This window comes from Capra hircus, chromosome 4 (assembly GCF_001704415.2).
Source record: "Capra hircus breed San Clemente chromosome 4, ASM170441v1, whole genome shotgun sequence".
Taxonomy (NCBI): domain Eukaryota; kingdom Metazoa; phylum Chordata; class Mammalia; order Artiodactyla; family Bovidae; genus Capra; species Capra hircus.
Genome location: NC_030811.1, coordinates 109726641 through 109870819, shown reverse-complemented (window position 1 = coordinate 109870819; position 144179 = coordinate 109726641). Strand labels below are relative to the sequence as shown.

General features: G+C 39.8%; 1 protein-coding gene across 1 annotated transcript; it reads right to left on the bottom strand.

The window, feature by feature from the left end:
- On the bottom strand, positions 28751-142495 carry CALCR (calcitonin receptor). Its single transcript, XM_018047421.1, has 14 exons — positions 142448-142495; positions 142040-142262; positions 73779-73859; positions 68049-68205; positions 67160-67270; positions 62820-62932; positions 60512-60603; positions 52202-52328; positions 42800-42953; positions 40855-40915; positions 40712-40778; positions 38141-38356; positions 37000-37041; positions 28751-31023 (listed from the first exon to the last, which is right to left on the bottom strand). The coding sequence occupies exons 2-14, from the start codon at positions 142067-142069 to the stop codon at positions 30682-30684; spliced, it is 1593 nt and encodes a 530-aa protein (XP_017902910.1). The 5' UTR covers positions 142070-142262; positions 142448-142495; the 3' UTR covers positions 28751-30681.

Below are 144179 nucleotides of genomic sequence, written 5' to 3'. Positions count from 1 at the left end.
CTGTAATGAACTGAGCTGTCTTCAGATTTGAGGTCCAGTGGCTCAGATGGTAAAGAATCCACTTGCCATGCAGGAGACGTGGGTTCAATCCCTGGGTTGGGAAGATCCCCTGGAGAAGGGAAAGGCTACCCACTCCAGTATTCTGGCTTGGAGAATTCCATGGACAGAGGAGCCTGGCAGGCTACAGTCCATGGGGTTGCATAAGAGTCGGGCACGACTGATTTTCAGTTCACTTATATAGCATAGTTTCATTGAAGGAAAGGGAAGCCAAGTTGGAAAGAGGCCCTGAAGGAGGGAGGGAGTTGGTGAATCACAGACTGGGATGTGGTGAACAATGTGTATAATGTAAGTAGCACCTAGAGTTGGCTTTAGGTACTTCAGTTTCCTAGTTCCCAAGTGTACTTAGCTACCACTTGGTCACCCCAACCTCTCACCCTCAGACTGTGCAACCAAAGACTAATTAGATACTGTGTGTTCCACAGTCCTGCACATGGATAGCTGTGAGTTTAGCTGCCTTTGCTTCAGTTTCTTAGAATCCCCTGAAGACAATACATCTTTGTAGGACGTAAGTAAGTCACCATGATATCTCTAAGATAGGTTATATTTTTCTGAGTCACATAACAAGCACTTTTAACATTAAGCCTGTGTAGGTTTTCTGTTTGTTTTTGGCAGTCTGCATTTTCCATTGGCACAGAAATGTAGAAGTTACCACTGAGGGCAAGAGGTTCTTGATCTCCTCGGTGCACCAGTTCAGAGAGATGAGAGGACGCACCATGTTTGCTTTACAAATGTCATTGGACCATTGCTTTAGGATTTGTTTTGAAAGCAACTCTTAACCAGCTAACAAGCTAGTAGTATTTTTATTAACTCTTAACTGAGTGTTGGTGTTTCTGTTTCCCATTTACCCTGGCCCTGTGTCTGTAAATTGGAAAATGGACTTAGTTATTGTATGAGTTGTGAACTTTAGCCTAGCATAGACTAAATAGAAAGCACATGTCTCAATACATTGACCACTTATAATATTTTAGGAGTTTGACAAATTAAGAACCCAGTTTTACAAAGACTCTTGGCCCTAAAGTGCTTGTGTTGACATGTTATGAGAGCCTGTTTGTAGGTAGTTTTACCTCTGGCCAGTGAGCGGAATATAATCCTGTTGATACGTGGATTACACTGCTTGGTATTTGAAATATTGAATCAATCTTGCATCCCTGGCATAAGCCCTGCTTGTTCATGGTATATAATTCTTTTTACATTTCATTGAATTCTGTTTGTTAACATATTTTAAGGATTTTTATGTCTATATTCATAAGGAATACTGGTCTGTAATTTTCTTTTTTGAACTATGTTTGTAAAGTTTTGATATCAGGGTAATAATAACTTTATAGGATGAATTGGGAAGTATTTCCTCCTCTTCTATTTTCTGGAAAAGATTGTTTTGGTGTTAATTCTTCAGGGAAATAATCTGGGTCTAGGGATTTCTTTTTTGTTGGGAGATTTTAAATTATGAGCATAATTTCTTAACAGATAAAGGGCTATTTAGATGATGTTTCATAGAGAGAATTGTAGTTGTGTTTTTTGCGTCTATGCTTCATATCATGTAATCTGTCAAATTCATTTGTATAGAATTTCTTGTAATATTTTCTTTCTTATTTCTTTGTAGTATTTTAATATTATCCCATTGGTGTTTGTAGGATCTGTGATGATATCTACAAATTCATTTCTGATATTGATAATTTGTATCTTTTATCTTTTTTGCTTGTAAGTTTTGCGAGAGGTTTGTCCACTTTATTGATCTTTGCAAAGAACCAGTTCTTCATTTTATTGACTTTCTCTATTTTTCTGTCTTCAATTTCAGCAATTTCTGCTCTTATTTTATTGTTTCTTCTTTCTGTTTGCCTTCAGTTCCTTTTGTCTTTTTTGGTGTGCACTTAGTTGGTTTCTTTGAAACTTTTCCTCTTTTCTAATGTAAGCATTTAATGTTTTAGGTTTTACTCTCAACACTGATTCAGCTCCTTTCCACAAGTTTTGATATAATGTATTTTCGTTCAGTTCACTTTATCTTTTGATTTTCCTTTAGGCTTCCTCTTCGATCTTTATATTACTTAGAAGTGTGTTGCTTAGTTTCCAAGTGTTGAGTTTTCTCTATCGAAATTTGACATACATATTTAGTGGTAAAACAGAATGAACCATGGACTTATTTCTAACTTTACTTGATATAGAATGACTCCTGAAGGGTCTTCTAACTTGTGCTGCAATGGGAATGACTGTAGTATGTGGGATCCAGAGAAAGATTTTCTGGATTGACAATTATAAATATCTAAAATATCTTATTTATTTTGTTCTAAAATGTGCCCCATTGCACTTCCAAAAGTAATTTGAAGAAGTCTATACATAAATAACATATGTATATGTTCAGTTCAGTTCAGTTGCTCAGTCGTGTCCGACCCTGCAAACCCATGTATCACAGCACGCCAGGCCTCCCTGTCCATCACCAACTCCTGGAGTTCACTCAAACTCATGTCCATCGAGTAGGTGATGCCATCCAGCCATCTCATCCTCTGTCATCCCCTTCTCCTGCCCTCAATCCCTCTCAGCATCAGAATCTTTTCCAATGAGTCAACTCTTCGCATGAGGTGGCCAAAGTATTGGAGTTTCAGCTTTAGCATCAGTCCTTCCAATGAACACCCAGGACTGATCTCCTTTAGAATGGGCTGGTTGGATGCCCTTCAGTCCAAGGGACTCTCAAGAGTCTTCTCCAACACCACAGTTCAAAAGCATCAATTCTCAAAACCTCAGCTTTCTTCACAGTCCAACTCTCACATCCATACATGACCACTGGAAAAAACATAGCCTTGACTAGACAGGTTTGTTGCAAAGTAATGTCTATGCTTTTGAATATGCTATCTAGGTTGGTCATAACTTTCCTTCCAAGGAGTAAGCATCTTTTAATTTCATGGCTGCAATCACCATCTGCAGTGATTTTGGAGCCCCCCAAAATAAAGTCTGACATTGTTTCCACTGTTTCCCATCTATTTCCCATGAAGTGATGGGACCAGATGCTATGATCTTAGTTTTCTGAATGTTGAGCTTTAAGCCAACTTTTTCACTCTCCTCTTTCACTTGCATCAAGAGGCTCTTTAGTTCTTCTTCACTTTCTGCCATAAGGGTAATGTCATCTGCATATCTGAGGTTATTGATGTTTCTCCCAGCAATCTTGATTCCAGCTTGTGTTTCTTCCAGCCCAGCCTTTCTCATGATGTACTCTGCATATAAGTTAAATAAGCAGGGTGACAATATACAGTCTGACGTACTCCTTTTCCTATTTGGAACCAGTCTGTTTTTCCATGTCCAGTTCTAACTGTTGCTTCCTGATCTGCATATAGGTTTCTCAAGAGGCAGGTCAGGTGGTCTGGTATTCCCATCTTTTTACATATATATATATATATAAACATATGTATATACATATACATACAAAGATGTTGTTCACTTGCTAAAGTATGTCTGATTCTTTTGCTAGGCTCCATGGGATTCTCCAGGCAAAGAAGAGTGGAGTGGGTTGCCATTTCCTTCTCCAGAGGATCTTCCCATACCAGAGATTGAACCCACATCTCCTCCACTGGCAGGCGGATTCTTTACCACTGAGCCACAGGGAAGCCCATATAAGCCCACATAAAGCACTACATACATATAAAAAAATTAAGTTGATATCATATGAGGAGGAAAAAGAACTGTACAGTTTCACTTATCAGAGAATTACTGAAACAATATAGAATTTGTGTCACCTTTCTGGCAGTCAAAGAAAAGAGGAAAAGGAGAGGGCCTGCCAATGAACAAAGTCAATACAGAGGGAAGTAAAACTCAGGATAAAAAGAGACTGAATCCACATGATACCTTGAACTTCTGGATCTTAGTGTGTGCCTAAATGCAGTTCAGCCTTGGCTTTTTCACCTGCATGAACCATGAGCCATTCTTCTGTCCTCATTTTTCTGGTTTGAATTGCCTTTCTGTTGCCTGTGGCTAACACCCTTGTTTGGTAACGATGAATGACACTGGCCTCATGTTGAGTATTAAGTATTGGGAGGGAAGCCTCAAAGTATCTCTTCTATCTACACAAATTAGGAACTTTCCTATGCCAATTTGGTCTCAAGTCAAGTAGTCTTGCTTGGGAAATCCCATGGACAGAGGAACCTGGTGGGCTATAGTCCATGGGGTGGCAAAAGAGTCAGATACAACTTAGTGACTAAATAACAAGATGAGTCACCCAAACGTGGAAAACCAGATTTAAATAGATTGTTGTCTATCAATATTGGAGTATTATTGATATTTTCCATCCACCATTATTTTATCAGATCAGTACTTACCCCCAAAATACTTTTAAACTTCATTAGAAAGTGTGCCAACAGCAACCGACTTAAAATCAGACGGCACTATTTACACGGATCATGAGAAGCAAAACTAATCTCCATGTATGTCTTTTGTGTCAAAGATGTAAGAGATATGTTACTTTCTACTGAAATCTTTCCTAGGAAGATGATTGGTATTAATGTACTTTGATTATATTGATCTACCATTTGTAATGAACTTAGAATATTCTGAAATCTTTTAGGTAAAAAATAAGGCAGTGCTTCAGTTCAGTGGAATGAGTCTATTTTGCTCCTAGGCAGGGACTGACCTGTACTTTATTTGTTTCAAAAAAAGAGGAGATCATTCCTTGCCAGGTATATTTAGAAGAACATTTGTCTTATATAGTCTCTCCTTCAGGGTAATTTATTTTTCCTCGTTTATGGTTGATAAATACGATGCTTAGGATCCAAAAGCCACAATTTACAAATGTTTTCAGTTCAGTTGCTCAGTCGTGTCCGATTCTTTGCGACCCCATGGTCTGCAGTACGCCAGGCTTCCCTGTCCATCACCAACTCCCGGAGCTTACTCAAATTCATGTCCATCGAGTCGGTGATGACATCCAACCATCTCATCCTCTGTCATCCCCTTCTCCTCCTGCCTTCAATCTTTCCCAGCATCAGGGGCTTTTCCAATGAGTCAGCTCTTCACATCAGGTGGCCAGAGTATTGGAGTTTCAACATCAGTCTTTCCAATGAATATTCAGGACTGATCTCCTTCAGAATGGACTGGTTGGATCTCCTTGCAGTCCACGGGACTCTCAAGAGTCTTCTCCAACACCACAGTTCAAAAGCATCAATTCCTCGGCGCTCAGCCTTCTTCACAGTCCAACTCTCACATCCATACATGACTACTGGAAAAACCATAGCTTTGACTAGGCAGACCTTTGCTGACAGATGTTTTAAGGCCCAGCAATTACAGTTTTTCCTTATCATATCACAGCTTCTTATTTTTGATACCTCCTTTTTGTGGTTATAAGATCTTTCTTAATGACTACATGTTTTCTTACTTTTGGTAAAACATTTGATCTTGGGTGGACTGGCTTAATCCTGGCTCCTCTGCTGCCTGGATAGATAAGGAGGTATTTCTTCATTTCTTTATTTTGGGTTGTGTTTTTTGGATAGAATCAGTGGTTTTCTGTTTTTTTCTTTTCATAGGTACTACAACATGTAGAATGCTTCCTTATTCTTGAAGAATCACTAAGAACACATCCCTTTCGAAGTAATGATATTCTTTGAAAGACCTATTTTTATTGATTAGTTCACATTGCCTAAAAGTTCTAAAGTTATATGAACTTCCATAATTCAAATTGTCATGAATAGAATAATAACTCTTAGATCTGATAGACTGGAGAACATCATTCCATTTACAAAGAAATTAAAGACTATGTAAACTGCAAAGCACTTTGTTAATTTTGATGATGTGTCAAAACAATAGGTTAATTATAATGCCTTTTAATCCTATTTTTAAAAAGCAGTCTATAGGAATTTGTTGTGTACATAGATTTAGTTTGGCACTCTGAACAAACTGATTTTGAATAGGTTCCTTGGTGGCTCAGACAGTAGAGAATCTGCCTGCAATGCAGGAGACCCTGGTTTGATCCCTGGGTTGGGAAGATCCCTGGGATAAGGGAATGGCTACCCACTCCAGCATTCTTGTCTGAGAAATTCCGCGGATAGAGGAGCTTGCTAGGCTACAGTCTATGGGGTTGCAAAGAGTCAGGACAGAGTGACTAACACTTTCATTTTTTACTTTTCATTCCTAAAAGATATTATGCTTTTTTAAAGTAGTTTTTCATTTTCACTTATGCAAAATTTTGGTTAAGACTGAAAAATACTTTTTTAAAATTGAAAATTGCAAGCTTAAGAATATTAAAATGGCACACTTAATGATAATCTCTAAAAACAGAAGCTAATCCATCGAGAGAAATGTTTTCTCAAATAATTTTTGAACTAGAAGGATAAACCAGGTAACAGAAATGCAACTGAAGTTATCTACAGACATAAAATTATATTCAGATCTTAAATAGGAGATGGATTAAAAAAAAGTATTAAAAAGCATAGTTCAAGGAATTTTATTATAATCTGAGGAGGCAGAATGTTCCTTCTGTCCTTCTTTGGTAAGTAATGTATTCAGTCCTGAACATCTCATTACCTGAGAAATGTAGGCAAAGTGGAAAGAGTTCCAGAGATGAGTGGCAGACATGACCAAAGGCCTTGAAAATCTAATCCACAGGGGAAGATACAGTGAAACAATCCTGCTTGGAAGGACTAGACAAGCTGAGCCAACACTGGGGGGGGGATAATCACGGTCATGGGAAGAAGCAGCGCCGGGGAGGAAAGAGAATGTAGCACACGCAGCCGCTTCATTAACTGTCTCCCAATCGGGACTCACTGGGATTGTCCAAAGGACAAGACAGCAATTAAAATGCGATAAACTCACAAACACATATTAAGGATTGTTAAAAAGGAACTAAGACATATTAAAAACTTTCAAGAGTTTTTTTGAGCAAAAGTCAGTTCTAATTGACAGCACTTCCCTAACCGGAAGTGGGTAGGAGTGCTCCTCAAAAAGGAGCCCGTGAGAGTGGGGAGACTTAAATGAAAAAAGTGGGGACCGAAGGACTAAGTTACTTGATTGGCTCTACCTTAATTGGCACCTGGAATAGGAAATGGTAACCCACTGCAGTATTCTTGCCTGGAGGATTCCATGGACGGAGAAGCCGGGTGGACTGCAGTCCATGGGGTTGCAAAGAGCAAAGCGCAACTGAGCACTGCCGCCGTAGCTTAATTATAGTTGGTTGGTTGTGACTGGCTGTCCTCAGTGTTTAATTCTGTAACTTAGATGCATTTAAAGGCTCAGATTTTGGTTTGTTTACCACAGCATTAGAGCCACCATGAGAAAATCTCATGTACTCCGTTTTCCTGGAAGCATGCATTTAAAAAATAAAATAACAACAACAACCAAAAAAAGCCAGATTCTCCATGATGTTTTTGTTATAGGCAAGAGTACCTGCTGCTTGATTTTCTATAAAGGTGGTCTAGGGGTCAATATCCTGTCTTAGCCAGTTTGGAGTCAACTCTGTACATTTGATCTGTGGTTTTTAACATGATTCTAACTGCAGATTTCTTCCTGACTGTTTAGTGGCTCTTTTAGAGTGCTTTCTCAGTTGGAGCCCACCCTTTGTCTCTTGCCTCTTGTCACTGGGTTGGTTTCTTTCCAATTTCGGGAGATCTAAAATACCAGCAAGATTTTCCTCTTCCTCCTTGGGAAGTGGAAGACAAGTTAACATGAGGTTAACTCGAGTTAACTCGAGTTAAACTATGAGTGAGGCCCCTTTTCTTTCTTTGGTTGAGGGCTATTCGATTCCTCTCCTACAGACAGCCACAACTTTTGCAGGAAACCAGTGTCTGGTGACCCCTCCCCCCCCCCCCCCTCCCCCCCCCCCCCCCCGTGTTGATACTCCCATTGAGCCCAGCCCTTCACCGAATTTTTACAGAATCTTGGCTCTTCTTGTTCTTTCCTGTTCTTTCTCTGTTTAGAATCGCACTTACCTTTCTTTTTTAATTGAAGTATGATTGATTTATAGTGTTAGTTTCTGGTGTACAACAAAGTGATTCAGAAATATATATGAGTAAATATACATATATATTCTTGCACATTATGGCTTATTACAGGATACTGAACAGAGTTCCCTGTACTATACAGTAGGACCTTGTTATTTATTTTGTATATAGTAGTTTATATCTGCTAATCTCAAGCTCTTAATTTATCCTTACCCCCTCCTTTCCTCTTTAGTAACCATAAATTGGTTTTCTATGTCTTTGAGTCTATTTCTGTTTTATAAATAAGTACATTTGTGTCATATTTTAGATTCCACATCTAAGTGACACCATATGTGTTTGTCTTTTGCTATTTCTGAATTACTTCACTTAGTATAATAATCTCTAGGTACAGCCATGTTGTTGCAAATGGCTTTATTTCATTCTTTTCATGGCTGAGTAATATTCCATTGTATGTATGTATGTATGTGTGTGTATGTGTATATATATATGTATACCACATCTTCTTAATCCATTCATCTGTGGATGGACATTAGATTGCTTTCATGTCTTATTGGTCAGTCACTAAGTCATGTCTGACTCTTTGTGACCCCCATGGACTGTAGCCTGCCATGCTCCTCTGTCTGTGGGATTTCCCAGGCAAGAATACTGAAGTGGGTTGCCATTTCCTTCTCCAGGGGATCTTCCCGACCCAGGGACTGAACTCTTGTCTCCTGCATCCCCTGCACTTGCAGGCAGATTCTTTACTGCTTGGCCACCAGGGAATCCCTGCCATGTCTTGTCTACTGTAACTAATGCTGCTGTGAACACTAGGGTGCATGTATCTTTTTGAATTAGAGTTTCCTCTGGATATATGCCCAGGAGTGGGATTGCTGGATCATAATGGGAACTCTATTTTTAGTTTTTTGAGAAGTCTCCATACTGTTTTCAATGGTGGCTGTACCAGTTTACATTTCCACCAGCAGATTAGGAGTAGAATCCCACTTCTTCATCTAGCCCAGTGCTCAGAATTGATTAACTATATGTGTAAGTGTATGAGTGATTGCTTATAATGGTAACCCAGTCCAGTATTCTTGCCTGGAAAACCCCATAGACAGAGGAACCTGACGGGGGGTTAGCAAAGCACCAGACAAGACTGAGCACACACGCGTTTCTAGTTAGGGAGCTGTCATTGGACAGTAGTCTTTCTCAGGCAGAGTCGACATAAAATGATGTACAAAGTGGGAATTTCAAGCACTATGTCATACTGGCAGGGATTACGGGGTTTTGTTGTTGTTGTTTGTTTATTTGGTTGCACTGGGTCTTAGTTGTGGCAATGGGATGGCACTGAAGTCACCTGTTCTCAGGCTTGCATTTCTTACTGCACCACTGTATTACGCCCACATTCTCCCAGAGCCACATTCCCTTCTGAGCACCCAACCGGAAGACTGAAGTCAGTGGACTGCTGAGCCATCAAGACAGAAATAAAGAAGACACAGGGGTCATTCAAGGAGATCCAACCAGTCCATTCTGAAAGAGATCAGCCCTGGGATTTCTTTGGAGGGAATGATGCTAAAGCTGAAGCTCCAGTACTTTGGCTATCTCATGCGAAGAGTTGACTCATTGGAAAAGACTCTGATGCTGGGAGGGATTGGGGGCAGGAGGAGAAGGGGACGACTGAGGATGAGATGGCTGGATGGCATCACCGACTCGATGGACGTGAGTCTGAGTGAACTCCGGGAGTTGGTGATGGACAGGGAGGCCTGGCGTGCTGCAATTCATGGGGTCACAAAGAGTTGGACATGACTGAGCGACTTGAATGAACTGAACTGAACTGAACTGAGGGTTATGTCCCAAGAAGAGAAAAACCTGAGCCTTTCAAGAACACGGGAGTTTGTCAGAATGGTTTCTGTGCTATGTTCTGGCAGAGGTTTGCCCCCAGTCCTCTGTGAAGAACAAGTTCCTATACTCTTTCCAGCCTGCATGTCAGTTCTGTGAAGAAAGAGTTGGTTTCTAGTGAGGGGCTGTCAAATTCGGCTGAGTTTTTTATCTTTGCCGAAATGTTTAACCATGTCCTCTGGACAGCTGAAATCCAAATAGAACCTATACAATAACCTTATTTGCTTTCGTGAATTATTAGAACTGCTGAAATTTTACCTGTCAAGTTCTCCTTTGAAAGTAGTGGGAAATCTGAGGATAACCTTTTGCCAAGAGATAAGGAAGACATGATCTTAAAGGTAAATTTTAAAAGGTGATCACGTTGCACAAGCCCAAGGAGTTTCCATTAGAACAGTCCAGCTGCTGCTCACATACCACATTCATGCAACAGTGGCCTGCTTTTATATCTTGCCCTCAAAATGTGCACAGCTAAACCGAGTAGAACAGCCTGGCATAATGAGAGCAAATGGGCAGTTAATTCAAGCACAAAATGCTGTAGGAAACCAAAAGTTTCTTTAGAGATCTTTCTTCCTACATTTGTGATTTCTTTTTTATTTTAATATTTTAAAATTTTATTTATGCATGAATATTTGGCTGTCCTGGGTCTTCATTCTCTAGTTGTGGCAAGTAGAGGCTATTCTGTAATTGTGGTGCCCGAGTTTCTCATTGTGGTGGCTTCTCTTGTTGTGGAGCAGTGGCTTTAAGCGTGCAAACTTCTGTAGTTGCGGTTCTTGGGCTCTTGAGCACAGGCTCACTGGTTGTGGTACACAGGCTTAGTTGGTCTGCAGTGTGTGGGATCTTCTCCAACTAGGGACTGAGGATCCTTTACCCTGAGCCACCAAGGAAGCCTCTGCTGATTTCTTTGAATGAGTACAGAAATAGAGACTGTTTGTGCAAATTAACTTTATGTAAGTTCCTGTTCAAATGTGGTTTCTTTTGATGTAGGAAACATTTTTATTTTTTAATTTCAGAAACATTCAGGCCTGAAATGTGACAGTAAAGAAATCACCATAATGGCTTGCACAGAAAATCCTAAGATGTTTGATTTTACTCTTTGCAAAGGAGGATAATTTTTGCCTAGAGTCTTAGTTTGGTGGCATTAGAAAATCACAAAGATAAGACTGAATTAAGGACACATTAACTAGACACCTCAAGAACAATGGCCCCATATTGAAAAAGGTTTTGCAAATCAAACATTTGCCAACTTTGATTCAGATGCATTTAATGTGAAGTCAAATGTGGAAAATGTGTGTAATCATCAAGTATCCACTGTCTATCAGTTTATGATTATATGAAGACAATTGGCACTAGTTGCCCAGACTCAATATTGGGTAGCTGTCTAGTGCGTGATTCCCAAGCAACAATTCCTTGCACAGTTGTCCCCAAGGAGTGACCCTCCTTTCTGCAGAGCACGCTCATCACTGATGAAGACCTGGGTTCGATCCCTGGGTTGGGAAGATCCCCTGGAGGAGGGCATGGCAACCCAATCTAGTATTCTTGCCTGGAAAATCCCATGGACAGAGGAGCCTGGTGGGGTACAGTCCCTGGGGTCTCAAAGAGTTTGACACAACTGAGTGTCTAAGCACAGCACAGCACATCATCACCTTCAACTGCTTAACTGATAAAACTCTAAGATATAAAACAGTCCTGCATCCCCTTCAGTCCTTACTGCACCTGGGGACCACACTGTGGTCTTTGTGGATTTGGTGTCTTTCCCTAGTTAGAGCTTTGCTTTGGACCTGGACCCAAGCATTGTTACTTGTGCTCTAAACGTTATTAAGTCTTGCGAAAACAGAGTCTCTGCTTCAAAACAACTTCCTCTTAAATACTAAGAAACTGGTTGATCCTGGACCAGAGGCTGTCACATTTCCCATGCAGCCCTCCTCTGGTTTCCAGGACATGGATCATCTCCTATAACTGGACCCTGATGTATTGACAGGAAGAGTGCTTCATTGTCCACACCCTGAAACGACTGCATTTCCTGCAGGGCCGTCCAGGACCTCCTCCTGATGCACAGAGGAAAACCGATTCTGTAGTAAAGGCTGGAGCCCCATTCTGCAGACTTCGCTCATCTGAAATTGTTTCCAGGCAGACCTACCATTTTAATAGTATCTCCTTCTCTCCTCACCCTAAACAACCCTTCATGTAGCTTCAGAAAGTGAAGAGAGATGGTAATCCTGAGAACTCAACAGTTGTGAAATTGCTGCCACACACATAGTCAACACGGGATCTGGGAGAGTTTACTTCCACTTCATTCAGGTATTTTCTCTGACTTAAAAAATGATCAAAGTGGAGAAAGACACTAGGACTCTTAATTCTCTATAAATTGGTCCAGAGAAGTATGAGACACAGTAGACAATAAAAACCCAGTTATCCTCCTTTTCTATACTCCTTGGAATTTAGGAGATTTCAAAAAATAACTTCATTCAGCAGAAGTATATAGCAACTAATAACAGACTCTGGGCTGAATGCAATTTCGTTTCCTTATTGATTACTAGATCTGTTAGGAAATGCTCCAAATATATTGCATTCTTATCCCAACCTGATTGTGTCTGTCTGGTGTACATACTTTAGTGACAGTGTTGTGTCACAGATAAAAGTTGACTATATGGACCAAAAAAACTTAGTATTTCGATCATTATCTTAAAGGGATTTCCTACTGATTAAAAGAAAAATCTTTAAGGAGCTCTCTGCTGCTGCTGCTGCTGCTGCTGCTGCTAAGTCACTTCAGTCGTGTCTGACTCTGTGTGACCCCATAGACAGCAGCCCACCAGGCTCCCCCGTCCCTGGGATTCTCCAGGCAAGAACACTGGAGTGGGTTGCTGCTTCCTTCTCCAATGCATGAAAGTGAAAAGTGAAAGTGAAGTCACTCAGTCGTGTCCGACTCTTTGTGACCCCATGGACTGCAGCCCACCAGGCTGCTCCGTCCATGGGATTTTCCAGGCAAGAGTACTGGAGTGGGGTGCCATTGCCTTCTCCGAAGGAGCTCTCTAAGGAGTGTTAAATTAGTTGTTAATAAGCAATATGGTTTGTCTTACTGTAGTTTCTTTGTTCTCTTTCTCTAAGATAAAAATGGGATGAAAGTGTGGGGAGTCGAAAGACAGTGGTTTGGGGAAGGAGTGATACTTTGTCTGGGGGAAATCTACTGATTAGCGGGGAACTCATTCACCTAGGAAGTGTAACCTCCTGAGAGTAAAATTCTCCTTACAGAGGTTGCAGGAAATCTCAAGCTTTGTAACATTCTTGCAAATGTGCTGATATGATCACTTCAATTGTCTCATCTCTTATGAACAATTTTTAGAGATATAATTGACCCTTGACATATTAGATTTTAAAATGTACTATTCAGACCACTCACAAGCAACCCAAAGGATCAAAAACATGTGATTTGCTGAGGTGCAAATTTGAGTGATTTTAAAAAAAAACAACAACATTTAGTGAGAAGAGTGGCATTGTTTCACGTTTGCCTGCCTCTTTAGTAATTGGCTTCATGAAAGCAACTGGATTCTTAAATCTGCCTCTGCCATCGCTCTGTTGAAATATATTGCTTTTGGTTGAAGTATATAAAGAAAATCTAGCTTTACAGACATGTACTGGAAAATAAAAGAGCATTTTAGTAACGCTTTGGGATATTTGTGGGCTTCTCTGGTGGCTCAGATGGTAAAGAATCTGCTTGCAATCCAGGAGACGTGGGTTCAATCCCTGGGTCAGGAGATCTGCTGGAGAAGGAAATGGCAACCCACTCCAGTATTTTTCCCTGGAGAATTCCATGAACAGAGAAGCCTGGCAGGCTACAGTCCATAGGGTCACAAAGAATTGGACACAACTGAGTGACTAACACTCATTATCCACCTCACCTCAGGTTTGCCTTTGTTTTTTGTTGACAGAAACCCTTGTTTTCTAAGAATATGAAAATGTTATTGATATTTTAAATTGTGACTTTAAAAATAATAGATACAACATTTTGTTTTTCCTCTGTTTCCCCTAAATTATTTCATTTTTTGAAGAAAGTAAGAGATTTGGTTCGTTAATGCAGACTCAGAATCAAGCATGTAGGACCCTCCATTTCTCTAACAGATATGAGGTGCGGTTGTTGTTTACTTGCTAAGTCATATCTGACTCCTTTGTGATCCCGTGGTCTATAACCCACCAGGCTCCTCTGTCCATGGGATTTCCCAGGCAAGAAGACTGGAATGGGTTGCCATTTCCTCCTCTAGGGGATCTTCCCCACCCAAGGATCAAACCCATATCCTCTGCTTGGCAAGCAGATTCTTTATCACTGAGCCACTTGGGAAGTCAACATGAGGGGCAGTATCATCCCCCTAGTAGGCGTGCAAATATTTGCCAAGCTTAGAAAGATTTGCCATTAATAACTAAGAGACTGAAATTACCAACTGCAAAATGTTTTTCTATGAGAGTGTGTTATGATGTGAAATTTCTTCTTTAAAATTCTGTCAACTAGTAATTAGAAAAGTAGAAAATTTTTGTGGAATCAAAAATTGCTTTTGGTTGAACGATCGTTCAGGAAGGACAGTTTAGAAACATCTGGGTTCTGTTTTCTTGGCTCACTGTCCTATTTATTGTGTTGCCTTTTTTCTCTTGTAGGTGGTAAAACAACATTCAAGGAATAGGACACAATATCAGTGTGATACTCCTTTAGGTTCTTTTTAGTAGAGAAGGCAACCTCTTCCAGATATTTAAAGGGGTGGGTTATCAGCAACTTTTTAAATATTCGGGATTCAGTACGGCTCAATTTGGGTTTGGTTGCTCACTTACATCTGTAGTTTTTGACATCGCATCCATTTTAGGGCTAATGTAATGTGTCACCTGACTTATGAGCACTCAAAAACAACACAAACATTATAAATTAATAGATAAGACAGAATATCAAGCATGAAAAGCGCTTCTATTAATAAGGACAAGAATGTTGCTTTCAGCAAATGGAGCCTGGCAGGGGTTTACTTCCTCTAGAATCTGTTCAGTAAGCCTTAGAATTTAAACCCTTCCTGTGTTCTCTCTTTTGCGTCATGTTCCTCTTGGGAACGTTTCTTGAACTGTGATCTACAGGAGGTGAGAGGTGGGCTGGTCTTCTTTTCAAATGAGAACTTTTCTTTCCATTTAGTTGATTTAAAAAATTTTTGACTGGGAATAAGAATGCTTTCTACTGGACAGTATTTGCCACCCACTGATTGTGTGATAATTGAGCAAGTTGGCTGGCTGAGCCTTACTTCTGTGATCCGTAGAATGGGAACCATATCTTCCTTGATATTGTGCTTAAGAGGATTCAAAGAAATAATGTATATAAAGCATTTAGCCTAGCTCATGACCAAAGTAAAACCTCGTTTTTTGTTACTGAAGAAACTCTACTGATTTTCCAGATGAAGCCACGCTCTTCCTTCCCTCCATAAAGCATTCTGGTGGATATCCATGGTCTGCTGGATGCTCAAGTCTGGAAGCTACTCAAAAAGGTGTGGTCGAGGACTTCCCCAGTGGTGCAGTGGGTGGGAGTCCACCTGACAATGCAGGGACATGGGTTCGATCCCTGGTCCAGGAAGATCCCACATGCTGTAGACCAACAAAGCCCCATGTGTGACAGCTACTGAGCCTGTGCTCTAGACCTGGGGAGCCACAAGTACTGAACTACACACCCTATAGCCTGTGCTCCACAACAAGAGAGGCCACTGGAATGAGAGGCCTGTGCACAGCAATGAAGAATAGCCCCTGCTCTCTGCAACTAGAGAAAACTGGCACGCAGCAACAAAGACTCAGAGCAACAAAAACAACAAAACAAATTCCTAGGGCAAACATTAAAAAACAAACCAAAAAAAGTGTGTTCAGGGACCAACAGCATGGGTATCTCCTGGTATCACCTTGTTAGAAGTACAGATTTTTAGTCTTAACCGCAGATCTGCTGAATAGGAGTTTGTATTTGAATGAGTCCCAGGTGATTCATAAACACCTTAAAGGTTAAGCAGGACTATGAGAAGTATACCTGCTTAATGTTTGCTTCCAATCATTGGATACCAATTGCTTTTTATTTTCTAACTACATAATTTAGCTAAGTATCACGTAAAGATAAGGAGTGTGAAAAGAGAGTGGGGGTTTTAAGGAAAACTAAGTTAAATGCTTTAGAACAATAGTAATGATGAGAGAATTATTAAAATTGCTGTTGAAGTGAGTGTGGCTGAGCCAAATAAAGATTAGGGAAATGGTAAAGATCTATAAGATTGTGAGCTCTGGGTTCTTCTCTTGCATGCTTTAGCTTCCAGACTTCACTATAGAGAAATTTGATACCGCTTTATCAGTGGCTGGGGCCACCCTGCAAAGGGGCTTCCCTGGTGGCACCATGGTAAAGAATCTGCCTGCAATGGAGGAGATACGGGTTCAATCCCCGGGTCAGGAAGATCCCCTGGAGAAGGAAATGGCAACCCACTCCAGTATTCTTGCTTGGGAAATCTCATGGACAGAGGAGCCTGGTAGGCTACAGTCCATGGGGTCACAAAGAGTCGGATATGACTTAGTGACTAAACACACACCCTGAAAGGAGCCCAAAAGGTGAGAGGGACCTGGAGTTAACAGCTGCCAGCTATACACATCTGGGCAACCAGTTCCTTCTTAAAGGGAAAATCAAGGGACACAATGTCTGCCATTATCCCAATCTGTTTCTTTAAAATCTGCAAACCTACTGATACTTGCGTGGTATAAATAAATTAGCCTACGAGACCAATTTCTTATTTACTGTATTGAATGAAGACACCTACAAATGTGAAGACTTTGGACATCCTGGGTATAAAAATGATTTATATGCTTTAATGATGGTGTTTGGACGTTGACAAATATTCCTTCGTGCTCTCTGCGTACCATCCTCTCTATATACAGTCAACCGTTGTCCCCAGAGCTAAGTGACTCTTGACTGATTTTCAGATTATTGTGAATTTGCTAACTAATCAAAATTCTGAACACAAATTGGCTCAGTCAGGATGCCTGATGAATATCTAAACCACCAAGGAAAGAGCCTGAGCAGCTTTAGGAGTGTGTCTTCCATCATCTCTGCTATGGTTTCAGACCACAAATAGCTGATTGGAGAAAGCTGTTTATCTGCAGTATATATCACGATCTCCAGCTTTCTTATGCAAAGGCAAACTGATGTGGTCAAAATTGTGATACTCGAAGTAAGAAGTCCTGTGTTTAAGAATGGCCTCTGTCACTGAGTTCCTGATTTAATGTCACTGGGGATAAGTGGTCACATTGTCCACCTCACAGAAACTTGGGAGAGATTAAGGAAGTGAATTTGTTGATTTCCTACAAGGAATCAGTAATGTGGTTACATTTGCTTATTTTAATTCTCAAAATTCCATGAAGATAGATATCTACATTTAATAGATGAGGAGTGTGACACAGAGTTACTAAGTGGCAGAGATAGAATTTGAACCAAGTACTAGAAGCTGTGTTCTTTTCTTTATACCAACCTGCCTCCAAATAAGAAGTCTGTGGAATTCATGTACATATATGTTAGTATTTAGTATTATAAGTAGAATGTCAAATGGCACTCTTTACATCTCTGTTTTGAGCCAACAACAATATGATAGGTGTCCAATAACCCTACAGAACATCCTAAAGCATGAGGTTAGCTCACACTGGAGGGCCCAAGAGATTGTAAATTAGTGTTTCAACATGATAGTTTTCTGTCGTGTACTTTGAGAGTTTAAAGAACAGAGATTCCTTAAAAAACTGGAAATAGACCTGCCATATGACCCAGCAATCCCACTGCTAGGCATACACACTGAGGAAACCAGAATTGAAAGAGACAGTGTACCCCAGTGTTCATTACAGCACTGTTTATAATAGCCAGGACATGGAAGCGACCTAGATGTCTATCAGCAGATGAATGGATAAGAAAGCTGTGGTACATGTACACAATGGAGTATTACTCAGCTACTAAAAAGAATGCATTTGAATTAGTTCTAATGAGGTGGATGAAACTGGAGCCTATTATACAGAGTGAAGCAAGCCAGAAAGAAAAACACCAATACAGTATACTAATGCATATATATGGAATTTAGAAAGATGGTAAGGATAACCCTGTATGCGAGACAGCAAAAGAGACACTGCCGGGGTCCAGCCCCGGTGGATCCAGGGTAATTCGAAGCGGGGATGGCATGGCGAGGAAAAACTTATTTATTTAGAAATAGAGAGATTAGGAAAGAATAGTGTAGTAGGAAAATTTAGTGGAGAAAAGAGGCTGAATAACTTGGTTTAGGTGGAGAACTAATAAAATCTCAGGACAAGAGATTTGCACCATCTACCTTGGGCCACCGGTGCCCGTTTGAATAGCGGAGGCCCCACCTTAGGCTCCCTCTCTCACGGATCTTAGAAGCCAGGGCAAGTAAGCAGACTTGGTGAGCCTCCCTGCTCCAGATGGGAATTCAGCTTGAAAAGGAGAGGGAGGGAGAGGGACAAAGAGAGAGATTAGACATGGGGGGAGCCAGATTTCTAAGAAACCAGTTCGAGAAGCTGGTCCGAGACACTGGTCCGTCCTTTATTGTTCAGAAGGCTTTTTATACTTTTGATTATACGTAGAGATCAATGGATAATACAAAATTATGCAGCGTCAGCAGCCCTGACTCTTATCGAGACCAGGCTTTCTCTCTGCATACCTAGCTGTATACATAAGTCTTAGGTGATTTACATCGTCTTCTGGCCAGAAGGCCAATTAACATTTTATGGCCCTTTTCTGATAAGGGTAATAGTGTTGTTCTTCCCAAAGTCTGGTGCCACTCTCAGAAAGCACTAAATAAAGTTACATTCTTACATTGCAAGGATACAACAATTTATAACAAGAAAGTGGTGTACAGTGATTTATAACAAAGAGAAGATTAATTAACTCAAAAGTCTAGTATTGCTAACATCAAAAACTACTATATTTCTATTTCTGCTTCCCATTTACATTGATTAATATCCTCCCAGGTGCTTAAAAGATAAAGGATATGGAGGCCTGGCAGCAAACATTAACTCAACAAACTCTTCACCAAACTAATTCTTAGCTCCAAAAGGCTCTATATCTTTAAGATGTTTTAAGCTTCGTGCCTCTCATGGTTGGGGGCTGTAAACAACCCACAAATTGTAAAGTCGGGCAGAGGCAGACCGGTCAGATAAGTTAGAAAGCCATCAAAGGGGTTTAAGCCGAAACATTCTTTTTATATGCAGGAGACTGTTGGAGCTCTGAGTTAACTCTTTCCAGAGAAAAGGTGGTAATGTCAGAAGAGCATAGTATAGCAGACAGTAATCAGACAGATTTTGGTTTCGGGGTAGATGCTCAGACAGAGGACCCCTTGAGACCTGACTCGCCTTGCCCATCAGGCCTCTCCGCATGACCTTGTCATGGGTGGGATCTCCCGTGCTGGCTCCCGGCAAGACACAGATGTATAGAACTGTCTTTTGGCCTCTGTGGGAGAGGGAGAGGGCAGGATGATTTGGGAGAATGGCATTGAAACATGTATATATCATATAAGAAATGAATCACCAGTCCAGGTTCAATGCATGATGCAGGATGTTTGAGGCTGGTGCACTGGGATGACCCTGAGGGATGGTATGGGGAGGGATGTGGGAGGAGAGTTCAGCATGGGGAACATGTGTACACCTGTGGCGGATTCATGTTGATATATGGCAAAAGAAATACAATATTGTAAAGTAATTAGCCTTCAATTGAAATAAATAAGTTTATATTTAAAAAAATGTTGTGATAGAGAGGCTTTGGGAGAAAGGATTTATTTGGAGACAAATATTTATCTGGAATATTTATAAATAATATAAATATTTATAAATACATATTTATTTGGAAATAGATAACCTTAAATATTCAAGACCCCCAACTTCCCTCTCCCCTCACCAATGGCAGGAGGAAGATGATTGTTTTCTCCCCACCAAAACCCAATTAGAAATGCTGAAAGGAGAACCACTCCGAGAAGAAAACTTGGTTTGCTTAAGGAAGCTTAAGAAAAAGATGATTGAAGTCTGACCTTCACCAAAAAGCTCATCACTGTGTGACTGCTTGAAGATGCCCTACCTGGTGGTGGCAAAGACAAGGTTGCTATGCTTTCACTTGTTCTTAATAATTCTATTTATTTACTTATTTTCTTTTTGGCTGTTCTGGGTCTTCACTGCTGCTTGGGCATCTCTCTAGTTGCGATGCGCGGCCTTCTCATGTGGTGGCTCCTCTTGTTTTGGACCGCAGGCTCTAGCATTCAGGCCTCAGTAGCTGCAGTGCGTGGATTCAGTAGTTGCGCCATACTGGCTTAGTTGCATGTAGAATCTTCGTGGACCAGGGATTGAACCCATGTCCCCTGTATGGGCAGGAGGATTTGTATCCACTGTGCCACCAGGGAGGTCCACGAGTGAGGTTTTTTTGAAGCAGCTTACTCCAGAGTGGACTGCCGTGGGGGCAGGGGCTCTGGGTGCAGTAGACCTGGGTATGGCACCAGCCCTCTTGGAGACCACCATTAACCCCACCATAGAGCTGCCAGGACTTACACAGGACTGGGAAACAGACTCTTGGAGGGCACAAACAGAATCTTGTGTACACCAGGACCAGGAGAAAGGAGCAGGGACCCAGACTTGCCCATGAGGGTCCAGGAGTCTCTGGTGGAGGCATAGGTTGGTGGTGGCCTGCTGCAGGATTGGGGGCACTGGTGTAAAAGTGCCTGCATGGGACCTTTTGAAAGCGGTCACCATTGTCTTCATTACTTCCACCATAGTTTGGCCTCAGGTCAAACAACATGGAGGGAACATAGCCCTGCCCTTTAACAGAAAATTGGATTAAAGATTTACTGAGCACCCCACCCCATCAGAACAAAACTCAGTTTTCCCCCTCAGTCAGACTCTCCCATCAGGAAGTTTCCATAAGCCATTTATCCTTCTCCATCAGAGAGCAGACAGACTGAAAGCCACAATCACAGAAACTAACCAATTTGATCACATGGACTATAGCCTTGTCTAACTCAATGAAATTATGAGCCATGCCGTGTAGGGCCACCCAAGACGACAGGTCATGGTGGAGAGTTCTGACAAAATGTGGTCCACTGGAGAAGACAATGGCAAACCACTTCAGTGTTCTTGCCTTGAGAACCCCACGAACAGTATGAAAAGGCAAAAAGATAGGACCCAGAAAGATGAACTCCCTAGGTCTGTAGGTGCCCAACATGCTACTGGAGATCAATGGAGAACTAACTCCAGAAAGAATGAAGAGATGGAGCCAAAGCAAAAACAACACCCTGTTGTGGATGTGACTGGTGATGAGAGTAAAATCCAATGTATAAAGAGCAGTACTGCATAGGAACCTGGAATGTTAGATTCATGAATCAAGGCAGATTGGAAGTGGTCAAACAGGTGATGGCAAGAGTGAAGATCGACATTTTAAGAATCAGAGAACTAAAATGGACTGGAATGAGTGAATTTAACTCAGAAGACCATTATGTCTACTACTGTGGGCAAGAAAGATCTTCACGGCCCAGATAATCACAATGGTGTGGTCACTCACCTAGAGCCAGATATCCTGGAACGTGAAGTCAAGTGGGCCTTAGAAAGCACCACTACAAACAAAGCTATTGGAGGTGGTGGAATTCCAGTTGAGCTATTTCAAATCCCAAAAGATGATTCTGTGAAATTGCTGCACTTAACATGCCAGCAAATTTGGAAAACTCAGCAGGTTTGCCCACAGGACTGGAAAAGGTCCGTTTTCATTCCAATCCCAAGGAAAGGCAATGCCAAAGAATGCTCAAACTACCGCACAATTGCACTCATCTCACATGCTAGTAAAGTAATGCTCAAAATTCTCCAAGCCTGGCTTTAATAGTATGTGAACCATGAACTTCCAGATGTTCAAGCTGGTTTCAGAAAAGGCACAGGAACCAGAGATCAAGTTGCCAACATCCACTGGATCATCGAAAAAGAAAGAGAGTTCCAGAAAAACATCTATTTCTGCTTTATTGACCATGCCAAAGACTTTGACTGTTTGGGTCACAATAAACTATGGAAAATTCTGAAAGAGATGGGAATACCAGACCACCTGACCTGCCTCTTGAGAAACCTGTATGCAGGTCAGGAAGCAACAGTTAGAACTGGACATGGAACAACAGACTGGTTCCAAATAGAAAAAGGAGTATGCCAAGGCTGTATATTGTCACCCCGCTTATTTAACTTATATGTAGAGTACATGAGAAAGGTTGGACTGGAAGAAACACAAGCTGGAATCAAGATTGCCGGGAGGAATATCAATAAGCTCAGATATGCAGATGACACCACCCTTATGGCAGAAAGTGAAGAAGAACTAAAGAGCCTCTTGATGCAAGTGAAAGAGGAGAGTGAAAAAGTTGGCTTAAAGCTCAACATTCAGAAAATGAAGATCATGGCATCTGGTCCCATCACTTCATGGGAAATAGATGGGGAAACAGTGGAAACAGTGACAGACTATTTTTTGGGGGCTCCAAAATCACTGCAGATGGTGACTGCAGCCATGAAATTAAAAGACAGTGTTTCCTTGGAAGAAAAGCTATGACAAACATAGATAGCACATTAAAAAGCAGAGACACTACTTTGCCAACAAAGGTCCATCTAGTGAAAGCTATGGTTTTTCCAGTAGTCACGTGTGGATATGAGAGTTGGACTATGAGCGCCAAAGAATTGGTGCTTTTGAACTGTGGTGTTGGAGAAGACTCTTGAGAGTCCCTTGGACTGCAAGGAGATCCAACCAGTCCATCCTAAAGGAGATCAGTCCTGGGTGTTCATTGGAAGGACTGATGTTGAAGCTGAAACTCCAATACTTTGGCCACCTGATGCAAAGAACTGACTCATTTGAAAAGACCCTGATGCTGGGAAAGATTGAGGGCAGGAGGAGAAGGGGACAACAGAGGATGAGGTGGTTGGATGGCATCACCGACTCGATGGACATGGGAGTTTGAGTGAACTCTGGGAGTTGATGATGGACAGGGAGGCCTGGCGTGCTGTAGTCCTAGGAGTCGCAAAATGTCAGAGACAACTGAGTGACTGAACTGAACTGAACTGAACCCCAGTGTAGAGAAGTAACAAAAGGACCACTGTCTGATAGGAGATCTTGGTTCTATCCCTGACTAGTTATCTTGGTGTACATTCAATTCAACAAATGTTCATTGAATGTTTGATATTTGTGAGATGCCAGGCACTGTGCTAGGTACTGGACATTGGGTCATCATAAACATTCTTTCCAGGTGTCTAATTTCACACTAGGAAATCTCGATCAGCTGGCCTTTACCTCACCCAAAGCTGTTGAATATGAGTGAGGAATAGTACCAAGTCCACTTGTATTTAGACCACCATTATTATATAGAGGTCTATATTATATGGTCCATTATTACTTAGACAATAATAAAGCCTGTATGTGAGTTGCTCCCAGTATGAGACGATCTGTTTTTGACTAGTGACCACGGCCATTTAATTATAATTAATCTTATTTTAAGATATTTCACACATTTATGACCCATACTCATGTTTATTTACCTATATTGCTTTCTTAGGGCTTCCTAATGGCTCAGCGGTAAAGAATCTGCCTGATGTGCAAGAGACACAGGAGGACTGGGTGTGATCCCTGGGTCAGGAAGATCTTCTGGAGGAGGAAATGGCAACCCACTCCAGTATTCGTGCCTGGAGAATCCCATGAACAGAGGAGCCTGGCGCACTACAGTCCATGGGGTCACAAAGAGAGGGACATAACTGAAGAGACTGACCATATCGCTTTCTTAGCTATCCACGTCTCTATTTTTTCCCTAAAAGAGAAAGTTTTAGCCTGCTGTCTTATGTTGATCTTGACCCAACCTTGTCAGTAAGATTTTTAGCTTGTGGAATTTACTTGGCAATCTATGAGGTTTTCCTGTTTGAGGTCTTTTTCTTTAATCCTGGTGGGTTTAAACAATATTTCTTCAAGTATTTCTCCTCTATTTTTATTTTCTTTTCTCCTTTTAGAGTTGGTTTTGTCCAGGTATTGGGTAGAGACCCTTTCATTGCCACTTTGCAGAATTATGAGCCTAAAGATTCATCTCACTGGCCTTGATTTCCCCTTTGGGCCATTCCCAATAATGCCCCACCTTTTTTAGTTTAGTTTTTTTTTTTTTTTAATGTGGACCATTTTTAAAGTCTTTATTGAAGTTGTTACAATATTGCTTCTGTTTTATGTTTTGGTTTTTTGGCCTTAAGTCATGTGGGAACTTAGCTCCCCAACCAGGGATGGAACCTGCATCCCCTGCCTCGGAAGGTGAAGTCTTACTCATTGGACCACCAGGGAAATCCCAAAGCCCATCCTTTGAGAATGACCAACTAGGCTTTACAAGTCACATGGCAACATGTCAGAGGAAATTTTCTAACAGAGTAATGGTGGCTGTGTCCTGTTGAGATTTATGATGAATAAGCTATTGAAGATTCCAACCGAACCACTTGGGGGAAAAAATACTGGCTTCCACGGCTGTGGATGGGGAGAAGGAACTGACAGCTGTCCTACTCTGGGTAAAGAACATCCACCACGAAGGACAGGTTTTAGTTAACATTTTGCAGTAGAAAATTATCCCGGATTTTCAGACATCATTTTTTTTAATTGAAAGTGTCACCTCTATCTCTTTAAGTGGAACCATACTCCCACCCCTGCAAACCGTTTCACTAGGCCCCAGCTTAGTGATGCTAAGCTGCAGTGTGAAGCCTCTCATCTCTGCTCCCAGGCAGGTGATCCCTGTTTGGCCAATCCCCTCAGCTCTGACTTATTTTCTTGAGCTGGAAGAAGTAACCCAGTACGAACTGAACACGTTTAACCTGGGCTCTGATGCTCCCTTTGACCCTCCTTATTCTTGAGCCCCTTTGAAATAAGCTTCTACAACTTAGAGTCAATCCTCCTGTCTCAGCAGCTCACCTAGGCCTCACTGTACCCACTATTCCAGGTACAAATGCTCCTTGGGGATCCCCCTTGGTGCTCTGGGCCAAGATCTAAACCCATCTGGTCAGTCTTGTTTGCATCTCCACCGGGGAAGGGGAAACTACCAACTGTGGCAACATTCTTAGTAGGAAGCCAGAAGTCCCAAACAAGAGCTTGTGCCAGTCTTTCCAAGGTGGAAATTTAAAAAGCAGGGGCTTTGGGCACGTTTTTTGTTTTTGTTTTTGTTTTTTTTTTTTTTATGTCAGGCATTGACTTAGGTTTAATAAATATAGAAATCTGAGATTTGCCTCCAGATAATCCCAGAAGGTGAAGTCTTACTCATTTGACCACCAAGGAAGTCCTGTAGTTTCTGCATTTCAATAAATACAGCTTTGCAGCGTTCCCCCATCAGTTTCTCTTGGGAAGCACCAGATATGATGCTTGGCTGTAATGTTCAAAGGTTTCTCATTTTTCATTTACTTACTTATGGCTGCTTAGGGTCTTAGTTGTGGCACATAGGCTTAGGTGCTCTGTGACATTTGGGATCTTAGTTCCCTGACCCTGTGTCTCTTGCACTGGAAGGCAAATTCTTAACCACTGGATCACCAGGGAAGTCTCGAAGGGACTTTCAGTTTTTATTTCCTCAGTCCCTGTTTTGTGGTGGGGAAGGAAGAGAGGAGCTTGCCTGCTCTTGTGAGTGAGTTTGCAAAGTCTAACCCCATTTACATGGGGCTGCTCAAGGCATTGGGTACTCTTGATTCAGACCCTAGCTCAGCCACTTACTTTGTGATGGTGTTGGGCACATTATTCCCACTTGACTTCCATTTAGTTTTCTCATCACTAAAACAGGGATTAAAAATATGTTTGGTTGTCATAAAGAGGAGGTAAGCTAATGTCCTGGAGAAGGCAATGGCACCCCACTCCAGTACTCTTGCCTGGAAAATCCCATGGACGGAGGAGCCTAGAAGGCTGCAGTCCATGGGGTCACTGAGAGTCGGACACGACTGAGCGACTTCACTTTCACGCATTGGAGACGGAAATGGCAACGCACTCCAGTGTTCCTGCCTGGAGAATCCCAGAGATGGGGGAGTCTGGTGGGCTGCCGTCTATGGGGTCACACAGAGTCGGCCATGACTGAAGCGACTTAGCAGCAGCAAGCTAACGTCCATAGATTTATATTGACTACAGTGTTGCAGTGATTGGTGTTCTTTCCTTCCTTCTCAGATTATCTCTATTTGATGGATGTTCTTCCTAAGTTCTGTGTGACTGAACTCCATATTAAGCCTCACAGTGTGCATTTTGGGATGACAGCATACAGAAACTATAAGGTTGCATGCCTTGGAGAAGTGCTAACTGCCCTGAGAGCTCACCAGCTACCCTACTGGGCAGAGATCTCAAGGGCTCACAGCTGGGTGTGTGTTTTGGCATGAGACTAGTGTGCTAGCTCTGATGAATGAGTCTGGCATGATTGGATGAAAACAGATATCCTGATCTATTCTGAATTTTTTTTTTCTTATTGAAGATCCCTCAGTTGGCTCTTATGGAATGTCTGCTTAGCACTTCACCAGTGACACTCTGAGGTTTTGTTTGGAGGCGATTTCTCCAAATTAAAATGTGATGTTAAGTCTCGGAAGTAAAGGAGGCTGTGGTGACATGCAGAGGTTGGTCATGACGGCTGGTTAGCTGGCAGAGAGCAACACAGTTTGAATGTCAGTGGAAGGATTTCTGAGAGACTTGGGTAGAAGGCACTGGATGTCTGGAAATGGAGACTGGACACTGATCAGTGACCTAAGAGTCCGGCTGATCAATGCTTAAATTAACGGAAAAATCTCTGAAATCTTTCAGAGGTGTTGCTAATTCAAATGGAGGAAGATATATTAGGAAGTCTTCCTGACCTAAGTTAGTTTATAGTTTCAATGACTGTGTTTTCTCTCTTTCAATGCTTTTCACAGATCTTAAACATATTAATTTTATGTCCAGAAGAACAAAAATTAAAAATATTGTTAGTTTTAAATTTTCAAATGTGGCTTCTCTGTCTTCCTGTGTCTGCATGTGCATATATTATCATCCTTTCTTTTCATGTTTCCAGCTAATCCCCCAAACTCCCTCCCCACCCATACAAGTTATCTAGGATTGATTCAGTAAAATCAGTTTTCCTAAGCTTAAGTTAGGAGGGAGGCATCTTGTTTCCTCTCTCTAAATGACAAATGATTGTTTCCTTCTGAGCTTATCTAAGTATGTTTTCCTAAATATGTCTTCTGATCCATCCTCTTCATGAATAATCTTAAACTCTGGAAGTGTTCATTACAATCGTAAGGTGTTGAACCGTAACCTAGCCAATGAAAGAACTACTATTTTAGACCTTATTGTCAAGAAAATGAGTCCTTGCTAAGTCTTTAGGAAGGGATCTTGTTCTAAGAATATTTCTTATAATTTAACTGTCCCACTCAGGGCTAATGTGGAGAAAAGGTCACACTCAGCTACCACCTCCAACCCTGTATTGCTTTGGTTTTCCACCCCATGTGTGTGTTCTTTCGCCCCGAAGATATCAGTGGTTATGGTTTAAAGGTGTGGGCTTCCCAGGCAGCACTGAAGGATCTGACTGCCAATACCCAGAGACGCAAGGGTCGGGAAGATCCCCTGAAGGAGGAAGTGGCAACCCACTACAGTATTATTGCTTGGAGGATCCCATGGACAGAGGGCTACGGTCCATGGAGCTGCAAAGTCAGACACTGCTGAGCACACACACGTGCATGGTTTAAAGGTATGGGTTCACTTGGCAGGTTTGACACAAAGAAATTGTTTCATAATGGCTACTATTAGCAAATATTTGTTATATAGCTGGATGAAAGGTGTATGAAACATCTGTTCAATCAATGATAATGAATGAAGGAATGAATAAGAAGGGTTGGAGCTCTGTGATGAGTGTTTCTATCATTTCTTTCCAACATCTTTCCTTCCTCCAGAAGCCATGGTATCAACATACATCCAAAGGTCGATTTTGGGCCCAAGCTGGCAGGCAGCTGACCATTTGAATTCAAGTTACCCTATTGGAGAGTCAGATTTTACGGTATGATGGGAAATTATTTTTGTTCAACATCACAAGGGTAATGATATTTATTTGTATTCCCCAGTAGAACACAAAGGGAAAAATGTAGTCTTGATGTATCCTTGATGAAAAATTTCCCCGGATCTCCAGAGGCCAGCAATTCTGGGTGCTATTACATTGCATGAAGAACCTACAAATTGCTTCTGTTTGCCTGTATTAGTTCATCATGGTTCTCATTTAATCCTCATTTTTTCCATTTCATGCTTTCCAGATCTGAAAATCTTTCTAATAGTGGTTGTTATGCATTCTAATGATATTTAATTTGTTGCCTTTTATCCAGCCTTAATCTCCAAAACTATCTTACAAATCAATGATTGTAACAATTCTAATGATCTGATGGGATGTTGGACAGTTCAAGTCTGGTCCCACAATAATGAAAAAAAAAAAAAAAAACAGAACAGCAATGATAAAAGAATGTGATACTTTCTTGTTCTCGATTTCTTAGCTGTGCTTCCCAAACTTACACAAAATAGGCTGATAGTCCTGGGTGGTTTTGCATCGACAAGGGTATGAGAACTGTGCTTTGGAGGTTATAGTCGAAGTGAAGATTGAAGATGGCTACACTGACAAAGACAATAACCTTGGTGTTTTTGCATATGGTTTTCTAATTTATAGTTTTGGATTATCTTGCCATCTCCTGCAATACAAACAAGATGAGATGTTCGCATCCGAGATAATATGGAATGAGCTTAGGAGATGAGATGAATGAATGAAGAGATGGATATATTTCTTTAGAAAATCTGCACACAGACAACTCCATGGACAGAGGAGCCTGGCAAGCCAGAGTTCATAGGGTCACAAAGAAAGACACAACTGAAACACACATACAACTTTTGCTTATCATTACTCTTTATTAATTCATACATGGATACAGGGCAAGCATTTCATGTCATTTTTAGCACTGTGCACAATTCTATAGTAAGCTGTTTGATCTTATTCAGCCACTACTATATTAGCACAATAGCATTTAGAATATTTCAGCAAAATGTTATCACATTTGTACTAGAGCTGCCAGAAATACTGTTTTCCATGTTTGTAAACAAAAATAGGAACACTTATTACATAAACACTGTGATTGGAAAAATACCCTCTTTTCAAATCCTCCCTTACATTCAAGTAAAGGAGACATAAGCTACTTTAGTATCCAAAATACATTTTCTCTGAAAGAATATATTTTTCTTTTGTCTTTCCAAAACTATATCATCTCTTAAAACTATATCATCTCTTAAAACTATATCATCTCTTAAAACTATATCATCTCTTAAAAGTATATCATCTCTTAAAACTATATCATCTCTGAAAGGCAGTGGCATAAGAGCACATACTTGAGACTTGAGATGTGGAGGGCTTTGATTTATCTCTTCATTTAGAATACAAATTACATAAGGGTAACTGAGTACTGTTGCAAATTCACAAATTAATCTCAGGTGCCATAATGATACTGGTTTACTCAGGGATTTTTGAAGATTTTATATGAAAGTAAAGACAAGTATGGGAATATAACATTGGATTTTAATGAGAAACTCTTATGTTAAATGAGTTGGTGTACAGTTAAACTTGCAGTGGTTAATTGTTTTTTTTCCCCCTCCTGTTTCACTAATAGCATCAAACAAGAGGTCAACTACAAACTGATTTCTAATTAGCCCCACTGAATCTTTCTGGAAAAGGCCGAGATCTTGTTAAGCTTAGAAGCTGGGTGGAAAGCAGTTAATGGAGTTATATGGAGTCTTTTAATTACCAATCTTAAACAAATTTATCTTTTACTGCTAGATAGCACCCAAGGGCAAGAGGTTTAGAAACCTCGAGTGATTTGCTTTATAAATCCTGGAGTTTAGGAAAGTGGAAAACTCTCTTTAGAGAGAGTATTCTCTTCCACTAGGAATTCGATTTTTTGGCAGTTTTATGAAAAATTTAGTGATGGATTCTTTGTGACCTCCCAATTTATAAATGTTAGTAACCAAAGCACATTCAACACGAAAGCCAGTTTCTTCTTACAGAAGTCAGGACCTGCCCAAGACCAAGCTGAGCGCACAGTATTAGTAAAGTAATGAACACATAGGACCATCTAATATTTGGAGCAAACTGACTTTTTTTTTTTCATTCAAAGCCTTACATCTTCCTGCCAAATGCAGGTCTTTTTTCCCCACAAACTTAATCATCTCTACATTAGAAAGTCACTTTGTTTTGAGGAGGTCAAGTTGTAATTTGTGCAGTTTACATTGTGTGTGTATCTGTGGATGGTAAAAATCTGAGTAACATCAGAATCGATTGAAATTAAAAAAAGGAATAAAAAAATCAGAACCATAGCCAAATACCAAAGTATCCTAATTTAAAAGTTTCGAGTTAAAAAGAAAACCATTGATGGTGACTTGACCTTTTCAAAGGTTAGAAATGGCTCAAGATTAACAAGGAGCACCCTGGATCTGAACTAGGTCCATTTTTGTTTTACTCGGCTACTTTGCTTACCTTACTCTGACATTTGTACATCTCAGTCCTGGATGAAAGATGGTAGTCACAGGAGTTCACAGGCGTTGCAGAGTTCACAGGTGGTGGAGAGGGAGACTCCATTCCTCGACTGTCTCCCAGTAGCAAGAGTACCAAGTAAAACTGTCTTTGGATTCACTATGGACAAATGCACTTGATACTTCTCACAAATGAGATGTGTGCTCCTGGGAGGATGGAGATCACTTGCGATGCAGGGTCGGTCTTGCTCCCAGGAAATGAGGGCACAGGGATCACAAGGCTGTTGTTGGCGTCACATTTCAAGCGGATGACTCTTGCTCAATGATCTCCATAGCGACGACCTCAGCACCCTCCACGGCGATGACCTCAGCAGCAGCTTCCACGGCGATGACCTCAGCACCCTTCATGGAGATGACCTCCCCTCCCTCCATAGGGATGACCTCAGCACCCGCCTCGCCCAGGTTGTCGGCGGGCTCGTTCTGCGGCTCCTGGTGGCAGATGTAGATGGGCGGAGCCTCAGCCAGGGCGGCAGCGGCGGCGGCAGTGGCGGCGGCGGCGTTGGCCGCACGGTGGGCCCGGCGGCGGCCATTCCAGCGCTGAGCTTGGTACTGGTTCCACTGACGCTTCAGGGCGGCCTGGACCTGGAAGATGAAAGGGAACCTTCTGTTCGTATCACTGCCGGGAATGCCCTGAGCATAGTTCTCGGCGCTCATCAGAGGCTGTGTGTGTGTTAGTTGCTCAGTCGTGTCCAACTCTTTGTGAACCACGAACTGTAGCCCACCAGGCTCCTCTGTCCATGGGATTCTCCAGGCAAGAATACTGGAATGGGTAGCCATTCCCTTCTCCAGGGCATTTTCCCCACCCAGGGATGGAATCCAGGTCTCTCCCACATTGCAGGCAGATTCTTTACCCTTTGAGCCGCTAGGAAAGCCCTCATCAGAGGTTTGGGGAGGTTGAATTTTTAATTCTCATCTAAAAGGGCTGTGTGGGAAAGGCTCTGGCTGTGAAATACCATCTTGGAGGAAGAATCTGCATACCGGAGGACTGAGTAATTTGCCTTAGCTGCCCCTGGCAAGGTTATTTGCTCTTTTGAGCAAAAGTTTCATCATTAGAGCTTTTATACCATGAATGAAATTTGATTTGGTTTCATATTCAATATGGCATGTACATCATATTAGGAAGGGAGAGTCTGAAAACTTTTTATCTGCTACAACTTCTGATATGGCAGAAGCTTTGATCTAAATCTACACGTTATTGGTCATGAAAAAATATCTGGAAGCCATTTCACAGCTCTGGATTTTATGATAATGGCCTTATACTGTTGATTTTCCTTTATCCAGCATGGCTTGAAATGAGGTGTGCCCAATAAAACTCTAGTTAGTGGTTAACAAACCATGTCTTATTCGTTTTTTGTAATGCTAGATGTCATGGTGTGTGGGAAGGAGCAGTTATTCAATAAATGTTTTCTGAATGGTTGTCAACATCCATTCTAGAGTGAGTTTCTAACACCAAGAAAATGGCCATCCATGACTGTATTGTAATTAGTGTATTGACATCCAGTGTATTAGGGTGAGGGTGCTAAAAATGTCTAGACTGAATCTGAGGAAGAAATGGAAGTTTCATTTCATGCAAATATGAAAGCCTGAGTTTTGATATAAGACTTAGAAACACAGGTTTTGGAGAACTTGAATTCCTCCCTGAGGTGAGTTACAAAGCACCGGGTCATCTACGTTTATTGTTAGGTATTCTCTCTCACGCCACGGTGTATGATTTGGAGAACTGTTTGGGAGCCACAGTGGGTTGCTGATTTTGGAATTACCAGAAGCAAACACTCGTAATAGTAACATCACATCACCTTTCAATGCCTGTTCCACTGACAAGGCCATTTCACTGTGTCTCATTTGATGCCATGAACAAGTATTGAACTTTGGGTCAAGAAACCAGCTCTGCCCACATTAGCCATGAAATCTTGGGCAGGATAGTTAACCCCTCTAAGATTACTTTCCTCAATACAACTTTTTTGTCTCACCTAGCTGCCTGATGGATTACATGGCTACAGTATGAATCGAGTGGCTTCTAAGATGTAAGTATAATACCAAACAAGGAGGCTACTAGTATTCCTACTGTTATACCCTTATTATGGCAGGATGGTGGTCTTTAGACTGAAGGAAACTCTTCTGTCATGCGTGTGGATGTATATCTCTGGAGGGTGGTGTTGCCAAGGATATAAAAAGAGGTCTTAATGACATAGTTTCTGATCTCAGATTCAGTTATTTCTCATATATTCTAAGCTAGGTCTCCACGGAGAGTCCTCAACAGCCTGGAAAATATAGGATGTTAACGCGAATGAAAGTTTTCTTCACATTGTGATTTGTGCTGGGAAAAGTGTGTTCAATTTTTTGGGGAAAAGGAAAGGTAATACTCTTGGTGGGAAGATTACCCTAGGAATGTATTTTCAAATATGAATGCACTTATTAAAGGTGTTGATGAATGAATAGTTCAGACTCTTCTCTTGAATCACCCACTTTGTCTTCTACTTCACTTCTGAAAAAGCTACCATGTTTCCCTCTCAGTTTGTGAGCTTTTGCTTTGCAGTCTATGCAGTATGGAGAGTTACAGAATTGAAGAGACTTGATTGATTATATAAGAAAGGGCTGATATGGAACCATAGCTGAATACATTTGGGAAAGAACATCCCTCCTGAGTTATACTTTCAGCTAAATACCTGTGGCCATGGAATTTTTCCTTTAGCACCTCTTCAATAACCTAGTAAATATTTCAATTGCTTTCCAGTTTTTGGGCTGTACTGTCTATTAAACATAGGTCCTTAAATGCCGAGTTTATTTTCTAGGAACTGTCAAATGCCCTGTTGAATTAGGAAATATACAGCTCAGAGAAGCACTGTCCCCAGACAAAGGGAACTGATAGTTTCTGTGGATTCAAAATCTCCTAAATACCAACGTTGTCTTTATAGCTAAAACGTAACACAGATATTTAAATGTGTCTGAGGCGGACAGTGCCCAGCAGAGAAAAAAAAAAAGGAAGTCCTTTGTTTTGCCTCATCTGTCTTTTTATTTTTTTATTTTTTATATTTAACACATTTAATTAATAATATATTAGAAAAGTACCAGAAAACTAATATTTTTCAAAAATTCTTTGGTATTTCATGTGCTAACATGTACATTCTTTTTTGTGTGTGTGTGTGTGTTTTTTTTTAATTTTTTTTTTAATTTTTAATTTTTTTTAAATTTTAAAATCTTTAATTCTTACATGCGTCTTTTTAAAATAATCGCCACTGGAGTATCCATGCATACTAATGAAGTACCCAGCATGAGGCCAAAGGGTTTGAAGTCTATTTTAATTTTTAAAAATTATGACAGAAATGTTCATCGCCTCCTGTCATTGTATTCCAGAATTATAAGCTATCCTTTTGTGTGGAGATGGCAATCTGCTTCCATTTGTAAACCACACATGTAAGAACAGGCCCTTAGCAGCATGTGAAAGACACTTCAATAATTTCAGTTTAATAAGGGCAATTATCTCCTACAATACCTCAGGTTGAGCCTAACAGTGCTTTGATCACAAGAATATGGGCATTGAATCTATTTGAAAAAAACAGAGGAGACTTTGGTTGCTTCTGAAAGGCATCAGAAATATAAGGAGTTGCCCATGGGGAAAGTAGAATACACAAAGTTTTGAATTGTATAAATGCATTGCTAGTTATAAAAGCAATTAACACAGATCATGTCACATTTTCCTGATTATGCCAATTTATTTATTGTCAACTGTAAAAAAATACGAGTCCTGATGGCTTGAAGGAATAATGATTATACCTGGTTCTATTAGTAACTAACAGTATAGGGTGGGTAACATTTTGAGGTCTCTATTTCTATATTTGTAAAAAAGAAAATCAGGTTGGAATCTTCGTGGTTGTTTGGATGTTTTTGTCTTTGGCCTTTGTTTTCCTGTTAAGTTCATTGTAAGAACTTGCAGTTATGTGCTGTTGAATTGAGCTTTATCTCAGGAGTTCTGATCATTTTTTGTCTAGGACAAAGAAATCATAGCTTAGCTTTGGGTCCTGAAGCTGACTTTCTTGAGTTTTCTAGAAAGGCAGTATTTTTGAAAACCACGTTTTATTGAAAGAATTTTTAAATAGAAAAATTTATCTTTGCATATGAAGTGATAACATTACTGATCTGGAAATAGCACATAGGGACATAAGGAGAATCCCTTACAGACAGGAAAGGGAAGTGGTGAGTACAGAGCTAGGGAAAATTGGGCATCTTGATAGCTGTAATCTGGAGAAGGAAATGGCTACCCACTCCCGTATTCTTGCCTGGAGAATCCCATGGACAAAAGAGCTTGGCAGGCCCCAGTCCATGGAGTCTCAAAGAGTTGGATGCAACTAAGCACATAGCTGTAGTCATCTTTTTAAGGTCTCTTAGTTCCTTAGTAACTGACTGAAATGATTGGATGGTCAATGTCCACTGTCTTGGAAGAGGTGTGGGAAATGTTTTTTACCTAAGCGTGCTCTCACAGTCACCTCCTGACACCTAGTACTGGAATTCTCAAAAATCCTTTCCTCCACTGTCTATCTTATCCATTTCCATGGCAGGAATCACTGACCACAAATGGATAATAAAGAAAAATTAAAACCTTTATCTTCACTGTAGAACTGACGTATCAGCCCCCTAGATTTCTGCTAAAATGTAACATTCAGTCAGGCAAAGCCTGATCACAGCCCTATCTCAGATGTGGCTGGAAATCACTTTCTGCATGAGTAACTGCCCTGCCCGTGTTCAGTGTTGTAAGACAATATGTTCACAGAAGGCCCAGCTGAGGCCCAGATGCCTACCATTCATGGGACTATGATATTACATTTGGCACAGTACATGGTTTCTATATTATTAGAAATGTCACACTGGTACATTCCCCCAGTAACATGATACTAATTAAAATGGAGATGTTTCTTTACTTCTAAAAGCAGAGATAACACACTTGAACTAGAGACTTCCAACTGTCAGGCGCACCTCTGGGCCCACTTTCTATGCCTGCCACTTCAGAGACAGCGTCATGGTTAAGACACAATCAATATTGAGGTATTTTTATAAATGTTTGCAGTTCTCTCGTGTTTTCAAAGTATACTCTGCCTGAACCTGATTTTTATATTAGCCCTATACTGATATTATTTTAGATGAAAATATTTATTTTGTATGCCGCCTGAGCCAATTCAAGAGGCAGGGATATACATTCACAGGAACTGATATAAAGATGGGGTGACCTAAGTCCTATTTATTTATTAGTTTTTACTATTCTTAAAGAGATACTTTGCTGCTAACAGAAATGCTTTACATTTCTATTTCAGGCTTTCAGGATAGTCCCTAGCAATAATGAATGTACAGTATATTTTTGTTGGATTAAGGAAGGAGTTGATGGATGAATGAAGGAATAAAATGTATCAGTTAAAACAGGGAACAGGAGGAACAATCTTGCAATTTGAGGGTTGGAGATGACCAAGAGGTCGCAGAGCTGCAAAATATCATAGGTACCCACTGAATGTTGTTTCACTGAAGAAATAAAGACTAGAAAATTCATTAAATATCAATTGATAATGGTTAGACAATGGTTATCATTACCAACTTGGAAATAATATGTAGATCTCAACAAAATGTGATATGCTTTGGTATAAAATTATTAATAAAGATTGATTTAAAATGATACTTTAACATTGAAAGTTATGAGGTGTATAACTCAAGGAAGTATACTAATGAAGCTTCAGGAAGGAGACATATATATATAATGCTGTGCAGTGGAAGATTTAGTCCATTTAACTAGGAATCAGGAAATCTGGGTTCTAGTCCTGGATATAAGCTATGATTGTCACATTGTGCAAGTCATGTGATCTTTCTGGAGTTTCGATTTCTCACCTGACAAATGAGGGAGCTTTCAAATCATGTTCATTGTAGCCCTGGAAGTTCTTTGGTACAAATTTAAGCAGCTCCACTTATGGTTTACAAATTGGGATTCCATGTAGAATATCATTGGAAGACAGGGAACTCTGGCTAAAAAAAACCCCCTTGAAACCCTGGCCATGTGGATCTCTAGGTTTTCCTGATCTAAATATTCAGGTAACAAATTACTTACTCCCTTTTGAGTCTTAACTCCAGGGTGATTTCCCAAGAGTTGAATAGGTGTTGTGACACGGCACCAAGCAAATGGAAAAGAAGGCAGTGACTCAAGATAGACTGGCTAGATACTGGCTCTGCCCTAGTGACGGGTTGGTCCTTCCCAAGGGAGTGGGGATGTGACTTGGATTCTATGGGAACCCAGAATAGCTTTCACTGTTGCTACTCAGGGTTCCAACCAGCTTAAGGTACAATGCCAGGAAATGTGAATTTAGCTACCTGTCTGGATAATATCTGCAATTGTACCACACAAAAACATAGATAAGATTCAACTTGTAGTAGTGGGAAAAATAAGATTGGGCTAGTCAGGAAACCCTGTAAGGTCAACTGTAGAAGTGAGAGATAGTGCAAAGTGCACAGAGGCCCTTGGGAGGCGGTAAAGTGCTGGCTTCATATAAAGAGGTGACACTACTACATGAAATGCACACTTACCTCGTGGTTGCAGAAGCAGTAGATGACGGCCACGAAGAATCCCTAAAAAGAGGAGGAAAAATGGAGCTGAAGTTATTTTTGTGTGCGTTGTGTTGTTTAGTAATTAATACAAATAGACAACCTGGAGAGGAATATTTCACTACAGCAATAGGAAGTCAAAGTTCGATGGAAAAACAGTTACTACCACTCATGTCCAGGGCTTAGCTCCAAGAATATTCCATCAGGAATGACTTTTTCTTGTAAGGATTCTATTGTTTGGCTACAAGGACTGTTCTCATTAATCTGGTTAATATATTGCTTCCCTTAACATGGAGATTTATAGCAGAATATGCTGACTATAGGGGATATGAAGAGAATTTTTGTACCCAAAAAACTTAAAAACGAGGATCTTGTAGAGTTTAGTAGAGAGAACTTTTGCAAGCACATATGTTACAATGCATGGCTGTAGGCCTGACTCTGACCTGTGTCCTTGTGGTAAACTAGCGCAGTACTGTACCCCCAGCGAAGTCCACCTCGCCAAACAGGACATGGATTTAGTAACTACTCTGAAGTTCCTGTCACCACTCAAGATTCCTGTGTCCCCAAGCTTGTGTCTATAGAAATGGTCGAAATTGATGATGATCCAGTTTGGAAAGCCAACTGGCATCAATTACATTGATCTTCAACACTCTCCTCAATAAAGCAAAACCCACTGTGGCCCTCAGATATGGGGGAGGAGAAGGAGAGGTCAACGACTGTGGGAGTAACTCTGTCCTCAGCACTGGGCAAGTGGGTCAATTTCTGGACAAATATTTCAGTTGTTTGTTGTTAGTCACTCAGTCACATCTGACCTTGTGCGACCCCATGGATGATTGCCCGCCAATCTCCTCTGTCCATGGGATTTCCAGATGTATTCTCAAAGTTCAGCCCTCCCATTTCCTGTTTCCTTGCTCAGTTTTAAGATTCAAAACGTGGGGAAGCAGGCAGTGAGGAAGACAGAGAGATCCACCTCCCTTCCAGGTAATGCGAGTTCAAAAGGCTCATTCTCATCACAGAGAAGCCTCAGACAACTGTGGCCCCTGCTCCAAGTAGCTGGGAGAGTGGCAGCATCCATGGTTCCCCCCTCACCCGGAAGTGAATCAGAGAGCACATCACCCCTCACCTGGAAGTGAATCAGAGAGTGCATCACAAAGTCGTAGATCTTCCCAAGCACGGGGTGGGAAGGTCGCCAGGGAAGGATGACGAACTGGACCCCCAGAAGGGGCACCAGGATCAGAGTGGCCCTCACCGCCTTCAGGTACATGTACGAGTCCTCCTGCGATTCCTTTATTTTCTTCACAAGCACCCGGATGATGTTCAGCAGGAAGAAGAAGTTCAACTGCAAAGACAGACGGTGTTCTGAGCACATTCTCCCAGTGAACGCCCCTGAAGGACACCCCCTTGGCCCAGTTCTTAGCTACCCAGTGTGTGTCGGGGGGTGGGAAGGAGGGCTGGCACACACACTGGATGGAACACAAGAGACTGCCTGAGAATTGAGACCATCTGCTCCTTGTTATGACAACATGGAGCATCAGGGGAGCCAAATACTCTTTTGGAGCATGAATTAACATCCCTCCCCTTTTTTTCTAAATGAGAAAATAATATCCTGAATATGTAACTACATTAGGTTCAAATCTAAGGAAGATGTTTTATTCTTTATTTGGGTTTTTATCATTTTTCCAAAGGGAAGTAAAAAATGATATTTTTAGATATCACCATCTTATCTTTTCATTAAGATTTCCCCCCTTATTTAGGACTAGTTAACTAAAAGTAAAATTGGATCTGAGAAATTTATCTGTAAAGCTTATGCAGTGGAGAAGGCTAAACCAGACTACTTCTTGTTTTCTAATAACACTGTTTAAAGGAAATCACTTCACAGATTCTAAGTTTACAATTGGGAAGTTCAGACAAATGTATGTACCAGGGTAACAACCACTCCAAATAAGAAAAGAGCACTTCTACCACCCCAGAAAGCCCCCTCTTGCCCCTTCGCAGTCAACAACTCCATCCCCCCATCTCTAGTAGCCACTGATTTCTAGCATCACAGAAATGGGAGTGTGTCACACACACACACACACACACACACACACACACACTCTGTATTCTTTTGTGTTTGGTTACTTTGGTTTAACATACTATTCTGTGAGATTCATTTGTGTCGTGTATATTGGCATTTCATTCATTTTTAGTGCTGAGTAGTACTGCATTATATAAATAATACACACACATAATTTGTTTATTCATTCTCCTGTTTATGGAAATTGCGATGGTTTTCAAAATTTGATTGTTATGAATAAGCATGCAGTGAATACCTGTGTACAAGTCTTTGTGGGGGCATGTTTTCATTTGAAAAAGTTACCTAAGAGTGGAAGGAAAGGCCTGTTCATATGGTGAATGTACGTTTAACTTTATGAGAAGCTGCCAAACTGCTTCCCAAAGAGATGGCTTCATGTTACACTCCCTCCAGCATTATGTGAGCATTCCAGTTGTTCTTCACGCTTGCCAGCACTTGGTATGGTCACTCTTAATATCCGCCATTCTTGTAGATCACAAAAAACTACTTTTGGCTGTGAAAGTTAGTTTTGAAACCAAGCTTGTTTTAAAATTTTAATTGATCATTTATTTAAAAATAATCAGAGTGGGTTTTCTACCTGGAGTAGAAATAAATGTTGTTACCCCCAAAATTCAAGAAGGAAAGAGATCTTTAATAAAAATAAAATTCTTATGCAGTGGTGATAAATATTCAAGACCCACGTTAGTAGGTCCTTGTGAGCACAGTTGAACTAGTAAGTACATCGCTACTCTGAAAAATGGCAAAAGAACTTGAATCTGCATTGGAAAGGCCAGGAAAGTTAGGAGACAGTCTGGGTGTGACCCAGTTTGATCAGTTCCTAATGGATGATTCTTCAATACAGGAGAGGAGTATGATCTATGACTACAACTGTTTTTATTTTTCTAATTCTTACCTGAAGAAAACAGTATTTGAGATTAATGGGGGAAATAATGTCTAAATATTAAATTTGATGGCTCTGATGATGGCCCACATATTGCAAACTGTGGGGAGAAATAAAGAACTTGAATATAGATTCAGATAACCATATTCTCTCCCTGCCCAGCTTCTTCCTTGCCATGGGATTCTAAATGACTTTCCTTGAGCCTTTGAGTCTAGTTTTCCTAATGGGTGAGCCATCTTGATGTGTCCACTCTGAAGGACTGCTGTTAGCAAATAACATGGCAATGTATGTGAAGTGCCGGATACACTTCAAGTCCATGTTCAGTGGTGGTCATGATGGTGGCCCATGGACCAAAGCTGAAATGGAAGATGGTTTAGTTTGGCAGAGCCCAGTGGAAAATGCTGCAAGGGGACTTTGTGGTCTCTCTCATTCTTATCAGCAACATCTTCACCTTTGGTCTTTATCTTTAATTAGGAGAATTTATCAAATTGTCTAAAAAAAAGAAACCTACTGTATTGTTGCTGTGGCTTATATAGAAATGAGCTTATTGCCCCTCCACTCAATTGTATTAAATAAAAATCATTTTTTAAGAAAAGATTCTTGGATCAAATTATTATTACAGATTATCATTAAATTAACTTCATTTTGGAGTTGTAATACACATACTACATAAAACCATCTTGACAGAACACCCCACAGAGATAACACTGTTAATAATGGATTTAAAAAGCAGTTCTCACCACCAGGGCTCCCATGACTGGACCATGGATGATGTACAGCAGGTTGGTGTCCACACTCAGCCAGCAGCTGAATAACAGAAGGGGGAATACATTAATATCACCTTTTATTTACAAGTAAATTGACTAAAAACCACAATACTTACTTGTCGTTGAATAACAGAGCCCGAGCAATAGCATGAGCAGTGCTTGGCAGCAGCGGGAGGCCTAAAACGGAAAAAAAAAAAAGAGAAAAAGTGCAAAAGCTATAACTACAGCTGGATGGAAAGAACAGTGACAAATTCAACGCCTTGTCAAGATGTCGTCCTGATGTTCTTGTGCAAATTACCTTTGGTCAAAGCAGATAAAACGCTCTTAGAACGTCACAAATTGTAAGAGAGTTTGGTTAGCAGCACCCAGTTACTTAAAAGCCTTTCACAAATTATCCAGTGAGGTAGGTACGCCGATGAGCAGTAATAGACCAGAATGCTTTTCATTGTGTGTGAACTGGGCTCTCTCACACAGGGGAGCAGCGCTGTCCTGAAGGGATGCAGCCTTCAGGGCATACGCTGACCTGCTCTCAGGATTTCTTCTAGGCTTTTTGTTCTTCTGTTTACAACATGTGTGTTGATCCTATTTTCGTTCAATAAGAACACTTCAGAGTAGCTACCCTCTGTAAGTTCTGGCTGCAGGACCTTCAGTAAAGTAGCTCAGAATCTACTTCCCTGTGTAAACCTTGAAGTAGTTGTCAAAAACAACTTAGAATTTACAAATGGAATGAAGGACGTAGCTGCTGGCAGTGCACCCTGTCTGAATCTTTTACAAATTAACCTTCATTCTATAAAAGTAATCTAGAGTAAAGTAATTTTTGTAAAACAACAACAACAACAAAACATTCTCTTTTTCTCAGGTGTACCCATGCCCAATAAAATATTGTTTCATGTGGTTGAGATTTGTAGACAGTTTTAAAAACTATCCTCAGATTAAGAAATGTGTCTCAGGTGAATTAGACTGCCACACTTTTATTTCCTGTGGATTATGTGCAAAAGGATATTCAGAATATTGAGTTTTCATCTAAGAACCACCTCAGCTTCTTAACCCACGAAGCATATAATTCAAAATGGGACCATCGATTAAATGTTTGACTTGAAAGAATTCTGAGTTGACTATTTACACAAGACGTAACTGTGTTTTATTCACAGAAGTTCTAACATCCACTCAGGTTTAGAATCAGAAATTCATCCTCTGGATTGATTTTGAAATGCACATTTTAGTGTTAGAGAGGCAACATGGAGATTTCACTTCTACCTTGTCATTTTGTAGAAAGGAAATATGTTTCATTCTTTAGAGAAGAGTGTAGACTCTGTATCTGCTAATTCCTAGGGCTCTTCACCTTCCCCTAATCATGATGTCACTTTTTACACAGTTTAGCTTTTCTTTCCTTTTCCTCTTCTCCCTCTAGGCTTCCAGAGCCGTAACAACCTTTTCCTTCCACTAAAGATGGTGAGAGAAAGAATAATCCTTCTCTCCCTAGGATTCTTCTCCTGGAGCACTAGATATGTTTTATTTGTTCACTATAAAAGTTCATGGAGGGTAGGGAATTTCATTCTTTGGATTACAACAATGGGAGGGCCAGCAAGGCAAAGAATCAATCTGAAGAGGTAAAATAAATGATTTTTCTGAGAACTAAACTCCAGCAGTTGAAGTTGCTTTGATTTGGGAGAAAATGACCAGTAAGTTGTCCCATGCAGACTTGTAAGGAAGTAACTACTGAAAGAAACATTCTTTCCTTTTCTTTGGGGAGAATGGGGTCCTCTCTCCATCAGGGCATGCTTTCTGCCCATCTGTCAGCTGGGTTTGTTTCCTGAAGACATTCTCACCACCACAGCCCTCTTCTGTAGCACTCATCCCCATGCTTATCACAGTCTGTCTGAACTTATTAAGAGCGTCTATCAAATTCTCTTGGAGACTGAACTGTGGCCAGGACCTGTGTTCCATCTCTCCTCACAGAACCTGAGCCCTTGACTCTCTTTTGATCAAGACTAGCAGAAGACTGCAAACAATCAGGCAGAGGCAACAGCGGATCAAAAGCCAGCAGCAGAAGATACCTACCCCAGCCCAGGAGGTAGTACCACCACATGCGCTGTCCCTCAGCAAACACAGACACCACGATGAGAGTGTGCAGGTAGAGGCCTTCGCAGAGCATCCAGAAATAGTTGCACGACATCATGTACTGGTGGAAAAAGTGCAGAATCTTGCACATCGGCTGTCGGAAAGAAACAAAGATACTCAGAGGAAGACATCTGCGACCATTTGGCCGTGAACAGAGGATGAACGTGAAAATGAGCCAAAGTATCTGCATTCAGCCAGAGAGACAGTTTCCCTGAGCATCTCTTAACACGTGCCACCTACTAGATGCGGAGATCAGGGTACTAGCTCATAGGTGATTAGTATCACATGGAAACAGCCAACTAGGGCAATGGAATTCCAGTGCCCTAAGTGTTCTTTCCTTATTACCTTCTGGTGGCTTGAGTTGTATAGAGTTGTTGTTGTTTAGTCCACGATAAGGTGTGTCTGACTCTTTGTGACCCCACGCACTGTAGCCCGCCATGCTCCTCTGTTTATGGAATTCTCCAGGCAAGAATACTGGAATGAGTTGCCATTTCCTTCTCCAGGGGATCTTCCCGACCCAGGGATGGAACTCGCATCTCGTGCACTGGCAGGCGGATTCTTTACCACTGAGCCACCAGGGACTTATAGACCAGACATGTTTATTTTCCTATAATGTGTCTAGGAACCACAATTTCTGACAGCATCCAAGGATTCATCACATGACTTTTATGGCCCCTTTTCTACGGCCAGCGAGAATAACACAGAAATTGTTAATGCTCTCCTGAAGTTTACTGATCTGTTAGTGATACCTACTTAACATTAAAAAAAAAAAGTAAAAAGGAGAGAACTGGACGATCCATTTCTCAGACATGAGCCAGGAGCTATGTTGAGCCCATCTGACCCTAGGGATTTTGTTTTTATAAGGGAACCTTGGTTTCCACACTGGGGTCCAAATGTTTGGGACACAGAGATAAGGATGGCATCCTCACTTGGTACTGAATAATCCCTCCAAAAATATCCAATTCAAATATAAATAATAGAAGAGTTCATAGTGGTGCTTTTCAAATGTTAGCATGCATCAGAATCACTGGGAGAGCTTGTTAAAACACAGATTTTGGGGGGCCCCAGTAGTAGAGATTCTGATTCAGAAGATCTAGGGAGGGCCATGGGATTTTCATTGCTGGTAAGTATCCAAGTGATGCTTAAGCTGTTGGTCTAAGGGCCACACTTGGGATAGATTTCAGGTATATAAGGAGTTTCCCCGGCACCTGACTCCTGTTTTTGTTACTTGCTAGCCTTCTAGTGATAATAACCCTAACCACTGAAGAGCACAGGCTTGTTCTTCCAGCAGATTCACAATGCAATGGGGCAACACCCTGGCTTTGAGTCACATGCAAAATAAAACCACCTGAGGAGGAGTTAGAGAACTTTTTGTCAAGCTGCCAGAACAGTGGATGAACTGGAAGGCAAAATGTGCGCCTGTCAACTTGAAAACTGTCAATGGGTCCAGTATTTAGTGCTAGCTGAATGAAGGGGAAGACCCCCCAGTCAGAAAGTCAGCATTAACTTTGAAGGAAACCACTGCAGCCTTTCTCTCTAGAGAAATTTAGAAGATCCAGTGTTTTCACTTAACTGTGAATCTGTCATGCAGTCTTGGACTGATTTTTGATAACACCTCAGAGAAAATGAGCTTGAATCTGTGTGACTGTAGTCACAACTGGGCGTGTTTAGCAAAAAGGAAAAACAAAACAAAACAAAAAACACTGGAGAAAAAGTCCCATATGAGATAAATACGTTGGAAAATGACCCAGAAATTGGCAAAGGCAACACTCTGGAAGTGATTGGGAAGCACAGCCAGAGCAAACAGGGACATCCTTTGAAGGGGGTGCCTGTTAGACATGTGGCAGGGGATAAAAACTAACAGCTTGCTACACTCAAGGGTCTGCTCCATACAGTGTAATGAGGGTATTAGCACTTTTCACTGGGGATTTTCAAAGCCATGACTGAATGAGTTTTATATTCTCATGCCACAGCCCTTTTGGTTATTTGAGATTTAAAAACCTCTGAGTATATGCATTCTGCTTTCACACTTAGTCGTTTAAGGTTTGAGCAGTTAAGGAAATGGCAACCCACTCCAATATTCTTGCCTGGAGAATCCCATGGACAGAGGAGCCTGACAGGCTACAGTCCATGGGATCGCAAAGAGTCGGACACGACTGAGCAACTTTCACTTACACATGCTCTGAGTTTCCGTATCTCCCATGCTGTGTAACACAGAAATGAAACTTGGTACCACGGTTAGAAGATGATGAGTGCTTAAGGCCAGGACAATGGCAACAACTATGATATAAATAACAATAGCTAACATTTGAGAGTTCCTGCATGGCAGACTCAATTTTATGGATTTTAGATGTATTGGTTCATTTCATCCTCACAAGCAACGCTTTGAGAAAGGCACTACTGTTATCATTATCAGGAAAGTGAAGCACAGTGAGATTAAGTAACTGGCTCAAGAGTAATCTGTAAGTAGATGAGTTGGGATTTGCGATCCTGGGCTTTAGCAAGAACAATGCTATGGTATTTGAAGCAAGCCACCTAAACACAGCAAATATCAAATTGACTATTGCTCCATAGCTTTCTGACAGTTAACCAACATATCCCAAGGGAGTGTACAAAACTTCTAGTATTTACATGTGGTACATATTATAATGAAATATTACTGAGCCATTAAAAAGAATGAAATAATGCTATTTTCAGCAGCATGGATGGACCTAGAGAGTGTCATACTGAGGGAAGTAAGTCAGACAGAGAAGGCAAATATCATATGACATCCCTTATATTCAGGATCTAAAAAGAAATGATACAAAGGAGGAGGAAGGATGGGAGGAAAGGATAGTTAGGGAGTTTGGGATGGACGTGTAAAAACTGCTGTGTTTAAAATGGATAACCAACAAGGTCCTACTGTACAGTACAGGGAACTCTGCTCAATGTCATGTGGCAGCCTGGATGGGAGGGGAGTTTGGGGGAGAATGGTTACATGTACATGCATGGGTGAGTCCCTTCGCTGTTCATCTCAAACTATCATAACGTTGTTAATCAGCTATACTCCAATAAAAAATAAAAAGTTTTAAAAAATAGATCAAGAGGGGAAAGAAAACTTCTAGTATCTCAGCTGAAAGTTTCTTTTTAAGAATGAAAACCATCTAGAAGAAGTGCTGCACTAAATTCGTAACAGCCTTCTAAAAGCAGGGAAAACAAGGGCAAACACTGAGATGAAGACTCACTACCAAAACCATGCCGCGAGATACCGTTTGTAGGTCACTAATTTCTTGTGCAGAGGTATCACCCAGAGGGGTCAGATGAGAGAAACTGGGTTGATGTTTAAAGCCATCTTAAGAATAAATTCTTTACAGCCATATGGGAATGTGGTTGATTATAATTAATACATTTTAAAAAGAATAAGGATATCCTCTATACTTTTCTGTACCATATGGTCTTGGTTAAAAGACCATTTATTGGTGTTTTTATATAAGTCAAGTGAAATCTCATAAGTAACCAGGGTAAGATACCTCACTTCATTACTACGTCTTGGCATCATTCTCTCTGCACTGTTCCTCAAATCCATAATACTTATTCTTTCTCAATCAAATATCTTTCATAGGCACCAAAATGGATAATTCCAACACAGTTTCATTGGCCATTGATCTCTCCTCCCCCAAGCTTTGCCGTCACTTCCCTCATGTGTAGAAGCTCACCCTCCCACCAGGCTCCTCTAGGTTGGGCAGGAGAAGTCAGTTCGCACCCTTGGTTTCACTTCTGAGCATCCATTCCAAGCTGAGCTTCCTGGGACTAGGATGAAGTTCTGACCTAGTCCGTTGTCCCAACTGTCCTGAACAAGTGAGACTTAGAAGAAATCCACTTTGTTTTTCAGAACTTGGGGCTCATTTAACTTTGGTTATATAAGAGGCTATAGAAAATGTGACCCAATTGTTTTGGCATTTGAGGTACTAAATGCTCAGGTTCCTAGCAAAAACTAATCTTGCTGTATTGTCCCCTTTCGGACTCAGACAAAAAGTTCAGAGAGACATTTCTTTCTAGAAAATGATGAGGGTGCTGCCAGCTTCCTTTAGATGCAGCAAGAACAATGCTTTTAATTCTGCCTCCTGACTCCCTACATGAAGATCATTGAACAAGCAGGTAGAACAAGAAAATGAAATTTTAGATATTATGGAAATGAAATGTTCAAATGACACAAGTGACAATGGGCAATTTTCATATCACTCAATAAACTGAGGATCTATTCAGCCCTTATTTATTCCATGAGTAATTTTGAGTTTAACTTAAAAAAAAGTTGTGTGAAGGAAGAAGATTCTCACTCTTGGTTTTACTAGAAAGAATCTGCCCAACCAAAAAACTTCCACAGGAATAGACTGACTACTTTGATGCGAAAGGGACCAGAAGCCCACTGGGATTCCCTGCTGAGGACTGAGAACACGGTTTCTTTGGCCCCCAACTAAATACACCCTCACAGAAGTAGTATAAAAGCATTTGGGGTGATGCAGCCTCCTTTCACAAGAAATAACTTTCTTTTAAATATGTCCCCATGGGCACTGGGAAGGAAAATATTTTTGCCTCTTAACTGCTGATTCTGTGACCTGAGAATTGGGTCAAAATTAATAATAAAAAAAAAACAAATCCACAATTCTGCCTTTAGTTTGCTTAAAAAAGAAAATCTTTAAAAAGTATATATTCTTTTCTATATAGAAAATTAATTTTTTTATAGGAAAGAGACATATGTTTGAATCACAGACAGATGGAGTCTAATGGATGTGTTTTCTCTAGTTTATGACTTTGGTTGTGTTTTTCATGTTAACTTCAATTTTCAATAAACATTTGTAGATTGACAATATCTAATAACTTCCCTTTTTCAAAAGTTTCTTCTGTTAGTTTCTTTGTTTGTCTCTCCTTTCTTGGGTTTTTGTTTATTATCTCCACTTTTCTCAGTTAGGGAGGACCTGAGTCTAACATTTTCTGGAATGTCAGTTTTTCAAGAAAAATGCAATGTTTCACATAATTTAGAGTAATTTAAAATTACACATGACTTAATAATATGCTGATGATACGATGCTCAGTGTTTGGATATTATTTTCTCTGTCTTTTTAGAGGTGGGGAATTTACTGCTGGGAGAGATGGGGATTTTCTAGTTAAATCGAATTAAACCTTTCCTTGTTCTGGTTTATGATCTGTATGTTCAAATATGTTACAACAGCAAAATCTTCTTTATTCCTAACGCCTGCATGTGCAGTTTCAACTGCAATTTACTTTAATAGTCTTTTGGATGGGAAAAGATCCCCAAGAAATTGAACTTCTGTGATAGCATTTATGATAGAATATGCACTTTCAAGGTGAGATTCAATACAAAGTTTCAGACCTGTGTCTCTCTTGGAACTAGTAAATAAGCAGTTTCGAGGATGAATAACATCCAAGCTATATCCACTGGAGAGTTCTTTCCTGCCCTTTCTTGAACTAATTATACCAGCCTGAGAGAGCAGTCTTGTGTTGTTTGTTAGATAAGAGATGGATCAAAATCTCACTGGAAAACAAAAGCTGTGTTCAAATAGAGAAAGTACTGAAAACAAATGTCCTTGGGTTTTTTTCCCCGCTTTGGGCCAAGTGTATGCTTCACAATTTACAAACATAGGTTGACTTTTGTCTTTGTGGTCATTTGTTTTTAGCCTATGCTATTTATTTGGTGAAAGACACATGCTTTCAGAGTTTGTCCCTTGGAAAGACCAGACACTTGGACACGTGAAAGAGGGCAGCGTGTGCTCACACACGATAATATGCCCCATCTACCACTGTAAGCGGACTGTGATTGGTGGCTCTGCTTCCCTGGTGGCTCAGAGGGTAAAGAATCTGCCTGCAGTGCAGGAGACCTGGATTTGATCCTTGGGTTGGGAAGATCCCCTGGAAAAGGGAATGGCTATCCACGCCAGCATTTTTGCCTGGAGAATTCCGTGGACAGGGGAGCCTGGTGGGCTACAGCTCGTGGGGTCGCAGAGTCGGGCATGACTGAGCAACTAACACTTTCACTTGTTCTCATTTGAACCTCAGAGGAAAGGAGATTCCTCATTCAGGCATACCAAGTAAAATAGTCAGATGTTTTGCTCCTTTGTTCTCTACCAAAAAAAGACACATATGCACACACACACTGAAACAGGTAAATAAATGGCAGAGCCTCACATCCGCAGCTGTAAGACACACAACGCTGTTTCCCTGTGAGGCTGGGTGTATTTCCAGGGATTGTGAAGAGAATGTCCTCAATAGGTATTTCTCCCAAATGATACGAATGTAGTTCAACCTGAAGCCTAAAATTTGAGTTTGGGGCACTCAATCAATATTTGACTAATTGGATGAAATTCTACCTCTCAAGAATTTTACAGCTTTTTCCTAGGAAGTTTGCTCTTGCATAGCTACCAAAGACAACAAAAACCAAGTCTGTTAGGTTAAAAATGTATTGATTAGGAGAACTAGGTCCTACTATAAAGATGAACTTCTTTCCTGTTTTTCAAACTTACATCACTTTGAGAATGCCTACTGTGTGTGAAAGGGCCACCCCTCACTCCTCCACACGCAGAAGAAGGCTTTCTATTAATTTCTCCCTCCTCTATGCTCACATTCACACTCTCCCAGGGAATTAGCTCTGTCGTGGCTAAGCCAGATCCCTAGGTACCTGCTTCTAGGCATTATTAAAAGTTTCTAGGCAATAGTGGAGTTGCAAGGCAGGGCTGAGCTGGCTTGGTGGTGGTTAGGAGGCAGCTGTGCGTGTCGACTGGCAGAGTACCTAGGCTTGTCTGTCCCTAAAGTATACTATGAAAGTGAAAACATCCACCAATGATAACTTAGGATACTGAGACAATGAATAGAGTAACAGATTGGTCGAGAAAGCCGTGTGCAGAGACTTAAGGCGCTAGCCACAGGGACGGGGTTAGCAGTTACCTTGGGAGCAATTGCTTGCAATAGCACACCCTGGAGAATTTTTAAAAGCGTTATGGGTCTTTGGGACTCTGGAACAACCCCTTAGAAGTAAACAGCACAGTTTTTATTGTTCTCATTTGATGGGTAAGGTGAAATGGCTTCTACAATTTATTAGGGAACTCAGAAAAGTTCTGAATTTATACTATTTCAGGAAGATAACAGGTTAAGTATCATCTCATCATGGATGAGAGGCCCCATTTATTCTAACATCCAGAGAGTGGGGTGGAGGCATGACAAGTGGGTGTGAGACCCCCACAGGAGAGGTGGGAGAGAGTCTACTTAAAAATTGGCGCTATCTCATCATTTGACTGAGCACTGCTCCCAGGTTGATGTGTTGATTATTCAATAACCAAAGTGCCATGCCCTGGCCTACTTTGAACAGATGGTAACTTTCTCAGCTTTTTGTTTTCCCCCAATTGTAAACATTTTACTTTGTATTAGGGAATTGCCAATCAACAGGGATTTCATCCTTCATAGAGAATTCCAAATTTGAGTCTTCTTCGCTGAGATAGTCTTAGTTAATGGCTTCTACACCTATTTTTCTATTTTGTAAACATTTATTTATTATGTATTTATTAGCTGCATCAGATCTTAGTTGCAGCACATGGGATCTTTCATTACAGCGTGCAGGCTCTCTAGTTGTGGGCTTGCTCAGCTGCCCTGTGGCATGTGGGATCTTAGTTCTCTGACCAGGGATGGAACCTGCATCACCTACATTGGCAGGCCCTAGGGAATTTCCTCTACACCTGTTTTAATCTTAGTGGGAGTGAGCTTCCTTAATGAAATAAAGTGTGCATCTTTAATTACAGACAGCCATCACTTTGAAATGGCTGAGTCTGTATCTTTAAGAACAATCTTCCTAAGGAAAGAAATCAAGATAAACAAGAGCTCCATGCGGCACAGAGGACACTGGCTGGGCTTCAGTGTGAGACAGGTCTGGGTTCAAACCCCACCTCTAATGATCCATAGTGTGGAGGACACGTGCTTTCACTGAACCTCCATTTACTCAGTTAATAATGGGGATAATATCCACTCCTCACTGGGGTCTTGTGAGGATTAAGTGACATGAGATTACTGTTATTAAAATCAGGTGACATGAAAAAAAGGAAACTCATTAAGATAAAACCCATTCTGCACCTAAGTCAGGACTCTGTCCCAATCACAGGTGCCATGGTTTGAAAAGATAGATCATAACGCCTTCCTGGATGTATTCACACTGCAAAGGTTATTAACACTGTGACCCATCAGAAGCCGGATTGAGCTGCTTTCCCATGCCGCACCACCGTCACACAGGATGCACGCTCTGGGCAGATTTCACGCATTTTTGTCATTGGGTTGGCAAAGCCATCAAGTGCCAGTTCTGAAAGATGAGGCTATCTACAGATGCTTGCATAACACAGTTAGGCAGGGAAACAAAAACAAAAAAAGAAAGAAAGAAGGAAAATATGCCATGGCCATTCATTGTGTGCTGGAGAACTTCGGTCTGTGCTTTCAGATGCGCTCTCTACTTTGCCCCAGGACCCAGAGAAACCGCTGGGTGCATATCCTTCGGGGCTTCCTCACCCTCTGGTTTCTGGCTAGGCTCAGTTCAAAGGGGCCCCCAGCAGAGACTGGGAGGTGAGAGCGTGTGAACTAGGGACATGCAAACCTTTTTTAAAGTCGTGTAGACATAAGCCATGATAAAATTTCTAAGAACCACTAGAGTAAATGCATTACAGCGGAAGTGACTGGCCCAAGGCCATTCAGGCCCCAGAATGATGAGCAATTAATAGCTACACACACCTGTAACCCATGAGTGACACACTGGGGCCACCGCAAAGCACTACTTTATAACACCTAGTGTGCGTGCTCAGCGAACTTCCCTGAGATGTTAGTAAATTACTGATTAGTCATGACAACTCAGGGTTGATGGTATAAATCTTATTTGGCTTTAACTTAATTATTTCCAGCCCTTTACTATAGCATGTAACCGATACCTCCAAAAATTACACAGGGATGATATGCCTTAATGCAAAACTCAACTGTAAAAGTAAATATTATTATATATGTAAACAGCTGCATGTGTAAGACAGTCACACCATGTTCACTAGTTACAGAGGTTGGTGTTTAGTTGCCAAATCATGTCCGACTCAAGCAACTCCATGGCCTATAGCCCGCCAGGTTCCTCTGTTAGTGGGATTCTCCAGGCAAGAATACTGAAGTGAGTTGCCGTTTCCTTCTCCAGGGGATCTTCCCGACCCAGGGATTGAACCTGTGTCTCCTGCATTGGCAGACGGATTCTTTACCACTGAACCACCTGGGAAGCCCAGTTACAGATACTGTATCTTTAAAAATAAAATTAAAAACAAGTCACGCAGCGCCTACCGGATCCCTTTTCACGAGCTCTCCATTGGGCACAACCTCAACCAGGTGGATAATAATGATGATAGAGTTCAGAATGTAGGTCAGAAACATGTTCTTATGCAGAGTCACCCGCTGGCAGCTAAGGCTCCTGGAAGGAAAAAGGAAGAGAAAGCATTAACCAGTGCCAAAATATTGATGCTCCTGGAAAATAAACCTTATATAGTAATATTTTAAATCTTCTCTTTAGCAATAGATGAAAGAACATATAAATTAGGCTGGTCCCATCTTTTAAGGTTCATTAGTACCTTTCTGCCTGATTTTTAGACAGTCTCCCGGTCATAGTAACACGGTTTTCAGTTCTCAGGGTGACTTCCTACAGTAACTAAAAGAGTGAGGGATAAAAATCAATTTTAATTGTAACAAAAGTCATAAAATTAACCGAGAAGAACTTTTCTAAGAGAAACTATTAGGGTTTAGAGTGGTGATTCAGAGGGAAAACCAACTCTCCACTGATGTAGTGTGCCAGAAGCTGAGTGGCAAATGGGGACGAAGAGCTGAAAGGCAGCACCAAGGCGGCCTGCCAGCCTGACTGAATCCATGTCCTTGGCCCCTCACACAGGCTAATTTTCTCGTCTCCCATCATCCTTCTCTTTCACCATTTCTTTTTTCTCTTCTGGATGTGGGCCATTTTTAAAATCTTTACTGAGTTTGTGACAACGTGGCTTCTGTTTATGTTCTGGCGTCTTGGTAGTGAGACAAGCGGAATCTTAATTCCTTGACCAGGGATTGAACCTGCACTCCCTGCACTGGAAAGTGAAGTCCAAATCCCTGGATTGCCAGGGAAGTCCCCTCACCATTTCTTTTGATACCTTCTGATTTCTCATATTCCAACTGGAATCAACTCTACGGCTCCTCTTTCCCATGTCCTCCTGACGGTGGAGCTCAGACACAGACAGAGAATTCTAACTAGGCTCAAATTTGATGTCGTGCTGGGGCACAGTGTGGTTTGGACCTGGGCCTGCTCCAAGTGCTCTGCTCTTTGGCACAGTTCTGCCCCACCTCTGGGGTACTAAACATTTGCTCTATTTTCTATTCTCCTCTCCTCCGCTTCCTAAATTTGTACATATGTATTTGTGTGAATGTTCACATAAAGGAACATTAGTTTAAATATCCTATTTCACTTTTTGAAGCAAATGGAGAGAGCCTGCAGGAGGGCTGTACAAAATTGGAGTGATTATCCTAGATGAATTAAAATCTCGTGTTTACCATATTTGATCCAGTCAAAGAACATTTAACATAATGTGGGGACTTTAACATTAATGTTCGGTTAATGATGCCAATGATTGATCATAGTAACTACTCCTAAAAAATCTTCACAGAATAAAGCCAGAATTCCAGGCATTTGACAAGAAAATTCTGGGGAAAAATGACAATGGAAATGCTTTCCTATATTTTCAAATCAAGGGAAAATGAGTTGTCAATTTTCTGTAATGAAAAGTAAGTTTAATCCATGAGGGATCTGTGAGAAGAGCATATTTTGATTATTGTGGCTACGCTTTTCCTATAGGAAGTACTGCTGCTGCTGCTGCTGCTAAGTCGCTTCAGTCGTGTCCGACTCCGTGCGACCCCAGAGACAGCAGCCCACCAGGCTCCCCGTCCCTGGGATTCTCCAGGCAAGAACACTGGAGTGGGTTGCCATTTCCTTCTCCAATGCATGAAAGGGAAAAGTGAAAGTGAAGTCGCTCAGTTGTGTCCGACTCCTAGCGACCCCATGGACTGCAGCCCACCAGGCTCCTCCGTCCATGGGATTTGCCAGGCAAGGGTACTGGAGTGGGTTGCCATTGCCTTCTCCGATAGGAAGTACAGGCATCAGTAAAGAGTTAATACAGAATATTCTTAAATTCTCAACTTTTTGAGCAGGGGTAAAATGCAGGAGGTAGCCAATGGTAAAGATGGGGTTTAGAGAAGAACTTTCTTTCGCTCACACACACACATACTACCATGAGCTATTTTATGTAGTAGCAGAAAATTTTGTTAAATAAACTGAACCTAATTGGTTTTATAATAGTACTTTAAAAGTAGGCTGCAAATTTAAGATTAAATAGAAATTTATCATGCCCATTTATACTGCATAAGCTCTTCCATAAAGCAAGTGTTAAATCTGTGACCTGCCATTTTTCATGTAGTCATAATAGCACTTTCTAATTCTTCTCCCTGGGAGGCAAATGTCTGTGGTCTCATTATTGGATTCAGTCTGGCTTAAACCAACGACAGTCGACATTATGCAGAACTAAGGAGTAGGGATGAATGAATCCTTCGGCGCTGTTACTCTCATGCCTAATTTTCTTTGGACTGAGCAGAGTTCAATAATCTGTCGATGGACATTAGCTTACAGAACTGGTTAATGTTCAATCTCCTGTGTAAACTAGAACTTCCCTGAACAAAATATGCTTCCTCTACTTCCAGCTTATAGGGCCGCCTGTACCCCCGTTTTATTTTTCTTCTTAACACTTACTATCCTCTGCCATATATTTGCTTAAGTGAAAGTCGCTCAGTAGTGTCTGACTCTTTGCAACCCCAGGGACTACACAGCCCATGGAATTCTCCAGGCCAGAATACTGGAGTGGGTAGCCTTTCCCTTCTCCAGGGGATCTTCCCAACCCAGGGATAGAACCCAGGTCTCCCAGATTGCAGGTGGATTCTTTACCAGCTGAGCCACCAGGGAAGCCCAAGAATCCTGGAGCTGTAGCCTATCATTCCCAGGGCACCTACTGATAAAGATATTTGTTTTGTATACCTAGGAGGAGAGGGTCTGGCATGTGGTAGGGCTTAATACTCTTTTGTTTGCACTAAAAATCTTTACAAAATGGCACTTTCCTTCTGTGAGCCGTGACCACTCAACAGGTTCTCAGTACTTCAAAGAATTAACATCAAATGTCAGATGATTTCATATTTCACACTTTGTATCATATTGAACATTTGCCAGATTCTTAAATTGACTAATATTGGACATTATCCTGTTGTTCACATTATGTAAATGTATTATTTACACTAGGCACAAAAATGAGAAAATGATGGCTTAAAGCTGGATAAACTGTTAGGTTCCAAAGTAAGAATATGACTTACTTTGAAACAAGTTCTTCAAGAAACAAGTCTCTGTTTCTTGAAGATTTCAATATAATTTCTGCTCATTGAGTCTTAAAAATTTTATTACACTTATTTGACATTTACGATCTGCTTTCTGAAGTGAGTTGAAGGTACTTTAAATTTACTGAAATTCTTTTAATAATCTAACATGTATTACTATGTATCCACTCTGCTTCAAACCTTCTTGAAGATGCCTGGGATATATGGGTGAAGAAAACAGCTGCTGCCTTCAGCGACCTTATATATTATGTAATTATTTACTATTATACTAAATGTTCTGAAAGAGAGGTATAGGATATTCAAGAGGATTACTTGAACTTAAGAAATGATGTGTTTAATTGTTCTCAATACAAATATCCTGTTGCCTGAACGAACACGAGAGAAGTGGTCATTTTCCTGCCAGACCTGTAATGTCTTTAGTGGAAATAGCATGAACCAGATGTTAGCTATATTTTATTCCTCTTGATAAAAAAAATAAGTATTTAGATGGACAGGACATTGCTTACTTTTGAATGACAGGGAACCGTAAGTACTATAACTTCTCCAAGAGCGAGAGGATAAGACAACATCATCTACTCCTGTCTTGTCCCAGCCAAGGTGTCATTCACATATGATGATGAGATAATGATTTACTTTCATATGAATCTCAAGATGTCACACTTTAAAGCTGAAGGCACATGTCACTTTCATAATTTTGATTTACCTGGTATCAATCTTTCATATTAAAAATTGTTCCAAGTTGCTGGTATCTTACGTATGTATTTGCGTGCTTGGAGGAATCTTGAAGTTGTATGAGAGGGTATTTAATATTTGCCTTGAGTCTTACAGATTGTATAAATCAGTTTGATATCACAGGGACAAGGGTCAATTTTAAAAGTTTTCATTTACTTAGGTATCATACCTTGTTAATGATGAACAAGAGGAATGTGGGAAGAAGGGCATGGGAAACAGACTGGAGGAGAATGTTAAAACTCTTAGAAAAATTCAAAACATTATACATCTTTCGGGGCTTAGCATCTTTGAATTTAGCACAAAATCTTTTCCCTTAAGGAACTCCCTTTCGATTGTGATTCCTGCCTCTTTTCCTTATTACTCCTGGTCTATGAGTGAACATGTGCCAAGACATGACCAACAGTTATCTTTGGGGTGAGTGGGGAGAAAGGACGCTATGTTTGCAGCCATCGATTTAATGGTTTCTCTGGAGGAATAGCCAGAGATGATAAGAAGATACTATACAAGACAAAGAGCTATCTATCCATCCTCTATGAAGATGTGAAATAGAATACCAGGGAATACTGAGTAATAGAGGAATCAATATTCCTTTTGGAGCTCCCAGGGGAAACCACCCCCCGCCTTTTTTTTTTTTTTTTGCCAATGTAGCCAATGTAATATAGAGAATGGAATGCAACAAAGACACTCCTCTTTCAACATATACCTCTATATACCAATATGCAATTGGAATATAGAGGTATATGCAATTGGAATATAGAGGTATATGCAATTGGTATATAGAGGTATATAGAGGTATATGCAATTGGTATATAGAGGTATATGCAATTGGTATATAGAGGTATATGCAATTGGTATATAGAGGTATATATAATTGATATTCACAACATTTAGCAATCAGCAATGCATGGATACTAAGCAGTCAAAATGGAGGTTAATGAATGTTCTATTATTGGACCTTCCTTAGGAGAAATCAGTGAGATGTTTTAGTGTTTAGAATGGTTCTGCAGAGACGTAAGTTGATAAATTAGAAATGGTACTAAAGAGATAAGTGAATTTATTGCAAACTTGCTTAAAATAATCAGAAAACAAACACAAATGTCCACTTGCATGACTTTCGTAAGCCAGTCTTCTCCAAGGGTATTTTTACTTTAACTCTCTTACGGACATTTACTCTTGGCATCTAGTAGTAAGGAGTCTTGATTGACTAATTTGATGTTTCTATTTAATTCTTCTTCCTGGTATTGCTCCTATTTTTCCCAGTGAATGTCCTAAAACAAATGTCATGCTAACGGGGCTATCTTCAACCTTAAACTGGTGGATCAGAGGTAACCAGCGTATCATCCTGAAATTCTTTTAACTCTGCCATTTTTATTCAGTTAAGATCTTCAGTGTTGCCTTTTCTATGATTTAAATCACTGAAAAGATGTTCCTTTATCTTGAAGAGGGCATAGAAGTTCAATTTTGTTCTTTTAAAATAATGAAGACTTTATATACATTTATACATTCACTCCCAACAGCACAGGGAACATAATTGTTGTTTGTCTCAGAGTTACATAGTCCTGCCTTTTTTCTTCTGCACGCTCAGAATAAAATCACATTAAGATTAGTGGCATGCCTTAATGATCTCATTCTGAGTAATGTCTCAGGATTTTTCACCAAGTGTTGGCTGTTCTACAGGCTCCCATATATTCAGTAAGTTTAAATTCTTGGCCTTCCTGGCCTGCTGGTTTGAGTAGGACACCTGCAGAGTTATTCCTTGTTATAGACCCTAGAAAGCACATTTTCCGAAATTAGAGTGAGATTTCAATGGGATGATTGTGAATAGGGCATTAGGTTTCAGAAGTGGAGCTGGGTGTAACTTCTCATTTTGGTTTCACGAAAGTTTTATGAAATGGATTATTTGGATTTTGCTAAATAACTCAACCCTGGGCATGCAGAATTAAGCAGGGGAGTGATGATTAGATCTTGCTCAAGTTTCACACTGATGATGCCATTTAAGTACATAAATTGTAAAGCCTCCTGTTATAATGTCCAGTTAACATCACAAGGGTGATGTTGAGTGTTTGAAAAAAATCTAGAAAAATATTTCTAAAAGAGAAAAATGTTGTTATAGATCACTTTTATTTTCACAATCATTTTGAATTTCTGAAATCCAAATGTAAGAAAAAATGTGAAGAATCAGAAACATACTTTACTTATTTTTAGCCATGCTGCATGACTTGTGGGGATCTTAGTTCCCCAACTGGGGATCAAACCCATGCCCCTGGCAGTGGAAGCATGGACTTCTAACCACCAGGGAATTCCCAGAAATGTACTTTAAGGAAAACAGATAGCCTTGATATTTTTAGTTTGGGGAAATTTAAGGTAGATTAAGGACAGGTATAAACTCAGACGTGACTGCTTTTGAACTTGAATATGGTGTTCTTCATACCCTAGTCGCCTCTGACTGTGTGTGTCCTGGAGAACAAGGTATTGCAGTTTGTCTTCCCATCATTGCATCCAGATTCTGCCTCAATAAGATATGTTTTTTCTCCCAAGACTTGCTCTTTGGTAGGTTCTTGAAAGAGGAGCTGGTAAGGGCAAAACTCGGTGCTTCCTAGACAGTCTGCCCTCACACTCTCTCAAAGAATTTACCAGATTAATTTTGCTTTGGGACTAACTGGAATTGAGAATCATTTCACGTTGCTTATGTGCTGCGCTTTTAAACACCCATCTTTAGTGGTTTAACAGAGAAATAATTACTGAAAGAACATCCTTACTTTCTTTGCTGATTTGGTTCTCATACCTCATCACTCATTTAAGTGACAGGAGGAAAATGTTCCCTTGACATTGTTTTTTTCATCTTTAAAGTCCTGCATACATTTAGTCGCACAGTTGCAAATGTGGGGCCTTTTCTTTGATTTTTCTTATGGTTATATTAAGAAAAATGAAAGAAGAGACTTTCAGTGATAGACTTTTTAATCAATGTAATAATGAGAGCCATGGTGATGTATTTTTTGCATTGTGGTCAAGCGTAGTCGAAAAATGGAGACATTCAAAGACGAATCATGCCACGAGTTTACTCCGCTGTATCCTGAATCATTATAATTGAAAAAATTATTTGAATAATTAATCCCTCATGTCTTGTTGCTTTATCAGTCTTCCTCCTGTTCAGCCATATGAGGAAGAAACTCATTTTCTGCTTATTTATACTATTATTTGCTATTTAATTAACAACAAGTTGCTATGCTTAGTCAACATAAATTTTGATGATATAAGATGTACACATATATAATATGTGATTATGATGTAAGTTATAGACAAAGATTAAAAACAGGATCAAGGAAAAATAATACTTACATTAAGGGTGTATTTTACAAGTGATTCTTTGGTTTAATTTTGTCTAGCATTATTATGGCAATATGTGAACAAAAGTCAATTTAAGATTCTGTTATTCTGTATGCAAATCACTGTACATTTAATCATATCTCACATCTTTTAAGTGTGGAGAATTATTTGTAGTCTGTGTCTATGAGGTTTTCTTAGTCATTTGTATAATATCACTGGAAGGAAATACCATGATAGTGTAGAAGTTAGAATTCTCATGAAAGAGTACCATAGTGCCTCCTGACCTTGACCTATAGAAATGACACTAAATTTAGGACGTTTTTAGGACCAAATTTATGTTTGAGATATGTTACTATCTCACATACATTGTGGTCATTTCAAAAAATATACAATCAGTGTTTTAAATTCTCTATTAGTGTAAAATCAGTGTCTTAATCATTTTGCAATAGATAATGCAATCATGTGTATGGACACAACCTCCGGATAGAAACCCTCATTGGAATTTTGTTTCTTACAGTTCTTAGAAGAGAATTTCAGTTAACACTGGTAGGGGTGCAGGGGCAAAAACCTGACACTTGACAACAGGCCATGCTCTTCCAGAAACTGCCCTTGACTCTGGCCGAGTGAGTCAAGGCCAAAGAGACTTCCTTTCATGGGTGCACATGACTGGAGCCTTCCCAGCCCCACTTCTTCTGTGGCCCAACCCACTTACAATACAACTCCCAGTTAAGCAGGCTGTGTTTGAACTTGTGGCCATGGCCTCCATATTGCAGGGTGGGGGGGGGAGGGAAAGGAGGAAGATTCTTTCCTCAATGCTTCATGGCAGCTTAGCCGGTAAGTGGAACTTGACCATGTTAATGTAGTGTATCTGCAGGCTCACAGGATTATTTCATTTTGGGAAGGAGGTGTATTGCTTTCGAAAATTATATGAATCCATCCTATTTTTCCTCAAGGATAGGGTTAAAAGCATATTTTTAATTAATTTCATTTTTCTTGCTACTCCAAGACTCCCAGTGCCACGTGTCATGTCATCTGCAGACTTTCTCGTGCCCAACACTCTCGCAGTATACCACTTATTTTAGCATCTAAGAGAAAATACAAGGCGGATGCTGTAAGTGTACGTACCTAACCAGCATGAAAATCGCCAGGGAAATCACCAAGGTGACCATCGACATCGAATGACCCACAATAGCCAGGTAGTACAGAATGTATGCGCTCTGCAACCACAGGGAGAAAAGCAACGCAGTTACGAAGACAGATACATGAATGAATTATTATAGAAGAGGGGGAATAGTTTCTATTGTTAAGTAATGTAAATTGACACCTGTTTTTCTCTTTTTAAAAAAACTACTATAATTATAACTATTTCAGAGAATTAAATTATGTTGAATTATAAACTGGATCAATGGATTAACTATCATAACTGATATCATAAGAATATGTTAAACCTGAATATGCATGACATGGTGGGAAGAATATAAGACTGGGTTCATCAGAGTGTTCTTTACTCAGAGTATCGTCATTAAGTATTTGTGTGACTCTCAGGTCCAGTCACTTTACTTTCCCAGACTGCAGAAGTCCTCATCTTTAAAATGATGTGGTTGGACTAGACAATTTTTAAAGCAATTCTATGCTGCTGTAAGGAACATCATTTAGCCCAGGCATACAGAAATATTGGATCTGAAAGGTTGTGAAAAGATGACCCAGGTAAACACTAGCCACAAGAAAACCAGTGTGAAACTATAAAACTCTAGATATTAAGTCAGGATGACCCAGCAATACTAAATTTCTGTGCAGTTAATAACATGAACGTAAGCCACAGAGAGCATAACGCAAAAACTGACAACTCCTAGTCATCAGTAGAATGAACCCAGGGAGGAAAAATCAATCTATAGATTTGAAGATTTGAACAACATGATCAACAGGTTTTACTAATTCACATACAATAAACATTTCACACAACATCTACGGAATACCCATTCTTTTCAAAAGCACAAAGGATATCCAAATTGACATATACTAGTCAGTAAAGCAAATGAATCTATTTCAATTCAAATCTTAAGTTGGCTATTCACTGACCATCATACTCTAGAAATCATTAATAAAAAGATAACTTAAAAAATACCCTCATATTGTTAAAAAGTAAAAATGTATTTCTCAATGACCATTGGATCAAAGAAGAACTCACAACGGCACACCAAAACTTTTTGGATGCAGATGAAGTTGTACACAGAGGGATGTTTACAGACTATGCCTATATGAGAAGATCGAACGTCAATGACCTAAATTTCTGTCTAAAGAAAATTAAACTTAAATGATAAAGAGAACTTGAATAGATACTGAGTGGCTCAAAGACAAAACCGAGTTCTTAAAAATAATGTCAATACCTCTTGGCAAGACTGATCAAGGGGGAAAAACAGACCCAAGAGAGATGAAAAACTTGTACACAAAATGCTATAACTGGTTTTGGTGTCCTTGGCCTGTGCCGAGATGTCCCTCTAGTCATATGGTCTTTAAGCTATCTATTCATCTTGTTTAATTGTTTTTTATTCTGTTTTAACGACAGGAAAGTTTTCTATACTTGAAAGCTTTATAGAAAATAAAAGCACTGATGGTTCTGTAGCTTCCGAATTAGTAATTATTTAGCATACAGGCCTATCCTTGAAGGAAAGAATAGGTTTCCTCTGCAGCCACCAGGGCTGCCCAGAGGAGCCCTGTGTGACAGGACGCTGACCCATGGTGTCCCCAGCCCATGGGGACAGGAGGCTGGTGGCGGATTTGGTGATCTTTTCAGATTTCTGAAGAACCTGAAGAAGGGGCTAGTTAGCTACTTGCCACTTCCCACCACCCGCCCCACTGGCTTCAGTGTTTCTAAGCAGAGATAATAAAGCTATTTAACACTAAGACACAAGAAGTAGCAAATTAGAATGGGTTTCCACAAAAATAAACAGCTGCACTCATATCAGTGGGCTGATGAGAAGCTCCATCCTCAAGAGTCTGTTCAAGGCTTGATAGCAAAACTGTCATGGACCTCTCAGGACAGAGGGTGGTCAATTGTTAGCTGGTGACTTGCAGGGAAATCTGTAGTTCTGGAACCCTTCCCGAAGAGAACTGCTGAGGGGGTTCTTGAAAATGTTGCCTAATGTCTGGTATTGCAGGGAACCCCATCATTTGCTCCGTGGACACATTCCCCTTGCCATAAATGGCCTATTCCACACGCTCAGGGAACCATCACTGAGTGCCAACCAAGAAGTAAAGCATCGTTTTCTCCAGTGCCACTCTCTAAACTCCTCAGAATTGACAGGTCATTATCTGATTTCCTTCTACAAAACAGGCTGGCTTCTTGGTAGCAGGTGTTTTACCATGAGGCATGCATTTCCATGTACAGATAATGGCATTCTCCTCCAATACTGAAATGTGCAGTAGAACCTACCTGCATTTTCTCAGGGGTGAAAGCGTTGCACATGGTATAGTTGGACCAGGAAATGTTGCTCTCAGGATGCATGTACCAAACCCCATCTTCCTCACAATACTTGGTCACTTTTTCTGTTAGTGAAACAGAACTTATTACTATCTCAAAATCGCAAGACGGAAAAACAATAAATTAAAGCTTAAGAGCCATTGCAAAGGGTTAATCACTTTATAGACCCTGAATGTGAGCAGAATCAATAGAGACAACCAGGAACCATGCACCACACACGACGCGTTAATATGCATTGCTTAAATTCAGCTTCAGCAAACCAGGTGAAGCATTGCTATCTCCGTTTTACATTGCCAAACTTATTCTGAGTTATTCACCTTTTTCTAGCTCTCCAAAGTGCCTCTGCAACGTGTTTATTGCCTTAGAGATCACAGAGCAACCCTGAATGGTAAATTGGTAAAATATGAAAGGAGATTTTATCAGTGTGTTTGCAACCCTGACATAGTTCTGATTTTTGATAATTTCATAGCAGTAATATTTGTGTAGCATTGTTTTTCATTGTAAAGCTTATGGAAAACTGTTTTACATATGACTTCTTGTGTTTTTTTAAAACACAGGAATACGGAAATCAGAATTGTATACTAATATTTGCTACTGTTTTAAAGGTTAAGGAAACAATTCATGGTAAAAAAAATGTATTTGGTGAATTATTACTGAGATCTGATAACATTTCAAATAATTTTCTATTAGAAGTTTGGTTAGTCAAATCAACCTGCTATGAGCTAGTATGAAAATTATTTTATCTTTGGCAGTTTTTCAGGTAAAATTCACAATTTTTCATTGTATGAGTGAAACACATACTACCAAATTCAGCACAAGTTTTAAACTGGAAACTGCAGACTTGTTTGTATGTCTACTCCAACAATTTAAAATTTAAATTGGACCAAATTTAAAATGGACCAAAACCCCAATTTTTTTTTCCCCAACAAAGGCGTTTTAAAGCACCTATTAGAATCGTCTGTTTCAATATTAAGAAACATTTTAAATTGTGAATTTGCTGTGACTGCCATTGGACAAAAACTATTTAAAGGACCACCCCTGGAAACCAACAGTTTCCAAAAGGGTCAGCACTAATCAGCAGAGAAAAACTGATGTTGAAAACTGGTCAATGATTTAGTTAATGATTTGCAAATTTTAAAAAGGGGTTGGTAATGCAGCATTTTATCTTTAATATCTTGTTAGGAAGTAGTTTTGTTTTCTTGAATGAATATAATTTCGTTTTTACAAAGTTACATAGCTACATGGGGCAATGTGTTCTGTGGAGGAGGGTGGTTGTCCTGAGAACCTTCCAATCACGGGCAGTACTGAAGTAAGTATGTTTTATTTGGATTTAACTCAAGTCTGTGTGCATGTATAGTTCAGTCATGTCCGACTCTTTTGCGACCCCTTGGACTATACTCTGCCCAACTCCTCTGTTCATGGGATTTAGCCAGCAAGAATACTGGAGTGGGTTGCCATTTCCTCCTCCAGGGGATCTTCCTGACCCCGGGATCGAACCCATGTCTTTCACGTCTCCTGCATTAGCAGGCAGATTCTTTACTACTGTGCCACATGGATCTAGGCATTTCCTAGTCCTAACTGTTGCAGCTATCAAGGATTTGTCTTCTTCTGGGAGAGGGTGAGATAAATGGAGAGAGTGGCATGGATGTATATACACTAACATATGTAAATAGACAGCCAATGGGAATTTGCTGTATGACTCAGGGAATTCAAAGTGGGACTTTGTAATCACCTAGATGGGTAGGAATGGTGGGAGGTGGAGGGAGTTCAAGAGGGAAGGGACATATGTATATTATGGTTAATTCATGTGGATGTATGACAGAAATGAAACCAATATAGCAAAACAATCATCAATCAATCAAAACTAAATAATTACTTTTTTAAAAAAGAAATTGTCCTCTTCTACCTAGCCAGTCTTTCAATATTTGACAAAAGGCTACGTCTCCTCTGACTTCCCTTTCTAAACCAAACACCCTCATTCACACCACACCTGCTGTGTCCCCTCAAGCCTGGAGCCTCTCAGCACATGCTCAAAGGTTGGCATTTCCTCTGAAATAGTCCAAGTCTGGACTGCTCCATGAAGAGGGGAGCATGCTTCCTTCCTTCACACTGGGGAACTCTCTCCTGATTCTCATACCCAGTCCTCAGAGATTCATGTGCCATTAGTCTCAAGAGATGCCAGACACCTGCCCTTTTAAAGGCTCACCGATTCCCAAGGATCTCAGGGTTGAGAATCATTGTCCTCAACCATATGCTGGCCACCTTGGCTCTGTCCCTTTTCTGTTGATTGAGTGTTTGACTCCTGCCCTTACATCCCTCCTAACAGGGATTTGCTTTTTATACTCTAGCACTTTCCTTCAGCCTTTTAAGCCTCATTCTGGAGAAGGACGTGGGAACCCACTCTGGTACTCTTGCCTGGAAAATCCTGTGGACAGAGAAGCCTAGTAGGCTACAATCCATGGGGTCGCAAAGAGTCGGACATGACTGAGTGGCTTCACCTTTTTTTTCTCTCTTTGTATCAGCCTCATTGGAATCTTAACACTGGTATTCACTCTCTCATTATCTACCTACCTTTTAATCAAGCATTTTGTTTAAAAGGAAATCTCTGTCATTTCATTAAACTGTTGAGTGGATCATTGAGATACAGCTTGGGTCAATAGTAAAGTACTAAAGAATTTAAGTTTGTTGAATACAGATGTATTTAAGAATTGCCTTTCTTTTGAAGTGGATTTGTTCCCCTGCTGAGAGGGTTCTATCTAAAAATCTGGCTGAAAAGATGGATCTATGCCTGGAAATCACTGTTTGGCTAACCCCAAAGTTGCCTTTTAGTTAATAATTGTAGCCACTTCAGCAACAGCCCATTGCTGCTTTGGAACTGGCCTTGCAGCCTCAATTACAGAACAACTTTTTTTGCCAATCAGGTTTCTCTAAGGCAGTCATCAGATCAAGATTAATGAAGCATCATTTATTGGGAAGAGTCAGTAAAGACCTGGGGACCACCATCAAATAGCACTGAGTTAGGGTTTACAGGAAGGTAGTGATGAGCGATGGCAACCCACTCCAGTACTCTTGCCTGGAAAATCCCATGGACGGACGAGCCTGGTGGGCTGCAGTCCATGGGGGTGTGAAGAGTCGGACACAATTGAAGCGACTTAGCAGCAGCAGCAGTGATGAGCAGGGAAGAGCGATATGCTCTTTCTCTCTTCACATTCCAACTCTTAAATCAAAATGAGAATTCCTAGAAGTGGCTGGCCTGAACTGGTTTTAAAAGTGCCCCACTGTAATTCCACTTCCACGGGGGTCAAACTTTGTAACTCATTCTCAGAGGAAGCAGGAAAGCAGGTCCCCCACCAGTGTGGCTAGACTGAAGCCTGAAGGAAAACCATGCTCTGGCTTGCAAGTTCTGAATACCACTTCAACCTATATAAGTTTGTACAATGATTTAGAAATATTGTTTCTCAAATGCTTTTTTCATTTACTTAGAAAAGGGTTAGGTAGGAGTTCAGAGGACTTGGGTTGAGTTGTGGTTTTATATAAAATATTGTGTGAGTATAAAAGGAGATAATATGTATGAAACTGTTTTGGAAAGTAAAAAAAAAAATTCAATGAAAACACTCCTATGTTACTTTTATAATTACAGTGACTTTGATGTTACTAATGAACTTAACACATTTGTTGGCTGTTCATGTGGGGCAGGGCGGAGAGCTGGGTTAGTCTGATCCATGTTAACAGTACCAGTCTTCTTTACTGAGCATATGTCAATCATCAGCTATTGGAACAGAAATCTAGTCAATGTTTGGAGTTACCACCTTCTCATTTCTCTTCCCTACACATGAGAGTTTTATATCACTTTCAACATTACAATCAAATTCCCATTATGCTTCTTCCACCAGCCCAGTACACATAAACTCTAGATCAAGGATTTGCATAAGTCATCAAATGGGAAACAATGGAAAATTTTACAAAAACTTCAGCTGTAAATAAAAATGGTTCAGTTTTAGAAAAAGTAATTGCAATGTTTATTAAAATTCAATATTAAATGTTTAAAATATATAAGTGGTTCCTTTAAATTTAATATTTAAATAGAATTTATGACCAACATGCACAACTGGTGATTGACTTAAAAAATAATCTTTGTACAACTGGATATTTCATTTGTGGAAATGTTTCAGAACATGCTAAACCATAGAGATTATGATTTGGTAGTATATTTTGCATCTGATTTTCTTTTTGGAACTGGAAAAATGCTTAAAGATTCATAGCAAAACATAAACCAAAAAGAAATACTCTACCTTCCACATCAAAGTCCGGAAAATAATCTGGGCAGTGCTGTTCAGCGAGCGTTCCAGCGGGTGTATCGTCCCAGCAGGCCCAGCCATCCCAGGTGCGGTTGCAGTACAGACCTGGCCATTTAGAGAGAAATTACATTGCAGTTATCAAAAACCACAGAGTCCTCAGCGAGATTTAATAGGGCATAGACGGTTACTCAGGTTACTCAGGGTTTCTCCACTCGGGTATGGAAATATTAAAACAGCAGTAGCAACAAAATAAAGGTACTAACTTTTCCAACTACTAAGGGAATTTCTTTTCTTTTTTTTTTTTTTGGTAGGATATTCTCCATTTATTCCTCAAAAGGCTTACTTGTCATCTGTGTCGAATCTTTCCTCCAAAATTTCTCCTTTGCAATATCTCCAGAAATGTTATGAAAGAAACCTCGTGAAAGTATATGCTCTATTGTGGGTGCATGCTCAGCTGCAAAGTCATGTCCGACTCTTTATGACCCCAGGGACTGTGGCCCACCAGGCTCCTCTGTCCATGGGCGTCTCCAGGCAAGAATACTGGAGTGGGTTGCCAAGCCCTCCTCCAGGGGATCTTCCCTACCCAGGGATCGAACCTGGGTCTCCTGCATTGGCAGGCAGATTCTTTACTGCTGAGGCACTACTGGGCTACTCTACTTAATTTTGTCTTAAGGGCAAATGTTAACCAAAAGCAGTCAGATGAACCTGAGCAAATAAACTAGGCATGTCTGTGGCATAAAATACACAAACATACCACAGTATGGAAGCCACTGTTAAAAACATTGGCATATTAAATTAATTGAGTTAACACATATTTACCCGCAGAAGAAATAAGCCTTTACTAATGTTTGAAACACACATTCAGATACAGCCTTCTTTTTACCTTCTCCTTGGTAGGGGGGTAACTTCTGCATTCGGTCAAAGCATTTGTGCTGTGCCTGCAACAGTCTCTGTTTTCCTAAAAGGAAGAGAAATGGCTCCGGCTCCAGTGTTGGAGAGTAGGTGGAATCTGAACTGGCTGGAAGGACCGGAAGTGGGCGCTGTATTAGACAGGAAATGGAGTTACTTATGGAGAGTAGAGAGAGGGGAATACATAATGAAATGATCAAAAAGTATGAAAACATTTATTTTCCTTCTATAAGCAATAATTATGCACGATCTCCATGTGGATTATTTTTTCTTTATAATTTAAGTGTATTTATATTTCATCTATAAATTCTACCTAAAATTTTCATATTTGCATTCATTCCATCCACACTGAAAATGTATAGCACCCACACAGACCCATGCACCTCATTACAAGATTTTTAAAATTTTATTATCAATGTAAAGTTTAGAAATAAATAACCTGATTTCCAAAAACAGATGAATATTAAATCAACTTTGTTTTCTTTGGAGCTCCTAAGAATCATGAATCATGTTATTCAAAGTAGATATATTAGTGCAATAAATAAGTTTTAATTGGATTCTTTCAACTGATTTGTTTGTACTTAGATTGCACACACTGCCAAAAAACTTACCCCATTTATTCCACAGAACAAACATAATATGTTCTTTTGAAATATTCTGCTTTGGATAATTGCCTTAATCTCTTTAAACTGGTTTCATCAGCAGATGACCTATACAAGGTAATTCATTTTCACTGCTGAAAATTAAGGCATCTCTTAAATATTTTCCTAGTGCTTCTAAATTTTCAGTGCAGGCTGACATTATTTTGTCAGTCCGTTAGTTTTCATTACCATCATAGGTCCTATTAATCAAAGTTGTGTGTCTGGGTATCTGAAAAGATGGATGTCTGACAAATTGTCTTAAGTTGTGTTTAGATAGATTTCCATTTCTTTTGTGGCTCTGATGTTTTGATTGTGCTTGAATTGGAATTTTTTTATATCCATGTTCTGCATGGGGAGCTTTTTGGAGAAGACTTGCAAGCGTCAACCTACACTGACTTCTGTTTTTCTGAAGTTAGAAATACTCCTGGCTTTCTATCACACCTGCTGAAACACTTTTAATTGGCCTTATTCTGTTTAAATTATTCTAAGATGGAAGTTTCCCCACTGTACTGATGGCAGAGATAGCATTATATACCTTTCTCTATTCTCCACAGTTGCTAAAATAAATATCCTTATACCCCATATACCCCAGGACATTCATGGTAGAGCCTCACTGTGTTCTAGCATATCTCACTGTGTAGGCAGTGCGTCCTGTCCCATGAGATAGTCTATCACTAAAGGCTAGCCAATAAAGATGCATAGCGGAGACAGAGCATGGAGCAAGAAAAGATGGGAATGACCACAGATCCGAGGTAGAATTGGACCTTGAATATATGTACTGTCTGCACAGGCAGAGAGGAGAGGGAAGGCTTTCTGGATGGAAGGGAAGGCACACAGGTTAGCCCAGAGGAAGGAAAGGGCATGTGTGAAATTGTACAGAAATCAAACTGGAGGGGAGCATGTTTGAGGGTAAGAACTGAAATCAAGGAAAATCAGATAATACAGAGCCCTATGAAAACAAATACAAAACTTTTGGGACATGAAAGGCTCAAGATATTTTAGCCAATATGTTAAAAGCATGATGAGGTAAAGATGTCTTGCAGTTTTTTGACCAGTGAAGGTTGTGAAAAGAGAGTTAGGCATCAGATTAGAGCTGGGAAGCCCTGTCAGGCAGCTCAAGGCAAGGACTACATCACCTTAAGATGGAACAAGAAACAGCACCTCAGCACTTTTTCAAATAATAAAAGCACTAAGTATACCTGATAAGGAATGGAGAATAATAAGAGTCAAATGGCCTAGATATTTTAGCCAATACAGCTAGGAAAAAAAAAATGTAGTATCTTGAGAAGGAGAAAGAAAAGACATTAAGAAAGGAAAGCCTTTCTTGGGGGAGAAGATAGTTCTCTTTTGGACTGGATGTGGAAGTATCAGCAAGTCATCTGAGTAGACATCTCTTGCAAACAGAAGAGGATGAATATTTATTATTGTTGTAACATTATGGTTACAACTCTATATGAATATTACTGCAAATATAGTTGACACCACTCTAAGTGTTAGGATTATTTCTAATTTTAATGCTTCTAGAATCTGCGACAGAAGAAATGAACACACCGACAATGATGATTAAAGGTGTACACGTCCTTTATCAATGTGGCTGAAAACCATTATGTTGTAATAGAATATGATGTCATATATAATTCTTTTCTGTCACTTATATTAGATATGCTAGACACTAGGAACTATTTTGCTTAAGCTTGACCAAAGTAATATTCTGAATTCTATTTTTAAACAGACTGAACAACCCATTAAATGCTCCTGTGTTAGCTGGATATTCATGGAGGCCATGGGGAGGCAGTATGTGCAAGAATAGCAAGTGGAAACCTGTATTTTCAATGACAACATTATTTGGTTCAATGCAGTCTTAAACACGAGCGATCATGGCGACATGACCATCTGAAAGAGTAGCTGTAGTTCGTGTAGACGACAGTAGCATCTTATCATTCCTCCAATGTTGAAACAAAACTCCAGTGAACTTCCTGTAACATGGTTCAACGGAGATTGTTTCAACACTGAGGGAATGAGCAATTAGAACTTCTGTCCTCAGAGGGGCCATAATAACCTGAGTCCACTCCTGGTCTGGTTCATGTTTGAGCACTGACAATGAAGTTTTTCCAGTGGTAGCTGAATGTTTCAGTGATTTTCTTCTGAAAATAACATACAAGTTGAGGCGTCTGTTATATATGTATACATGACATATATACATATATAACCATTGCTGCTGCTGCTGCTGCTGCTGCTAAGTCGCTTCAGTCATGTCCGACTCTGTGCGACCCCATAGACGGCAGCCCACCAGGCTCCCCCGTCCCTGGGATTCTCCAGGCATCTATGTAATTCCAACCATGGAATTACTACTGCTGAAAAATAACATAAATGTCATCAGGTTCATTGAACATATTAAACTGTTTGCTGATGATTTCAGAGATAAAAATTGCTAGTGAGGTGGTACAATTTTCAGCAGTAAGGAGGGAAAATATAAACAGTAGCGATTAAACCACCAAGTGGTGTGAAAACAATATTCCACTTATCATATGTGTTATGTTTATTCTATATGTTTGTGGAATGTAAATATATAATTTTATGTTCACATGAAGATAGAAATGAGACATGAAGGACATGTTTTTCTGAATAAAGACTGACATTTGAAGTTTTGCATTCAAGCCATCTTGCATGATGCTTCCAAAATCAAACAGAAAAACACCTCTTAATTGTTGTCCTATGCAGCAGTTTAGTCGCCATATATGTGATGTCACTCCTAAAGGTTCCAGTAGATGGCGCCACACATACGACCACCAAGCTGCCACTGACAGCTGTAGTCCGCAGAGGAAACACCAGTGTTCTTTCACTTTGAATGCCTTCCATATGTCAGGCACTGTCCTAGGTTCTGAAGAGTCAGCAGCAAGAACAAAACCAGCAAGGTCCCTGCCCTCGTGGAGCTTACATTCTAGAAGGTTCCATTCACACTAGTCATGGGTTCTAGAAGTAAAGCAATCTGATTTGAATGGCTGTGTGTTTAAGCAATTCCTACTTTGACGTAAGACAATCAGCTTCCTTGTTTGTTACAGGTGGTTTCCAGAAGAACAGAGAGAGAACAAGAAGAGAGCAGTTCTGTGTAGAACTTTAGAGATGGTCCCAAACTACTGACTGTGGGGATCCATGCTACTGGCCTGAAGGACGCTTCTACAGATTGTCACAGACAGACCTGTTCCAACGGGAATATGCATCCAGAATTCACAAGTTGATATGACCAACTTTCCATGTCACTGTTCTTAATAATGATAATGTCTATGTTAGGATGATTTGTAGTTTTCAGTTACTTATACTTTTCAAAGTAAAGGATAAAATAGAGGTCTGTCAAGTGTTAGCTCTGCTTCTTCCAGATGGGATCAGATGCCTGACTATGTACTTTCTTCCTAAGCATTATATGAAACTCCTGTATGTATCATAAGGGGCTTCCCAGGGGGCGCTAGTGGTAAATAACCCACCTGCCAATGCAGGAGACTAAGAGACCTGGGTTGGATCCCTGAGTTGGGAAGATCCCCTGGAGCAGGAAATGGCAACCCACCCCAGTATTCTTGCCTGGAGAATCCCATGGACAGAGGAGCCTGGTGGGCTACAGTCCATGGTGTCATGAATTCAACACAAATTGGGGAACACAGTTAAGTGAACAATAAATGCTTCTCAGAAGAGCCTACTTTCTCTCCGTCTTCCTCGTTGTTGGTGTAGCCATTGTCACCGTCCTCACTAGCATCTTTGGGGCACACTGTGCCAAGCACTGCTCTAAGCCTATTGTGCTGCGGCACAAGGAGAGAAAGTGATAAGACGAGAAAGCGAGTGCCTTCGGTGAATGTAGACGAGGCTAAGGGAATGTGGTGAACCAAACTGATAATTTTTAAAGACCATTTGGAAATCAGGTTGGTAGAATTCAGTAAATATATTGGTAGTGGTTTTTCATAATGATGTATCTAAGAAGTGACATTTTAGGGTAATTAATGTCGTGAAAATTTTTCCTTTTCTCTGAAGAATATTAATGTGGAACATAATGAGTGTTTTAGAAGAAAACTGATATATCAAAAATTTTATGGACAAATCCTCCAGATCAAATATGTAATCCAAACAGAAGCAAAATTTCTGTTTGTCACAATGAAGACCTCATAAAGCCATTTAAGTGCCCTGTGCAATCATGCTTCCTAGTAAAAAGATGCCTACAAACCACAAGGCACCTGTCATGCTCATGCAAATATATGAAATTCTTTCAATCTTTGAATTTTAAAATGTACTAGGTAAGAGTTTTTAAAAGGTGAGCTTTTTTTTAAAAAAAAAAAAAACACACCAAAAGTTTTGTAGTCTTTGTTAAAAGACTTTGTTTAGTCTTTCCTAAAAAAAAAGATGATTGGATAATATTCAAACTATCTTAATATCTAGTAGTTACTTTATCATTTCTTCTATCAATGTCTAGTTACATGATTTGTGAAGCAAAATGCAGGAATATTCACATATAATTGATCACATAGGATTTCATTTGAGATATTAATAGCAATATCAATATGAATAAAATATATCAATCTCTCTGCATCTATAGAATATGATATAAGGTTTAGACATTTACAGACAAAAGAAAATATCCCAATAGTTTCTACAATATTCCTGTTTAAAATTTCTTTCCAATGGCATGAAGATACATGCATTTCCAAGTACTGGATTACTTTTAGCAAATTATATTATACTTTATCTGAAGATTAAAATAGCACGGCTGTCTTACATAATAAAATAAACTATCCTCATTCAGACAGGTACAGAAGGAAGGACTATATTAGCAATTATTCCCATAAACTTTGATGTGTAACATTATAAAATGTAAATCCCCTTAAAATTAAATTGACAGGCATGGAATGTTAGTAATAGTCTTCCTTGAATAATGTAAAGAGGAGATTTGTTAACAAAATATTAACAAAAATTATAGTTTGTCTTCTGGAGAACAATGTCCACCCTTGCTCAATTATACTCAACCTTACTGTTTCAGCATTCTTGATTAACATGGCTTAAAATAACTCTGTTCCACTTACATTCAGGAAGATGAAGAGGGTCAAGCACCAGCGTGTAAGTGTGAACTTCATTTTGGGCCTTTGAAAACGGTCTTTTAAGACCTAAAAAATATAAAAGTAACAAAGACATTTAAATTAATGTAGCTCTAATATTGCCTGTGGCCTTTTTCTCCCCTGTTGATCTGACTTGAGGATCAGTGTCCCAAGACACCCTAAATACAATCCATATAAAGTAAGAGCAGTATGCTTGACACACATACATACACACACACATACACACACTATAATGTGTAAGAGAGATAACTAGCAGGAAGCTGCTGTATAACACAGGTAGCCCAGCCTGGCGTGCTGTGACGACCTAGAGGGGTGGAATGGGCAGGGGGGCTCTATGGGGAGGGGATACATACATATATATATATATAAAATTATGATTATGACTGATTCACATTGATGTAAGGCAGAGACCACCACAACATTGTAAAGCAATTATTCTCCAATTAAAAAAAAAGGTACAAAGAAAAGAGAACAGTATTTTTAGAGGGAAATGCAACTGTATGTTTCATTGCCCCTCCTCTCAACCTGGAGAGATTGTTGTCTGGTTGTTGTCTAAAGTTCTCCCATTAAGAAATTCTTGAGCCCCCTTTACATGTCAGGACCACAATAAAAGATTCTGAGAAATCAAGAACAATCAATGCGGACTTCACTTAACACACGACATCAAAAGAACTGCTGAAAATCTCACTGGAAACATCCACAAAAAGTCACTTCCATGGGCATGAATAAATATAATGTGTGCTTTGTAAAGGACTAATAGCCATGCCTTCTGGGTAATCAAAAGCCAACTTTTATTCAAATAGTTTATTTAGAGCCTTGACTATTTTTCTTTCCTACAAATTCTTCAAGTTTCAAGTTGCTATTAAGAATAAATTTCTTCCACAGTAAGACTTGTGTTTGTCACCTAACAACTCACCAGTCCTACTCAGGAGCACAATAGTCAGAAATAGGCTGCTTTGTCACAAACAAACAGTTTTTCATTTCCCTGCAGATAATTTTATACATGGAAAAATAAAGGGGTGAAAAAAATTTTAAACACAAACATTTCCTTTCTTCAGGGGGATTTGTGTGAAAACTGTTTCAAATAGGGGTGAGTGGTTATAATTGCATCTAACGCTATATTGATTGTACTGCTCTCATATTTTACATATTCTGGTTTGACTTAGTATCCACACTGTGTGCCTGTTGGGCTGTATCCTGTAGGTCTGTAAGACTTCAGACCCAAGAAAGGGCCTGGAGTCGATGGCAGAAACATCAACTGTTCATTGGAGAGGGGATTTTAAGCCAGAGGTCCTGGAACAAATCCCACCATTGTCAGCAAATGGCAGGTAGGACATGGCAGCGATTTTTGTTACTCGAGGGAGAAGGAGGCTACCACTTATGGGGGGAATTTACATTAGGTTGTCTCAGTTGCCAGGGAAATGAGCAGCTGGGGCAGGGAGCAAGCACGTGGGCAGTTACTAATTAGGGCTATAATTAAGAGTGGGTGGTCACTTGAGAGAAACAAAGCCTGGTCTGGCAGGGATGTATAGAGAGCAAGAGAGCAGCCATCTTGAGTGGCCTGACCATATGCTGCATCCCTACATACCCTGCAGGATCCCTACAATCTTGGCCTTACCCCTTTTCTGTGATATCGCTGGGGTCAGGCCTACAGAGGCATGCTGCAACCAAACACCACCCATGCAATACAGGTAACAGCAGCCAAGAGGCGGGCAAGCTTTGGAGGCAGGGGCTTTTCAGGTCAACCTTCCTCTGGAAGCCCAGATGCGGATAACAGTGTCATCTCACTACAGCAATGCACGCGCAGTCGCTCAGTCATGTCCAACTCTTTGCCACCCGTGGACTATAGCCCACCAGAGGGACCCAGTAATCAAACTCGCTTCACAGTGAGGTCACTACTGTCGCCCAGTCCATGAACAGACTCCCTCCACTTAGACTAAGGAGAGAATGTAAGATGTTCAGCAGGCCCAGTACAGGCGAGATAGGATCATTAAGCAAAATACAAGCAGTAAGAACATTCTGAGATAATACCACCCTGCTGTGGCTTTTGTCTTGGCCTGTAGTATGACCCCACCTGTCCAGCCCTAGTTCCCAGAGCTGGTGCCGAATGCTGGAGAGACAGTACAATGGACCAAGCGTTAAGATGATGGTGCCCTAATTAATTCCTTTAGTAGTTTCAGGTGGGGCTGAGTAGAAGACAGGTGAAGCCTTTTAATTCCTTTCTAACATTATTCCCCACGAGGAAGCAAACCCAAACCACCGGGGCCGTACCTGCCAGCCCCAGGGTGATTATAATGTGTTCTTCTGGGGGCAGATCCCATGGCAAGAGCAAAAGCAAGCTATTGTCCTGACCGACCACTGGCAGCAGTCCTCAGATGGTCAACAGTTGAACTTGGACGGTGTTGACCAGTTGCCTCTGGGTTAACATGGTGTAAATACTGGAGTGGGTGCTCCTGGGACGTGTTCACATGTAGAGAGAGAGTTTTCCCATCTCAATTGTTAGTACGTAGTCCCTTCATTGTTTCAATTAGCCTGTGGGGCAGGTGGCAATGCTAGTGCGTAGCATCTGTACTGGCCCCTTCCTGAACCTGGTGCCCATTTTGCATTGCTCTACAGCTCCAGCAGGCCTTTGTAACACCCTGCACCTGTTGCGGGGCTTCCCTGATAGCTCAGTTGGTAAAGAATCTGGCTGCAATGCAGGAGACCCCAGTTCGATTCCTGGGTGGGGAAGATCCCCTGGAGAAGGGATAGGCTACCCGCTCTAGTATTCTTGGGCTTCCCTTGTAGCTCAGCTGGTGAAAAATCCACCTGCAGTGTGGGCGACCTGGGTTTGATCCCTGGGTTGGGAAGATCCTGGAGAAAGGAAGGGCCACCCACTCCAGTATTCTGGCCTGGAGAATTCCAAGGACTGTACAGTCCGTTGCACCTGCTGTAACACACAGTAGCTATTGTCCCATTATGCAGTATCGTTGCTCTTCCCACTTCCATAGCTGGGACCAGAAGCCCAAGGGTATTTTGTAGTTGCCACGGGCCCAAGCCCTTCTAGTTAACCGGCCACCTCCAATTCATGAGTTTGCCCCTGAGATAACACTCCCAAAGCCTGTGTTTGTAGCTGTTTACGGCTGATGGTTGGGGGGTACGCTTGTCTTACCTGACCAGCTAACATTCAAGTATTTGATAGATAATCCATGTCCTTACACTTTGTCTGTATTCTTTAGCCAGCCCCACATAGTCACAAGAGCCAGGAGCATGAGACGGCTACCTTTAAGCTTGTAAGAGGCTCTGAGGTTAGCAGGAGATCATCAGTTTAATGGAAGAGAAAGACATCTCTCATCTCTCATGGTGGTCAGCTCCGCAGGGCCATACATGCTGGGGGACCGCCTGCTCAGATCATTTCCTCAGCTTTTCACACCCCATCCTTCTTTTCTGCTATCTTGGGGCTCATGGGAGGTTTTTTGTTTTTTTTTTTTTTTTTTTTTTTTTGCCTCTTGGCTGCCTCACCAGTGACTGCTGTCATTCGTTGTCATGTCTGACTCTTCGTGACTCCATGGACTGGACTGTAGCACGCCAGGCTTCCCTGAGCCTCAGTATTTCCCAGACTTTGCTCACACTCATGTCCACTGATTTGATGATGCCATCTGACCATTTCATCCCCTGTCATCCCCTTCTCCTCCTGCCTTCAACCTTTCCCAGCATCGGGTCCTTTTCTAATGAGCCAGCTGTTCACATAAGGTGGCCAAAGTATTGGAGCTTCAGCATCAGTCCTTCCAATGAATATTCAGGGTTGATTTCCTTTAGGATTGACAGAGGGCTGCACTTTGTAGGTCTGCAAGCCTTGTAGTTGCCCAGCCTTGGGACTCATGAGGCACGGGAGACGGCAACACAGGCGTTTACTGATGTGGGCTCTGGAGTGACACCGCCTGCCAGTAGCTGCAGGCAGGCAGGGTGGGGCAGTGAGGCGGGGAATGTGGCGACCCTTCAAAGGGGAATGACGTCATGTTGTTTCGGTCAACATGTTGGTTTGGTTACCAGGGAAACCAGCAGCTAGGGCAGAGGGCAATCATGTGGACAGTTACTAATTAGGTCCTATCATGAAGGGGACTGGACATGCATGTGACACAAGCAGGCTCTGGTCAAGCAGGAGACGTACAGAAAGCAAGAAAATAACCATCCTGAGTAGCCTGACCATACAATGCTCAATATACTTGTCCCGCCCCAAAGTAAAAATATATTCAATTTACATATTAGTATGCCAGGAAACTCAGGATGTAAACTGCGATTTTCAGGTGTCATACACCGGTCATGACGCGTTGGTTTGATTGACTTCAAGCCCACTCGTAAGTTAGAGGCATATATATATGTATCAAGGCTTCCCTGGTGGCTCAGTGGTAAAGAATTTACCGGAATATGAAAGTCCTATGATTTCACCCCTGAGAGAAGCAGGATGTATGTATTTAAGTCAAACTTTAAAATACTTAGGTAGAATTCAATGGCATACAAGCATTCAAACCGTCTATAAATACCCACAGGAATTTAAAACTGTAGGTTTACGATTTTAGCCTTCTTATACATGTTATTACGTCCTTTTACACACTATTGAAAAAATTCCCTTTCAGAAAAAAATATGCCTGACTTGATTAGATGATGGAACTGGAAGGGATTCTAGAATTCAAGTTTTCTGAATTTTTCACTGAAAACCTACTGAAATGATTTCCCTTAAATTGATTAGAAAGTTAGTGAAAGAGCTCTGGTGACCCCCAAACGAGTACACACTCTAACTTGCTATCTTGTCCCACATCAAAATTCTCCCTAGTTGGGTTCCATCTTCTGCCAGTGAAATCTCGAAGGCTGGGTCTAGTTGGAATAGATGCAACCCACGACCGTAGTCCACTCTCTTGCTCCGTTCAATTTCTCTTAATTACCTTTAGGAATTCTGTTTGGCTCTGATCTCAAGGATATCTTAAGGTAGAAGGTGCTTAGCCCCAGAACAAATGGGTTAAATAAAGAAATGACCTGTGGTTTTATTCAAAATATTTAACAACGGTTGCTACTTAAACATCCATCAATCAGAACCATTGCTGGCTGTTAACCACAGGTGCTGTTAGACTAACGCTCACCAGCTGTAAAGCAGCCCAGGCTTCTCTCCTTTCCTTTCTTCCATAACTCTGCTATTCATTGTATATGTACCTCCAGATTTGTGGTTGCAGAAATGGAGTTGCGGTGGGAAAAGGCAGAAAGCGCTACATTTTTTAATAAAAGAATTAAAAAATTTTAATCTCTCTGACTCTAGTGATTAAGAATATTTTCTTTTATTAAAAAAATACAATTTTAAAGCTTACTTTCCATTTACAGTTATTACAAAATATTGGCTATATTCTTCATGTTGTACGATACAAGAAAGCACTTCTTGTATTTATAAATTTACTCATTAAACATTACTGAGTCAGATGCACTTCTTGCTCTTATGAGCCATTACCCACTACAGAGAATGTCTGAGTGGGACATACCCTTATGCACCCACAATTCTGAGATTCCACACAAAGATATTCAGCTTTACAAGGGACAAGTTTGCCCTTGTACTTCCAATTCCAGTAGCATATATTTACTAAATACTGAAAAGTGCCATCAAATGTAATTTAATTATTACAAAGCTTCCCTTTTCTTATTAAATTATTTAAGGAGCCATTTCCCTGAAATTTGAGCACCTTGGAAATGATCCTTTTTTCATGGCTGTGTGGGCAGTTCAAAAGGTTCTATAAAGTTAGCTTGATTCCCAAGTTGGGGGGGGGCGGTGTGTGTGGTGGGAAACAGAGAGATTAAGCAGGATTAATGATATCAGGGATGGTCAGCCTAGTTGGATGGCTAAATGTAAGCCATGATGATGCAAATAGTTTCCATCATAGCAGTTGTTTCCCACCATGACCCTAATATGATCTAAAGGACATTTATCTTAATTGACGGTGTCCAAGTCAATTTCAGTGTGGCAACCTAATATTTCAAGTGAAGAGAACATTTTGCCACCTGCTTTATTACAGAAAGCTTGGTATTTGTGAAGAACTTGCTCATGACTCATTTTGCCAGTTTGCTTTAAAAAAATATTCAGTATATAAAGAAGTTATGGTACATAAATAAGACTTCTGCAATCATTTAACTAATTTAATTAAGGACACCAAGGAAGCAACCTTAATGAATGGTATTTGGTTTGGGGATGCAGGTTCTGGGTTTTATTCAGTCTTGCGAATATGAATGTTCCCTGTGGTGTAGCTTTGGAGCACAGAAGAAGAAAGCTGTAGGGAGGAAAAGGACAAGTTATACTCATCTCACCTTAACTGTTTGGTTCTGCTTTCAATCTGTCTTCCAGTAGCTGGAAGTATAATTTTAAAAATGTTTCACAATAATTCCCCAAAGGAATACTCCATACATTGAAAGAAGGCACTTATACCAAAGAGAGTGCCATTTCAGCAAGGACCATTCTGCATAATTAAAGCTCTGTTCATGACACAATAGCAAGTTGCAATTAAAAAAAAAAAGAGTACGAAATTAGCAATACATTTAAGACATAATGTCTGATGATCTTTCTTACTGCATCCCTTAAGAGTGCCCTGATGGTGATTAGGTATTAGACATATATTTCACAAATGTAATTACCAAACTATAAAGGGAAATGAATCTCAATGGCCGATGAAAACACTAGTCATAATAAACTGATAAAAACAACTGACGAAACATAAACAAAGGCAGAACATGTTCAGAGATATTACAGAAAATGGCCCCAATTTTCCATTTTGCTTATCACCATTTTGCTTTGGAAATTCCCACTAGCAGGGGAAGAACACAACAAATTCTTACAATTTCAGCATTGAAATTCCTAGTATACACTCTCACTGTAACCTCTGAAGAGAAGTGGGTGTGTGTGCGCGCTAGTCACTCAGTCGTGTCCGACTCTTGCGACCCCATGGACTGTAGCCCATCAGGCTCCTCTGTTCACGAGATTTTCCAGGCAAGAATTCTGGAGTGGGTTGCCATTCTCTTCTCCAGGGGAATCTTCCCAAAACAGGGATTGAACACAGGTCTCCTGCAATGTAGGCAGATTCTTTACTGTCTGAGCTACCAGTGCCAAACAGCAAATATTCTGTTTAAGAATACTGTTTAAAGAGGGGAAGATACTTTCTTTCTTTGGAGAATTTCTTGGAAAGAAGTCATTGAGGACATCCATTCCTGGATATCTCCAGAGTGTTTCCAAAGAAATAGACGTTACATCAAGGGATATCAGGTATTTTAATGGTTCTTCTCTTTCCCTTATGGACACTGTCGGCACGATTTCTTGTGAAAGAGCACTGAGAACAAGCTGCCTTGAGCTACCATCAAAAATAGAGTGCTGTGTCATTAAAACGCTTCACTAGGGTGATTTTGCCTAGATAATAAGTATATCCACACTGAGTACTGAACTGATCATAAAAACAGAAAAAGAAAAAGCATAAAGCAAAATTGAATCATAAACTAAGGCAAAACAAGGGCTTCCCTGGTGGCTCAATGGTAAGAATCTGCCCACCTGAAAGGAGACAGGGGTTTGATCCCTGGGTTGGGAAGATCCCCTGGAGAAGGAAATGGCAACACACCCCAATATTCTTGCCTGGAAAATTCTATGGACAGAGGAGCCTGGAGGGGTTATAGTCCATGGGGTCGCAAAGAGTTGGACATGACTTAGCAACTCAACAACCAAAGGCAGAGCAAACATAGTAAAATTTTCAATGGAAATAAGTTAAATGGCCAGAGGTCATGAATGAACTGCTCACAGTTATTACAGATGTGTTACCTGGGTGGGAACCAAATAGTGATGAAATATATACCATTATGCGGCAGACAGTAGATTTTGGTCCCAACTAAAGAGTTCTATATTAAATAATTGTTTTATCACTTAGGACTGTGTAAGATCTGGAGGGTCTCTGCTTTCTAGCCTACTTTTCTAAGCAAGAACTTCTCCTCCTGAAAGTGACTAATAATCAGAAAGGAATAAAGTCCCAAAGAGCCAAATTAGGGTCAGTTTAGTGAAAATGAAGTGTGAGCAGCCTTAATGTAATTCTAAGGCAGCAGAACACTCCCTGTTGAACAGGCACCTTCCAATGACGTGAGGAGGTGGTAAAAGGGGGACCCATTAACCTGTTACGTCAGTTAACAGCTGACTGAGAAAACCTTGGTGTAACAGCAGCATTTCACAAGGGCGACCAGCTGGGAGGGTTAGGAAAAGCAGGGAGAGCAGTGAGCCCAGACTGAAAAGAGGCAGAGGGGATGGCCAGGTAAGGCAGGTCAACTGTGCTCTTAATGTTGAGGTTCTTGAGACAGCCTGGAAGTTAAATCAGGCCCCAGGGAGAGACAGAATTACTGAGAAAGAAAGCAGAAGGAAGCACACCTATATCACTGTGTGTGCAGGACTGCAATTAGGCTGATAAAATTTGCATTCCCTTGAGCAATTGCCCACATGGACAAGATGAAGATGGCTACGTCTCCATTTGTATCTGTAAGAATCAATGGTCCAAATTTCACAAAACCCTGAATCTCTGATTAACTTAAGGATCAAGTCTATAATATGTCATTGGACACCCCTGAAGAATCTCACAGAAGCATAGATAGTAAGTACAATGAAAACTTCGATTGCCATTTGGTATACACCCAAAGGAATTTATTTAGTCAACAGAATCATTGAAATAATTTCATTTTTTATAGGATATAACCTATAATTGCCACAATTGGGAAATGTATGAATCTTTTAACATTGCCTTTGTAGTGTTATAATATCAAGAAAAATTTTATACATGTATTTATTTCTTTAGGAATGAAATTCAAGTTAGAATTCAAGTTAGTTTTAAAGGACTCTTCAGTTGGGGTTTGACTTAAGGTTATTCAATTAATAATACTTGAATCGAGGACTCTGTTCCAGCTACATCTTTAATTCAATGACTGTATTTAAAATTCTAAAAATATTTAGAAAATAATTCCCAAGTAAATTGATAGAGCTTTGAAAATTAGAAGAATAAGGACTTAGACCATCTACATGTTTAGTGGTTAGAAAGGATGAATTAATAAGGATGGCCTTCCTTGGGGACCTAAGCAGCAAATTAGCTTTGCCATTGAATTGAGAGGCTTAAAGAGAGTTTTTCATCTTACCTTTTAGTGCTATCTTTCTGCATTCATTTAAGTTATTACATGCAGTATGATAGATGGCTGCTAAATATGATAATAACAGTGGGCCCCTGTGTCAGTCGCTAAATTGGTAATTGCAAGTCAAAGCAGTTTAAATTTGCTAAATTATGTTGATATGTGCTTAATTACATCAGCAACAGAAAGGGCGATAAAAAATATTCTCCCAAGCAAGATGCCAGTGTAATAAGTCTTAAAAACAAAAAGTAAAACTAAGATTTTCCATCATGAAATCAAATTAGTTAAATGATTTAAATTTCTTAATCACTCTGGTTATTTTGTGTTAATCACAACAGAAAATAATATCCTATTAGGTTTAACTTTGTCAGTGATTCCTGTCTCTTAATAGTTAGATAAATATTCCTTAATATTCTAAAAGAATGAGAGGCTTTCTAATATGACTTTATATAGTAAATCTCCACATATATTGTAATTTTTTTTCTGATTTCTTGAGGATCCGTATGAGGAGAATAAAATTTCTTTCACTTTCCAGTGTGGAAAATAACAGTTATTGTTCATTTTTTCAGGGGTCTTGCTACTATCATTCACGTAGAACTAATAAGCATGAAGATATGGTAAAAACTCAGCATATTAAATGTGGAAGGGATATATATATATATATAGTGCACGTGTGTGTGTGTGTGTGTGTGTGTGTGTGTATGTTTGAGCTATGCTGTTAAAGCAACATAGGCTTTAGGCTTTTCAGGGATGTATTCTTGATGGAGTTGTGTTGTCTTGCTCCTTTACATGAAAAAGTGATGGACATCGTTTTCAAACTGTACCAGGCTCCCATAAATAACGCTTGACTTGTTACAGATAGTTTTCTTCCAAATATGGCAGCTTCAATATAAATCTCATCTCACGTCATCTTATGATGTGGTGCGGACCCTCCTTCAAAGGTGGTGTCTATGTCCATGCCTCTTCAATTTGGGGATACTTTAGTGATTGACTTGACTTACAGAGTGTGGCAGAAGTGACTCTTCATGACCTCATAGGTTCAGCTATAAAAGCCTATTTACTGGTTTGTCTTTGGCTCTCTCTTTTTATTGAGACACTTGCCCTTGGAACCCAGCCACAATGTTGTAACGAAGCTCATGTTATAACATGTAGAAGGGCCAAGTTCGGGTGTTCTGATTGACAGCGCAAGCGTCAACTGCTACGCACGTGATTATAGAGCCTTTAAATGATTCTAGTACCTCACCTATAAGACTTCAGGCTGAAGCCCCAGACGTCAAGGCACAAAGTCAAATTGTTTCCCCCGTGTCCTAAATTTCTGACTTAGAAACAGCTGGAGATAATAAATGCTGATTATTGTTTTAAGTTATTGAATATTGGGGTAATACTTTATGCAACAATAGGTAGCTGTAATAAAATACAGCTTAAGGGCTCAGGAAAAGATTAAGGAAGAGTATTTGCCAAGTTTCAGTTCTACCACTAAGTAGATGTGTTAGTCTAATGTAACTAATCATAAGTAAAAGATGCAATGCTCCAGGTATCAGTTTTTTCATCTCTAGTTCGAAAAATTGGACTAGGTCCCTTCCAGCCATAGGATTCATTATTCTCTGATGGACCATTCTACATAAGAGTATATCATAAGGTATATTCGATAGATATTTGTTCAATGAATGAACAAAATTTTAAAAAATAAAATAATGACCATTAACTAAATATTTTGGGAGCTTTAGTTCTAACAGAGTGAATGGGATGAAGTGATGTATTTACCCCAAATACCTTAAATCGTTTCCAACAATATTGGTTTTTAGACAGGAAATAATGAAGTCTTATCTTGCACATCACTGAAAAGGTAATTTGGGGAGTCATTCTCTCAAGAGTTGCTGGCAACTCTTAGACTCAAGTAATTTGAAATATGATATTGTTATCTGGGAAAGAGAAGACCCTAACAGGGTATTTAAGAACTAATAGGCTTCCTAACCTTATATAATATAAATAAACAGATGCCCTAGGTTTTTTTGGACCTTTTAGTACATCTGACAAAAGCAAAACAAAATGAAAAAACTTTCAACATAACTCAGCAAAAAATTCCAATTTAGAATCAATCTAAAACTTTTGAGGTCAACTGCTTTCAAAGCAGAAACTAGTTTTATTTTCTTTGTAAAGACTTTGTCCAAAGCAACATTTGGAATACTTAGAGATTAATTTTCTGGCAAATACAGAAATCTCCAGTTTATTTCCTCAATGGAAATCGATCTTATTCATTCTGGGGACAATGTTGCATTTATAGACTATGTCCTGATTAAGGACTCAGGATCAAGTAAATTATATATATATATGACATCAATATATCACAAAAGGATAAACACAGATTTGAAAAATATCTTTGGTAAAATTAGTAATAATTTAATTAGTAATCCTAATTCCAAAATGTGGATATTTATAGGCTGTATACAAAAAAATAATTTCCCTACATGGTAAGTTTGACCTAAAGCTTCCCTATAATTATGTTAGTTAGGCATTATTTTTATATACTTTTACTAATCTTTTACTAATCTATAGAAGGGATTTTCAGAGACGATTTGAAATGACCCATGTCTTTAAAAAACTTTTTTCTAAAGGTTTTTGAGATTTTTTCCTCCCTATAAATTAATTTCCCTGTCATGAGCAAAGGCATTCATTTATATTATTTCACTGTGGAAATCATATTGTCAAGTGGAACTCAGAGTAGTGAGTACTCTATAATTATTTACGTTGATGACATAAAAATGTATCATCCCCTAAAACTGTACTTTGAAGTCACAGTAGGTCAGCATTTCTCTGCTCCATGTTTTCTTGGTTCAGAGGAACATGAAGAGCTAAAGACCTTATGCAGTATGTGGCATCTTCATTTGATTGAGGCAGAAACTGCACCCAGAGAGATTAAGAGACTTACTTAAAGTCTTCCACCGAATAAGAGGTAGAGTCCAAATTCAAACCTAAGTTTTTCTGAATCTTTGGTCTATGTTTTCATTTGCCCCCTGTTCATGATTTCTCCACTTTAGAAAAGCATATCTTTTGTTTGATGGTACCATAATTGGTAATTAAATCAATTCAGAATCTTAAAAACATACATAGGACCTTCATAAAATTTACATGGAACTGAAAACCATTTGGTGAGTATAAACATGGGGGGATGCTCTTGCTTAATTAAATCCAGCTGGAGATCCTAAAATATTTATGGTGATTATATTTTTGATAGTGTGAATTACTATGACTTATATAGATGATCTGAGCAGTCTAATTAAAAGGCAACTCTTGTTCAAAAGTGGATGAGGCTCTTCAGGAAGCCTTGAAGAGCTCCATGCAGTTTGACGACATCAGTTCTGTACATACATAAGAGGACAATACGACTCCACAGAACACTTCTGGTTCTGAATGGCACTTGTATCATTTTTTTCCCCTCAATACATGGCAACAGTGACATCATTTATGATTATCACTTTCCTTCCATTGTATGATTACTGTACACGGGAAGTGGCACCTAGATATTAGAAGGCAGCAGAGAACTGCTACTAGGAAAAACAGAACATTTAAGGCAAACCAAAAGCCCCATGAAGGCCAAGAGGGACCATGAACACTCTCGCAGTACTGTTACATGTTCATTCTCAAATCCGGACACAGAGCTACTGCTCTCCCACAATGCTCTGTGCTCCCTGGAAAGTCCAGAGATGTGGTTTCCACCTGCACACGAACCCTGACTCTCTCTGGGCTTTCCGGGTGGTGCTAGTGGTAAAGAATCCCTGCCTGCCAATGTAGGAGACATAAGAGACACAGGTTCGATCCCTGGTTTGGGAAGATCCCCTGGAGGGGGGAATGGCTACTCACTCCAGTATTCTTGTCTGGTTCCACAGACCTAGGGACCTGGCAGGCTACAGTCCACGGGGTCAGAAAGAGTCGGACACGACTGAGGCGACTTACTACAAGTGCACGCTCCTCTCACTATGCTTCTAGGATGTTCCTAAAGTAAAGCTGGCTTTAAAGGAAACTGGGATACAAATAATCCCAAAGGACAATTAGAAGTCTCAAATGCTCTGCAAAAAAATATTTTAAAAATTTATTTTCAAAGACGATCAGGCTAATCATTCATGTTAATGAATGTTAAAAAAAATCTAACAATATCTGTTGCTCAGAGTAAAAGTGCATACATGTATTTTTATTTGCTAGATCACTCTATTAAATACTGCAGTATAGAATCGCTGGTTTCTTACAGGATATCTGATTTAAAAAGATATTTCTTCTTTTTCATATTTCTTCATATATAATATTTATTTGATTTTCTCTTAAATTTTATTTGTAATATTTCTATATATGCTTTAAAAGGTAACCATTTCTAGAATGCTGTTTTTTTCAGTAAAGCGTCTTAATATTTCTCCATGGCAAATGACCAAGCTAGGTTTGAAATCCTGTTATAGCATTTATGAGCTGGGTGACCTTGGGAAAGTCGGTCAGTCTCTCTGAGGCTCCATTTTCTCATTTAAAGGATGATAATGCCAGTCTTGCAGTATTAAAATAAACTTCAGGGAAGTTGGGTCCATAAAACATTTTAAGTATTCATTATATAGACACTTATTTTTACTGTAGCCTGGGCAAGTTCCATTTCTCTTTGAGAATAAACTGTAATTTAATAGTGAAGCGTCTAGAAAGTCAATAAGGTCAGGGATAGGGCCCAGATACAGTCAGAGGAGTGAAAAGTCCTTAGAAAGTTATAGAATTGAGGTATAACTTTTATCTCTGTGTGAAATAAGATTACTAGGAGAGAGTCACAAATTTATGGGATTTTTTTTTGCACATTGCTGGTAAACTTTTTCCTTTAATAACCTAATTTAAAATTTTACACATTAAAAGAACTTCATCTGTCATTATAAGGAACAATCTTCAACGGGATCTGAAAATTATTCTGCACTTAAACTGGCTTTTAAAAACAATCTCAAATAATATATTGGGACTATCTGGCCAGATTTTTCCAGGTACCATGTGAATAGCCTTATTACTTTAAAAAGTCACTGACCCTGTCTGAAGAAAAGATTGCGCAAATAACAATAATAACGGTGGTCATATTAATAACAATTATAGTATTTACTATGTGTTAGCGTGGGCTTCTTTGGTGGCTCAGAGGTTAAAGCGTCTGCCTGGAATGTGGGAGACCTGGGTTCGATCCCTGGGTTGGGAAGATCCCCTGGAGAAGGAAATGGCAACCCACTCCAGTATTCTTGCCTGGAGAATCCCATGGAGGGAGGAGGCTGGTAGACTATAGTCCATGGGGTCGACGGCTGAGTGACTTCACCTCACTATGTGTTAGCAATGTCCAAATTGCTTTATATATGTTGCTCACTGAATTCTCACAGACAGGGTAGGTACTATTGTCACTGCCATTTTGCAGATGAAAAAATGAGGCACAGAGAGATTAAGAAGACAAGGAAGAGTAATAGACACAGCATGTCCCAAGAACATCAATATTAAGGCATGTTGCCTTCGTCATACTGGATGCAACTGAGCAAATATCTTTCAAATTAAAGAAAAAGATGAAGGGGAGCGTGACAATGAAAACAGTAGATCACAGCATTCCCATCTCTGTTCTCTTTCTTCTCCATGGAAAACTTTCTCTGAGTATGTAATCTATATGCTGAACCATTCTGTGTGTGAGGCAGATGGAGAAAGCATTTCAGGGAGTGCCCTAAGCATTTGTGAAGCAGTATTTATAGCTACAATTGGAAGGAAACGTAAAGAGTGTAAATAACTACTGAAGTTACAAATATTAATGTTCAAGGGATATTATTGATCCATTCTTTTGTCCTGATTTTACCACTCACCATACCCATATCATCTTAGGCTAATCAGCTCAGCTGTAGTTTCCCATCTGTAAAATGAAACAGCTTTGTTAGGAGATAAGGTCTAAGGTCTCTTGAAACTTGATGTTTTCTGATTCTTACAACAGCTCAGAAAACTTCATCCTAATTTTTTTACAAGATGTTCTGATTTTTAAATCAAGGTCCTTATCAAATTGCACTTGACCTCTACCCAGAAGGCCATCTTCTTGTCTTAGTCATTGAAATGAAGGCATGAGAGCTTTCATTTGCCTTGAAAACAGAGAAAATGATACTGACATCCTATAAATTTAATCTTCTCTGCTCTCTTTGCTGACTGGTTTAATTGTTTCTGATGTGATGCTGGCCTAATTTAAAAAAAAAATAGTTTCAGTCGTGGCCAAGACAAAGAAGTTCTGTTTCGGGGGCCTTCTGCCCACCTTTTACATAAGGAGAATAAACTGTTGGATAACTCATAGTGCGAGGGAAGAGATGGAAAGCTTCTTTGTTATTCTGTGTTTCAATAATGGAATTTTTCACTTTAAAGTCCCAATGCTTCTGCAGAATAGTTAGCGCATGTTTGTGTCAGTCTCCATTTCCCTACATGCCAAGAGCAGAGCTCTCATACCAGTAGAGACTAGAAAAGTAGAGGCGGAGTTCCTACAAAGATTACCATCCTCAAGAGCGCACTGGTCAAAATCTTTCAATCCTATGCTTCGTTGTTTCTCTGCAATTGATTTTTATACACATGATCTCAGTTGTACCTCACGAGTCTTAGTGAGTACAGCAAATGTAAGTATATTCATTTTAGAGATAAAGAAATGAGGCTTAGATAAGTGGAACGTGACCATGTTTTACCATATGTACACAGGCTAGATATAGAACTAGCAGCCAAAGAAATTTGCCATTATTACCCAAGTTATAAATGCTAAGGAAAGGATGAGAGCTCACATCTTTCCACTGTTTTATTTCTCCTTATATTGTATATATCTATGCTGCCAAGTCACTTCAGTCGTGTCCGACTCTGTGCGACTCCATAGACGGCAGCCTACCAGGCTCCCCCAATCCCTGGGATTATCCAGGCAAGAACACTGGAGTGGGTTGCCATTTGCTTCTCTAATTCGTGAAAGTGAAGTAGCTCAGTTGTGTCTGACCCTCAGCGACCCCATGGACTGCAGCCTACCAGGCTCCTCTGTCCAGGGGATTTTCCAGGCAAGAGTACTGGAGTGGGTGCCATTGCCTTGTCCAGTATATATCTATATCTATTTATATTTATCTAAGAAAATCCCATGGATGGAGGAACATGGTGGGCTGCAGTCCATGGGGTCGCTAAGAGTAGGACACGACTGAGTGACTTCACTTTCACTTTTCATTTTCATGCATTGGAGAAGGAAATGGCAACCCACTCCAGTGTTCTTGCCTGGAGAATCCCAGGGATGGGGGAGCCTGGTGGGCTGCTGTCTCTGGGGTCGCACAGAGCTGGACACAACTGAAGCGACTTAGCAGCAGCAGCAGAAGCAGCAGCAAGCAAAGATTAAGATTCCATAAATTTTAGGATAACGGGTGAAGTTTCCCATAATGACATATTTCTTTAATAATAAAAAAGTAATAGTTACTAGAAGACCTTCATAAAGTAAAAACGGCCAAGAAGAAAGGATTTTGGTGTATCACTCTTCAATTATTATGCAACTGGAGACTCCGTGAGGATGCAGAGCTGTAAAATCACAGCCCTGAAAGTGAAAAGGAGCTGTGGTTCATAGCATGAGACTAAGTTCAAGGAAGACAGACTTGAATGGGACACTGATGTTTTGTGTGCTCATTAGAACCACAAGAGCATGAAACGGCTGGTGTTTGAATAAGAATACTATCAATGTGAAGGTGCCAAGCGAGTGACAAGAAAAGCCACTCCTTCACAGTTTTGCCTCTGTTCAGTCTATTAGGGACTTTAGAGGTGATTCCACTGTTAACCTAGGGAGTCAGAACTGAAGAGTTTTTTTCCTATCACACAACATTTATTGTAGTGCTAGGCATAAAGCCAAAACTCTGAAAATGCTTCCAACTCTACGAAATTTGAAGTATTAGAAAGAGCTTTGAATTACTGTCACAAGATCTGTGTTAGATTTGAGATCTCTTTTTGTTATTTGTTAGCCATTTAGCCTTGAGCTAATGATCTGCATCTCTGAGAAAAATACTCATCCTAAAAAATTTAGATGGTATTGATAATTATAATACCTCTTCACATAGTTGGGAAGATTAAAAAATTATTATTATAAACCCTGAATGATTAGTATACATAAATGATTACTATTTCTATTTTTGAAAGAGGCCTTTTAAATATAACATTGTAATAATTCACAATATTAAACACACACACACACATTGGACTTCCTTGTGTCTGTGAAGGTAACCTGACTCACTGACCCCTCACTTTCTATCTTATAGCTTTAATGAGGATATATTTTCTATCCAAGATAAAGAAATCTTGTTGAGCAAAACATTGACCAAAGGAGAAGTATAAAATAAATTAGTTTTAATATATCTATATGGAAAATCCATAAGTAACTCTAACTCCCTGTGAGAGTTTATTGTAGGGTAAAAGTGGCATCCTATATTGGTAAGGAAAAGAGGGATGACTTAATAAATGGCGGGTAACAATTACAAAGGCATTTGGGAGAAATTTTGGTTTCTTCTTCCCAATATGTCAATAAGTTTCAGATGGGTTAATACTGTTAATATTTTAAATTAGAAATTATCAAAAATGTTGCTTTACAACACTCAACTCCTCGAAATGTCTAAGAGAACTTAGAATACAGTAATTTGAGAGTTATTTGTTAAATGAATATTTGAGAACGCTTCATCCATGAGTGAGTCTCTGGATTAATCAGATTCTAAGATATTTAGAAAAAGCAGAGGAACCAGAGCTCAAATTGCCAACATCCGCTAGATCACAGAAAAAGCAAGAGAGTTCCAGAAAAACATCTATTTCTGCTTTATTGACTATGCCAAAGAGTTTGACTGTGTGGATCACAATAAACTGTGGAAAATTCTGAAAGAGATGGGAATACCAGACCACCTGACTTCTTCAGAAACCTGTATGCAGATCAGGAAGCAACAGTTAGAACTGGACATGGAACAACAGACTGGTTCCAAATAGGAAAAGGAGTACATCAAGGCTGTATATTATCACCTTGCTTATTTAACTTATGTGCAGAGTACATCATGAGAAACACTGGGCTGGAGGAAGGACAAGCTGGAATCAAGACTGCTGGGAGAAATATCAATAACCTCAGATATGCAGATGACACCACCCTTATGGCAGAAAGTGAAGAAGAACTAAAAAGCCTCTTGATGAAAGTGAAAGAGGAGAGTGAAAAAGTTGGCTTAAAGCTCAACATTCAGAAAACGAAGATCATGGCATCCAGTCCCATCACTTCATGGCAAATAGATGGGGAAACAGTGTCTGAGTTTATTTTTGTGGGCTCCAAAATCACTGAGGATGGTGATTGCAGCCATGAAATTAAAAGACGCTTGCTCCTTGGAAGGAAAGTTATGACCAACCTAGACAGCATATTCAAAAGCAGAGACGTTACTTTGCCAACAAAGTCCATCTAGTCAAGGCTATAGTTTTTCCAGTGGTCATGTATGGATGTGAGAGTTGTACTATAAAGAAAGCTAAGCGCCAAAGAATTGATGCTTTTGAACTGTGGTGTTGGAGAAGACTCTTGAGAGTCCCTTGGACTGCAAGGAGATCCAACCAGTCCATTCTAAAGGAGATCAACCCTGGGTGTTCATTGAAGGGACTGATGTTGAAGCTGAAACTCCAATACTTTGGCCACCTGATGTAAAGAGCTGACTCATTTGAAAAGACCCTGACGCTGGGAAAGATTGAGGGCAGGAGGAGAAGGGGACAACAGAGGATGAGATGGTTGGATGGCATCACTGACTCAATGGACATGGGTTTGGGTGAACTCCGGGAGCTGGTGATGGACAGGGAGGCCTGGTGTGCTGTGGTTCACAGGGTTGCAAAGAGTTGGACACAACTGAGTGACTGAACTGAACTGAAGATATTTCCCTTCTTAAAAAAAACCTAGAAGAACTGAGTTAAATTTTCTCTCCAATAGTTTGAAACGAAAATAGTTGTCAACTTCATTCTACGTAATGAAGTGACTTTGTTCTCTTGGGAAAAAAATTACTGTGTTGGGGAGAAATTAGTTCTTAATCCTAGAAGAAATTAAGAGATTAAGACGAGAGAGACAGTCTATGTTTTACAGTTTAAGACTGTGAACAAGTATAAAATACAAAAATTCTAGCTTTGAATCACTCCATTCCTAGAATACCTGGCCTTAGGTTAGCTATTCCTTGATACAAGATGAGCGAAATTGTTCCAAAGAGCATAAAACTATGAATAAGAATAAAACAGTTTTTAGAAAAATTTACTTTTTCTTTATGATTGCTCTTTCTTCATATTTGGATTTGCATATGAAATATATTTTTCTTTACAAGAAAGAATTGTATACAAAACCCTCTAACAATTAACAGAACTTCAAATTCACTTGATAAAATATCTTCTTCTGTCTCTGTCAAACAGGTGGTTGGGCAAATGAGTGAATTATAGAGGGATATATATACAGGCTTCCCAGGTGGTTCAGTGGTAAAGAATCTGCCTATCGGTGCAGGAGATTGGTTCCTGGGTCAGGACTATCCGCTGGAGAAGGAAATGGCAGCCCACTCCAGTATTCTTGCCTGGAAAATCCCATGGACAGAGGAGCCTGGTGGTCTACAGTCAATGAGATCACAAGCAGCTGAACACGACTTAGTGACTAAACAGCAACAACATATACATGTATATACATAATATTTGCCATATTTATATATACAAGTATAAACATAAGTACACATTTACACAAATTTATATGTATGACATATGGTTTATAAGTTAACATGTTTATTAAAAGGTATACATTTACATTTAAATATCATCTCTTTCTCCTTACACATATTTATGTTTCATATAGTTTTAAACTTTAAATGATTTCCAAAGTACACATGCTATGAACTCATAAAAATGTCATTCAAAAATTTCATTATTTTCTATTTATTTAATTTTGTGATTTTTGAGTAACAACATTTTTTATTTAAAAAATTAAAAATATTGTCATCTGATTAAAGATGACAGGCAACTGACGTAAGCAGACATCTTCAGAAAATGACTGAATGGTTCTCAAGGGAAAGTATCAAAAACAATCTTTGGCCACTTCAAACTATTGGCTAGGGTTAGCTAAACAGTGTCTATATGTAAGCTTCTGGGACAAAACAATAATGATCCACAGCTCTTATAAAAAATAAGCATAAACAACAGAAGCACTTCACTAAATCAAAGCTCTTTACATAAGGGCAGAATTCTGTGCTATTTCATGTGGGTTAGCCCTAGCGGGAGAGAAAATTTTATCTTCAGGGTTAAAATGATTAAAGCCGAGGCATCTTTGGAGAAGACAGACCTGCTCAGTTTTAATCACAGAGATGAAGTTTTTGTTATTCATTGTGTGAACCATTAACATTAATTTAGTAAGCTTATTAAAGCAGCGAAGTAATCTAACAGTTTATTTTAGGTTCCAGAGTTTAAGATACCATTGTCTACTGCTCTGAAATACTAGCCTTTTTTGTTCCTCAGAGTCTAAAACCAATCAATAAATGCTCTGACACCTCTCAGTTCAGTTCAGTTCAGTAGCTCAGTCATGTCCGACTCTTTGCGACCCCATGAATCGCAGCACGCCAGGCCTCCCTGTCTATCACCAACTCCTGGAGTTCACTCAGACTCGCGTTCATTGAGTCAGTGATGCCATCCAGCCATCTCATCCTCGGTCGTCCCCTTCTCCTCCTGCCCCCAATCCCTCCCAGCATCAGAGTCTTTTCCAGTGAGTCAACTCTTCGCATGAGGTGGCCAAAGTACTAGAGTTTCAGCTTCAGCATCATTCCTTCCAAAGAAATCCCAGGGCTGATCTCCTTCAGAATGGACTGGTTGGATCTCCTTGCAGTCCAAGGGACTCTCAAGAGTCTTCTCCAACACCACAGTTCAACCTCTGAATAGTCCAAAATTAAGTTTATATTTACATAAATTCTGTACACTATCAACAAAGGCTAACATTCGCCTGATCAATTTCAGATCTACATCCAAACCCTACTCATTTCTGCAGAACCAGAGCCTTGCATGGAGTTTGGTCCAAAGTACACTTGCAATAATGTTTGGGAAACTGCTGTGAAATTTTAAAATTTATGATATAATATTTTAAAATGGGTGACTGGTGGCTCAGATGGTAAAGAATCTGCCTGCAATGCGGGAGACCTAAGTTCAATCTCTGGGTCGGGAAGACCCCTCTAGAGAAGGAAATGGCTACCCACTCCAGTATTCTTGCCTGGAGAATTACATAAGCTCTAAAACATTATTCTCCATTTAAATTTATCAAAATTGGTTACTTTATTTGAAAATGTAATATAATTCAAAAGACTTTAAATGAAAGAACTAGAAATATATATTACTCAAATTTAGCCTTTAAGGAACAGATGAAGCACAAAGAAAAAGCTACACTGAAATCTCCTAAGATCAGAGTTCATTAACACTAATGTTCTGTTTTACTCCCAAATACTTGGCCTGAAGAAGTATTTACCCTCACTCAAGTTGCTAACTTAGGCTGAAATTGGTATATAGTATTTATCCAACTTAATTGGAGATTTTGTGAAAGAGGAATGCTTGGCTTTATTTCTGTAGGAAACCTTAGTCTCCAACGCCTCCTAGAGAAATGCTGGGTTTTATAACGGTATATGCACTGGCCTGTAATATGATTATGGGGTGATTAACTTATTCTAATACCTGTTGCATACATGGATAGATTAATAAATAAAATTTGTTAAGTGGACATAAAGCAAAAGATGTGTGTATTTAATTTAGTTTCAAAGTAAAGTAACAATCTGAAGAGCCACCAAACTGCATATTTAGCAATATGATTTTTCATTTATTTTTAAATCACCCCATATATGCTGGTCATCTTTTCATATATCTTTTTTATTTCTTTTAATTTCATGTTTGGACATCTTGTATCTTGGTCTTACATAACTTTGATAGAATGTAAGGTCAAGGGACAGTTCCACCACAGTTCAAACAGAACACTAGGTATTAGTATTTGTTCAATGGGTGAATGAATCAATGAATGGAGAGATGACTAAGGTCTGGGAAAAGTCAGTGATTACCAGTCTAAAACACTCAGTCACTGGAAAGATAGTACAATGAAATTGATGTTAATATATGTGAAGGTAAAATTTTCCTTGGAGTCTAGATTAACCATTCAATTTATACTCCTCTTATAATAAAAAAAAATCCTCCAAACATCACTATTTCTACATTTTTATATGTAAAATAGAGTTTCCCCCCCACCCCACTGCTCTCTCTCAGTGTTCATCTTTTACAGCATGAACTCTCAGGCAAATTGGTTAACCAAATTGAGCAAAGGCAGACCAATAAGTACTCTGACCATTATTTATAGTCTAGGAATTTAAGTTTGAAAAGAGCTGTTTTCCATTAATGGTCTTCTCACATAATCATGCGGCAGGTCAATATAATTGTCCCGTGTAATGGAACTGAAGCAATACAATGTTTGAGATGTCAAGTGGTCCTCCTAGGAAGTCAGGAGCAGACACAGGTGGTAAATTTATAAATCAAAACATTCAGATTTTTGCTTCTGCGCTGCTAATTTTATGGGAACATTAGATTTGTGGTCTCCTGACAGTGGAGAATACTCCCTTACTCCTTCTTGACCCCTTCCCCTACTTGGGGACTCAGCAGGTGGACTAGTTCTTACATTCTAGAAGCTGTATAGACTATGTAACTATAGACTTTATCCTCACCTTTTAATTGAACTTTAATGCCATATCCCACAAAAAGGTTGGTTCTATTTCATTTATTTGGATTAATATAATATATTAGACAGGAGGTCCATAATTTCCTTTATGTAAAAAAGTACTTAAGATTATACATAAGTGGTGTGTCTTAAAATTCATTAAAGATCCTTGCTGCTAAAAAAAAAAAAAAAAAATCCTTGCTGCTGCTGCTGCTAAGTCACTTGAGTCATGTCCGACTCTGTGTGACCCCAAAGACGGCAGCCCACCTGGCTGCCCCATTCCTGGGATTCTCCAGGCAAGAACACTGGAGTGGGTTGCCATTTCCTTCTCCAATGTAGGAAAGTGAAAAGTGAAAGCAAAGCTGTTAAGTCATGTCCAACTCCTAGCGACCCCATGGACTGCAGCCTACCAGGCTCCTCCATCCATGGGATTTTCCAGGCAATAGTACTGGACTGGGTTGCCATTGCCTTCTCCAAAAGATCCTTGATATGTTCTTATTAGCAAGGCTCCAGGGAGCACTGATGGCAATTAGTCACACAGGTGTTGGTGACTGAGGACACCAGCATTGTCTAGGAAAATAACTTCTGAATTTCCAGAAGGAAAAAGTGATATTAGATGCTATTCAAAGTACCTCCTATCAATAATCTAACTGTCTTGGATCCTTACATAAATTCTTTGCTCATTTATTAACATATTACATGTCAATATATCTCAATAAAGCTGAGAAAAAATATTATTTTTTTTTGCTTATTTTAGAGTTTTTCAAATGGGCGAGTGATGGGAAATCTAAGCCTAGCTGGATAGATGGCCCTTTAGGCCAGTGGTCCTTCAAGTGTAGATGCTGGACCAGCAGCATCTCCATTGCTTAGGAGCTTGTTAGATATGCAAATTCTTTGGCTCCACCCCAGACCCACTGAGCCAAAAACTGGTGGTCAGGCCAAGCAATTGGTGTTTCTACAAACCTTCCAGATGATTCCCATGCAACCTAGATTTTGATAACCTCTGCTGTAAGCTAAATGGAGGTGCCTGGATAAAAGGCTCTCCAGAGAGAACACGGTGGAATGTAACAATTAAAATATTATAATTTAAATTATACTTATAATTCAAAACATAGTTTGGTTATGGACAGGGCATTTCTTCATTTTGAACGTATTAAAATGTATTTAAATTAAAAATTCATCAACATTGCACTGTATGGATGCTAATTGTGACTTCGCTCTGTGAAGAACTTGCTTTAGGCAATAGTGGGGTGGAAATTGTTGAATGTGGTAACCTAGGCTGAGCTGGTGTGAAAGTCTCTGAATACTGGCAGGGACCTGAGATGCTAAATTATAGCCGTTGGTGTTCCATATGTCCATCTTGCATGCTCTATGACTTCAGGAATATTTCCCTGAATCATATATTTCCTTTACATATCAAAAAAGAGCTAAAAATTACAAACCATCTTGGAAGATGCAGAAATCAGCAAATTGCCAATCCAGGGAGTCAACAGGAAAAATAGTTCTTTTACTTGAATTCATTTTTATGTATTTTTCAAGGTAATTCCAGAATTTCATAGAAATATGAATTATGTGGTCATTTGATTATATTTGCATTCTTTTAATCCCACTTCTTTTATTCTGTTCATTCTTTATACTGGTTTCCATGTCAACAGTGCCAATTGTAAAAGCCACTGCTAATGGAAGCTTAAAAGCAAACCAACAAAAGGAACTCTCTAGCATTAGATTAATTGAAACAACCCAAAGATTTGGTGGCCAAAGTCCTAATCAAAATTCCTTCCCCAGTGGGGAGACGGGAGGGGGATGGGGCAATATAGAGGTAGGGGATTAAGAGGTACAAACTGTTTTGTATAAAATAAGCTACACAGATACATTGTGCAACACAGGGAATACAGCCAATATTTCATAACAATTATAAATGGAGTATAACCTTTAAAAATGTGAATCACTATATTGTATAACTGTAACTTACACAGTATTGTACATCAACTATACTTCAATACAAATTCAAATTGGCTGAATTTTTAATATGATGAAGTGGTCATCAATGAATTATCGAAAAAGTTTTTAAATTACAGCCGAAGAATATTTCATATACTGAATAAATAAATCAGCAAAACCAATAGTGTGGTTAACATTCACATTGACTTAAAAATATCCTTCTGAGGTTTTAGAAAAACAACTTATACAAACTGTAGAAAGAATATGAATTTTGTTAGTATGAACCCTATTGCATATGCTAAAATACTATCTACAGGTAGTCATGCAGAAATCATTCCCATAACTGCGTGATATGAATAAAAGTAGTGGAAAACTAATCAAAGTTCTCACTATTTCCCTCCTTATCAATTTTGGGAAGGACACTGCATGAGTAAGTCTCTCTAAAACAAGTGCAGGCTCTATAATGAATAGTTATACCCACAAGCCCCAAAGAGACGATACTCAGGGTTGGAAGAGCTTAGCTCCAAGGGTGGGACAGTGCTGAGAACAGAAAGCAAGCCCTTTGCAGTCTCCTTCACTCCCCACTAGTCACTACTGCGTGTTTGTATGTTGTATGTACCAACGTTTACTGCATCTCGTTTCACCTTAGGCAGATATTCGGGAGGTTAGGTTTAAAGAGACCCCAAGAGCAGAGAACATAGTTTATTGACAGGATGCTTTACAGACGGATAGCGACAGTATTGAGAAAGCGGCATAATTGCTCTTCATGGTGGGGCCAAACCTCAGTTAATGGCTGATACACATGGAACAGAATTATTAAGGCACTGTTTCAGAACTGGAATGGTTCCCAAATTAGAACAGACCCACTAACAGTCCATCTGGCTAGGTTTTGGACTGGTGGACAGCTTGTGGCCTATGGAAGCAATTCTTTAGAATAAAAAAGGAGAGGGTGCTCCTTTGCCAAAAAACCCAGAGGACTCTGCAGGAATTCAATACACATCTATATCACAGTCTTGACTGTTCACATCAAAGCAGAAAAGTCTCAAGAAAGATGTGAGTATTCAATGTCACTGGTGTGAAAGACAATTTCCCACTTCCTGGTCAATGCAGAGATGCTTGGCAAACTACATGTAAGATCAACTCATTTGGCTGATATTCTTTATAAAAGATTAATTTACTGCCAAACCAGTAGGGAAAATGGTGCTCTGGCTTCCCTTCATATGAACTTTGTATACACAGGAGCCAGAGAACCAAGGCTTCTTTGGGTCATGGTTCAAATTAGGGCTGGACTTAAATTTAGGAAGAAAGCAATCATATGTTCCAGTTGGTTGACTCCAAACTCCCTTAGTTTAACCAATTTCAAATACTACCCTTCTGCTCAAAGAATGATGGTCAAATAAAAGCCTTCAGGGGATTTAGTTCTAGGATCAAAGAGAAGAGCTTCGATTTTTTTTTTTCTTCTCCTTTCTTTTAGGCACATGCCATCTAACCCAGAGAACATAGCCGGGGGATCACCCAGTATAGGCCAGGGCTTCTGGGCTTTGCGGTGTAATGCAAGGTGGAGGAGCCAAAGTCCTCTTTCTCCTCGGTCAGCTCACGGCATTAGAGTAATGAAGGGTTGCTTTGCTCTGCCAAACCAAGGACAAGCAGACGGGAAATCCGGCAATAATAGAGGAACACCCAGTAGTGCTGGGTGGTTGGAGACCTAGCTCATGACAGTCACTCAGTAAATAGTCTACTGAATCGATAAATTAATCCTAAACTCAGCTCTGCAGATAACTACCTATTCAACCATGACTACTTTTCTTCCTTGAGCTTTCACAAAGCAAGTATGATAATGGTGCTTACCTCCTAGGCCTTGGAATTCTAGAAACACATCTTGTGAAGTCTCAGGGATTAAAGATGATATTTCTCTAAAAAGTCACCTGGGGGCTGACATTTTTGAGCATAAAAAGGGTGGCAATTTTTTCATTTTTATTCTTGTTTTATTTAATAACATTTAGGGATTCTAAATCGAAGAAAATCAATACATGAGTTTCATTTGAACAAGTTAAACGCATGTCGGATGGACACTCATTTCTCCTGTATTAACTAAACTGCCCAAGAGATGACTCAGCAGTAATCATCTAGGATGATTTTATTTTCGCAGGAAGTTGTAACCACCTGCCTAATCTGGCATCCTTTCCTTCAGAAGCCTGACATGTTTTATAAAAGATGCTTCAAATTTTCAACTGAAATATTAGCCTTTGACTGCTGTTGAAATGCCAAGACCAATGGGAGGGATCAAACATTAAGTTGCTATTGGTTTTTATATTTTGTGTTAATAAAATGTCAAAGATGAGGTTTCAATGGGGGACGGTACCGAAGAAAGATCAAAAAGACTTGGTGTTGTTGGATGCTTAGACACAAACTGGAAAGTTAAGGTGGGGAAGTACACTTATATAAAAAGGTGTTCATCATGTTACTGTGGGGTTCACTCTGAATGAAGAAGAGCAGGAATTAGGGGCCTTTGCTCATGAGGTTTAATAGCTAAGTAGACCTAAAATGTACAGAGCTACACCACCATTTTACAGTCCTTTCCCCTGCTTGCCCAGTTAATTCTGAAAGTATTCAAATTTTTCGGCCACAAATGTTATTTTTTGGGAAATAAATCTGAGGGTCATTGCTCACATGTTTGATGGCAGTTTGCTTTTACCTTCTTAATGTCTATTTAATAGCAGTTGATATTGGGCTTCCCAAGCTGGGGCTAGCGGTAAAGAACCTGCCTGCCAATGCAGGAGACTCGGGTTCAACCCCTGGGTTGGGAAGATACTTTGCAGAAGGAAATGGCTATTTGAAATAGTGTCTCAATCTACATAAAAACCAACAGAGAGACTGACTACTCCCTTCATCTTATACATGAGAAAAGTGAGATTCAGGGAATCTTACTAACATCATTAAATTGGCGATAGAGGCGTGATGCCAATCTCTCTAATGGCAAACTTTGTTGCCTCTCAACATTATTTACAGATTAGTTTATGGCTACTCACAGCAGTTTCCCCATAACTTCTCATGTGAATACACAGAAAAATGAGTGTAAGTTTCGCTGTCATTCAATCTTGCTGACCTATGATTTTTAATTCTATGCTTATGCTCTATTTCTCCAAGTGTAATCAGCATTTCTTCTAATTATAAGACATAGCTTATATTCAGTTCAGTTCAGTTCAGTTCAGTTCGGTTCAGTTCAGTTGCTCAGTTGTGTCCAACTCTATGCAACCCCATGAACTGCAGCATGCCAGGCCTCCCTGTCCATCAACAACTCCCAGAGTTCACCCAAACCCATGTCCATTGAGTCGGTGATGCCATCCAACCATCTCCCCCTGTATCATCCCCTTCTCTTCCTGCCCTCAGTCTTTCCCAGCATCAGGGTCTTTTCAAATGAGTCAGCTCTTTGCATCAGGCAGCCAAAGTATTGGAGTTTCAGCTTCAACATAAGTCCTTCCAATGAACACCCAAGACTGATTTCCTTTAGAATGGACTGGTTGGATCTCCTTGCAGTCCAAGGGACTCTCAGGAGTCTTCTCCAACACCGCAGTTCAAAACCATCAATTCTTCGGGGCTCAGCTTTCTTCACAGTCCAACTGTCACATCCATACATGACCACTGAAAAACCACAGGCTTGACTAGATGGACCTTTGTTGGCAAAGTGATGTCTCTGTTTTTAAATATGCTATCTAGTTTGGTCATAACTCTTCTTCCAAGGAGTAAGTGTCTTTTAATTTCATGGCTGCAGTCACCATCTGCAGTGATTTTTGAGCCCCCAAAAATAAAGTCAGCCACTGTTTCCACTCTTTCCCCATCTAATTGCCATGAAGTTATGGGACCGGATTCTATGATCCTAGTTTTCTGAATGTTGAGCTTTAAGCCAACCTTTTCTCTCCTCTTTCACTTGCATCAAGAGGCTTTTTAGCTCCTCTTCACTTTCTGCCATAAGGGTGTTGTCATCTGCATATCTGAGGTTATTGATATTTCTCCCAGCAATCTTGATTCCAGCTTGTGCTTCTTCCAGCCCAGTGTTTCTCATGATGTACTCTGCATATAAGTTAAATAAGCAGGGTGACAATATACAGCCTTGACATACTCCTTTTCCTATTTGGAACCAGTTCTATGTCCAGTTCTAACTGTTCCTTCCTGACCTGCATAAGGTTTCTCAAGAGGCAGGTCAGGTGGTCTGGTATTCCCATCTCTTTCAGAATTTTCCACAGTTTATTGTGATCCACATAGTCAAAGGCTTTGGCATAGTCAATAAAGCAGAAATAGATGTTTTTCTGGAACTCTCTTTCTTTTTCCATGATCCAGTGGATGTTGGCAATTTGATCTCTGGTTCCTCTGCCTTTGCTAAAACCAGCTTGGACATCTGAAAGTTCATGGTTCACATATTGCTAAAGTCTGGCTTGGAGAATTTTGAGCATTACTTTACTAGCGTGTGAGATGAGTGCAATAGCTTATATTAAATCCTGGTAATTGCATAACTGAAATTTATTAGATAATTTATACCAAACAGGCTGAAATGCAAATTTTATTATTTATATTAAAAAAAATTCCATCTAGCTGCATACTTCAGCTTGGAAGCTTAAATTTCTTAAGTGCAGAAGCCTGTCTTATTTAATAGAAACTCAAGTTCACAGTTTTTGAATGACTGAATAAGTGAACTAATGTTCTCACTGAGATTAAAATGTATCTTTCCTTGGCTTAGTAGTTTTCACTTGCGGCGTACAGAAAATTGCCAAAGAATTTCAAAATGGAAAGAATCTCATATTGAAAACCAGAAGTAAATAAACCTGGTTTATCTACACAGGGATGGATATGATCTTTAAGCACTTTCCCTTGGCCTAGGGGGCAGTTTGATTATTTCTCTGATTTATGAAGTTAGGCATAAGCTGAGCCTGTGTGGGACTTTTGAACTACTAAACCATACAGAGCTCTGCTAATGTTATGCCATGATATCAAAAGTTCTCTGATTAAGCACAGACTTTCAATTTTTTTCTTTTTTTTTTACCTTTGGAATAGTTGTTTGCATCCTCTCAAATCTCTCAAGGTGTCTTCTTAACCTTTGTTGTATTAAATACTTTTACCTCTTTATTTAATACCACAGGTGTTTATATGCATCTACCAAGATAGAAAATGCACCCAGGGTAGTGTTTTTCTATTCCGAGAAAAGTAATTGGTGAGGCTGTCCAGAAGTTCTTTCTCACTAGTAGTCACTGATTTGAAGCTTCAAGTGTGTGGAAAAAGTATAAGAGCATTTTAGAAGTACAAGATAAATCCTGCGAGCTGTTTTCTATGCTAAATGCTTTTTGCCCTCAGACAGTCACATGCTATTTCATGGAAGCGAGTGGCACACTTTGTCACCAGTCCTGGGCATTAATTTTTTTCCTGCTCTACTGATCAGCTTAAAGGGATCATTCTTTTCTTACTGTGAAATGCACTTCTATTTAAGAAATATTAATGTTTCCTGTGAACTGATTTTGTAAAGAAAATCTGGAGACCCCGAGAAAACTCTGAATTCCTCTGAGTAGGTATGGAAAAATTTCAATCTCTCAAAATTATAGAGAATAGTAGAGAACACCATATTTTATTTTTTTCCCCAACAGGAAAGCTTTTTGTTTCTTGTACATATGTTTCAGTTTAGTTCAGTTCAGTTCAGTCGCTCAGTTGTGTCCGACTCTTTGAGACCCCATGGACTGCAGCACGCCAGGCCTCCCTGTCCATCACCAACTCCGGAGTTTACTCAAACTCATGCCCATAGAGTCAGCAATGCCATCCTACCATCTCATCCTCTGTTGTCCCCTTCTCCTCCTGCCCTCAATCTTTCCCAGCATCAGGGTCTTTTCAAATGAGTCAGTTCTTCACATCCGGTGGCCAAAGGATTGGAGTTTCAGCTTCAGCATCAGTCCTTCCAAGGCATATTCAGGACTGATTTCCTTTATGACTGACTGGCTGGATCTCCTTGCAGTCCAAGGGGCTCTCAAGAGTCTTCTCCAACAACACAGTTCAAAAGCATCATTCTTTGGTGTTCAGCTTTCTTTATAATCCAACTCTCACATCCATACATGACCACTGGAAAAAACATAGCCTTGACTAGGTGGACCTTTGTTTGCAAAGTAATGTCTCTGTTTTTTAATATGCTGTCTAGTTTGGTCATAACTCTTCTTCCAAGGAGTAAGCGTCTTTTCATTTCATGGCTGCAGTCACCATCTGCAGTGATTTTGGAGCCCCCCAAAAATAAAGTCTGACACTGTTTCCACTGTTTCCCATCTATTTGCCATGAAGTGATGGGACCAGATGCCATCATCTTAGTTTTATGAATGTTGAGCTTTAAGCCAACTTTTTCACTCTCCTCTTTCACTTTCATCACTAGGCTCTTTAGTTCCTCTTCACTTTCTGCCATAAGGGTGGTGTCATCTGCATATCTGAGGTTATTGATATTTCTCCCAGCAATCTTGATTCCAGCTTGTGCTTCATCCAGCTCAGCATTTCGCATGATATGCTCTGCCTATAAGTTAAATAAACAGGGTAACGTACTCCCTTCCTAATTTGGATTATATGTTTATATGGATTAGCAACCTAGATGTCCATCAGCAGATGAATGGATGAGAAAGCTGTGGTACATAGACACAGTGGAGTATTACTCAGCCATTAAAAAGAATACATTTGAATCAGTTCTAATGTTTAGTGATTTCTTAATTTTCTTGTATTTTTTCCTTTTCAGTTCAGCAATTTGATAAAGAAAAGCATTTAATGTGTTTGACTTTACTAAAGTATGTAAGAGTCTATTAACTTAAGTATATTTAAGCTATAATGTAGTTGTAAATTTGGTTCCTTATTTTATTTTCTCCTGCCTTGTCAGATATTGAACATATTCGAAAACAAACGAGAATGTAAAAAATAACATTAAAGAAAAACTATGGAAGACCTAGTGAATTTCATTACCTCTTGAAGTCCTAATTGCTCAAGAAAAACACCCCCAAAGAGGGCATTTATGCCTTTTATATAGACTATTAAGCTAGAATTGTTTTTGTACAACTCTATTTGTGCTTCCAATTTACCTCAGCTTTTATTTTGACAGTTATAAGTGTCTGAATGGGTGTATTTCTTAATGTTTTCTTTTTGCAACTGACAATAGTCACTCAAGTTATTTTTCAAATATTTTTTCCTAGGATTTAATTTAATGTAGGATTTTTTAGTCATCAAGCATTTTTCCCCCAAAAGTGTGATTGATAATTGATAGAAACTGATCATAAACAATTCCAGGTATCACTAGTCTCATGGAGGAACAGTTAAAGGTAAAATGATGGGAATTCCTTTGATAAAGAGACATACTACATAGGGTGCATGTGTGTGCACGCACACACACACACACACACACACGAACTAGGAATAAAATGTCTGAAAAGAAAACAAAGACATAATTACCTACAACCCCTAAAGCAATATTGTTATTTGTATATAAGTGTTTTATAAGAAGATCATCACTTAGCCAAGATGTGTTAGACTTAAGTTTAAAAATTTGAGGGACATTGGTCCAGATAGGTATAAAATATATTATTGGGTCTAGATCAGATGCAGGGGCTAACATATTGAGTTAGAATTTTACTGTAAGCAGTGTAGGCAGCAAATGAGGCAAGTTATACTGATATGGAAACCTTGTATATAAAGAAAAAAATAATCAATTCTGAGAGTATCTGTATAAGACTGAAAGATGTGAAACTTTTAAGAGCATTTCCTATAAGTTATATAGTCTTATATATAAATAATTTCGGAGCATTTACTATCCAGAGAAATAAAAAGGCCAGCCTACGACAAGGCTAAGAAGGTGAGTTCAGTTCGCATGTCCATCTTGAGTAGGTTCCACCGTGGCTTCAGGATTCCACTCTTACCACTATATTAGCAATCTCAAAGACTTTCAATATGGCATTATGTGTTTCCACAGATCTACAGAAACAGAATGCCCAACAGTCAGCCCAATTTGTTTCCTGTGCCTTTCAAATGGAATTCTGGGGACTGGCAAGAAGCATAAATGTCTGAATCTGACCTAACTATGGAGTGTGAAGTACTGCCCTGCCTAATGTACTAATTTTTTTTTGAAGATAATTAAGATAGTCTACCAGTCAAGCAAAATGTATCTGTACCCACATCTCGTGGGCAGATCCCTTACGCTTTACCTCTGCTCCACCGCCTTTTGGGGGGTGATCTCATTTTCGGTCATGGCCTCGCTCTAGCTCATGTTCTCAGTGTCCTGAGGGACACTGGCCTCCCTTCAGCTCTTCACACACACCACAGAGCCGGTGCATATGGTGATTCCTTTCTTTGGATCAGAACCCTGATTCGTCTGTCTTTCAGAGGTCTCAGCTGAAACATCACCTCTGCAGGCAGGCCCCCTCTGACCACCCTATTATTCTTTATCCTATTGCTCTCCGCTACTGTATTTATTATATGCTTAAATATTCCTTGCCCAGTAGCTCAGTGGTAAAGAATCGCAATGAAGGAGACCCCAGTTCAGTCCCTGGCTTGGGAAGATCTCCTGGAAAAGGGAATGGCTACCCACTGCAGTACTCTTGCCTGGGAAATCCCAAGGGCAGAGGAGCCTGGTGGGCTGCAGTCCATAGAGTTGGAAGAGTTGGACACGCCTGAGTGACTGAACACGCACACACACAGAGAGACCATAAGTTCCATGAAGACAGAGACCAGTGTTCTTCCAGTCCCAACACTGTGTGACATAGAGTAGCTGCTCAGTAAATTTTTGTTGTGCAAATGGATGGAGGCTCTAAGAATTAAGGGAAGGTCTCCTGGAGGAAATGACTTATAAGTTGAAAGCACAAAGATCTCTAAGTTAGTTAGGCAAAGGGGCATGCTGGGTGGCGAGCATTCCTTGGCAATAGTCGTGATGGCAACAGGGAAGAGCATGGTTTGCTCAGGGAACTGGAAGAAACTTTCCTATGACAAGCGTCTAGAGGATAAGAAGAAAGGGGAAGTCCAAGTCCTTGTATGGCCTGAACTGGAGGACCCACATCAAAGTTTTCTGGGGCAGTTGTTCCCTGCCATGGACATCACGGGTCTGCAGCAGAAGAAAGCAAACAAGCAGAGAGCTGTAGAGTTGAGAGCTGGTAAGGTTCTTGCAGGGTTTCAATGTCTAGTTCCAGTCCCAGAGGGTGGGGTGGGAGAGGATAGAGGGCAGCTGCTTTCAATTTCTATAAGCTGCACTAGGAGCCTCCCAACAAAATACTAGTTGCTAAGAAGATTGCAAATTAGTTTCTGTTGTGCACAATCAAAAATACTGATGAATTCAGCAGGATTTGAGGGGCTGGCAGGTCAGTTTTGGACTTGGTGAGTCTGGAGTACCTGTGAAACAGTCCCATGAGTACATTAAGTAAGAAGACAGGGGTCATCAGTTAGGACAGGATTCTCTTGCACAGCGGGCAGGAAAATACGCTGTGCATTTAAATAGGGTCATTCTGTCTTTGGTAAACTGTGGTTGAAAGCATTTCGTGTTGACTCGCAACATTTTTCATAAATGGAACTATGAGATAAAATTTTGTTTGAATTGAGATCCAGTAAAAAGTTTATCTTTGCTGATATGTTTTCTATTTTGATCTTTAACCCAATGCATTCATTAACATGAAAACTGGAGGCAAATTTAGTGTCCAATGACAGCCAATTTATTTTAAAAGCCTAGTACAGTCTACTTTTTCTTGTTCCTTTAAAGCGATTTGTATTCTGTTTAATCCCCACTTGTCCATTTTTTCAAAACAACATATGCTCAAACTTTGAGACAACTCTAAAGAAAAGATATACGTCTTCTTTATATTTTAAGTGGTATAACACAGAATGGGAATATATAAACATTAGCATTCCTGTGTCAATCAACTTAATTCAACTTCTCTTTTCCTCGTTTATCATTAATCAGGAAGGATTTAGTAGAAAACAATTCAATATCAGTAGCAAAAAATTCAATTTCATTAAGAAAAGTGACAAGCCACTGGGCATTAAAGCTTGCTATAGCCTTGTAAAGACTGCAAAACCTCAGATGTGTGTTGAGTTTATAATTTGTAACCTGTGATTGCCATGCAAATTCACTCCACTGGGCTGAGCAACTTAATTCAACCTCTCTCTTTCCCCATTTATAATCAATCAAGAAGGATTCAATAGAAAATTAGTTCAATATCAGCAGTAAAAAGTCAATTTCATTAAGAAAAATGACAAGTGATTGGCATTAAAACTCACTGTAGTCTTATAAAGACTGCAAAACTTCATATGTGTTTTGCTTTTATAATTTGTAAGCTGTGATAGCCATGCAAATTCACTCCCCTGGGCTGAACAATAGATACAAATTGGATTATAAATTCCCAACTAGCAAAATCAAATTATTGCTTTGTAAATGAAACATGAAACTGAGCACTGAATTCTTTTTGAGATAAAAAAGCAACCAAATTTAAATTAACTGATAGGAACTGGGGGAAGATACATTCGTTGCTGCATTTGCATTAAATATTGACTTCAGAACAATACATCAAATACTTTTGTAATTAAGAACTCAGCTGCTGGCGTGTTTCGTTTTATGTTCTCTTAGTACATGTCAGATGATCTGGGCTAGAGGGCATCTCAAGCTTGGGACTTGCATGCTAACATATGAAAGCAGTTTGGCAAAGGGCAAGACAAATTCCATTTCATTCAGTTTCTCTGTCTACAAATATGGAGTTGACTGTGTGACTGGAACTAGCCACTCTTCTGTGCCCATCCACCATAAATGGGATCTTTTAAATTCTAAATAAATCCCTATAGTCTTGTTACAAGGCATTTGTGACAATAAACATAGTTGGAATATATGTTCCCATTAAAAAACAATAATCTTTACTTCAGTTAAAAAATCCAACTGTAATCTGCTTATATTGATAAGAACCAAACACAATAATGTGGATATGAATAAATAAAACAGACAAATAAATTTTGGTTTGATAGCAAATAAAATGGGAGAAGCATTAAAATTGAAATCAGATGGTTTAGTCCCCCTTTTTAAAATCCTAAATAAGGCTGGATATTATAGTTTTAATAAAAGTCTTCCAGCTTTACAGGCAAATACAGTATATTTATTACATTAATTCACATATTATTAGTGAATTTGAACATCTGCATATATTTTGCTGAGATTTCCCTTCATCCTTTTGATGAGTTGCTATTTTCTTTGCATATTTTCATATGTTAAACTCATAATTTGAAAACACTTTGTATAGTTGCATTGTTAATAATCTCCCTGTCATAGAGCTTACAATTTTGCCTTTTTTTTTTTGTCTTTGTAAATCTTATTTATTGCGATTTTATTTTTAACACACAGAAGAGTTTAAGTGTTTGTGGTCAAACACACCAGGTTTGTACTTTATGGATTTTTGGTTTTTTTTGCTTTTGCTTTTTTCTTTAGAATGACCAGAGAGAAGCAGTCACCTATATCTGTCTCTAATTCTTCTTCATGAGTCTTTTAGCTGGAAGTTGGGATGAGACTCATGAAGCGCCCTGGCAACAAGGCAGCTGAAATGACCATTTCTTTATAAAGGCAGACTTGGCCGGGAGGAGCTCGTGGCAAGTCTTCCCACAGCCTTCCTCCAACTGCTAAACAGCAAGGATATTTATGTCACTACAGATCTCTACACCTGTGGTCAGTGATTTCACGCTGCTCATGGTTCATTTCATGCCGAGCAGCAGGAAAGGCCGCCGTGCCGCTTTCCCAGGCTGGACATGAACTCATCTCTTCGCGGGCTGTGGGCTGGCCGCGCTTTCCCCTGACTGCCGCAGCGGGGCCGAAAACACTGCATGGTAAACCGCCTGGGCTTTCTCCTTAGGCTGCGTCGTGCAAGAGGTTGGACCTGACGCATGTTAAATTGGTGGAAACGAAAGAATAAAATACCCATGAGGTAATGTATCTTGGCTTACTTTGTGAACCGGGAGGCCCTATACAAATGCTATTCCTGTTGATGTTATCAGGAAGAAAGGCACCTATTAGACTTTTCGATAAAATATGACTTTCTCAGATGCTGTTGTTTTTCACTCATATAGATTAAAAATCCTGTCCTTTTGCTAAGCGTAGATAGAGTGCCAGTTTTGTTAAAGTTAACCTCGAAGAGCAGGAGTTTTTGCTGGTAAACATGCAAAGAATTTGAACTATGCTGTGTCAATTCTGCTTCTAGGCGCACAGATTCAAACGAAGCAGATTTTGGTTAAAAGGTAAGTTTAACAGAAATGTGGTATCTCTTAGGATTGGGATTATGTTAAACCGAGAAATCCAGGTCAGAAGACCTTATCTTCTGCACTTCAATGATATTTTGCCAAAGAAATGATGGAAGCTCCATCTTTGGGGCAGCTGATGCTCGGCTGGCCAGGACCCTGAGAACATGTTTTAAAAAGACCCTATGCTGGCAAGAGGTATAGAGATGACTTCATGGGACTTCTGAGTCTGGAATGTCTTTGCTTTTATTACCAATTATTTTTGCTGGATTTTTGACACAGCGTTTTAAATTTTTTTAAATCTAAACAAAAATAACTATCGACTTCCTGAAGTTAAACTTTGAGTCCTGCCGCTACTGTGAGACTGACCTCATATCACCCCTTTCATCATCAGACAAGTGAGGGGATTGGAAAGAACACAAAGAGCCTCCTTGCTACCCTCCAGGCTTGCCTTCCCCATGCACAAAGTGTGGGTAGGGGTTAAATGAGTGAAACATTGGCAATATGTAGTATGCTCAGATGCTCAGTCGTGTCTGACTCTTTGTGACCCCATGGACTGTAGTCCATCAGGTTCCTCTGTCCATGGGATTTCCCAGGCAAGAATGCTGGAGTGGGTAGTCATTTCCTTTTCCAGGGGATCTTTCCAGCTCAGGAATTGAACTCGTGTTTCTTACACTGGCTGGTGGATTCTTTACCACTAGCTTCACATGGGAAGCTCCAAAACAGTGGTAAGGGATCCTCTTAAACATGTACATTTGAGTACATTTTTCTTTAAAAAAACAAAAACAAAAACAAAACTGCTACAAATTAACAAACTCTGAACATACTAATGTGGAATACCATACTCTCAGAAAAATTTTCACCATAATCCCCTCAGACAATATAATTGGATATTAATAGCTCACTCTAACAAGGTCCCAGGCATCATGCTAGGTGTTTTAAGACAAGGCAGCTCCATAATTCTGGATTTCCAAGGAAAGTGTTGGCTTATTCCTGTGGTCCTGATGTAATTATTAACAACCTCTTTGTTCACTCACAAAAGTGTACTTGAATAATAAGTCATATGGTCATATTACTTATGTGACCTATTACCTTTTATCTTAGTAAGAACTATGAAAAAGATACTATTATTATGAGTCTCAGTTTGCAGATGACTTTACAGAAAGGTTCAGTAATTTATCTGAAACCAGCCAGTTTGTAAATGGCAGAATCTGGAAGTCAAACCCAGGCAGTGCGGCTTCAGAGCTTGCCATGGGGGGGTCTGCAAGATGTGCCCTATGGCTAGGTGGCTTCTAGCTTATAATATCCATAGGCAAAGATTATGTATTGATAGAAGTATACAGAGTTCAGCATTCTATCCAATTCTATTCCTATTTTTGGTCTTTTTGATCTAAGTGCTGAGAAAATTTTTTAACATTAAAAAGAAGATGATAGAAGGAGTTTTACTATAATCCTGTACCTCAGTTCTTTGAACTCATTGTTAGAACAGAGCAGAAACTGGATTCAGACTTGAGTTTCCTTCATTGGGATAAGCTGCTTTCTGTGCCCTCATGCTCCTCTCTCTTCTCTCACAGAGTGTTAAAAATTGAACAGGAGGACATACTCTCAGAAAGAGCAAAGAAGAAAGGGCAGAACATTCCCAGAAATGGGAATTCTCTCATCGACCCTAGCAACTTCCAGGAAGCCAGGGAAAAGCCCCTTGATCTCAAGGTACAGACCTCTCAAGGATGGGCAAGAGGCTTGTGGGAACCCTGCCCTTCAGGCATTAGCAGGTGGACGTGGATTAAAAGCCAGAGTTTTCAGATTCTAGTTGGTTGCTAGAGCTCCCAGTTAGTGTGACATGAGGACATTATGTGTTCAAGTATAGAGCACAATTTCCTTTGAAGTTTATGTTATACATAGTGTAAGAGATAGGCACTGAAGTTTGACCTCTAATTCCTAAATGGAGACATTTTAGGTGGAAGAAGAAATCAGTGGAGAGTACTACGTGAACTCAATGACTATGATGGTTGGCTAACAAATCTCTTTGCAAGTCAGGTGGAGTAAAATTCTTTTCTTTCCATAAATCTGTAGGAGGAGCTCCATAAGTTGTTAAGATGGAGAGTGATTAGACATAACTCTTCATTTCATGGTCTGTCCTCATGTGATTTTGACCTCTAACTAGGGATGAGTTCAAAGAACTGAGGTACAGGACTATAGTAAAACTTCTATTTCATCTTCTTTTTAATGTTAAAAAATTTTCTCAGCACTTAGATCAAAAAGACCAAAAATAGGAATAGAATTGGATAGAATGCTGAACTCTGTATACTTCTATCAGTATATAATCTTTGCCTATGGATATTATAAACTAATGAGAACAAGGACAATAGAAAAATAAAATCCCACAAACAAAACATTTCATGTCTCATTAAGGGAAGCATTTTCAATAAAGCTTTACTTTAGATATTTAGTAATTTTTAAAATTCATGATATGTTGTATTGTGAAATTGTTGATTGACGATACTGTAATACTAATTCAGTCTAGAAGAAATTATTTTTGTGTGCATTTAAATTATTATCCCCTGGGATTTTTACTAAGATTTGCATCTGTACTTTTTTTTTTCCTTCAAAGAATTGTAATGGGATGATTATCAAAATTTTCAAGTAAAAATTATTTTCAAGTAAAAAGGGTGTTACATTGAGTGTAAATTATTTCCTTATTTTCAGGAAGTTGGATGGAAATATGAGTTAAAAGCATATAACAAAAAAATAAATGATGTAGAATTTCCAATTGCTAAATTTCTAGTGATTATTCAAGGAAAGATGTCTGGCTGGCCATCTAGCCTTTTTGTGCCTGTTTTATCATGTTTACAATGAAGGGGTTGGACGGAATCCACTTAGTGTTTTAGCTGCTGAACTCTTTATTCAGAGCAATCTTAGGTGGCGAAGCGAGAGCGGAGTGGCTCTGGTAGAGCTCAGCTGTGCCCATGGCCAGGGCCTCTCCTTCATTGCCATGGCAACCTCAGAAGAGCAGCAAGAAGAATTCACATGAAAAATGACTCCACTTGGAGACCAGGGGTTCAGCAAGACCTTTCTGACTCAAAAAACTGTAACTAAAAAGAAAAAAAACATATGTCTAGCTTTCAACCTCACGTGATGGTGCAGCCTTAAATCCAGAGCTTGTTTATATGTTAATTTACGTTGTGATTAGCCCTTTTGCTTGATATGTAATAACAAGAAGCAGTGGATTTAGTAGAGTCTGGGGCAGGAAGTTTGCTTTAGGTAATGGCAGATGTTCTAAATGTTGCCCACTTCAGAGTCCTCTACTTACTTCCAGGGAACACAGGCCTTGCTTCTGGTTAGCATTATTGGATTTGACAATGATTCATTATGCTGCTCCTGCTACTGCTAAGTCGCTTCAGTCGTGTCCGACTCTGTGCGACCCCATAGACGGCAGCCCACCAGGCTCCCCCGTCCCTGGGATTCTCCAGGCAAGAACACTGGAGTGGGTAGCCATTTCCTTCTCCAATGCATGAAAGTGAAAAGTGAAAGTGAAGTCGCCCAGTCGTGTCCGACTCTTAGCGACCCCATGGACTGCAGCCTACCAGGCCCCTCCGTCCGTGGGATTTTCCAGGCAAGAGTACTGGAGTGGGTTGCCATTGCCTTCTCTGTGTTCATTATGAGAAATATGCAATTAGCTGTAACCAATTTAATTTGTCTAAAACAGTTAAAATAATATGGTCCAGCCAAAAAGTTACTCTTAATGTTCTGTCTTTAAACTGATCTCTGTTCTCTGTGTCTCCAGTGTACAAAGAGGCAAGACCACACTGCACATGAGTGTTATGATTTGCCTGGAGGTTTACATCAGTGTTAGACACTAAGTGATGATTAAGTACTCTTCGACCTCTTGTATTTTATATTTAAGAGCACTAACATTTTTCAGGTGATTCTCATAATTCTCAATTTGATACCCCTTTCAGCTAGGGAAGGTGAAGAGAGAAAAGGGGAAATCTGGTATAAAAGAATGAGATCTCAACTGTGAAATTTTCTAGTTCGCTTCTTGAGCATTCTCAACTTGCGGACCATTTAAAATACCTAACTTAGGAAACTGATATATGATAATATGAAGACAATTATTCTGGAGACTGAGAAACTTGGCTGTGGAAGTTTATGAAATGTTATGTTAAGATCTGTGGTTTGGGCATCAAGATGAGAAGACTGATGTAAAAACATTAAAAGGTTGATCATAGAATATATTCAGATCATCTGACTAGATAAACCCTCTGCAGATTGGAAGCTTGCCAAAGACCTTATTAAGTGGAGTTAATGGGAAATGCAAAGCTAATACTGTTCTGTAACTTTTGTAACTGAGATGTAAAGACCATGAGCAGTGTTCCAATATTATTACAATGACAAGTACATTTAAGAAGGGCTATCCATGAACTAATCCATCCCAAACCACCACATGCTGCTGAAGGAGCAGGGCTTTAAACAGTGCAGATAGGCAATTCAGTTTTAATCACTAAAAATCTTATCTTCTGGAGGGATCAGACTGGCAACATAATTAAACGCGATGATTTGCTTCAGGACACAATGATGGAGTTCATCATTTGTTGCACGTTAGCTAAATGCAGCAATTTGTCAAAATGTGAGGTGGAATCTTTATTATTTTTCCCAGTAAGAACACTTGATCAGCTTTGTTTCTCAAAATAATGACTTGATTAAACAGCATATACTACACACTGTACATAGTATATCTTTTCATTTCCCCTTTAAAGACAAGTTAGTGGAGAGATTTGTCAATTTGATTAAGCTTGGCAGATTTTGAGTATATCTTTAGAATTTACGTTGATTGTAACCAAGAATTTTCATTTGTACTAACACATACATACACACACAAGAAAATCAGATGTGTAGACTGGGACAGTTATAAGAGTATTAAGCAAATACAGTAAAAGAGTGGATTAAAGATGGCAAAATAACTGCTTGAAATACTAAAAAAAAATCCACTTTCAATCTACATCTTCTACGTATTTCTAGGAAAAAGCAATTGGAAGCATATAATATAAATATCTGGAGGAAGGAGGCACGACTGAGTATAAAGTTAATGAAAGAACTCCAAACAAGATATAAAAGCTCAAAAAATATTTAATTTTGAAATTATTTCCAAAAATGAAATAAATGTTTGAAATATGCTTGAAATGAAGTAAATATACTCCAACACTATGCATATAAGGCAAGTCCTTCCTGAAATTGTTTTTTAACTGAATTTAAGAAATTTCCTAACATGAAAAGCCATTAACAGCGTGTTAACACTCTGCCACCTGCTGGACGACTTGTTAGCTTCCAAGAAATGCGCTCAGGTACCTGAACAGCAAGGCTTCTACCATCCTTTGGTAGAAAGGAAGCTCTGGAATGTGCTTGCGTGCGTACTCAGTGGTATCTGACACTTTGCTGCCCCAGAATAGCCCACCAGGCTCCTTCATTCATGGGATTTCCCAGGCAAAAATACTGGAGTGGGTTACCATTTTCTCCTACCCTGGGATCTTCCCGACCCTGGGATCGAACCTACATCTCCTCCATTAGGCAGGCGGATTCTTTACCACTGAGTCATCTGGGAAACCCAAAGCTCTGGGATATAAGCAGGCAAACCTTTCCACCATGTCTGTCAATAAGCTATTTCCCCACTTATTATGGAAGGCTTTTTGCTAACATGATCCAAATGCTCAGAATCAATCCCTTAATTCCAGCAATAACAACACAACGACTTCCGTCAATAGGATTTTTTAGTGCCAGCTACGTTCGGGTCCATTCCCATGTAGACAATAACAATGCTACTTTTAGGCATCAGGCCAGCGACAACAAAAACGAAGATGAGTATGGAAAAGGTCGTAGGTCCTTTTGTCTCCCCACCCTTTGGGAAAGCAAATATGAGGACCACCCTTGCAGAGGTACCTCTCCTGGATGGAGGGGATAGAACATGCCAGAACCTCTGCTGTCAACAAAGGGAACCTGTACCTTAGAGCTGCAGGGGTTAAATTCTGTAATATTTAACTTTACAGACAGAACAAATATAAGATTAAATCATGATGATAAGTTAAGCCAGCCCAGTTAGAAACTCTATAATTTGTTAAATCCAACTGAAATAAATGTTCAATAAAATAACTGAAATTAAGAAAAAGGACTTTCCTGGTGGTCCAGTTGTTAAGACTCCTCACTTCCATTGTGGGAGGCACGGGTTCAATCCTTGGTCGGGGAACCAGGATCCTGCATGCTGCATGGTGTGGCCAAAACATTAAAGGCTGGCCAGCAGGGAACTGAATAATAATAATAGAACTGGACATTGCATTTAAATATTTATACTAGAGTCAAAGGATGTCAAGATTCAAAATAGCGTGTAGACCCCCACTTCTACAAAGAAGTAAACAGATTCAGGAGATTAAGTAATGGGAAGAGTTTAATGCAGAGAAAAGGCTGTATCAAAACCTAGTTTTGTCATTTCTTTTGAGAGATCGTCAGTTCAGTTCAGTTCAGTCGCTCAGTCATGTCCAACTCTTTGTGACCCCATGAATCACAGCACGCCAGGCCTCCCTGTCCATTACCAACTCCCAGAGTTTACTCAAACTCATGTCCATCGAGTTGGTGATGCCATCCAGCCATCTTATCCTCTGTTGTCCCCTTCTCCTCCTGCCCCCAATCCCTCCCAGCATCAGAGTCTTTTCCAATGAGTCAACTCTTCGCATGAGGTGGCCAAAGTATTGCAGTTTCAGCTGTAGCAGAGATCTTGGCTGTTGTTAATTAGCCTCTCAGAGTTTTCAGTCTCATCTGTACAAGGTAAATGTATGCTCTAACTTAGAAAGTGGCTATGAAGATTAAAGAAATATTAAAATAAAATACCCAGCTCAATTTCTCAAAGTCTAATAAGTACTCAATGAATATGATCCTCTAAAACCCGGGTCTCCTGCATTGCGGGTAGATTCTTTACTATCTACTTACATTTAAGTAATTTTAAAATGAAGATTCAGTTCCATTGGTATGCATATTGATGTACGTATGCACATGAGTTTAAGCCAAGTCAAAGCTTGAACTTTGTGAATCAACTGATTGTCTGCATTTTATTCAGCCCCATCTTTAGAAAGTCACTTCCATGGCCTGAAGTAGGGGTGAATTAGGCTTGATATTAAACCTAATATCAAAACCACATCTCTTTAATTCGCTCTCTTTGGCCTCTCTTTCCCTCCTCTCTGGAGGACATAACTAGACTTATTTCAAAGTTAATCTTTGATAATTAGCACTATCTTTGTATATGAAGCACAGCCCGTTAATAGATTATTGAATCAAAGAGAATTTATGAATCTTAAGTAAAAAGCAGTTGAGGGACATCATAGGAGGAAATACTCATGCAGAGCCTCCCTCTTCTCTTAGCAGACTTGCCCCGTAAAGAAGGGATTACTTCTGCCCAGTTGCAAAGGGTGAACAATCTTCAGCAGCATATGTCTGACAACCCCTGGAAAAAGAGTTGTTCTTCTTCATTGGGTGGGATAAACAGAGAATCTGTTTCTATGATTCAAAAGCATACATCAAAAGTAGACATCTTTTTTAATTAGCAAATGGAAATATGAACCCTTGACCACCTTCTTCTTTCAAACATATCGTGTTGATTTAGAGGGAGACAGTTTTAAACTAAAACGGTCTTTCACTCAACTATGGATTGTTTTTAAAATCTGCTGCCTCCTTGAGTATCAGATTTCAGCCATGGAGGAGAGACTTTACTGACAAAATGCTGACTGCCATCTTGTGGTAGAGGGCAGAGACTGGTTTGTTTGCTCCATAAAGGATGCAAATAGGATCAAAGATGTAACTCATAGAGAAGTATTTCTCTGGTGGCTCAGTTGGTAAAGAATCTGTGGAAGACCTGGGTTTGATCCCTGGGTTGGGGAGTTCCCCTAGAGGAGGAAATGGCAACCCACTGCAGTATTCTTGCCTAGAGAATTTGATGGACAGAGGAGCCTGGCAGGCTACAGTCCATGGGGTCACAAAGAGTTGGACATGACTGAGTGACTAACACACACACATAGAGAAGTACATTTTGGCTCAATATATCAAAGAGTTTGGGTAGCTGTTTAATCAGGTGAGAACCTGGAGATCCTGAGATGGGACAGGGTACTAGGGACTCAATCATTTTACAGGTGGAAGTTTGGTCCAGATAACCAGCAAGATCCCTTCCCACACTAGGATTCCATAATTCTGGGTTTACAAAATTTATACTGTAGAAAGATTTACTATCTCTTTTTTATTTTTTTATTTTTGTTTTGTACAAAAAGGCCTTGGAGGCATATTAGTACAGTGGTATGGACATAAGAGTGTGGAATCAGACTTCCTGACAGCTCTGCCAATGGGCTTTGCTCATTGTTAGCTGTATCACCTTGGGCAGTTAATGATGTTTTTCTGTGCCTCAAACTCCCCATGTATAAAATGTGGTTAATAGCAGTATGTACTTTTTGGTGGTATTACAGTGATTCAGTGAGTGAGTACATGTTCTTTGAAAATGCATTCAAATACCCCTTGCACACTCCCTCCCAAAGAGTCCATGCACTCTTTTCTATTAAATGCACACCCGACTTTGACTGCATAAAGGGAATGTATGTGTAATCCCCAAACAAGCAGGGGTGGTGACTGAGTGCTACAGATTCCATCACTTGCCGCTCCTGTAACCATTGCAGATATTAATCTTCTGGCACTCGATGCCAGTCCCACTGTGCCTAGATGTGACCTCAGCATCCTTCTCAACACAAGATTCTAGAGTAGATAAGTGAGAAGAAACTTATTGTCATTTCTGTTTTTGTTAACTTGTTCAAGACATTTAAAGTTAAACTTTAACTGTGAAACCTGTCAGGATCAAGAGCTAGACCTCAGACTGACACTTCCACCCCACTTTTTGCTTCGGTGTGATGTTTTCATTGTGGCTTTTGTAAATTGCCACAAGACTTTGGTTTTATCTGTTTATTTTTTCCTAGGAAGAGATGTGTATTTTTAATAAGCCATCGTGAAAATTGGTGTATAAAAATGTGCTTCTTAGAGGTGTGCTTCATTAGCGGTATTATGTCTATTAGAAGTCATCTGTTTGGCAGTATATGTATTTATTTTTCACGCTATTTCATCTTTTAGAGACTGCCAAGAAAGGTTTTCAACACGTGCTAGAAGATATCTGTTCCTATTCCTTATAGATTAAGAACCATTCTAGAAATGCAAGATTTCCTCAAAGAAAGGAAATCTACATGCAAAGATATTAAAGGAGATAGAATTTAGACAGCACAAATGATCTAAATTATTAAAGATGACCCTGTCATCATTTGTTTCTGAAAAGGGATTGATATTCCTTTTCAGCCTTTTCTTGGAACAAGAAAGCTAACCCTTAGGTAAAATGAAGGACACAGGAAAACTATTAATATAAGGATACAAAGTCCAGCAATAGTCTGTCGGGAAGGGCATAAAGTTTATAACCAAGTAGCAGTAGGCTATTTCTAGTCTGTTTCTCAAGCACTATGTTTCAAAGGGAAGTCTCAGCTGCAGAAATAAGACAAATGCAGAATTCTGAAGGCAGAGATAATGAAGAGTCCAATTGCCAGGCCATACATATTATAAGGATGTATCATTTTATAAAGTGTATAATATCAATAATACGTGAGCACTTACTCTATACTAGGCCCTGTGCCAAGAGCCTTACTCATTCAATCTTTATTAACACAATCACTTTGATGAGACTATTAGGGACTAATTTCCCTTTTGAATTGATGAGAAAACTGAGGCAATGGAAGGTTAAAATGTTTGCCCCAAGCCACGGTGCCAGTAACCAGCCAGGCCGGGGTAGGATCTCGGAATCTCTAACTCCAGAGTGTCTGTACTCAGCTACTACACTGAGGGTCCTTGTGGCTGTCTCAGAACTGCCAGATCCCATCTCCCTCCGGTCCCAGGGCCACTGGGAACTTCTAGGCAGGCAGGTCCCAGTCAGATGATGGAGAATGTCAAACAGAACTACTAGGTAGGTGGCAGTAGTAGTAGGTCAGTACTCTGCGTGGGGCTGGAGAAACTTCCAGATGAATAGACGGTCAGGAACTTGATGGTCAAGATCTTGATAGTCAGGGGGAATTTTGTTGTGATCAGGCTCCAGCAATGCCTCATTGCCCTCCATACTCCAAAGCAGTGCAGGCATAGTTAACTCAGGGTCCATGGGGACTATGACTGGGCCGGAGGAAGGCTTACTCATTAGTCTCAAACTGGTTGTGAGAAAGAAATGACAGGTCTGCAGCTGGGATGGGACTTTGGCTAGTAGCCCCAAATAAATCTGATAGTGGTTTCAACAGCAAAAAAGTCACTTACAGAGCAGATTAAATGCAAGCATTTAGAATGTCTCCTTTCAAGCTGTTTTGAAGGGATAGAGAGTTATCAAAGGGGAGACACTGAATTCAAAACTTGCTAAGCAGATTCTTGATGCAGGTTAATGACTAAATCAAAGTGGGAGAGGTCAGGCACAGCACTGAGCTCATTGTAGTCTTATTAAAAGAGAAACATCAAGTGAAATCTAATCTGAAATCATATCTTTTGATTGGTGGACAGAGAAGATTTATCACATTTATGAAAGAATATTTCTGCTTAATTTAAAATCGAATTAAAATATCCCCTATCCACTGAGGTCCTCACCAACTATGAAAAGAATAGCCAGGACATGGAAGCAACAAAGATGTCCATCAGCAGATGAATGGATACTAAAGCTGTGGTACTTATACACAATGAAATATTACTCAGCTATTAAAAAGAATGCATTTGAGTCAGTTCTAATGAGGTAGCTGAAACTGGAGCCTATTATACAGTCAGAAAGAAAAACGCCAATACAGTATATTAACATATATATACAGAATTTAGGAAGATGGTAATGATGACCCTATATGTGAGACAGCAAAAGAGACACAGACGCAAAGAACAGACTTTTGGACTCTGTGGGGTAAGGCGAGGGTGGGATGATTTGAGAGAATAGCACTGAAACATGTATATTATCATATGTGAAATAGATCGCCACTCCAGGTTCGATGCATGAGACAGGGCACTCAAAGCCGGTGCTCTGGGACAAACCTGAGGGATGGGATGGGGAGAGAGGTGGGAGGGGGGTTCAGGATGGGGAACACATGTACACCCGTGGCTGATTCATGGGAATGCATGGCAAAACCACTACAATATTGTAAAGTAATTAGCCTCCAATTAAAATAAATAAATTAATTTTAAAGAAAGCATAGGAAAATATTGAGTAAAATAGTCTTCCCCCCAGGAGAACTAGCAAATTCTCTTTACTGACAGAAAAACAAGAATGTTTATAACTGAACTACAACAAGACTCTAAGCGAAACTAGTTAAAACTGATCATTAGATATTCTATAAATCAATGTTCGATCGAGGTGCTTGCTAATTTATCTTCTCTGCTTACAGACTATATGGAAGAGCATTTGGACTTTCCTAATTACAAAATACACTAAGAGAAAATTAATTGTTGTCGATAGCAAACAGTTTAGTTACTGTCGTTTTTAAAATACAATTTCTTCAATAACTATACCAACATATTTTATGATTGTTCTCTAGTTCTAGCATTATATATGGACTCATTAGAATCTCAATGGAGAAGAGGTGCAGATGATTAAAACCTTGAATAATGAGCATGTAGTTTTTCAGAACTATATGAAGATGGCACATAATAAAGTTAAGATTCTGATAAAATACATATTTGCTTGTAATAAAACTTCAGGATAAATGTATCACTACAACTGCAACTGGTACTAATACAGATTTTGTTAACATCTAGTAAGTATACACGAGAATCTAAACCAACCAAAAAAAAATAGTGGGGGGGGGGGTCATGCTGGCCTTAAACTTTTGTGTAGAGGCACTCAACATTAGCGGACAAAGCAATACTCAGGCAAAGAAAATGTGCTCAGTGTTGTTCAATTAAAAATAAATATTTTCCAATATAGAAAAAAGAATAAAATTAATCTGTAATACTGAATTCAGTAAATTGGATGGTCAAGCACTTGGGACAGATATTTCACCATGCATGGCTTAACTTAAATACTATATCCTGCAAACAGTTCAAAAATGAACATAGGCATTTGCCTTCAAAGATCGTATTCAAGAAGAATAGGGTATATGCTGTTTGACATGGGACATCTTCAGTATGCTCTCTAATTTTTAATTAAAATTTGTTTTAAAAATTTTCTACTGCTTTTTCTCTTATTGCCTTTAACAAAATACATATTTTTAATCACTAAATCTAAACTGAAGGAAACATTTTTCTACTTTATTTTATATTGCATAAGTTAAAGTTATCCTTCATACTCATCCCATTTCTCCAACATAACTGTTCAGAAGTGGACACCATGCATGATGTGAGGTTTACCATTCTAGATATTTTTATGTGCATATAGATATGTGTAGAACACACAATTCTACAAGAAAATCGGTCTATCAAAATATAGTAAGCTGAAACTTTATCTTAGTATACGAACATTCTCCCATGGCAGTACATATAGATCTAGGGCTTTCCAGGTGGTGCTGGTGGTAAAGAATCCGCCTACCAATGCAGGAGACAGACGCAGGTTAGATCCCTGGGTTGGGAAGTGCCCCTGGAGATGGGAATGGCCACCCACCCCAGTGTTCTGGCCAAGAGAATTCCATGGACTATATAGTCCATGGGGTCGCAAAGAGTTGGACACGACTGAGCGACTTTCACTTTCACTTTCCTGGAGGAGGCTATGGCAGCCACTCCAGCATTCTTGCCTGAGAATCCCATGGACAGACTAGCCTGGCGGGTTACAGTCCATGGGGTCACAGGGAGTCAGACATATTGAAGCAACTCAGCACGCATGCAGGCACATATAGATCTTTCCACTCTTTTCAAATGACTGTCTTGTATTGCATTATACACATATGCCTTAGACATTCAACAGTTCCCCTATGGATTGGTGTTAGGAGTATCCATCTTTGAAGAATTACAAATACTACTGCCAGGAACATTACAGAGGTATTGACGGATGTATACAGAAAGACCTCACTTCTCTAGGGTAGATGATAAAGAGAAATGCTAGGCCACAGCAGGTGAGCATTTGTAATTTTGACACGTCATACTAAAATCACCTGGTTTTCCTTGATCGTTAGTGTGGCTAAATGCCTTATTATAATAACTTTGGCCATGTGGTTCATCTTTCATGATTTATAATCTTATTTTTTTTAATTGGACTTCTTATTTCCTAACCTTTCAGGTGTTTTGTATTAAGCTCAGAATTATAACACCTAAGTAGCAACAAATACATTTTATCCCTTCTAGTACATTTACAGTTTTAATTTTCACACTTAGACCTGCAATACATCAGTATTTATGAGTATGGTACAATGCAGACATGCATTTTGAATTTCTCATCATTTCACCACTGATTTGAAATGCCAGTGTTATCATATGTTAAATTTCGAGGTGTTTCTGGCCTCTTTATCTAGTCCCATTCATCTATTTATGCTTTTCTGTATCTATATCATGGTATATTAGCTATTTCCATTTCATGACATGTTTTGACCTTTGATAAGGCAAGACCCTGACTCCTTTTAGTCTTTTGGTTATATTTACTTGTTTACCACCCATCTTCTGCATTAGAATACTTCCTGGGAGGCATGGCCTTGTCTCTTTTATTACGTATTTCAATTATCAAAAACAATGCTTAGTCCAGAGTGAGCACTTAATACATGTGGTTTGAATAAACAAATTTAAATCTAAGTCTCTTTTACATCCATATTTTTTCTTTCTCTTAAAACTTTTTTCTATTGTTAAACCAAATATAGAAAACATAAAACAAAAAAAACACCCTTATAACTACCGCCCTGTATCCAATGTTTAGAAAGAAATAAAGCAATTTCTGTCTTTTATATAATTATCATGCCAGTAGTCATAGTTTCCAAAGCTGTCGTGTTGGTAGGATCTTTATTTCTTTGTACACCAAGGTTTGACAACTGTTTAATTATCTGTACTATTTAAAAGTACATTATTCTGCCATTTGTTTCAGGAAGAAAAATAGCTACTTCCTGGGACTTTCACCTTTAGTGGTCAGCTCGATTATTTCGTCTAAAGCATTTTTATTACCTGATACAAATCTATAAGGCCCGAAGCTAAATGCTGTGACCACCCCCCACCACTTCTCACCTTTAGGTGTAGTGAAGAGCTTCTGGCAAAAGACCTGGTACTTGAAAAAAACATTTTGAATATTTGTACTCTTTACTTTTCATGGAGCATCTTTAAAAAATATGTTGACCTTTGAATACAAATATTTTCAAGCCCTTTTCATAATCAGTGCATATGATAACTGAGATTCCTAAATGTAATCTTTCTCTCTCTCATTCTCTCACTGGTGTCCCTGTCTCTTGAACAACTTTCCTTTGGAGGTCCAGCCTTGTTATCTTCCCTGTCACATGGCTGACAGACCATGTGACAAGCTCTCTGCTGCACAGCTACACCCCACATCACAGGAAGATATGAAACTTAATATTTGTTAAAATTCTTTAAATTCAAGATATTTATTCTCACGACACATTGTGTATTCCTAAACACCTGTCCCTGAATATATTAGAAGCAGCTGTTTAAGATCCCAGCTCACTAATGAGCTCAAAGCAAGAGATGGAACTCTAAATTAGAGCCTGCTATATTAAGAGAAAACCCCTCTGAAAGAAAAGGAATTGGTTTTCCTTCCTCATTCACGTGCTCTGAGGACTGAAACATGTCATACTTCTCCTTTTTCTTAAAAAGACAGAAACTTCTTATTCTTTAGCATTATGATGGAAACAAAGCTTCTTTGTGAGCAATCATTGAAATGCCTACTTTTTCTAATCTGCCATTGGCAATCAAAGCCACGCTGTCTTCTAGGGAGATGAAGTTGCTCTTCAGGTAATTTAAATAGAATAAACAACACACTGATGATCAGTGTTTGTGATTTAGAAAAACGGATCTGCTAGTTCTGGACTAGTCACACAATGAGGTCTTTTTTTTTTAAATAGACATAAAAGTCACGGATCCACTTTCAAATTTTATCTTCCCATAAAACTGATGACCTTCAGTGACTCCCTCCTTTATGTCCGGCAAGATCTTACTTTTTATTATCATCTGGTGATCTTTACAATTTCCATCCCCACTTGTCTTTGTTTTACTGTTTTTATTGGATGGATATATGCAATCAGTCATTTTCATTTCATCTGATTTTCCTACTGATAAACTTATGTACTGTGCCCATATGGACACCATCGTCTAAAACATACATCTACAGAATAATGGAGGTACATTTAAATCAATGGGATTTCTCAGGGGTTTGCCATTAGTGGAATTGTGGTGTGGGATAGCAGAAAGAAGGTTTGGGGTTCACATAAAATTGTGGGTGAGGGGTAACCAAGGGAAGCTTTGGGCTGTGAACAGAACTAGGCTCAAGCCCCAACTTTGTTACTAAACTAAATGGACTCCTTTAGCACACATTTTAAGCTGAGTTAAAGTTTTCTTTTCTATAAAACGAGGATCAAAACAATTATAAAACAGATAGCAGTTACTGACTGCTGTTTATCTTGTGTCATTCTTGACACTTTTCCTACTTTATAGTAAATCTGTAAATAATTCTTTAAGATAGAAATAATTCCTTCTTTAAAAGAAGCGGAGTTAGCTAAGCAAGGCCAAAAAAATGTTAATAAGCAGTACATTCTGCAGTATCCTTTAAAGCATGTAGTGCATTATAGTTTTGAGTGGGAATCAAATGAGATACTGAATGTGAATTTACTTCCTAGATGCTGTGTGCTTCACTCAGCCAAGGCTTAGGTGTTTTGTATATGAAGAGGGCTATACTGTAAAGATATGTGTATTCACTGATACCATTTCAAGTATAACCTATTTCCTTGAAAATTTTTTAAAAACTCTAAAGTGGTACTTACTAGCATAAGAGTTAATCTTGGGAAATTTTACAGAGTTTGCTTTCTGTACCACTCTTCATCCCTAGCAGCATTCTTTTTCAGAAAAGCCTTGATTTCAAAATTTATTAATAAGTACAATTCCTCTCCCATTGTCTCCAATGTGAGGTAGGGGACATAGGGTTGATGAATTCATAATTTTTAAATAAAGAGTCTTTTAAAAACCTGTCATCAACTGTTATCATCCTTAGATTAAAAAGAATGGATTTTTTTTTTTTTTGTTCCAGAAAGGGATGACTATATCTCAGAACAAAGCACAATCCTTTAAACTGAACACACTTAGTGGTAGGACAAACTCTTGACATGCTCTTTGAGCTTTTTAATTTTGCTGCCAGACAGTGAATCCTCATCATGGATCCACACGGGTCATCAGATGAAATCCGAGAACTCCTATTTTAAAGACCATGTGGGACTGTGAAAAATCATGACCGAGCAGCAGACAGACCTGGGTGAGAAAGTATGTTCTGCTTTTCATAGCACAGGATGGCGTGCCGCTCTACCATGGGCTCTGCAGTTTGGCTGTTTGCATTGAAATCTTGCCTCTGCTTCCAGTTACATCATCTTTCCTCATGTCTCTAAGGCTCATTATTCCCGGGAAGTAAAAGGAGTATAATAATAACACCTTGATTATTATGAGTATTAAATGGGATAATTCACTTAAGAACATAGTAAGCCCTCCAAAATGTTAGTTTTTAAATTAATCTATTATTAACATATTATTCATAATTACAATTATCTTTATTTCTTTTCTTATTATTCATTTATTTAGCTTCTTTGATTTTCAGTTTACCTATCTGTTAAATGGAAATAAACATAGCTAGCTTGCAGGATTGCTGTGGAGCCTAAATGAGACAATACGTGTTGGTGCATAGAACGGCATTTATCAAAAGCCCAATACATGGTAGTCCTTACAATTTTTTGTGGCATCTCTCTTCCACATTCCCCTAGTGCATGCGCAGTTGGCAGGTGGTCCTTGACATCTCCAAGCCCCTCTTTGGTGTTGTTCTTGAAACTCTGTCCCAGCCAATCCCTCCATCATCTGCCTAAAAACTCACCTGTCCCATCTATTTGTCCCTTAAGGTCCTGAATGCACCTGAAAGCAATTCCATCAGCAAACTGCCTTGGGAAAGTTTTGAATGTTATTTAAACAAGCACACTGAAAAATCCTAAAAGCAAAACACATTCGTGATTATCACTTAAAAACTCAGCAATACCTATTTCGGAGCTCAGCTTAAAAGTATTGTGAAGATGAAAGAAAAAAAGACAAGAGACTCAAAAAAATTTTTTTTTCTGGCTTGGAAACAATGAATAATGGTAAGACCAGATACGATTGTTTTCTCTTCTGCCTAAGTCTATGTTCATGTCCATCAGCCTGAACAAATCAAGGGGGTCCCCCAAGGTGCCATCTAGCTCCCCACATTTCTACCTGCTAGTTATTACAGGGGTTATGTCTGGATCTTGACCCTTTTCTTTATTGTGGGGTGGCATCTGGCAGTTGTAGATTCTGGACAGTGATGAGATCAAAAGGAAGAGTAAATTCAGCTTATACTGCTATGATCTGATGGAGAATTCTCCTTGATAGAGAATGTCCTATTTTCTTTCTAATACATACCTCCAAATCTAAAAACTGTTCAATGCACCATGGTATGAAACTAGAACAGCTATTTTTTCCTGTTCCCCCAAAACATCTGACTAAGGGGATAAAGGGAAATATCTATGTGATACCGGAGGTGTCATATTTCCTGTATTTCTTCATCTGTATGATGAAGGGGTTGGATTAGGACCGCTAAGATCTTCTCTAATTATCTGTAAGAAGATGCATACTAAGGAGCGGGGAAAAGGTAGTTTTAGAAGATTGATAAGTGGCTGAGAGGGAGCGTGAGAGAAAGGTGTTACGTTCTTTTACAAATTCATCAAACACACAAGCAGGTCATGGACTAACTTAAAGGAACGTAACTAGGTGTTAAGAATCTGAATGAAATTTGGGGACAGGCACACACGACAAATGGATGGTGAGAGACAACTCTTATTGTCAAAACCTGGTGTTATTAAAACTTTGGGTTTTATGCTGAATCATTTAGCTGGGCATTTAAATAAATATGAAGAAGGACTTGAAAGCATTGTCCTTGTTATGCTAAGAGGTGGTACAGACTGGAAGAGGGCTGGAAAAAAATCGTTGAATCAACAAAGAAAGGTTCCATCTCTCCTTTCCAGCTCCAAACTGTTACATCAGAGTCAGTCCGCTCTTCTTCAGCTTGTGAGCCAGACCGCTCTTTGGTTTTCTGGCAGAGAACTTAGGCTAGGATTAAATAAATTCTACAAGACAGTGTCTACGAAACTTTGGACTTCTGCTAAATTGATTAGGCTACTTTGCCTGTCTGAAGGTTCCCTAAACAGAATAGGATGATAAGTGCTCTGTTCTGCTACAGACACTGATCAATCTTCAAAAGTATTCAAGACAAGTTTCTGGGTTAAAGACCAAGCGATTTCTTTCTTTCTTTTTTTTTTTCCTTTCTGTTCTCAGAGGATATTTTGTGTTAACTGAGGGTAACATAAATATTTCTCTGTAATATTTTGAGATTGACAAAGGGCAAAGATGATCCTGAGTCCTTTTATTTTTCTTGAGTAGTTAGAATGTAGTCTGGAGAAGGAAATAGCAACCCACTCCAGTATTCTTGCCTGGAGAATCCCATGGACGGTGATGCCTAGTAGGCTACAGTTCACGGGGTCACAAAGAGTCGGACACGACCGAGCAACTTCACCTTCACCTAGAATGTAGCATCATATCAAATGGACACAGTAACTGTTAAGAGTAGATTTTCTTTTCCAACTAGATTGAAATAAAATAAAACTGCTTCTTCTTGTGCTGTACACACATTTCCACCCCTTTCATGAAGGTGATTACACTTCATGCAACTTTGGAGGATTAAACCTTCTTCCTGTATAGTACATTCATTTCCCTTGCCTCTAAAATGATAACCTACTGCTGGAAAAATGACCTGATTCACAGTGAAATTGGATAGGCTAATGTGAAGCAGTTAGGTTCTAGATCAATATTCTGTGAAATACCCCAGAAACACATGTTTTCCATTCTTTCTTTCATTATTCTTAAAATGAGCCGTAACAGTGGAGGGGGGGAAAAAAAGCTTTAGTCTGAAACATACCACATAATAGAATATGTGAAAAACTAAGAAATAGTAAACAAAAGAGCTAAAATTGATATTAGAAAGGAAAATAACTGCAGATATGGTAAATAAACTAAAAACATATCAGAGATGGTAAATAAAAATCACTTGCAAAAGGCTGAGCAGCTTGAACACGGAAACACACACAGATTTTCCTTTGACTATCTGAACAGATTCCCCACCCCCTCCCCCACCCCCTGCACAAGTACGCAGGGTGCCAAATCGGTCATCTCACAGGGAAATAAGGCCATTCACAACACGTGGAAAAGTGCTGCCATGCTCCAAAATAGATCTTGGAAAGTTTATCATCTTCAAGTGAGTGAATAGGAAACTTGACCATTTTTAGACTGATTAAAATTCAATGTATTTATACTCGCCATTTTTAGAGCAATTTTTTTTCCCCTCCACATCATTAAAACCCTATATATCATGGGTTTCTGACTAATTTTCATGTAAGTAATCAAGATAAAGTTTTGAAATTCTATTTAAAACTATATTTTGCTAAGACAAAATTTTGCTTTTGTTTTTAAGTAGAAATTGCACCTTTACAATAATAGAACAAAGTTTTTGCATTTGACTCTGCTTCTTATGAATGAGATGTCAACTTGGCAAAGCGTAATTTCCCCTTCTTATAAACCACAGTGGAATACTGTCACCTCGGGGGCATCCTATGACAGCTAGAGACATTAAGATTTAGAACAAATAAGGAAAACCACTTCAATTTCTTTAATTTTCTAAAAAGAGAGAAATCCATGGATCCTCTGTTGAAAAAAACTTTAAAGTGAAAGACATTTTACATTATTTATATATCAAATTTTATTTTATTGAAGTATAGTTGTTTATAATGTTGTGTTGACATTTTACATCATGATAACAACACTTTGACTGTTAAGCTTTTAACATAAGTGTACAATAAACACATTTTTCTTTTAGGATTTACTTACTCTCTGAAGCCAGACCTCCTTCATTTTCCAATTCTGTCCTGGGTTGGCTGTGTGTTCTTCCATAGGTAACTTACCTCTATGTGCTTCAGTTTCCTTATTGTGCAAAGGGGATAATAACTGTACCTACCTGAGAGTGTTGCTATGAAGATTAAATATATTAATATCTATAAAAGGCTTAGAACATTACTGGCTCATAGTAGGTGCTATGCAATTATTAGATCATTATTGAAATATTTCAATAAATCTATTTTATAACCAAGCTTCCTTGAAAAATTTTAATACATACTTTCCCTGAAAATGAAAAATTACACACTTTGTTGTGAATCAGATATTGGTCAAAGTTTCACATTGGACTTTGTTCCTGTCAGTCACAACACCAAAACTTAATTCCTAAGAACCTGCCATGTACAAGTTGGTTATTGTGACAGAATGCCTTTTTTTCAGCTAGTTTTGCATATTGCAACTTGAAATACTTAGTGAAAAATCCTATTTGAACCAAAGAATTCATGGAAAGTTCTTCAGCATTTTACTTAGAAATGCCTGTCTTTATATATAGGCAGCAAAACAGGTAGGTGATAATCTTGGTTGGTAAAAATTACAGATTCAACCAAGGCTGTGAACAGAAGATATAATTATGAATATTTATAAAAATGATTAGTTTTTTTAAGAAAACACATATCCTCCAAAGTGATACAGACTAAAATTAGCTCTTACAAGCCTGGATATGGTTCTGTCTCAGCAGGTACCAGACCCATTTAGACTCATGAATATGACATCATATGGTCAATCCCACTGTGAACAGCTGCATCCAAGAGGAAATTTGAAAATGATCGAAAAGGCCCACCTGCCCCAAGCCACCCTTGCATCAGTACTTAGGGTTCCTGTTATCTTAACTTTCTGAAAAGGCAGATTTCCCAAAGATTCTCAGCAGGGTATTAAGAACTGCTGTATCGCAAAAGGGTCATGTGGCTACGTAAATTGAGAAATGCTGTGAGGACAAGATTAAATGAGTATATACCTTCATTTGTTAAACAGATATTAATCGAGTGCAGGAAATAAAAAGAATCAATAGGACAGACCCGATGGGCTTTATATTCTAATGAAGGTGATAGAAAAGAGACAAGAACGGGAAATAAAATGATTATGAACTGTTCTAACTGTTAGGAAATAATCACGGAGCTGAGAGAGAGAGATGAACAGGGCAACACAGACTTTAGAAAGTGTGATTGACTGCGGTGGGCCTCTTTGAGGGGGTGACATTGAAGCTAAGGTTTGAAGTAAGGGAAGCGGCTAGAGACGTGAAAATGAGTGAAAGAGCATCTCGGACAGAGGGAAGAGCTCCTGTGGAGGGCGTGAGGAGGAAAAGGACGTGTTGTGCTCTGGTGAATGGATCGAGCGGACTGCGGTGGACTGAGGGGTCCCGGAAAATGAGACGGGAGCAACGAGGCTGCGACAGCCAGGTCACAGAGCTCTAGAGGCCACGACAAAGAGCCGGTCAGCAAGGGCACGGGTGTGGTGGAAAGCCCTTAACGATGCTGCACGGAGGGGAAACCTGCTCTGATCTACATGCTGGGAGTTTACTTCAGGCGCTGAGCAGAGACTATGTAAGGGAGAGGTGCAAGGCCTAGTGAGCAGGCCAGCCAGGAGCCAGCGGAGCGGTCCCTGCAAGGGATGACCCTGGCTGGTTACACTGCCCGTGGAGGATACAGGGCAAATAGGACTTCGGAGCTTTGAATATGCTCCAGGGTAGCATCAAGCTTCAAATTTGATACTAAAGATCCAAACTGATTTGGCCAGATAACACATGTCAGTGAATGCCTGGTTCAAGAATTACCTCCTGAATCATTGATAACGCAGTTGTTTTTTTCTTGAAGAGAGAAAGGGTTTATGCCATACTAGGTCATCTGCAGATGGCAGGGTTTGCAGGAATAGGGTAAAGGAAAAGCAATTGATTTGAGGGTGGGGGCAAAAGGGAGTTGAGGGGAAGACTGTGGAAAGACAAGCAGTGGGGCTTTTTCTTAGGAGAACAGGTTTCTGGAATAAAGGGGAACACCGTGAGCCATAGGGCTGTGGGAAAGTAAGGGAAGGGAGGGGGCTCCAGAGACAGGCTGCACCTCTTATGGAATGTAGCCCAGGGCCATTCTTATTCATGTGTTTAACGCTCCATGTGGTCATCTCTAAGTACATTCATGCAAATATTTGCCTGTGAATGTTCATGACTCCCCGCCCTTTTGCAGACTCTTCAGGGAGAGCACTGGGCTTGGAGTCAGAAGGCTGGAGTTTACAGGGCAGCACTGTCGTCTACTGGTGGGGAACTACGTCATCTCTGCCTCAGTCTGCTCTTTAGCGAAAGTGTTCGACTCCACATCAAAAATACAGATAAAATATTAGCTACCGAGAAAGCGTATGGCATCACCTCAAATACTAGGAGTGCCTTTTCACAAATTAAAATGCAGCTCAGAGAGACAACTTCCAGCGTTGATATATGCTGACGCCAAGTTGCCACTACTCAAATCTGCCCCAATTATTAACATTCCAGCAGCTAAGAAGAAAGGCCAAGTTTCTCATTGACCTTCTATTCACTAAAATGATATATCTAATTTGCAAGAATATACGTTTTCCTCATTGGAGGCAATAAAATCATTCTTGTTTTGAATGAGGAAAAGAAGCAAGCCTGTAAAGTCTCGTTGTTCTTGAATTGGCCCTCAAGCAACAGTGATCACTCACCACTTTGCTGGGATTTTTTTCTTTTGCCTTAATGCCATCTTTGCAGTCTATATGATGTTAGGGATGAAAAAGTGTTCTAATATTGTTCTGACCTTTTAGCCCTGTGGTGGGTCCAGGGAATGAGGTGTTAAAGCAATTTGCATTATTACGCTGTCTGTGCCAGGCGGGAACTTCTCTGAATCTTGGGCTAAAGAGATCCCACCTCAGTGTCCATAAACACTGACATTTTCTACGCTCTCCTGCTTGTAAGAATTCTGTCTGTCAGATTTAAGGTTAGCAACAAATAATTATGCTGAAGTTTGGGTTAATTAATGTATGAGTTGAGTCCATTTGAAATTTAAATTTGGCAGCAGTACACTTCACCTGTCCTTTTTTCCCTTGTTGCCCAAGTTGACTTTATGAAAATCCCACCAGACAGGAAATTTCTAAAAAATGGCAGAACTTTCCTTTAAAACTTATCATCAAAGTGATAACTTTTTCCTAGTCTAGTCCTGGGGTAAGTGCCATTACTTTTGGGCTCCAGAAAGGGATAAATACAGTTTTCATAGTCAGCTGACACCAAATTCATATTTGTTTACAACAAATTAATTTGCTTAGTTCATAGAAATAGGCTGGGTCAGACATAAAAGCCTAAAGTCCTAGAAGAACTAATGTCACATTTCCCTGCTGTGCAGGAAATTCTTACATATATACATAGCTACCTAGAATGCCCACTTGGCATATGGCGTGAACCAGGGGAGGCTCAGGAACGCAGGCGAATGCGTCCAAATTCCTGGGCGTTGGTTACTGAGACAGGCCTAGTTCCTAAAACCCTCGTGGGTGTGAAAACTGAGCTTGACACCGCTAGAGAGACTGACTTATTGTCCATGGAGAGGCGCTCCCCATTCCATTGGTTATTACAGGCTCTGATCATTCAAGACAATTCATATATACAATTCTAATAAAAGATGTCTAAGTTGTCATCAAAATTTCATTTGACTGCAGTTGTGAAATAAACCAACCTTTTGGCATTAGGCAAACAGGCCTGAGTTCCAGCTCTGCCGCTTCCAAGAAGCTTGGTGAGCCTCATTGGCTTTCTGTGTCTCTGCTTCCTCACCTATGGAGTGGGATCGATAATCTTCCATAGGACTGTCATGAGAAGTGACGGCACATCACTCTCTCCAGCACAGTAGGACTTCAATGAATTATATGTAATTATTTTATTTATATTCCTAATGTGAGAATTAATTGCTCCCAGGATGTCAGTCCATACTGGTAACATGAGAGAGGTCAGTTCTATTTTTTCCCTTTTCTACAGAAAATAAATACTACTTAAGTAGCTTCCGCCTAGTGCAAAAAGCATGGGTGAAGTAGAAGAATCCACTCTGTGATTAAGAAAGTGTAAAGAGGCTGGTGGGAAATGCTTCTGCATGCCTAAACAAAATGCTATGCTCTGAATAGGTAAATTCTGTTTTAAATGCTCAATGAAGAAAACAGAGTTGGCTCTTCCAATCAACACCAACTCAATCCGGAAATAAGAGTGTGGATGTAAGAAGCTCTGAGATGTGAATGGATTATTGATTTGAGAGAGAAGGGGCTAAAATCTGTAGCAATATTGAGCTGATACCATAAAGGTGGAAAAACTTAAGCCTCAATGTAACAAAAATAATTACAGGGGAAAAAAAAACATGGCCATGTTTAGGTAAATTTAACCCATTTCACAAAGAGAAGAGATGGTCTCTTGTGTGTGCTGGATATGGGATAAATATGTGACTGTCCTTTTTAGTATAGTAGGGAAAAAAAACAACAACAGATATTCCACAACAGAAAATGGAGAATAAAATGCCATTAAACAAATATAAAATGGTATACTTTGTGATCCAAAATTGGCACCTTTCACTTGTATAATTCACTTGTGCAGCTTCTAAGTACACACATATTCTGGGAGACATTTGGGTGCTGAAAGGGGATATTTCTAGATTGCAATCTTTGCAGGGAGGGAAGTTATAAAACTCATTTTCCTCCAAAACACTGTTATATCAAAGAGATTAAGAGTTTATTTCAATGAATGAATGACCAAAGGGAAGAATCCTTTATATACACAGAGGCACACACACACATGTGTGCACGCACGCTACCTCTGGAAGCCCCAAGGAAAGAGATATCACAGGGTGTGATATCTTGCTTGAAAGCAGGGGAATTGATCACTGGAAAGACTTTAAAAAGAAGCAGTATTTCAGTTAAACTATAGGGAATTGTAAGATTTCAAAAAGGGGAGATAAAGTAATGAGTATATATCAAGCTGACTGAAATTGTCGTGTACACGCAACGTTTGCATTTCCTCACTTCTCGTTCTTAGTTAAATCCAGTTGCAATCTCTCAATCCTTATCCCATTTGACTTATTCGAAACATTGAGTCTAGGTGCCTGCCCACTTTATCCTCTCTGGTTTCCCTGATACAACATTTTCTTGTGTTTCTTCCTTTCATCTAACCTTTCATCTCTATCTTTATTACAGGCTCATTTTCCACTGACCCTTAAAAAATTGGCTTTCTCGAATAGATGTTCTTATTTTCCTGCTTGCATTTGTCCCTTCATTTTTTACTTTTTTTTTTAAACTTCTCTATAGGCTACACCCTCCATTCCTACACCATCAGCTGAAATACATATATGATTGTCTCCCAAACCTGTACCTTTAGTACAGAATTCTCTCTTTTGAAACGCATTTCTGTATCTACTTCTATTGGACATTGCCACTTGGATAAGCCAAATGCATCACATTTCTAATTAAATTCTTTATCTGCCTTTCCCAAAATATTATCTGTCCTATGTGAAGGACGTCCATCTCTCCTGTAATCTGTATAATCTCCTATAATCTGAAAGAAACTTGAAATTGATCACACCATCGTTCCTTTCCCTCACTTTTCCTAGTCCACATTTCTATCATTCATCAACTACCCTTGCAGACCCCTGTAAGCTCCGGCTTTTGTTTTTTGTTTTTTCCTTTTTCTTTTCTATCTCCATCAAGGTGACTCGAATTGTTTCTCCTCTCTGTTGCTGCAGAAGGTATTTTGATTAGTCCTGGCAAGGTCCGCAGGGTCACAAGAGGCTTACATGCCGCTGTGCTAAAGGGTTTGCCCTTCATCATGAGGGCAATGGGGATCCTTGAAAGAGCTAAAAGAGGACATTTAAATAATCAGATCTGCCATTTTGGCACATCAGTCTGGCTGAAAGATGGGACGCGTATTAGAATGGAAGGCAGATTCCGTACTGCTCTAATACCAGGTTGGCTCGGCAAGACTGGATCTTGTCGGAGCTGTAGGTGCTTCTCCCCCGACCCCGGCTTTCGACTCCGTGTCCTGCATTGCAGAATACCTCCTGGGTGCCTCTGGATACCTGTGGCTTCTCGCAAATCACCATGTTGGTTCAAGCCTCCAGGGCTTTTTACTGTCTGCTGTCATGCCTATAACACAGCTCATCTCTTCCCCTGCTTATCTGGCTCATTGTTTTGTCACTTAAATGCTGAATCATGTCCCCATTTAGGGTCACCTCCCCTGGAACGCTTCCACGGTGTCCAGCTCGGGGTTGTTCCTCCCTGGGCAGCGCTCACTGGCGTTTGTCTGTTGGAGTACTTACCCCATGGGTCCGTGATTATCTGTTGGGTTGTCTGACTCTTCCCGTCTCCTGTGAAGCCAGGAACTGTAATTTGTCACAATATGCCCGGACTAGGACGGCAATGGGCATTTAGTAAATATTTATTGAGTTTTTAAATATGAACAAAGCTATGAGGATGGTAATTTGTTAGACGTGTTACTGGGGAATGTTGAATATGTTTTGAAGGACGGGGAAGGTGATATTTGAAACGCCAAATTCTGAACTACCAGACAAATAAAAGGCAAGAAATGGGGATGGGGCTGCCGGAAAAAAACTAAAACCAGAGTCAAGCAGCTCTGCAACTAAACCATTAATGTAAAGGGGCCCCCTCCCACCCACACCCCAATTCTGAGGCAACAGAATATCAATTCAGATTGCCCGCTGAAAATTTTCATAAAGGCTGAAAATGAAGGAGAGACTGGATTCAATTTTTGTGGCATCACTATGGCTTTGGAACTGGAATTAGGAAGCTGTTGAGGTTTTCTACTTGGCTTAGATAGGAAAGATAAAATGAGATCACATCATGAAAGCTCTCCCATGCTAGGCTGAAGAGTGGTTCTAAGTCTTAGGCTCCCAGGGCAATCACTGAATAATTACGAACACAGGGGGACAAAACGGGAGCTTAGTAAACAAGTCTGACCGTGTGTGTAACACTGAATGCATTACAGAGAGACTAAACGTGGCTGAATATTTGGGGAACATTGAAGAATTTTATTAAAGGTAATAAGCTTCAATGAGAGGGGTGGCAGTGAAACTACGCAGAAGAAAAATGCAGCCTCCATGAGAAAAATCTGGAGTAGCCTTGAGACTTGATCAGACAGAAGCAAGATACACATGTGCAAACAGAAATTTTAATGAAATAGAATGGTTAAATACTGATTACAAAAGCAGAAAATACTTCATGGAGCCAGATACTTTATTTCTTTGAGAAACAGCTCCTTGGGTTTAGAGTATTTGTATTATTCCTCTACAGAGAATACCAATTCATATGCTACTTTTAATAAAGAGAGGTTTTTCATTTGAACAAAGACATAATCTTATACTTCAGGTACCCAAAGGAACCCTGGGGTATCCTGCAGTGCAGGTCAAGGGCATGGAGCCGAAGGCACAGTGGGAGAAGCACAGTCAGCTTCCATGAGAAATGGTCTTGCAGAGCCGGCTGGCTAGCTGGGTATTAGACACCTTTAACTGCACTCCTTGATCCACGCTTCTGACAATAAAAATTTTCTTAAAAAAAAAAAAAGCACTAAACTACATTCCAAACAGACAACACCCTTTTTGGAAAAACAATTCAAGAAAACCGCACTTGCAAATATTGAGAAATAGATTCTGATGACCTTTTCTATCAATTCTTCCCCCTCTCAATTCTTCATTGCTAAAATAAAATTATAAAAACTTAACACCTTTCCATATTACTAGTTTTCTACACTCATAAAGTGAAGGCAGAAACATAAGTTCATATTATTTTCTGTGTTTTGATAGAAAACAAGTTAATACCGTGGTGACAACACAAAATATTATCACTTGGTTTGTAATACTCATTTGTAATTTATTTTGTAATACCCATTATATAGACCTCTATAAGATCATATCAATGTTGAAAAGCACAGAGTGGTCACATAAAATAATGCTTTTAATTATAATTAAAAAGTTGAATAAAATCTCATAGCTGAGTGGAATATTACTTATGTATTGGTCATTCTCTACTGACCTTGAGGACAGGTCATTATTTGTTTAGGTACCTTCAGGCTTAATGGAATGCTTGGCGTATCATAAATAATCACAATACTTTTTGAATAAATGACATTTAAAAAATATACCACTTACATAGAACCTACTATGTACCGGGCACCTAATCAAAGTGATTTACGAACATTAATTCATTTAATTCTCATTAGAAAAACCTGATTTCATGAAGAGAATTAAGATATGCAAAGGTTATATAATTTGCCCCAAACCATACAGCTTCTTCTAGAAGATGGTAGAGTTAGGCATGAAACTCAAGGAGAGCCCTGTCACAATCCGTGTTCTTAATTAATACTGCTTTGTGAAAAATGCTGTCTTTAAATTAAATAGATGTACATATATAAATATGTGTATTAACTTTATTTTATAACAGCAGTGAACTTAGAAGACCAGGGTTCAAACACACATTAGATTTACTCAGTTTGTGGCAAGTTTGAACAAGTTTGAACAAGTTCATTAACCTAATGGGTTAATTTCCTTATAGGTAAAATCAAAAGAAAAGCTGGTACCTCATAAGGCTACTGTAAGCTTTAAAGAAAATAATTTACGTGAAAATACTAGGCTATAGTCGGCACCGGGTTATGCTATTTGGTGTCCCGAGAAACACGGTACTATTTTCTTCTTTTCTGCCTTCAAAAGGGTACATATTTGCATATTACACATCATATAGATCTTAGCAAAAAGGAGACCAAATTCTGTATTTGGTAAAACATTGTTTCCAGTAGCTCTTAAAGCTAGAATTAATTTATTAAACCGTTTTCTGGACAGTCAGATAAGCTTCAGACTCAATAGCTTGTTTTTTAGAAAAAAAAAAAAAAAAATATATATATATATACCAGAAACCATTATGGTTTAAACATCTACGATCAATGGGGGAAAAATATATATTTCTTCTATTTGGGATTTAAGGTTATAAATATTAAAAATAAAATTAGACCCACAATAGAACATAAGGCATTTATGTTCCAAGACTCTCCGATATCACCCGACTCTACCAAACCCGACGGGAACCGCCTCGGTCAGTGGTTCCCAACCATGGCTGCAGATTACAATCACGTTAAAGAAGCCATCACAATGTAAACCCCCTCATCAGATAATCTGATTTAATTGGTTTGAGGTAGGGTCTGGGCATCTTTTTTTTTTTTTTTAAAGCTCTCCCATTGATTCTAATTTGCAGCCTGAGTTGAGAACACTGGTTTAGGTTATCATTGAAAACATCACCAGTCTCTTATTTCCATTTCATTTTTACTCTAATAAAAACCAGCAGTAGATAATATTTTCATTCATGTCAACATTGAAAGAATCTGAGAAGTTCACTAAGAATAGAGTTTTCTTCGACTTCGAGCATCATGAAACAAAACAACTCTAAGATTATTTATGTGTTCTTGTGAATACGTTATAGTAAGGATTTCATGTTTACCATATTGGGTATGTCGGTATGGTCAATAAATAACCTTAGAGTACTTTACAAGGATTGACTATTATTCTTGTGGCTATAGTTTCTGAAATTAACTGTAGATTAGAGGCATGGGACCAAAGCAAATCCCGACCAATGGATGTTTTGACCCATGTTAAAATACTGAGTAGAAATGAGTGCGCACTGAGAATACTGACTTCAACTGCAGAGCTGTTTTGCAAAGCTAATCACCTTAGACCCTCTCATAACGCCAGCATAGAAAACCAGCAGTTTTGACCTTTTAAAGCTGGGTTCCAACTGGCCACAGACTAGGCTACCAACATGCTATTACAAATGATACTTTATACATCCCACAACACCAAAGCCATTCCTACAACACTAAAACCACTAAAATCCCACAACACTGAAACCATTCCTACCATTGTCTCTAATGGTAAGTGAAGGTTGCCCAAATATATGGACTATTTGTTTTTCTATTACCATTTAAGACAGACTCAAACTTGGGCACTCTGCTTTCTAAAGATTAGTTTCAGAAACTACGTGGCCACACTTTGGTTTATTTTGAACATTTCACTTTCCATCACCCAATAATGCAACAAATAACCTCGAATAGATGATTTGGTTCAGGTTAACTATGGCAGTCAGGGTCTCCTGAAGATCGGTGATGGAACCCTGCCTTCTAGTCTTGCATGTACTATGTAATATTAGGTTAAAGCTTTCAGACATAAATTTTATTAGACAGTTCTGCAAAATATAGCCTGAATCATGGGTTAAAAAGCTAACTGGATTGTTAATTTTTGACTTTGACTGGATTTCCTTGGACTACAAGGAAAATGAATGTTTCGGGAAGATAGAACTAATATGTTAGAACTTTTCTTGAAGTCTTTCACCCGGCCTTGGAAAGAGCGTCATGAAAGAGTACCCTTTTGGAAGCTATGCACACAACATATTTTTCCTAATAGGTGTGAAGAATGGCTGCTATGCATAAATGATTGTTGAAAATAATTCTCTGTAAAACATGACTTAACAAGTAACTCCATTGACCACTGGGCTCATTACCAATATCAAGAACAACCAAGACCCATCATGTAGATGCCAGTATCATCTGTTTGTTAATAAACACTTCTTAGAAAAAATCCACAGCGTTCAGCCCCTCATTGGGTAATTTTTCAGACTCAGGAAGCTGAAGAATGAAACTTTTAAGGGAAATTGACATTAACAGCAGAGTAAAACTCACACACAGTCAGAGGACTCTTCAACATGACACCCTGAGTTTCAGCACCTTCCTAGGACAGCTAGCTTTCCTTTCATCAGGGGTAAGGAGAGGCGACTGAGAATAAGCCGACCCCTAATCAGACCCTCAAACACCGCAATCAAACTGCAGTTTTGCAATCAAAACCCAAGGTACCCAGCGCATCTCCACCATACCCCAGAACATCCCAGAGCTTGGAATAAATCCCTCTCATAGCAAGACCCTCCTTACCTGGAGTATTTTCTCTGAATTGTCCTCCATGGTGGCTCAGTAGAAGCCAAGGGCGTTCGCAGGTGGTGGCTCCAGAGGCTCAGGCTCCAGCGGGCATCTCCTGAGCAGGAGACGGCCGGCCGCCGCTGGGTGCGGTGTGGACGGTGCGTGTGCACCGCTCCAACCCAGGAAGGTCCGAGAGCGGCGCGGCGCAGCCCACCCAGAGCCTGGGGGGCTGGCCGTCCTAGCGGAGAGAAAACTACGTTAGTCCGGAGCGGTCTCTGTCTCGTCCCTCTCCCCATTTCCTGACACTTTAATTCTGCTTTAAGTGAGAGTTTACCCCTAACCCCAGTTTGTATTATAGGCTAAGAGGCAAACTGCCTTATCCCCGTGCTTGAGTCCAACCTCCCCAAAGTCCAGGAGGCTCACCTTCCCGGCGCCTTCCCTTCCAGCAGTGAGCTGGGCGCAAACTTCTCCCGACTTAAGTCTTCTCCTGCCCGCTCCCCCGCCCTGCCCGGCCCGCCTCCACGTCCGCCTCCACCCACCCCCGTGGAAGCAGAGGAGGTGGCAGCGGAATTGATGAGCGCCAGCCCCCCCCGCCCCGTCCCCGAACCCTCCCGCCCCCGTCAGCCCGCTCCTGTCCCCGGAGAGGGAGGGGGAGCAGGAGAGCTCCGAGCGCCTCCGCAACAGCCCTCTGCCCCCCTGGTCCGCGAGTGGGGCTGGGCCCGCCGCCGCTGCCTGGCTGGAGTCCCGGCGGGGGGCTCACTCCACGAGCCCCCCGGAGTGCCAGGCGGCGTAAACACGAGGAGCCTGAGAGGGACCCGAGTTAGACCTTGGGGAGGGGGCAACAGTCTGGGCTGGGGACGGAGGTAGCTTTTGGGGAGCCTTGTCCCCCTCCCCCAGAGGATGCCAATTCTGCAGGGACGTTTCCAAAAGAACCCACCCCTAGAGATCGTGCCACCCCAGCTCCTTCAGCCGCTGCTCGGGGGACAGCAGCAGAGCCTGGGGAGAGAGGGTCCCTAGTGGGCGAGGTGGCGAAAGTGAGATGGAGGCGGGTGGGGAGACTGTGGGCTAGGCACTGGGGTCCTGAGAGGAAGCCAGGGAAGGAGCTGGGCTAAGGAGAGAGGCCGTGGGGGTCCGGAAAGTGCGGGCAGAGCGTTCAGACTGGGGCAGCTGTGCGGAGCTGAAAGCGCAGACTGGATTCGAGGAAAAGCGCCCTTCACACGGGGGGCTGCGGGTGGGCACAGAGGCTTACCCGGAGTGAGGAAGTGAGGAAGACCGGGGTCTCGAGTGCCTCTCTCCCCCCTACCTCCCGCCACTCCCAAAGCCTCTGATGCCAGGAAGAGCCTGGGACGACCCGATTCCAGGCTGGGCACTACTCCGGCTGGCGGGCGCGCTCTGGGAGGTGGGCAAGTTGGTTCCAAGGACGCACAGCCCTCAGCATCCTTTTGCCCACCGCTGGATAGAGCAAGGGAGCCGTGGATGCTTTTTTTTTTTTTTTTCGTCTCCTAACTCTGTTCAAGGGACTTTGGGCTAAGAAAGCAACATCCCGCCGTGTCCCGGGACATCGAAGTGGCCGTGGACCGTCCAGGTTACCATTACCGCACTCATCAAAAGAACTGAAGGCAACAGCAGCCAAATAGGACGGGAAGAAAGCCAGACAGCAACACAGCACACTTTCCGGAACGGTCCGAGTTGCTCCTAAGCACTCAGACGTCAGAGGTACCCTGTGAAGGGACTGCAGCCTGCACCCGTCTGTTCTCTCATCCCTTCCCTGGAGAGATTACACTATGGGCAGAAGGTGCGTGTGTTTCTGTCCTATTTTGAACTCCCATTTCCCACCCTCCGGGGGACTTCGGGCACCCCAGATTCATTTGATTGGGGGTTTGCAGGGGGAAGAGAGAGTCCAGGGACAGATTTATTAGGGGTTCATTAGGGGTAAGGCAGACCTTGTTAGGGGTTTTGTTTTTCCAGGCTCCTTCTCCCCTCCATAACCCACCCCCCTTCGCTGCCACCTCCAGTCTGGTGACCCAGAGGGCTGTGTGTGACTCACCACGCATTCTAACCCTACAGCACCACCCCAGTGCCGGGGGCTATCTCACAGTCCCTTCATTCTGAGGATCTAAGTGGGAATGAGGTATTTAGCAGTAAAATATATGAC

What these genes read in the sequence shown, in the direction of transcription:
- CALCR (XM_018047421.1), bottom strand. Translation starts at nt 142,069, where the DNA reads ATGGAGGACAATTCAGAGAAAATACTCCAG. An exon ending in GCTCTGTTATTCAACGACAA is followed by an intron (nt 40,779 to 40,854) that starts GTAAGTATTGTG and finishes TCTGTTATTCAG; the next exon opens with CTGCTGGCTGAGTGTGGACA. An exon ending in ACTCTCTGATTCACTTCCAG is followed by an intron (nt 37,042 to 38,140) that starts GTGAGGGGTGAT and finishes TCCTCTTTTTAG; the next exon opens with GGATTCTTCGTGGCCGTCAT.